The following is a 144,179-nucleotide window of genomic DNA, read 5'->3' on the forward strand; positions in this document are numbered from 1 at the left end:
GTTTCTTCTTGAAGTAAAGACTCTTGATATGATGATCGATGGATGGATGGATTGTTAATAACGATGACAATAATGATGATCTTTACAAACCCTAAATAAAATGAACATTGCATACACAAGGTAGAAAAGAAAACGAAGTTTGTTAATGAAATCACAATTCTTAAATATAGTTTGTTTTTCCTTTTAAGTATATAATAAATTAACATGTAACTTTCTTTTGAAGGGTCTTGGGGTGGATCACTTCTAATTCACATTTCTAACATTTATTCATTAACTATGGTGTATTTTCTGTGCATAGGGAAAAGGGGCTGGGGAGTAGAAAGTCAATAATAATATCCTAAGTTAGGACTTCTTAATCTTCAGCACAGTTTGATGCTGCTATACCTGGCCTTAATCATGGACAAAAAAGGGGGACTTAAATTCAAAAGACTGGTTGGAAAGAAAAGAATGAGGATGACAGATTGACCATCAAAAACTTGGCAGAAATTAATCTTAACTCTGGTCTAGGTAGCATAATCTCTGATTTCTCTCATAACCCCTTCCAAATGTTGTCTAGAAACAGATTTCCTATTACACACACTTTGCTCATTTTCTACTGCACACCTTTCCAAAGTATAGAAAAAATGCAATTGCCCTGAATCTAATACCCACAGAGACATTCCAAGAACTAAAAAGAATTAAAGCCCCTTCTGAAAGGCCATAGGGAATAGGGATGAGAACCTCAACCCAGTCATATTGGATTTCCAAAATTTGTAGGAACATTCCAGGCCTAACAGAATCATAAGGGTCTAGTTGAGTCTTCCATTAGTTACACATGGAGATTAACATCTTCCAAACACATTTGCTGGTTTGGAGAGATTAGTTTAAGAAAGATAGGTTTTGAATAGTGATCTGGAATCATTTAAAAATAAAGCCCTGGATTCTCATTTTTATCAGTCCTGTTAGACCACTTAGTTTCCATTTATATTGTTTTAAAGCTAGACCTATGCCTACATAAATTAAAGACAGACCTTTTTATTGTTGAAAAAGAAGAAAACATCCCTTGTTAAACTTGCAAAATCATTTGTAATGAGTCCCTTCTGTTATTCCTGGGTGGTTGTACCCAGAGGTTCATCTCTATTCATTTTACTATGTTGATAACCCAATCTCCACCACAAATTCTGCTACTCCACTCCCATATCAGGGCAACTAGGTGGTGCAATGGATAGAGTTCTGGGCCAGGAGTTAGGAAGACTCATCTTCAGAAGTTCAAGTCTGGTTTCAGACCCTTACCAGCTGTGTGACCTTGTTTGCCTCAGTTTTCTCATATGTAAAATAACCAGAGAAGGAATTGGCAAACCAAGCCAGTATTTTTGCCAAGAAAATTTCAAATTGAGTCACAAAGGGTCAGATGCAACTGAATAGCCAATCTATTTGGGTTAGATGAAAACTTTAAAAGGTCACATACATTGACCTAAATCATACTTCTAGTTAGTGGCAACTGAATGACTAAAACTCAAATTTCTTGACTTCTGTACAGTACCCTCTCCCCCAGTCACACCTCTCCTTCCTTTTTTTGAACATCTCTCTTTTCTTAATCAGGACCTTTGTTCCAGTCTTAAATTTAATCCTGTTTCAATTTCATTTGGCTATACCATCTTCCATTTTCTCCTCATACATTTCCTTATATTTTTCTCTTTTGAAGAGTCCCCATTAACCTGACTTCAGTCAGACAATTACAAAGAATTCACCACATCTGTGATATGTGCCCTATCCAAACCAAATTCATCAAAAAAACATATACTATGGTAGGAACAATATCTGCAAACCCTATACCATGGAGGCTGGCCTAATTTCTCATTAAAAGGTACTGAAATGATCTTTAACACTTAATCAGTTTCTCATTAAAAGGTACTGAAATGATCTTTTAACACTTAATCAGTTTCTCATTAAAAGGTACTGAAATGATTTTTAACACTTAATCAGTCCAGTAGACAAAGACGTGCATCATTATCTAACTTCTAAATATTTCTTTTAAAAATTAAAAAATATAAAAACTAAAATATTGAGTTATGGCAATCATTTACACTTAAATGTGAACTAGATTTGATGGTTTCCTATGAAGTGGTTTGAATGAGGATCAGGGGGAAGAGAAGAACTCATGAGTGAACTCATTAGTAGCCTTCATAATACCAGAGGAGAGAGTAATGGGGGATGCCATGAAATATCAAAAAAGTTTGTTTTCAATTGTTTAGGCTATCATTAAAATCACTCCAAAAACAGTTCAGGTTTTACAAAAGCAAATTCAAACTTACTTTGGAAACATTGCTAAGATTGTTGTTTTGTATATAATTATTTGCATGTAATCTTCCCCATTAGATTGCAAGATCTTTGAGAGCAGGGGCTGCCTTTTTTTCTGCTTAGCGCAATATGACACAGTGGATGCTGAATATTTCTTCACTAGTAGACTGCAGTAGACTGAAACCTCAACCAAAGTAATTCTAATGCATCAGCTGCATTCAGGTACTTGGAAAGAAAGGACACCTGAAGGAGGAAAGCAGTGAAGGGAAAGGGGAAGAAGGGGGAAAGAGTGAGAGCAAGGAAGTGAATCCAAGAACCCAAAGCAGAGAGGAAGTACTCAAACTGACTTGCCTGAAGGTTCTTGGCAGCCTTTACCAGCAGGTGGCTAGCCGCCTAACTTAGGCTGGCCCTAAATGCTATGCTTTCAGGCAGCTAAAACAAAAGAATGAACTCTAGACCCCAGAATCATGCAGAAGAAATGACAAGCAGTTTGACGAACAGGAGTAAATTAAAAGGAACTCCAAGGGCCCTCGTTGCATTCCTCCACCACAGGAGAGGCCATAGCTTGGGTTTCGGTTGTTTTTGGCCTCAGTGCTGACCTGGGGCCCTATTTCCTCCTCCTCTCCCCTTGCCACCCCGCCTCTTTTCCCTGCTTTTAAAAAGTGTTTAAAGGGTTTTGTCAGTGAATGATCCTATTCATAAAACAGCCAGTGATGACAGTTCAACTTTCTAAATGGGCTCTTAACTGTGTTCTTAATAAATCTGAAACATAAATAAACAGTGGGGAAAGAGCAAAGAGCAAACAAGGGAGGAGAAAGTTCAGAGGGCAAGGTCAGAGAGATGGCCCTAGTTCACAGGTATGAAGGGAAATTGTGAGAGACACAACTCCCTTCATACTCACTCTCCCCACCTCCCTCCAAATTGCTTTCCACTCCTGAAGATCCTTTTACCCTTGGGTAAAAGCCATTGCTGGTGTACTATACTTAAAGAGAAGAGCAAAAAGGAGAATGGGAACATAGGGTCATAGATTTTAGGTTTAGAGCTAAAAAAAATCTAGAGAACTAAAGATCTAAAAGAGCACAAGGAAATGGCTATTTCAGGTGATCACTAGCAAAAGCATTTAGTAAAAAAAAAAAAAAAAAAGAACTTGATGTAGGTCCCAAAAATAGCAAGATGAGAAACACACAGAGATTGAGACAAAGGGAGGGAGAGACAGAAAAAGAGAAACAGAGGGAGGGAGAGACAAAGAATTAGAAAGAGAGAGAGAGAAAGAGAAGAGGAGAAAGAGATAGGTAGAGAGGGGGGAGAGCCAGAGAAGAGAAGAGAGAAAGAAGAAGAGACAGAAAGAAAGAAGAGGAGAGAGAAGAAAAGAGAAAGAAAGAAAGGAAGAAAGGAAGAAAAAAGAAAGAAAGGAAGGAAGGAAGAGAGAAAGAAAGAGAGAGAAAAAAAAGAAAGGAAGGAAGGAAGAAAGAAAGAAAGAGGAAGGAAGGAAGGAAGGAAGGAAGGAAGGAAGGAAGGAAGGAAGGAAGGAAGGAAGGAAGGAAGGAAGGAAGGAAGGAAGGAAGGAAGGAAGGAAGGAAGGAAGGAAGGAAGGAAGAAAAGATACAGCATGCAAGAAAATGAGGATCTCACACCATCTGATGACAAATTCAAATAGGGTATGCTTCTGGAAGTCAATGAGGCAGAAATGGACTAATTGCCAATTCACCTTTTCTTCCAGATCCGCACCCAGATTACAAACTATACTACAAGCATATTAATACCTGTCCCACACCACCCTCCACCCAGGATTTGGGTGACAATCTGGGATTAGCTGGTATATCCAGGTGAATGTGGCAAACACCTTTTGTTCCAGTGTTAATCACTATTCCAGGTGTACTAGGAGCCTGGAATAGGACTTTAACCCTTTCCTAGGGGGCTAGACAGAGAAAGGCTGTGGTAAGCTCAGTTTCCTGGCTGCAGTAAAACTTTAATCTCTTGAGGGCATGAATTGTCCAGTCCCTAGGACAATGCCTGACCTAAGATGAGCATTTAATAAATACTAATCAAATGAATAAATGAATCTGTCACCATCTTATTGGAGATGGAGCATAAGAAGTAAGTATACTTCCTCCTTTCTATCCCAACTCCACCTAGATTTTCAACTATGACTACCACTACTTGAGGGCAGGCACTATTCTATTTCTTCTGTCTCTTCTCCCCGCTCCTCCCAAAAATACACAGAGAGGATACCTAATATAGTTTTGGGCATGAGTTTAGAAGCTCAATAAAAACTTATTTGAGTTCAGGAGATTTAGGAAAATCCAGTCTAAGAGAGACTAGGCAATCCCTTCTAGTATTCATGAGAGTTAGGTACTGAGCTCTATACTCAGCCCATGCCCCTCTGCTACTCCCTCTGAAAGTTCAGGCAACATGATTGACCAAGTAGTCTTCTGCTCCTGGTATGCTTAGTTTATTGTTTATGCACCAAGTGCATTGTTGGGAACTTGCCTGAGTTTTCACTGGGAGAATTAAGTGCCTAGTGTTTCATTGCACCACCATCTAGGATTCTCAAAAATTGCTGATAGAGTTGGTAATTAAAGTAAAGATCCAATTAGCTCTAATAATGAATCTCATGAAGTGGCTGCACCCTGTATATTTCCACTGGGCTGAAACCAATGGCCATATTTTGTTGTTGTTACTGTTCAATATTTTCAATTATTTCCAACTCTGCATGACCCCATTAGGGATTTTTTTTGCAAAGTTACTGGAGTGGTTTGTCTTTTCCTTCTCCAGTGTATTTTACAGATAAGGAAACAAGGTTAAATGACTTGTTTTGGATCATACAGCTATAAAGTATCTAAGGCCAGAATTAAACTCAAAAAGTTGAATCCTCCTGACTCCAGACTGGGTACTCTAACCATTGTGCCACCTAGCTACCCCAGTCAGATTATATATAACATCACAATTTTGAATAGTGTATATTCAAATAATTTGGTTATTTGTGAGATTCTTTATTCACACTATTTTAGGAAATGGCTATAGACTAGATGTCTAGTAAAGGGAGAAAGAAAAAAGGTATCCAATATGCAAACAAGAATCGGGTATTGAACCACTAGTTTAATCCTACAAAGAAAAGGGAATACCAAGCAATAAACAATCATAGCTTAGTTAGAATAGAATCTGCTGGCTAATGGACGATCAAAATTAGCACAAGCAACAGAGAATCCATTCATACTCTGTTGCATCTAAGTTTCAGAGGCTGTACTGTGGAACCATCAGTTCCAGCAAATGGTGAAATTCTGAATGCTGTGGATAAGTTATCTTATTTTGGCAGTACATTTTCCAGGGATGTCCATAATAGATTGCCAGAGCTAGTCCCCTGTTTGGGAGGCTCTGAAGGAAAGTGAGAGAGAAGTATTAGTCTGTCAAACTGAAGGTCTCCAGGGCCGCTGTGTGAATTCATTGCTATACACCTGTGAAACCTGGACAGTCTACCAGCCCTATGGCAGGAAATGGAATAGTCTTAGGAAGATTCTGAAGATCACCTGGCAGGATAAAGGTCTTCTCCAACTAAACTGCCAAACATTCCTATTGCAGAAAGTGCAACTCCACCGGACTGGCCATATTGTTCAAATGCCAAATGTACTTTTGCTAAAAAGATTATTTTATGGAGAATTCACATGGGGCAAGCACCCACAAGGTGGTGAGAAAAAGTAATACAAGGACACTTTCAATGTCTCTCTCAAGAATTGGAGTTGATTGTATGACATGGGAGACACTGGCACAAGATCTCCCAGCATGCTGTGCCATCATCAGAGAAGGTGCTGTCTCTATGGCCAAGGCAGAATTGAATTAGCTCCCAAGAAATGTAAGATGCATAAAATTAGAGAATCCACCCCAAATGTTCACAGGGACTATTTGTGTCCCACCTGTGTGCATTCCGAGCTTGTATTTCTCTGATCAACCACAATCAGACACACTAATTCAACTCTAACATAATGATGTCATTTTGGTCCTCTTTGAGAATGAAGGACAATAACTAACCAGAATAGAATCTAGAAATATATTACTAGTACGGTCATTTGGAGGCTAATACTTAAGCCTCACTGGAACACAAAGCAAGACTGCTAATTTGCCATCTTACCTATCACCTGTACAATGGCATTGTCTATTCAAACGTGAAACTGGACTGTTGTTCCCCTACCTTCCCTATCTAATATCAACACTTTCCTTGTTGAAAGTCTAATCCTGCTATTGCTCCTACAAACACAGGAGAGGCAAGGAAGTAGAGGACATCCAGTACAGCTTGTGATACGAGTCCAGAATACTCTGATCCTCCATTATATCTGGGGAGGAAAGGACCCTTTTTCTATCACTGAGGAGTTTCACGTCTTTTCTCCTAGAAGTTGCTCCCAAAAGACCCGCCAGCCAGAAACTGCCCTTTTTTTGCAGCTGTGGCAACTTCATCCACTTTTCCAACTCAGCAACTGTTTGGTAGATTTCAACAGAGATAAATCAAGTATAACCTGAAATAGGGAGAGGGTATATACACATCTTAAGGTTTTGGGGAGCAGACATAGAGTATCTTAGGATAATTCAAAAATATTGGGGAACTTATTATAACTAGAAAACTTTAAAATGTGTAATGATATTTCTACATATGAAAATTGTTCATCCCCTCCTCCCACTCTCCCAATTATAGTCATAAGCATCTTTGTGATCAAGACCTTCTGGCTCCTAGTTTCTTTATTTTCAAACTGACCACTGCTCTCCCTCCTGGCATTGCCATGAGACCTCCTGAGTCCTTAATGCAATGGCCAGGTCTCATTTTTCTCCTTCTTCTTTGTCTCTATCCTCTTTGGTACTTCAGATTACTCAGTATTTAAGACTGTGTCAACTGACCTTCTCCCTTCATACAACTTTGCTCTAAGGCAATGTGGCATAATAAAAACTGTTGAATTTAAAATCTAGAAAATATGAATTTGATTTTTGGTTCTGCTATTTACTGTCCTTGTGATCTTGGATAAATCATTTCATTTTTCTAGGCCTTAGCTTCCTGATCCATAAAGCAAAAGGGTTTGGCTAGATGACCTCTGAGATCCCTTTCAGTCCTAAATAAGTGATCCCAACTGCAGTGATTCTAAGACAAAAATCATTTTGTTCTAGAAAGCCATTCTCTTTGGCAGTGTGACAAATATTTGGACAGAGAGACTTTTTTCCCCCTCTTCTCATCAGATGCTTAAGATCTTCCCCTAAATCCAAAGCAGCACCTGCCTTTATAGAAAAGCCTCTCATTGCTCCTCCTAATATCCCTCTGCTATTCCCACTGAAAATTCAGGCAAAAATTTTTCTACCAAGCACTTTTCTACCATGAGAACCCACTGTGTCCTACCCATGGTTCTTTCTCCCTGAGTGTTCTAGAGAAAACAGGAGCTCATTGTTTCTAATGGATAATAGACATGTTGAGACAGATTGAGAATTTACATTGTTTTGATTTTCCTTACTGGTCCAGAGAACTACTGGCAGCTCTCAGGCCTGCTGACAGGCAGTGTGCCTTTAATTGTTATGATTTAAAGAGGCTGCTTAGAGTGGTTCTCAAATTGGAAGATTTCAGGGCTTTTTGCTAAGTGAGCTGTCATTATACCCATTGTACAGATAAGTCAACTGAGGCACAGAAAAATCAGCGCTTTTTCCTTGATTTCCCCAAGAAAGTTGCTTAAGAAAAAAAAAATAACAATAACTGCAAAAACTCACATTTCTAAAGAGTTTAAGAAATTTTGTAATAATTCCATTCAGTTCTTTTCCTTATTCATCTATTAGACCTCAGAAAGCTAACAAGTAGCTAGCTTCTCAGGCAAGAAGATAAATTAGACAAAGAACCTTTTTCCTATAGGGAATATAAAGGAGGAGACAGGACAGCAGATGTCATCACCAGAAGCATGTAAGGACCATTATAAGAATGTCCAAAGGAAGGGACAAGTCAGTGATTTTATTAGCAGCTTAGAGAGTAGACAAGATTGATTAGGTGAGTCTTCCTGGAGGGAGTAACTTTAATAGGGGTGAAGGAAAGGTAGAGAAAGGTTGAGTAGGAAATGAGGGATTGTTGTAAAGCATTCTAGATTTAGTTCTAGAAGGGGTTCAGAAGTGATCTGGTTCAACCTTCTCATTTTACAGAAGAGGGAGGAAACCAAAATCCAGAAAAATTATGCAATGTATTAATCAGCATAAATGAAATTTAAATCCAGGACCTTGGAGTCTAATTTCAGAACTCTTTCTACTATACTTCAATTTGGAATATCACAAAACTACTGAGACTGGATCTTGGATGAATAATAAATAATAGATAATGCAAATGTTAATATTAATTATATTAATTAATTTAATATCTACTATAAATCATCTACTATTTATATCTACTATAAATTCTTGTTATTGAACCTCTTGTAATTAGGTTGCTCAGAAATACTTTAATTCATTGATGATTGATTATTCACAGCAACTATTGAAAATTCTTTCTCCTTTAGTCTCCAACTCTATACCCCACTCCCTTTTCAATATACAGCATGGCAGTCTTGAGATGGAGGGGGTAGGGTGGAGATCTGGAAGAAAGGATAGAAGGGCTACTGGGACTGGAATAAATGATGTGGTCTAGGATACAAAAGACGGTGATGTTCTGTTTCTCTAAATTGTGATCATTCTCTTGGAGCAGGTTTCTTGGGGAGCTTCTGGAGGCAACCTTAGTTTCAGTTCAGTTCCAATAATCCCAAAATGCAGCCAGGAGTTAAAAGTCCACATCCTATATTGTGTCATTCAAAATTCTGAATCTTTTTCTGGGGCTCAATTAGCTTTAGTAGAGGCCTATCTCTCTTCCTGGCTCCCAAGAGCTCTTGTCTGAATACCTCCAAATCCCAAGGTTTGTCCTTCAGCCTCCAGCCTCCAGCCTCTCAATGTCTCCAGCCAGCACAAAGGTAGACATGGGAATGAATGAGACTCCGCCTCTAAGAGTGTGGGATTGTGGGTTTCTGCTTTGTGAATCTCCTAGAAGTCATTCCTAGTTCTGAAGCTCCCAAAATCCTCTCCTCCAAAGTCTCCTAAAGTTCTCCCCGCTAACTTGGCTCTTTATATCCTCCCAAATAGTGGGCTTATGGGTACTCTCTGGGCTTGTGGGAGCTCCTTAACAGTTGCTCTCTTAAAGGTGTGAATATCATGGAATTCTAGTAAATACATTACTGAACTAGAGAATTGTTAAGTACCAGGCTAAATTAGATAATTATATCCATTCCAGTGACTTAGCACCTTGTAAGAATCCTAACAAAAGACAAGGAGAACAGAGAATTCAGATTGACTCAAATTGCATAGAATTTCTCAGACTGTTTGGAAATTATATATTTGGTTCTGATAGTATTAGAGAGAACCTTGAAGTTTAAAAAGTATCACTAACAAATTCAAAGGCTTGCAAGGTCCATTGAAACTCTGAATGATCAATTTGGTGCAATGTCTATGTCCAGAATCTCAACTCCAATATTTCCAACGATTTGAAAGCCTCCTCTCTAACCTAATGAGTTTGGGTTAAGGATATGTCTACACAACACTAGGCAACACAGAACTGTATGAATCATTCAGTGAGTTGGTCCATGCAGAATTTAGAATGAAAATCCTTCTCCACACCTCAAACCACTTTCAGTCCTGCAGTATCAGGTGTGACTTGTCTATGTGAATAAAACTAATAGTTAGTTACTAGTTCTCCATCTCACTTTCTGCTTGTAGACAACTTTAGGCACGAGCTGATAAATCACTAAACTTTTTGAGATTAGCAGTTTGTGTTGTGTTGAAGGCCAGTCTATTTTCAACCCACCCAACGCAGGACTAAGGTTAAAGATGAAGGCAAGCAAATTTTAGGACTGGCTCTGAAAGGAAGAGGAGATGCTGACATATTTTCCAGGGTCTCAGACAAAACCAGTATCAGTTCAATCTACTTGGAGGCCTGATGACACACACATTTATAGTTTGAATCAAGCTGGATTTCTGGGTTACTCCTTTTTCTTGTAACCCTATGAATTTTTACACAGTACATTCATAAACAAGGCTAAGGGCACCATGACCCAGAATACTTGTCTCATTGTCCACCACCCCAGCTAGAAATGCTTCCAAAGTTTATAGTGTATCTAGAATTTCCTTGCTTACTAATGTCAGAGTCAGGACTCAAGAACCACACACAGCCTGGCACTCTGTCATCCAAGAAGGCAGCAGAGGAGGAGGAATTTAAGAGGACCAGGAAGCCTGTCGGGACTGCTCCTGCCTACTGACTCATTACCCACAGCACAGTGAAGACCTCTTCTAAATCCTAGGGTGAGGGTGGAAGCTAACATGGGAGTGGCGGAGGTAGCAAGCTCTTTCTAAAAGCTTAGCAAGGATCTCAGCCAGCCCCTCATACTGAAGAATGGGACTCTGCTGACACTTAGCATCTCCCTTTAGTTCTTAGCACTGTTCTTGATGTTAGGTGAACCAAGGCATTTCCTTTCCCTCTCCCCAAATTCTTTATACTTTATAGGGTTTTTTTTAAAGTAAAAACTAAGAGTAAATTGGTTTTCTTTACATTGAAAGGAGGACAAGGAAAAGAATGGCAGATGTCTGAATTGCTTTGAGATCCTTAGAAAGAATGGACCATAAGGGAAGATTATTAAGAGAATTTCTAACCTCTGTATTCTCTTCTAAGTCAGAAATTCTGTGATTCTGCCAGGGTAGTTCAGCTTCTATTAAGGTGAGAAATTCTCATACCCAGGTCTTCGGATATGGCTTACTGGGCAGAATATCTCATTCTTCTTTCCCATTCCTCTTTGGAAACAACTGAAGTCCCAAAGAATATATCTGATGACTCTGAGGTGATCCATTGTAGGAGCCAGAAGAAGGCAAGTATTTTAGTTTTATATATTCTAGTAATCAGTAATTCTAAAGAAAATGGATGAGGGGCAGCTACGTAGTGCAGTAGATTAAGCCCAGAAGTCAGGAGGAACTGAGTACAACTCCAGCCTTAGACACTAGCTGTATGACCCTAAGAAAGTCACTTAATTCTGAGAGAAGAAAAGGAGGAGGAGGAAGAGAAAGAGGAAAAGGAGGAGGAAAAAAAGAAGGAAGACAAGGAGGAGGAGGAAGAAAAGGAAGAGAAGAAAAGGAGACGAAAGAGGAAGAAAAGGAAGGAGAAGAAGAAGAGGAGGAGAAGGAGAAAGAAAATGAGGAGGAGAGAGAGGAAGAAGAGGATAAACAGGAGGAACAGGAGAAGGAGAGTCTCAGCTGGATGGCATAATCTGTTCAAAGGCTGTTAGACTTGGAGTCAAGAAACCTCAGCTTGAATCCTATCTGTCACAGCATATCCATGTGACTTTGAACAAAATTGATCTCAATGCTCTAAGCTGCAATTTTCTTCATTTATAAGACAGAAGTCATGTTCAGACCGCCTACTTCACATGCAAAATTCTCTATCATTTTGCAGATCTTCAGAGAATCCCATCAATGAGAACAAAGAATTTTGTAAGGCATAGAGTGCTGTGTAAGGCTGAGTTATTATTCTTTCCAGGGTACCATGATCTGGAGTCAGGAAGATCTGAGTTCAAACCTGGCCTCAGACACTTACTAGCTGTGTGTCCCTGGGCAAGTCACTTAACCCTGTCTGCCTCAATTTCCTCAATGGTAAAATGAGAGGAAATGGCAGACCACCTCAGGATCTTTGTCAAGAAAACCTTAAATGAGGTCACAGAATCAGACATGACTGAAAAATGACTGAACACCTGATTGAAACTGGAATATAAGCTCTTTGAGAACAGGAACTATCTTGCTTGATTACATTTGTAATAACAGCCCTTAGTACATTGGCTTAATTTATCAAGCATATGGCAAGTGCTTAATAAATTATTTATGTATTTTGCAACTATCTATTACTATATTTCCAGCCCCTAGGTAGACCTCCTATTTAGTCTAGGCTTCCACTCCACTTTTCATTTTGTTAATTCTAGTGCCTTCCTTCAGTTAATTATTTCTCATTTATCCTGTACCCAGCTTGCCTTGTATATAATTTTTTGCATGTTATGTCCTCCATTAGATTGTGAGCTCCATTTAGGCAGGGACTGACTTTTGCTTCTTTTTATATCTCTAAAACCTAGCACAGTGCTGGCACATAGTAGGCATTTAATAAATGTTTATTAATTGGTGGATTGATAAATTGATGGACTTGAAATTCACTAATACATTAATGTAAACTGAAACCCCTCCAATTCTTTCCAATATTCAAAATTCTCATTCATCTTATTCCATAAAAGCTATTCAGTGAGATAGAGCCTCACTTCTGGCTCTTTTAATTTTTTAATTAGGTGTTTTATATTTTATCCCAGCACCTGGTTTTGCATATAGTAGTTGATTAATAAATGTTTGTTGGTTTGAGAGTATAATGTTTTCTATTACTATTATTAATGTATTGATTTGACCTTGAGACAAAGATCACACATTTGATCTAACTACTGTATGAATTTTAATTAATATTCTATGCTTTCTTTTCTACCATTTGAGGAAGTAAAGTGAAGTTTTCTACCATTTGGGACAAGATAGTAGCCAGGTAGTTCAGGCGACTCAGTGGAAGGAGAGCCAGCTCCAGATCTTGGTACTTTTAAAATAAGAGAGAAGAGAGCTCTGAGAGCTTAACTGTTCCCCTGCAATGATTTTAAGATGCTTTAATTACAAGGACTGGAAGCCAAGAACTGGAAACAGGAGGTCAGATGCTAGGATATTGAAAGGTACACTCAGGAACATGCCGGTCCTGTCCCCTAGATGTAAGTCATTGTCACCAGCTACCCCTAAAATGATAAATGTTGGTATCAACATTCAGGGATTCGAGGACTTAGAGAACAAAGTTGATAAAGGCCTTTCCAGAGTGGGCTGAGTAAGATAAGGGACTGTGCCTCAGAATCTAAAATGATTTTGCACAACTGTATGTTTCCATCACACATCACGGTATTGTTTCCCACTAGACCAGGAGCTAATGATGTCCCATCAATCAATCTGGCCCACTGTAGAGCTTGGGAATACTCAGGCCTCCTGAAACTAGATTGCACACTTTTTAGACTCCTACACTCAGTTTAGAGTCCACTACATTTGATTCAGTGAAACCTACCTATATTAAACACCTGCTCTAAGACGACAACAGTCCTAGGTGCTGCAGATAAAAAGATCATTGGAACAGAGGCCCTGTTCTGAACAAGCTTCTATCTAGTGACCTGCATTTACTCTCAAACAATGGTCTCTCAGGTCTGAATGTGGGAATATGAAATTCCTTGTCAAATTCCTCCCCATCCCCCAAGACAATGAACACACAATCCGATTCAATTATTTATTTTTTAATTAAAAAATAAAAGTTATCTTAACACATCTGCGTTGCAGCTGTTGGGGATGGCATCCCCTCCGGAGCAAGGCTATAGGAAAATGTTCTTGGGTCACCTTATCACCCTTTAATTGGTACAAAGGCACACATCAAACAAACAAACAGGAACTTTCTTCAGAAACAACTCTAATAATTCATAACTCCCTTATCCCCTGACCCACCCTGCCCTTCCCCCTCCCCACAAAAAAATTTTAAATGTTTTCTTTTAAAACCTACAAGAAATAAGTGCTAGGTCACCAAGGAAATTGGGCAGCTGCCCCAGTTCTTCCATATCACTCTGCATTGATTGGTGGTTGCCCTGGAGTTGATAGAGAAAAGAGCTATGGCGTCCTCCCTCTTTGTTCCAGGATACAGCCTACACCATAGCTAGGTTTCTTGTACCCAGCCAGAATACCACAACCATCTCCATGACAACCATGGTGTCAATAAGATCCCCAAGGAGCTCTCTTCCTTTAGGCAAGTTGGGTAGCCCTGTGGCAGCACACCCTTTCAACAGGAGCAAGGCCTAAAACAAACAAGGGTTCATTCAAGTGCATGCATGCTGATGATGATGTGAGAACGTTCTGGGAGGAGGGGAAGGCTTTGCCTGCCTTCTCTCCTCCCCAGGCACATCAGGTATGAGTTCTTTGGTGAGTTTTTTCTCCTTACTTCCCCCTGCCTCCTCTCCTCATCCTCAGTCACTCCCTCCCCTCCCAAGAAAAGTAAATTTTAGCTTGATGATGCGGTCTCAGAAGAGGGAGGTGGCAGCTCCTGGGACTGGCTACTGGGAGACTCAAGAGCCTCTGTAGGGAGATCAGACGTCTTGGGTTCCTCTGGAGGCTCCAGCTTCTTGTGTTCCTGAGTGGGCTCTAGCACATCCTGATTCTGAGCTTGACTATTCATTTTCTCTTCAGCCTCAATCTCTTCTGAGGTGGGGATGGAGTTCTTCTTGGGACGCCCTTTGGGTTTGGTAGGAGCTTCCTGCCCACCTTTTAGAACCTGCGAAGGAGGAAGAGGAGAAATGAAGTGAGGGAAGGAGCTACTTAAAGGATATCCAACAGATTCCATTCACAGTTCCAACTGATGGACAGAATCGGCTACACCCAGAGAAGGAACACTGAGAAATGAGTGTAAACTGTTTGCACTTTTGTTTTTCTTCCCAGGTTATTTTTACCTTCTGAATCCAATTCTTCCTGTGCAACAAGAAATTTGGCTCTACACACATATATTGTATCTAGAGTATACTATAACACATTTAACATCTATGAGACTGCCTGCCATCTAGGGGAGGGGGTGGAGGGAAGGAGGGGAAATTCAGAATAGATATGAGTTCAAGGGATAATGATGCAAAAAATTACCTATGCATATGTACTGTCAAAAAAAAAGTTCTAATTATAAAATTTAAAAAAAAAAAAGATTCCATTCAAACCGTTTTTAGATACTATATGTAAACAGTGCAGTGGAATCCTGCCTCTCGGGCTGGCTGCATTCTGCCAATTACTTATAATTCATACACAAATATAGGGTGAAGAAATTCAAGAAATCACAGAAAATAATTGACAATAACACTGACAAAGGGAAATGAAGAGGTGGAGAAATCATGATACCTGAGTTAAGTCTTATAGAAAGATAAGGATTCTAAGAAACAGAAATGAAGAGGCAGTCCATTCCACACATGGGAAATAGCCTTTTCTTTTATTTTTTTTTTTTGTATTTTTTTTAGTTTTGATTTTATTTTTATATTTTTCCCAGTTACATGTAAAAACATTTCTTAACATTTGTTTTTAAAACTTTGAGTTCCAAATTCTTTTCCTTCCTCCCTTATTGAGAAGACAAGCAATTTGACATAGGTTACACATGTATGCGATCATGCAACACATTTTCAAAATAAACATACTGTGAAAGAAAACAGACAAAAACCTTCAGAAAAATAAAGAAAGCAAAAAAGTATGCTTTAAACTGTAGTCAGACACCATCAGTTCTTTCTCTGGAGATGCTGGATCTCTTGGATCGTTGGGTTATTGAGAACAGTTAAGTCATTCACAGCTGATTATATTACAATATTGCTATAAATTTATACACAGTACATTTCACTTTGCATCAACTCATGTAAGTCTTTCCAGGTTTTTCTAAGCACAACTTGTTCAGCCAGGGAATAGCTTTTTCAAATATATCAAGATTACGTTTGGAGAACAATTAGAATCCTAGATTGGCTGGAATATAGAGTTCATGAAGGGGAATAATGTGGAAAAAAAGGCTGAAAAGTAGGTGAAAGCATATCATAAAGGTTCCTCAAAGCTACATGAAACAATCTGTCTCTGTCCTAGCAATGAGTATCAGAGTTTTGATGAAAAGGGTGCTCAATCCTATATCCTGCAAGATGGAATTGGAGTCACATTCCCTGAATAGTATTCCCTAGCTTCTCTAGAACAAATCAAATTTTTCTTCCTCTGTACTCCAACAGCAACTACTGTGTTAGCATTTTTTTAGCATTTGTCCAAATACTATCTTTCCTACCTGGTTTATCTGTGTACTTCTCTAACAAAACTGTAAGGCCTTGAGTGAATGTCTTATATTGTTATATTTCCTCACAAAAGAGTCCCAGAAATAGTCATAGGATACATAAAATATAAGGCAGTAGCAAAGGGGAAAGGTTTCTATATTAAGTGCTAGTCATTTCAAAATAGAGCAATGTCTCCAAATATGCCAGTGAAATTATCACACAGAGTAATACCTACATAGGTACTTAATAAATGTTTATTGACTCTCATAGGTGTTTAATTAATAGTCATGTTGAATTAAATTGATTTGAACTGAGTGTTCACTAGGGACTTGTAGGAACAACTTCTTGCCCCATGACAATAACATTATCTTTGGCAGCTCTCCGTTAGCCCCACTCCCAATCTCTGTCCATACTACTATCCTTCCAATGCATACTATTAGGGTGTTGTTAATAGGATTATTTGAATTAATTATTATCATGAGCCAACAACTACCCACAATTTAGGGTTATTAATGATAAACAATATAGTCATTAAGATGTTGTAATCGGGTTAATGAGCTCTCACAGTGGACCAGTCACTAAGGTGCTAAAAGTTCAATTTAACAAGCATGTATTGTGCAACTACTATGTACAAAATATAGTACTAAATAACAAGAACTCAAAAATAAAAATGGAATAGTTTTTACCCTCAATGAGTTTGCATTCTTCTGATGGCAGTAAGGGGGACATAGCAAGTAAACAAATGACTAAAAAAAAGAAAATTTGAGGAGGAAGAAAACACTAACACCTGTGGATGGAAGAGAAAGAAGGGCTTTTCAGGTGATACCTGAGCTGAATCTTGAAGAAAGATAAGAATCCTAAGATGGAGGAGAGGTATGATACCAAATGTAAGAAACAGTAGTTCAGTTGATGAAAGGGAGAAAAGAAGAGAGAGGGGAAGAGAGGGAAGAAGGGAAGGAAGGAAGGAAGCAAGAAAGAAAGAAAGGGAGGAGGGAAGGAAAGAAGGAAGGGAAGAAAGGATGGAGCAAAGGAGGAAGAAAAGAAGGGAGAGAGGGAGGGAGGAAAGATGGAAGGAAGGAAGGAAGGAAGGAAGGAAGGAAGGAAGGAAGGAAGGAAGGAAGGAAGGAAGGAAGGAAGGAAGGAAGGAAGGAAGGAAGGACTGAAGTTTTCTCAGTTGTGGAATAATATGGTCATACCTTACCTTAGAAATTTAATCCAGAAGAAAGAGTACCAAACTTGTAGTTATGGAGCCCAAATTGTCATCTTTGCTCTGCCTTTTACAAGATATGTGACTCTGTGGGCCTTGGTTTCCTCATATATATATATTTCTCTCATATTTTTCCCTCTCTTTATTTTTTGGGATAATTGAGATATTTTGGGGATAAGTTAAATGACTTGTCCAGAATCACACAGCTAGGAAGTGTTACATCTAAGATCAGATTTGAACTTAGGTCCTCCTGACTTTTCCAGTGCTCCATTCACTGCACTATTTAGCTGCCCTCCCCCACCTTTTCCCTTATATTTAAGCTATTAAATCTTAAAAACTTTACTAAGACTTTTGGTACATTCTATAGATGATAGACTATTAATAAAGAAATATTTATTAAGGTCCCACTAAATTTCAGCACCATACAAAGTGCCAAGGTTGCAAAAAAGAGTCAAAAGACAAGTCCTACCCTCATGGAGTATACATTATACCTTTAAGTTTCTTACTGGCTCTACATCAATGCTGCTATATACCTATTATATACCAGGAGCTGTGGTGCTAGTCATGGGAGATAGAAAGACAGCAATATAACAGTCTCTGCCCTAGAGAAACTTACAGTATACTGGAGGGAGGGGGAACAAATACATATACATAACAAATACATATAAGCATAAACAAATTTTTGAATGAACAAATAAAATAACAAACACATCCAACATAAATACCAAGTAATTTAGAGGAGGAGAGAGAATTTATTATTAGTATAAGTGGGGGAAGAAGAACAGGTCCAAAGCAAGAGGCAGCACCTGAACTAAGCCATGAAAGAACATAGGATTCCAAGGAAAGGAGAACATGCCAGACATGGGAAACTGCCTCTGCAAAGGCAAAGAGGTGGGAAATGGCATGTCATACACAGGAATTAGAAAATAGTCCAGTTTACTGGAAAGCAAAGTTTTTGAAAGAAAGTTATAAATGTAATCTAGAAAGTTGATTGTTCAGCTTAGTTTTTCATTTGAGTCTTTTTCTTTATGACCTCATTTGGGAGGCAAAGATACTGGGTTTCCATCTTCCAACTCGTGTTACTGATAAGGAAACTAAGACAGGGTAAGTGATTTGCCTAGAGTCACATAGCTAGTCTGATACAGATTTGAACTCATGAAGAGGAGCCTTGTTGACTTCAAACCTGATATTCTATCCATTGTGCCCCATAGCTACTGAATATAAGTTTACCATAAGGAAAAAGTTCCTAAGAACAAGGACTATCAGAAAGTGTAAAGGGATGCCTCAGGAAGTCATATACTCTCTTTAAGTAAAGATTGGATGATCATTTGGTGAGGATATAGTAAAGGGGAATCTTTTTTTTTCAGCTATGGGTTTGACTAGGGATCTCTGAGATCTCTTCCAACTTTAAAGATGTGACCTTAAGCAGAGACAGAGATAAAAGAATGGATAATATAAAGTCTTTAAAGAACAACTTTCTCTATGCCTGACTCTGAAGTTCTTTGATCTAGTCTAATAATACTAATTACATGGGCAAATTCAAGCACAGAGATGTCAGTCAATTGGTCTACTATGAGGAAAATACTATATTTGGTGGCTGGGATACAAAGAAAGGCCAAAAATTAATGCTTGCCCTCAAGGAGCTTACAATTTTAATAAGTGTCCTTAGATCACCAAAGATAACTAAGAGAATTATATCTTCATTATTTCCATATTCAGGTTCTACCTGTGTCCTCTAGGGAATACATTCCATGATTAGTCTTTAACTTCCTTATCACTGAATGAATTACTATGCTTTCTCAGGGCTCAAACACTTTTAACTAAATGGTGATTTTTTACTAAATGGTAACCTTAGCCAAGTTATTTCTCCTCCCTTGAATTTCAGTGTCTGTGTTAACGCAATAAAGGAATTGGACTAAATTATCTCTGAGGTCTCTTCCAGATTTAATAGTCTATGAATCCATAAAATGATTACTTTTGACCAAAACCTATAAACCAGAGCACACTTGAATATCTGTTCCACAAGTTTGGGACTGATCAATTTTGGGGGGAAAGGATGTGAAGGAAGCTCTTAATATGTAAGAGAACTTGATTTCCTCAGGTTATTTAAACCATGTCTTTCAGTAGCATTAAAGTTCCTATGGATATATAAAATTCAGAAATTTCTCAGAAAACTTAAAAGTTTATATTGGCTAGAAGAAACTCATATAGGTTTTATCAGCCTATTAGATTCCAACAGATATTCCATAGGAAATTCAAATTCAACATACCAAAAATAGAATTACTCTTCATACAAATTCACTCCATTACTGACCCTTACTATTTCTTTCAAGGGATACCCACATCCTTTCAGTAACCCACGTTTCCCAGTTATGGAATTATGTTTCATACTTCCTGCTTTTCTCACTTCATGTAGCCTAGGATTTAGAAAGTCTCGTCATTTTTATATTGCCACAATATTCATCCCATGTGTCTCTTCTCTACTCATATAGCCACCAGCTCAGGCTTTCATTGTCTCTGATCTGGCCTACTGAAATAGCTTTCTAATTATTTCTCCAAACCTTCACACAGCTGCTAAGATGATATTCCTATGTAACTCCCCATTCAATGAACTCCAATAATTGTCTATTATTTGTAGAGTCAAATTTAAACACCTTTGTTTGGCATTTAAAGCTGTTTACTGCCTGAACTCAACCTCATTTCCCTGATTTATCATTCATAACTCTACAATATGTAATTTATATAATCCAGGCTAGCCTTCTTATTGTTCTTCATTGATACTTCTCTTCTCTATCTTTACACATCCAAGTCTGAAATATATTTTATCATCACCACCATATCATAAAATAACTATTTTTCCTTCAAAACTAAGCTCAAGATACATGTGTTATGCTTTTCCTAATATCCTAATAACCCCTAGTTAGTGCTCTCTACCTTTTATTTTCTCGTTATTGTGTGAGAGACAGAGAAAGAGAAAGACAGAGAGAGAAACAAGAGAGAGAGACTGAAAGAAAAGAGGAGGAGAAGAGGGCAGAGGGAAAGAAGACAGAGGATTGACGCAGTTAAGTGGTACAGTGAAAAAAAGAGCTTAGAATAAGGAAGTAGCGAGGTAAAATCCAGCTTCAGTCACTAGCTGTGTGACTCTGGGCAAAGGACTTAACCTCTGTCTGCTTCACTTGTCTCATCTGTAAAATAAGAATAACAACAGCACCAACCTCCCTAGATTGTTATGAGGATCAAATGAGATAATAGTAACTGGAAAGTTACTGCACATAGTTGGTGTTATATAAATGCTAGATATGATGATGATGTACATGTCTTTTCCCAATGGAATGTAAGCTTTTTGTAGGAAATGAGGGTATTGATGGGGTTCTAGTGGCAGTCAGAGAGTTGTGGGCAGGTCCTTTGTGAAAGAATTCATGAACCCGAAATATTAAGGGGCAAAAATGGAAGTTTATTGTTGGATGAGAAATCAGCTTTGCTAGGAGACCGACTTCCTAGTGGCAAAATCCTATTAGAGAAATGGAGGCTGGCATTAAGAAGAATATCTTCACACTGGGCAGGAGTCCCGGCAGCTATGCCAACAAGGCAAAGCATGCTACTTTGGACATTCTACAAAAAAGTGAGTTTAAAATTGCCCTTTAATAGGGAATCTAGAGGCTCAGGTTTCAGGTTGAAAAGAAAGCCAAAGTCCCCAGGCCTAGATCTCCAATTGAATGGAAATCACTTTGAAGGGTCCTAGAATTTGGAATTTCCTGAAAAGGGTCTGCATCTCCAAAAGATCAGCAGGGTGATTTGCCTGAGAAAAGCCCAGCCAGGAGGATATACTTTCTCATAGACTCTCTGGAGTCAGGGAGACTCCAATCTCTCTCCTTTTGCAGATCAAAAGGGGACACAATTTCAGAGTGATTAATTTTACAGATCAAAGGGAACACAGTTTCACATCCCCATTAGTATCATTTTTTGTTTTGTATCTTTAGCATGTGGCTGGATTTTAAAATGCTCATTGACTGATTAAGTCAGATCATTTGGGGGGCTGTTATGAACACATGAGCATTGGCATTCTGGTTAGACTAAATGTCTTTGAGATTCTTGGCTAACTATAAAATGCCATGATTCTGTGACATAAGTACCTTGTTCCTAAGCCTCTTGTCAAATAAGAAAGTTACACTACATGATCTTGTGGAAACTTCAGAGCTGCTAGGAACTCATGAAACTAAGTTGTTGCTCTTCATCGCTGATGAAAGGAAGTTCCCTCCATTGATAAAATCACATATCTGACCCCTGTCCTCTCTCCTCCCCCAAATCTCCTGCCAAAGGATTTTATGAATCTACACCACAGAAGGAGTCCTCAGGTGGCTGAACTGCAATAACAAACAGACCTAATGTGTCAGAGTGATGGTTCTTGCCTGAATGAGTCCCTTTTCAAGCTTCCACCTCATTGTCAAAGCAAAGACAATCTTTAATAAGGCATTTGTACTGACAGGATTTCCCTTTAGGGAGAAGGAGTCTATGGATGCATTTCCACCAAAGTCAATATCTGATCATGATTTCAGGCTTTCTTTCGAAAGCACCCGCCTGAGGAGAATAGGGTGCCAAGGTGGAGTTTGTGTTGAAAGTAGCTCCACTTACTATGAAAGGGGTTATACAAAATTAAGTTACCTGGTATAACAATCAAGTTATAAAAGGGCAGGTCTAAAGCAGCAACCTAATTGGCAAAAGAAAGTCCAGCCCAGGCAATTAGTGAACACCACCCACACAGTTTGGATAGACCTAACCTGGCCTTTTTCCTACTTTGAGGGGGGAAAAACACAACAACAATCAAACCATTTTCTAAATGGAATCAAACATTCATGAGTGGTAATAATTAGGAGATAACTATCCTCTTCAGCAGCTTCAGGCACTCGACCTCTGGCCCCCTGCCTTTCAGCACACCTGAAACTGCAATTATCTCACCCCCTCCATCCCACACCCAGTCCTGCATATTCAAATGAGCCTTTGTTGACTTGCAGTCCACGTCCTCCCCCTCCCCACTCCTGATGGCCAACAATCCTCCCTTGTACCAATTTAACCCCCCAGGGTCAGGAGTGGCCTCTAAGTTGAATGTGGGCTGGGTCACACACCTCTCCCAGGCTCTCAGGAAAAACACCTGGCAAGTACATTGACTTCTTCCATTAGACATTCCTGTTCTAATGCCAGATTGAAGTCAAACTACTCTTTGCATACAAAGAACTTGGCTTTTTGTGACTTTATCAAGGCGATTGGTCTAAAATCTTCCAAAAAGACCAGGAACTGGACCAGATAATCTCCCAAATTACGTCCTGTTCCTTCCCATTTTTAGGTATATGATTTACAATATTGCTTCTGATTGTGTCTAGAGGTTTTTATCTTATCCATCCTGACTCTGCACTCCCCCAATAGTCTCCCAGATGAAAGGTCAAGGACAAGGGGTACTTTCTTCCCTCATTTCAATATTGCCCTAAAATGTTTTGCATCACTGGATGTAATTGTTGAGCAATTCTTCAAAGCCCTCCAAAAGCTCAAATTCTTTAGAATCAGCAACTCTCCTCCCTCAGTATTGCCAATAGAGATACTTTTTGATAAAGCTAAAATTCCCTACTAGGCTAAGCTACAAACATGGCTGAAAATGCAAATTAATGGAACTAGGGGGTTGGTGTTGGTAACTCATTATGTTAGTAGAGTTGTTAGTCAAAGAGAAAGCCCGGTCCCTGGAAATCTTAGAGTTAGCTTTGGCTTGTCTCTATGGGCAATTTTTAGGTCCTCTGACTTAATCCTCTTCCTGATACTTCAATTCTAATTTCATGGTTTAGATCCAGAATTGCTGGATCCTGGAAGAATAGGTCAAATGTCAGGAATTGTTAGACCATTTCTCCTAATGCTCTTGCTATGCTATTGAGTGAATTTTGAGAGGCTGATCATCCCTTTGGGATTTTCTGAACAATGACGCACTTGCAATTTATTGCAACATTCTGTGGATGTTTCTAGAGTAAAATCCAAGAGCAACAGAATGAGTTTAGCATCTAACATGTGAGATGAAATTTACTCAACCCGCTATGGTTTACCAATGATGACCAGTAAAAACTAGTTAGAGATGCTATCTCAGTTTTGGCAAACTGGCAACTCAGCCTTTGGCAATGGTATGAGTAACTGAGAACCAAGTACTAATCTTTTTCCAGTTCCAATTAGGGCACTAGCCTTGGAGATATCTTTATTGCCCAATTATTTTTTTTTCCTTTTCCTGCCCAGTAGCTTAGTTTGCACTAATGAGATTAAAGTAGGTGTGCTAAAGTTTTCAAGAATTTGTATTCTACAAGTGGTCCAAAATTCTCTAGGTATGTTATTCAGCCCTTGAAATGTCCTTTTTCAAGGAATTTCAGACATTCCAGTGCAGAGAAAGAAAAGATTTAAAGGATAGTCTAAGCAGGAATCTTAGAAAGAAGAACAGGGACCCAAATTCTAAGAAAGAAAGGAGAAAAATAAGTATCAATAAGCAGCTACTGTGTTCTAGTGCTTCTAGTGTGCTTCTTAATCATATTCATTCCCATTTTTTCCTAGTAACAATAATTAGCATTTCTACAGAATTTTTAAGGTTTGCAAAGTACGATAATAATAATAATAGCTAACATTTACAGAGATCTTACTATGTGCCAGGCTCTCTGCCAAGCACTTTTAATTATTGTCTCACTTGACCAACAACCTAGAGAGGGAGGTGCTATTATCATCCCCATTTTACAGATGAGGAAACTGAGGCAGATCAATTAAGTGACTTGCCTAGGATCACAAAACTAGTAAGTCTTTCAATGAGGAAAGATTTGAACTCAAGTTTTCTTGACTCCAAGCCAAAGACCCTATCCATTGTGCCACGTAGGATTAACTTTAATTCTGGATATATTTGGCTTCAATATCTGTAGAAAATATTGAGAAGTTGTAAGAGAGGAAGAAATCAGTGATGTGACGTTGGCAGCCAGAACTATGGGATAAAATGAGCTTGGGGTAAATGATAGGATACTCAGCTGGGAGAAAGTAAGAGATCTCAGTTCTAGTACTGCAGAACTAATTTGCAATGTGACCCTGACAAAACATTTGGCTTTTGGGGAATTTATTATCATTTGTAAAATGAGAGAATTATATATAGGAAGAATATAGTTAAGAAATAAGGGGGTCAAGTGCCAATCATTTCTTGTCCCAGGTACCCCTATACTGTCCCTGATGATCATCTGCTTGCTCCCCAGATAGTCAAGGATAGGGAGTTATGAGGGTTCCGCACCCCAGGGACAGCCTTGTTCTGCTCCCCTAACCCAAATATCAGGGGCCCCTGAAGACAGCTCTACCAGACCTCCCACACTCTGTTGATCTTAAAGAAGTTACCATTAGTCACTCCCGTCTCCTCCCTGTCCTTGTGCCCTATGTGGTCTCACCCTTGGGAATATGCATGGCATGTTCACATTCTTCCCAGCCCTTTCCCCTTCACTTATCCAGATCCTACCCATCCTTCAATCCCAGATCACATTACTCTGCCAGGAAGCATTCCCTGACTACCTCAGCCCACTTGAGTTTCTCCCTTCTCTGCAGTACAATTTAACACTTAATTATACATTTATGCATATACATATGCAATTATACATTGTCCTCCTTTGTTCCCTAATCATTTCCTGTGTCTTGTTTCTCCAATTAGACTGAAAATTCTGAGACACGAACCCAGTCTAAAGTTATACATCTAAAGATATATTGTGACCTGATTTCACTGGGACAGGGAACTGAGGATGAGAGAAATTCCTTTTTTATTTTTTAGATTGGTGATCTTGTCTTGAATTCCTGGTAAAGTTTTACAATGTATTATTAAAGCAGCTATTAGTAATGAACACCAAACCCAGAGATTTCAAGAATAATGTACTAGTCAAATGAGAGAACTTTCTTTTATGAATTCAGAACAGCTACTGCCTGGTGATTTAGAGAGGTGCCTGGGAACATAGAAGGAATAAATGAGTTGTCCAAGAGGATGTAGTCAGTATGTGTCAAAAAGAAGACTTAAACCTAGCTTTTCTTGATTCTCAGGTCTTCCTAGATCTTTCCCACTCTTTACTAGATCTTTTAAAAGTATTATGTAAATGTGAGTTATTATAATAGTCATTTATCAAAGGGATTATAGGACAGAGGAAGTGCTCAACAAATACTTTTTGATTAATTTATTAAAAGGAAATGTGTTTGCCTTTGTATCTGTATCTCATTTTGTTTATGCTTCATTAGGCAGAATCTTCACATTAAGAATCTATCTTTTAAAAAGCCTTCTTAGGTTTCACTTGTCCCAAAGAGGATCCAACTGGCACGGAGGGAAACAAACACTGCCCTTTCTGGGAAGGAAAGGTAGAGGACAGTCTCTTTGGAGTGGTTTTAATTCCATTTAAATCCTGTTCCTATATCTACTCCCCACACATAGAGAAAGCTTGTCTTTGAAGACAATGTGAATGTAGAGACACTGTAAGGATCTATCATCCTTAGTCACCCCAACCTGAAATTCTTTCTATTTATGCTATTCCTCTTGGTGTTAGAATGATAAGGATGTCATGTGGAGATGACATTGTTAATAGGAAAAGGAAGTGGAGTTCTAACTTTCTCTTTATCCAAGGTCAACTTTATATTAAATAACATTGGAAGCAGAGACAATGGAATGAGAAAGAGCACTATATTTGAAGTTAAAAAAAAACTAGATTTGAATCCTAGCTCAGTGGGACTTCAGTCTCAATTTCTTCATATACAGAATGAAGAGCTTAGACTGAATGATCTCTAAGGTTCCATCCAGCTATAAATCTTATAACCTTGCCCATCTCCAAGGAGAGACTTTGAAAAGTTCCATCCAACCAAATTTCAGAGAATTTCAGTTTCAGAATAGATACCACCCTCGTTTCATAACTGATGAAAATAAACCAGAAATGAAATTATTTCCCCAACAACACATAGCTTGCTTCCAAACACTAAAAAAGCCTTGGAATGGCATTATTTAAAAAAAAAAAAAAAAAAAAAAAAAAAAAGATTTTTTACCATTTTCTTCCATTTCATTCTGCGATTTTGATACCAAGTCTTTACTTGGAGTTGAGTGAGTCCCAGAGACTGGGCAAGGTCCAACCTAGAAGGCAAAGATACAGACATGTAATGAGATAATGGGAAAAGGAAGGCAGGCAGTAATGGGGTCCTCCAGGGTTTAATCCAGCCCTTCTCTTCCACAAAAATCAATATTAGCTCTTCCTGAAAAACTTTCTATGGATGAGAATCCCTTGATCAAAGGTGTTTAATCTGGATATAACAATGTAATTTTTTGCCCATCAAATTTCATGGACCCTCTGAAATTTATCCACAGACTCCTTGGAAAGACCAAGAACCCCTCCCCTAGAGGTTAAGAAGAGATCCTCATCCCCCAATTTTCTAAGAACAATTCTCTACCTCCAAAATTTCACTAAGATGGAAGGCATTTCCATCCCTTCATTACAAATTACATATATCTTCCTGATATATTTCAACTCTGGAACTCTAAGGTGAAAGCTTTGGCTGAACATCCAAACTGGAAATAAAATACAAGACTATATATTTTTATATAAATTCTATATATTCTAAAAGGCCTATCTAAGAAATATCCTCTCACTATTCTAACCCAAATCAATCTCTCTCTTTCTTAAAACTCCCCCTGCTCTTAGAGGCAACATGGTTGAATTTAACTCCTTATTCTTTTTAACTTGCTTCATATATGTCAATTCTATTTGTAGTTAGAAATATACACTTCTTTTTTTTTTAGCTGTATTGAATAGGATTTTTTTACATTTTTAAATTAAATTTATAATTATAACTTTTTTTTGACAGTACATATGCATGGGTAATTTTTTACAACATTATCCCTTGCACTCACTTCCATTCCGAATTTTCCCTCCTTCCCTCCACCCCCTCCCCTAGATGGCAGGCAGTCCCATACATGTTAAACGTGTTATAGTATATCCTAGATACAATATATGTGTGCAGAACCGAATTTCTTGTTGCATAGGAAGAATTGGATTCAGAAGGCAAAAATAACCTGGGAAGAAAGACAAAAGTGCAAACATTTTGCACTCATTTCCCCGTGTTCCTTCTCTGGATGTAGCTGATGCTGTCCATCATTGATCAATTGGAACTGAATTAGATCTTCTCTTTGTTGAAGATATCCACTTCCATCAGATACATCCTCATACAGTATCATTGTTGAAGTGTAAAATGATCTCCTAGTACTGCTCAAGAAATATACACTTCTTGAGACAGGAAACCAGACTCATATTTCACCCTCTACCTCAGAACTGAGTATCCAATTGACACTTAATGAATAACTTCTGTTAGAATTGAAAAAAAATGGGATGTTTAGACTGGGAAAACAAACAAACTTGGGGGAGACATTATAACTTCTTATGAATACCTGACAGGTTGTCATGTGGAGGGAAGATATGATTTTTTTTCTGTTTGGCCCCAGATGGCAGAATCAGGAGCATTGGAAATTGAAGAGAGGCTTGAGGTCAGAAAAAACATCTTTCAAATTGAAGCTGTTCTTGGGGCAGTTAGGTAGTGCAGTGGATAGAGCACCAGCCCTGAAGTCAGGAAGATCTGAGTTCAAATCTGGCCTCAGACACAACACTTCGTAGCTGTGTGACCCTGGGCAAGTCACTTAACCCCAATTACCTCAGCAAAAAATAAAAATAAAAAAAATTGAAGCTGTCCTAAATTGGAATGAATTACATTAGAAGGGGGTAAGTTCCATTACTTTGGGGGTCTTTAAGTAGAATCTAGATGCACATTTCTCAGAGATGTTATAATAAGGAAGGTTCTTTTCATGTATGGTCATTTAGTTGCTGAGATAAGTTAGGCACTGACATCCCTTTTAACTGTATTCTTCTAACTCTATAAGTCTATGATTCTTTTGCTGCTCTATGCTTCTTTAGACCTTTAGTCTTATATTTCCTCTTGTTGTTGGTTCCTTCTTCTGCTTTTTATTATTTGTTGAACTTTTGGCAAGTCACTTCACAAATCTCAGCTTTGCCATGGCTGGACCATTAAATCTCTATAGGGAGGTCCCTTGCAAACTCAAACTTTGACCCTCCATAATTCAATGATCTCTATAGTCTCTCAACTATAGAAACCTAAGTTATCTCTTTAATAGTTTTATCCCTTTGGCTGACCAACTGTGCTCTTCCGAGTCCTGGCCATAACTGAAATCTCTAATATTAAAATATAGAACTGGGTATTTTGAATTCAGAGTCATTTTTTCTTAAGTATCCATTCCAATTCACCAATCCCCATGGCAAGACTACTAAAAGGCAAAAAGTTTTATTGAAAACAATCAAAAAACTGAAGCCAAACAAATTTCTAATGCCAAATAACTTAGCCCTTTCCTCCCACATAGGAGAATTGTGTCCTTAACATCAATTCACCAAAAATCCTTGGACCTAATATGCAATATCCTTGGACTTCTAATCTCTCTGGTCTCCCAGAAGTCAGGTCCCTTCCACAGTTTCTTTCTTTTTTTTATGACTCAGTCCACTTGAGGTCATCAGGTACATTAGTCAATGGAAGCTTCAGTTCACGTCCTGCTACTAGTTACCAAACTGCATTAGCTCACTTGGGAAATATGCCTCTTAATCTTCTCTCTTTCTCCCTACCTGCCACCGTTACAACTTCTCTCTTCCTTGCATATTTACCTAAATGTGATTGCCTAGGAAACCAAGGAAACAAACAAAGAAGAGGGAGAAAGCTCAGGGAGGAGTGATTGCTCATAGCCTCAGTCACGTACAGAGGTGAGGAATATCCATAATGGCAGATTAAGGCAGCAACTTCGGGTGCCTGCCAGATGGTGTCCACCTCCCCAGGCAAAAGAGCCAATCCTGCACAGGTCTCTGGAGCACCTGAGAGATGCCTGGGCAGGTATCTGAGGCCCCAGGAAGGGTTTTTTAGGAGCTAGGGAAAAGCTTCTCTGACTTTCTTTAATTGGCCTGAAATTAGTAGTTGGTTTTACTTATTCATCTCAAAGTCCTTTAAATACATCATACAATTAAATACTATTGCCCATTTAACTTAGCTGTAAAGTAGTTGGCTCTTAAGGCCATGTCAAGGATTGGGGTCATAGGGATAAAAAAAGGAATATCTACAACTAATCCCCAACTTCCTTTCAGTCAGTGATTTCACTCTTTCCTCCTACTACACCTTTGACTCAAGCAACTATAGAAGAGCTTAATAGACTCATCTTAATTTTACTGGCTTTCTCTGTGATAGAAAGAAAAGTGCACTGATTTAGATTTTAAAAACCTTGGGTCAAATCCCAATCCTGCTTTTAACTATCTTTGGGACTATGGCCAATTACATAATTTTTCTGGCCTTGATTTTGTCACCTTTGAAATGAAGGAATTTACTTTTTTTTTTCCTTTTTGATCAGATTTTTCTTGTGCAACATGATAATTGTGGAATATGTATAAAAGAATTGTACATGTTTAACATATTGGATCATTTGCCATAGGGGAGAGGGTGAAGGGAAGGGAAGAAACAAAATTTGGAACACAAGATTTTGCAAAAGTGAATGTTTAAAGTTATCTATGCATATGTTTTGAAAATAAACAATTTTAATCAAAAAATAAATTTCTCCACTGGGGAAAAAACAAATAAACAAACAAAAAAGAAATGAAGGAGTTCAGCTGTAGAATTATAAGATTCCTCCCAATCTTAAAAGTCCTGTGATTTCTTTACATTAGGGGTTCTTCAGTCTTTTGGGATATGCACAAGATGTGGCAATGTGATTGCTTGCAATTTTTAAATTTTGATTTTACATTTTTAAACACTTTTGATTTTACATCTTTAAAGTATTTTGATTTTATATTACTATTTTGATTTTATATTTTTAAGTTATTTTGGTTTTACATTTTTAATCTATTGCAGTTTTACACTTTTAAATTATTTTGGTTTTACATTTTTAAATTCTTTGCATTTTACCTTAGCAATGCACTTCGGCCATACATAGAAAGTGCAGCTAAGTGACAGACTGACTAACTTTTGTCTGACTTTTGTTAATCTTTTTGACAACAACTTTGTTTCCACTGTGGTGTGGAAAGGCCTGGATGGCATTTGGAAAGGCCCAAGTTGGGCCCCGGGTACATTCCTTCCTAGGTACAGATCCAGCAGCAGAGTTCATCCCCACCAGAGACATTTATGACCTGAGGATCCAAGAGAAGGACCAGACAACAGCCGAGAGGGACTAGCCAGATGTCCGCAGCCCTTCAGACGCTAATGGCAGCAATGTCCCTCCTGACCATGACACCAGAGACATCAGACACAGTTCCAGTGTTGCAGCTGAAATGGACTATCTTGGGTGATATGCAATATAAAGACTGTAAATGGACAATGGGCCTGCTTGCTCCTCCTGTGGCTACTTGCCATATGGTGGCCTGGGGAGAGGCTTTGCCCTATGCTTTCTATTGAAGGACTATGCTTTTAAATTAGTGGGTGAAAAACCAACACACCCACCTGCCATTGTTATTGAGACAATGTTATGGACATGACTTTGCTTATGTGCACCTGTGAAACTAGAATTGCTCTAGAATTGTGATAAATGTAACTAGAATTGTGACAACCTACCTCATTGATATTTAATTGTTAACTAGAATTGTGATGTTTTACCTTGTTGACTTCCCACCTCAGTGTTGACATCCTACCTCATTGGCATCCAACCTCTTTGGCTTATTATCTCCTTGAGTATGACTTTAATGAATGGGTTGAACACTTGGGCCACTGTTGAGCCTAGTTCTCATTGTCATACTTCTTTTTACTGATCTGCTGCTTTGTATCTCCTTGGGCATAACACTCTGTCATCTCATGGATCAAGTGAACTATAGCTGGTGCTAAAAGTTTAGCTTGATGAGATGTGTGGTTCCCGCAAAACAAGAGAAGGGAATTGTAAGGGTCCTTTAAATGGGCGGCACCACAGCGTAATAGGAGATTGAGTGGCCCAGGAAGTAATCTCTGTGGATATAGGACTGCCCTGTGGGTGGGATCTTGGCCACATTGAGATAGCTTTGTAATGGCTGACTCTCTCGCCGGTTGACTGTGTGACCTCACAGGCCCTTTATAAGCCCACTGAAGACAGCAGTCACTCTCTTTAACCTGGCTCCCTAGCCTGGGTGGCCAAGCTGATGGAGCCGTGAGAGGTAAGGAGTTTGGTAGAGAACACGTGGGTCTTCAGACCAGGTGTTCACTAGGGAGCTAACAAGTCAGGGCATTATGTGAGTAGGTATAATAAAGGCTTTTAAGATTACACGTGGCTGTTCTTGAGCGTGCTATTGGTTATTAAACTATAGATTCAAGAGATTGTGGCCAGAGACCTTTGAAGGCCTCAGAGGAAGCGAGCCGGGTAGAGTTGTCACGGCAAAGGTCAGTGGTCAAAGGTATTCTATTGGGCCTAGGACAGACTAGTAATTGTAACTGCCAGGAGGGCATGTTACATCACTCCTTGGGCATTGGGTCAAAGCCTAAGGACTCTCCCTAGAAGAATGTTTTTAAATGTATAAATTACACAAAATTACAAAGGAACTCAATTTATTGAGATAATTATCAAAATATTAAGTAAAACAAATTCACAGATCCCCAGATTAAGAACTCTTGCTCTACATCCTGTTAACTCAGTGGTGAAAATGACATGAAACCTAATATGGAAAGAAAATAAACAAGGACTTTGAGAAGCCTCTAAAAGATTTGACATATTTTCTCAGAAACCCTCTTTACATCTTCCTCTTTTTCTGCAGGTGATGAGAGTGCATTCAACAGTCAGAACACTTAAATACAGAAAGCAGTTTATCTAAGCCAAGACTGCCACCCATAAAATGGCACAAAAGGCCCTGACCACTAATGCCAAGACCTGTTCAGACTCCAACCAGTGGACTTGCCCATTTCACTAAAACAGCTTAGAATTTCTAGCATGCTGGTTCACTCTGTTCCCTGAATGACTGGAAAACATGGGCAGAGAAGAAGATACTGTTAAAGCCATTACCTTAATGGCAGCCTGGGCAAATGGTTTTTCTACTGAAGTAGCCACACACACTGGGAAACAGTTGAGGGGACTGTGCTGGGGATATGGCAAGTACAGACTTCAGCAACAGTCCCCTTGGCTCTCTGTGATCACCTTAACTGGTATCATGTCACCAAACAGCAAGCTATGGAAAATAATCCTACCACTGGCCCAGAGACTCACAGAAATTCAGAGCTAGAAGGAATCTTGGGGATCTTCTATTCCAATTCCCAACATTTAGCAAAGGGCAGAATTGTATAAGAATCCTTAGCATAGTCCGGCAGGTAACTCACTGAAAATATCAGAAAATACAAGGGTTTTTCTAAAAAAGGATTCTCTCCTGCAAAACAAATATCATTAACAGACTTATAACTAATACTAGGAATTAATTAGTGACTGCCCACCCAAAGAGTTCTTCCTCTTCCTTTCTCATTATTTCTGCTTTAAATCTATAGAGTTGCCCTTTCCCTTTTCCAGAGCTTACCTGTCTGGTGTGGATAGATATTTCTGCTTCTGAAACTTTTTCTCTAATCCCATGAGCTGCAGCTCTGTGAAGATGGTACGGCTACGACGGGGTTTTTTCAACCTGGGCGTTGGCTGTTCAGTCTCAGACTCACTGCTGGCTGGGACCTCGCTGGCTGGAGCATCAGAGGTAGCCTCTGTGGCTGGGCGACATGACAAAGCCTGGGCAATACGAGGGGTGGCAGGGACCAGGTGGGAGATAACAGGAGGCTGTCGGGTGATCACAGAGAGAAGAGGGTATGCCCGAAGAGAAGGGGAGCCTAGGAGATAAAATGAACAAGCAGGTACATGAAAAGGATAACCAAAGGGATCATAAAGACAAGACTAATTTCTTTATAACTAAAAAAATGGGCAGACTATGTATGAGTAGGTTGGGTTTATATCAGGAAAATAAAGTTGGTTCAAAATTAGAAAAACTAGATGCAGAAAAAGTTTTTAACAAAATGCAAAACACATTTACATTAAAAAACATTAAACAACCTAAGACACATTTAAAATTTTTTTTTATCTGCAGTGGAGAAATACTAGAGGCTTTAGGGGGCAAAACGATGTCCATTTTCACTACTATAATTTGATGTTTAAGACAAAGAAAATGAAGTGATAAACATAGGCAAAAAAAAAAAAAGAAAATGATCTTTTTCTGCAAATGGCAGAAAGTTTACTTAAGAGAACTCTAAAGCTTCAAATAAAAGAAATCCAATTGAAACAACAACTTCAGTAAAGTAGCAGGATATAAAATAAATCTACAAAAATCATTCACCTGTATATTCCTGCTGAGAATATAGAAATGACATTCAAAATGACCACTGTATGTAGACACATAGAAATTATATGCATACAGCTACAAAACATTTTTAAAATAAAGACTTAAATAACTAGAGAAAGAATAATTGCTGATAATTAGGCCTTATTAACATAATAAAAATAACAATATTGCCTAATTTTTTCAATACATTTGATATCATGCTAAAGTATTATTTTATAGAACTAAACAAAATAAATTTAGAGGAACAAAAAATCCACGTATTTTGGAAATAATGAAAATGGGAAGACTATTTTTAAAGGCTGATTTGGCCATTGGCAATAGGAAGAAAAAGAAATGTACTTTAGGCTCTGTAGTATCCTATCCTGTTTTATTTTTGTTCTATTTAATTGTATTTCCTTTAGGCCTTGGGTTAGAACTATACAGAAATATGTATTCTAAGTCTAATATCCAAACTTGATCTAAAGCCAAGGAAAAATTAGTAAACTCGTTCATGAGGGTCTTGCTTATATTATGAAGGATATTCATTAGCTTAAAAAAGACTCTATACTCAAGGATTGTCATGTGAAAATACTGACTTGGACCCTTCTCATGTATCATTCTTGTGTTCATGTGAAATTTTAACACTGTCTCTTACTGAAAAATAGTAATGGTTATTACAAACGAGTATCTCAGATTAAATAAATATATGTTGTTAGTTGAGAAAAGTAGACATGGAAATGAATAAACTAAAATGAATGGAATTTCTAATAATTTTTTCACAGAATCACAGAACCTCAGAATTATTAGGAATCTTAGCAACCATTATAGTGCAACCCCTGCTTGAATAGAATCTTTTTTTCTATATCATACCCAGCAAGTAGTTATCCAGACTTTGCTCCAGAGACAGGAAATCCACTCTTTCCTATGACAATCTAGTCTATTTTAGAATAACTCTAATTGTTAAAAAGTGCCTCCTGATGCTCCTGATTTTAAATTTGTCCTATCTAGTTTTATCTTATTCTATTTGTTCAAATGTTCTAATCTGTTGAGATCTTTTGAGATCTTGATTCTGTTTTCTAACATTTTGATTACTTCTCCTACCTTTGTGCAATCTAAAAATTGAGTAAGAACCTTACGCAAGTGTTAAAGTCACTGGACAAAATATTAAAAATTAGATCATCAAATGCACATCCCTCATGTACTCCATTAAAATTGATTCCCTGTGACTCCATTTGAGTATTTTGGGGGCAAAAATACTGGAGTGATTTGTCATTTCCTGCTCCAGCTCATTTTACAGATGTGGAAACTGAGGCAAACAGGGTAAAGTGACTTACAGCTAGTGTCTGAGACCAGATTTGAACTCATGTAAATGAGGCTTCTTGACTCCAGGTCTGGCACTTTTACCTATCCACTGTGCTGCCATTGAAGACCTGTTTCCAAGTTACCAATGAGCCACAAATGACTACTCTCTGAGTCTGTCTATTCAACCAGTTTTGATTATTACACCTAATTGCATTATCATTAATCTTATTATTTTATCTACTATAATATGCTAAAAAAATCTATGAAAGGCTTTATAAACTATATTTATATCATTCCCCTAGTTTACTATTAGTAATTTTTTTTCAAAAAAGAAAATTAGTGTGACATGACTTAATATCCTGTTTCTGTAATCACTGCCTCCTTTTCAGATGCTCACTAACCATCCCTTTAATAACATTCTGAAATTATTCCAAAAATTAAGATCAAAATCACTGGCTTATATAGTTTGCTAGTATAGTTTCCATTCCCCTCTTTTTTTCTTTAAGACTAGACAAAATTTTCTCTTCTTTAATCTTATGTCTCTCCCATTTTCAAAGTCACTCACGATGATTCAGCAATCTCATTCATCAATTCTTCCAAAGCTCTGGAATATATAGTTTATGTGGACCTGATGATTGAACTAATCAAGAACAGCTATTTGACCTCCTGTACTAATTAATTAGTGAAATAATTAATATTAACTATTTGTTAGCCATTCTTGTCCTGTTTTTTTCTGACTAAAAAGATCATTGTCCTTGGAAAAAGAAATGAAGTAAAATAATAGATAATTAGCTCCATCTTCTCTCATTATCCTTTATTCAGATCTTAACTACTTCAACCTTGATAACACTTTAGCATTGATCTCCTGTCAGTTGTCTTTGGTTCTATCTTTTGTACATGTCTTTTAAATATGAGTTGGCAAAAAAGTATATCTGTATCAATCTCTTCTAACAACCTCACTTTCCTTTTTATCCAAAAAAAAAAATATTGCTTTTTATGTCTCTAGAATTTCATTCTCAAGAACTTCTCTTCCTCTTGTACTGGGTTAATCCTATAGCATTTTTTCCCATAGGATGCTACTTATTCTTTCTATAAATAAATCCATTAAAATCTGACTTTCTAAAATTTGAGGTACATGTCATATTATGGCTTGCTTTCTTCTCTGTCACAAATTCTGAGATACAGTGGCCATTTCATTGGACATTAGCACCTCCTTTTCAGTATGTGCCTCTGAGAAGCTATAGGTTTTGCCCTTAGTCAAAACTAGTATGTTCAATCATTGTACAGTAGAAGTACAGTAGAACATAAGTTCATTGAACACAAGGACTTTTCTATTCTTTCTTTATAGGCCCAGAACATAACAATCCCCTTTACAAAATAGGTGTTTAATAAAAACTTGCTTGAATGGTTTGGATTGTTCTTTCCATTTTACCAAGTTATCAGAAACAAATTTCATAGACTAATACAAATATTTTCAGGCTCTACTATTTAAAAAAATGTTTTTAAGTCTTTGAGTTCCAAATTCTGTTTTTAATCATTATCAGTCCTTTCTCTGAAGGGTGGATATTATACTTCATCATTAGTCCTTTGGGATTGTCTTGGATCATTGTAATCATCTAGCTCTGCTTTCCTGATATAAATCCCACATGGTCATGGTGTATGTTCCTTATGATACATTGCTGTAATCTATTTGCCAGTATTTTATTTAAACTTTTGCATTAGTATTTATAAAGGAATTTGGTCTATAATTTTCTTTCTCTGTCTTGGTTCTTCCAAGTTTGGGTATCAGCGCCACATTTGTGTTATAAAAGGAATTTAGTAGGAATTTGGTTCTACTTCACAACTATTTTTCCAAATGCTTTATATAATGTTGAGATTGTTCTTTAAATTTGGTAGAATTCACTTTTGAAGCCATCTGGCCCTGAGAATGTTTTCTTAGGAAGTTCATTGATGGCTTGTTCAATTTCTTTTCTCTAGTTAAAGTCTTTTATTTCTTCTTCTGTTAATCTGAGTGAATATATATTTTTTGTAAATATTCATTCATTTCATTTAGATTTTCAAATTTATTGATATATAATTCTGCAAAACAGCTCCTGACAATTGTCTTAATTTCCTCTTCATTGGTCATGAATTCAACATTTTTTATATTAGCTATTTGATTTTCTTCTTTCCATTTTTTAATCAAATTAACCAATGCTTTATCATTTTGTTGGTTTTTTCCACAAAATGGGTTTCTAGTTTTAATTATAAGTTCAACTGTTTTCTTATTTTCAATTTTATTAGTGTCACCTTTGATTTTTATTTCTAATGTGATATTTCATTGGGAATTTAAAATTTGTTCTTTTTCTAGTTTTTCTTTTATAGTTGCATGCCCAATTCATTGATCTACTTTTTCTCTATTTTGTTGATGTAAGAAATTAGAGAGATAAATTTTCCTCCAAGAACCACTTTGGTGGCATCCCATGGATTTTGGTATGCTTTCTCATTGTTGTCATTTTCTTTAATGAAATGATTTATTGTTTCTATGATTTTTTTCTTTGACCCACTTGGTTTTTTTTTTAGGATTATATTATTTAATTTACAATTAATTTTTAATCTCTCCATTGTCCATTATTGAATATAATTTTGATTGCATTATGATCTGAAAATGATGTATTTACTATTTCTGATTTTCTGCATTTGATGATGAGGTTTTTATATCCTATATGGTCAGTTTTTCTGTAAGTCATATGTACTGCTGAGACAAAAGATATGTTCCTTTCTATTACCATTCAATTTTCTCCAAAGATCTATCATATCTAACTTTTCCAGAATTTTACTCACCTCCTTAACCATTTTCTTGTTTATTTTTTGTGAGATTTATTTAGTTCTGTGAGGGGAAAGTTGAGGTTCCCTACTAGTATAGTTTTATTATCTTTCTCCTCCTTGTAATTCATTTAACTTATTAAAAAATTTAGATGCCATACTATTTGGTACATATGTGTTTAGTACTGATATAATTTCATTGTCTATGATACCTTTCAGCAAGGTATATATATATATATATATATATATATATATATGTATGTATATATATATATATATGTATATATATACATATATATATATTTATCTCTTTTAATTAGAACTATTTTTTTCCTTTTCTTTATCTAAAATCATTATTGTTACTCCTGCTTTCTTTGCTTCAGTTAAAGCATAATAGATTCTGCTTCAACTCCTTACTCTTCCCCTCTGGGTATTTCTCTGCTTCAGATAGTTTCTTGGAGGCAGTATATTGTAGTATTTTAATTTTTTTAATCCATTCTGCTCCATTTGTGTTTCACAGGTGAGTTCATCATATTCAAATTTATAATTAAGATAAGTATCTGGGTGTTTCCCTCTATGCTAATTTTTTGCTTGTTTATTCTCCCCTCTCTCTTATCTTCCACTCTTCTCTCCTCATAAGTACTTTACTTCTGATCATTACATTCCCCAATATCATCCTTTTTTCTCAGTATCCCCTCACCCTTCTATTATCCCCATCCCTTTTTATTTAAAGGCTAAAATATATATCTATATCCAACTGAATATGTATATTATTCCCTCTTTGAGCCAGTTTTGATGATAATAAAGTTTAAGTTTTTCCCACCATCTCCCCCATTTTCTTCTCCTAAATTATAATAAGCTTTTTCACGTGGAATAATTTATCCTATTCAATCTCTCCCTCTTTCTTCTTCTAGAGCAATTTTCTTTCTCATCTCTTCATTTTTGGGGAAGAGAAGGAGGTATCATCCCACCAAAGTCACCTTAAATCTACACCCTTTGTTTATATATACTTCTAATTGCTCTTATAGCAATGAAGTTGCTAAGAGCTACAAATTTTCTTTTCATATAGAAATATAAAGTTTAACTTTATTGAATTTCTTGTGTTTTTTTCTCAATTCTTTCTTATTTTTTTTATATTTCCTTTGAGTCTAGTGCTTAGAGGTTAATTTTTAAAAATAACCTCTGGTCTTTTAATTAAAAATGCTTGAAAGTCCACTATTTCATTAAATTTACATTTTCCCCTTGAAAGATTATATACAATTTTTCTGGGTAGGTGATTCTTGTTTATAATTCTAACTCTTTTGCTTTCCAGTATATCATATTTCAAACCCTCAAATTCTTTAATGTGGCAGTTATCATATTAACTATGTAATCTTGATTGTAGCTTCACACTATTTGAATTGTTTCTTTTTGGCCTCTTACAAAACTTTCTCCTTGATTTGTGAGCTCTGGAATTTGGCGATGTTATTCCTGGGAGTTTTCATTTTGGTAGTGACTGGTATATTCTTTTATATATTGGCCTCTGGTACTAAAATATGAGAACAGTTTTCTTTGATAATTTCTCAAAGAATATTTTAGTACCAATATGATCTTTTTTTTTTAATCACGACTTTCAGATAGTCCAATAATTCTTATATTATCCCTCCTGGATCTATTTTCTTTTTTTTTCTTTTTAAAGTTTTTTATTTTCAAATCATATGTATGGATTAATTTTTCAACACTGATCCTTACATAGCCTTGTCTTTCAGACTTTCCCCTCCTTCCTCCCACTCTCTCCCCTACATGGCAATCAATCCAATATATATTATACATGTTAAAATGTTAAATCTAATATGTATAAATATATCTATACAATTTTCTTTTTTGCACAAGAAAAATCAGATCAAAAAGGAAAGTAAATGAGTAAGAAAACATAATGCAAGCGAACAACAACAAAAAGAGTGAGAATGTTAATGTTATGATCCACATTTAGTTCTTACAGTCTTCTCTCTGCGTGTAGATGGCTCTCTTCATCACAAGATCATTAGAACTGGCATCAGTCATCTCACTGTTAGAAAGAGCCATGTTCATCAGAATTGATCTTTGTATAATATTGAAGTTTTTGTGTACAATGATTTCCTGATTCTGCTCATTTCATTTAGCATTAGTTCATGTAAGGGTCTCCAGGCTTCTCTAAAATCATCTTCCTGATTGTTTCTTATATATAAGAACAATAATATTCTATAACATTCATATTCCATAGTTTATTCAATCATTCTCCAACTGATAGGCATCCACTCAGTTTCCAGTTTCTTGCCCCTACAAAAAGAGCTGCCACAAACATTTTTGCACATGTGGGTCCCTTTCCTTCCTTTAAGATCTCTTTGGGATACAGGCGCAATAGCAACACTGCTGAATCAAAGGTTATGTACAATTTGATAACTTTTTGAACATAGTTCCAAATTGCTCTCCAGAATGGCTGTACTAGATCTGTTTTCTAGGTCAGTTTTTCTAGTGAAAAAATTCATATTTTTTTCTATTTTTTTTAACTTTTTTGATTTTGTCTCATTATATCTTGAAATTGTACATTTTTCTATTTTTTTTTTTTTTTTACTTTTTTGGTTTTGTTATATCTTGAAGTATCATAGAATCAGTAGTTTCAACTTGGTCAATTCAAATTTTTAAGGAATTATTTTCTTCAATGAGCTTTTGTACTACCTTTTCCATTCAACCAATTTCTATTTTTAGGGAGTTTTTTTTTTCCTCAGTAAATTTTTACATATTTCCTCCTATGTTATTGGCTCTTTTTTCATGATTCTCTTTCATTACTCTCATTTCTTTTCTTTGATATACTTTTTAAAATTCCCATTAAATTCTTCTAGAATTATTTTTGGGCCTCAGACCAAATTACATTTTTCTTTGAGACTTCACATGTAACTATTTTGACACTATCATCCTGTTGTAGGTTTATGTCTTGATCCTCCCTATCACCATAGTGACTTTCTATAATCAAACTTGCTTTATTTCTTTTGCTCATTTTTTTTCTGTCTTTTTTTGTGACATGGTGTTTTTTTATGAGGTTTGGGCTCTAGTCCTATACTGTCCCAAGCTTTTTCTGAGTATTACTTCTGGGTTTCAATGAGCTTCAGGGTTTAGTTGAGTGTTTCTCTGGAGAATAGTCTTCCCTTCTGGCTTGCAGTATGGGGTTTAGCTAATGACCTGCTCCAAGGTAAAGCATTGGTGCTGAGTTGCCACAGTAACAGAATCTTTCTGGTGGCTACACCTGGAGGAGAAATTTTGTTGCTGGTTTGCCTCAGAGGTGGGACCTAGCTGCTGGGGTGCAATGGAAACAAGGTATCTCGGCTGGTAGACTCCAGGGGCAGGGTATTTTGTTGGTCACCCCTAATGGTCAGCAGTGGTGTCAAAGCTTTGCTGGTGGCTTGTGGTGTGTGTAAAATCATTGGTGTGGTGGGGTCTTGCTGGACAGTACCCTGATGTGAGGCTGGCTGCTGCTACTGCTCTTGGACTAGCTCCCTTATCACCCTAGTGAAACAGGCCTTTTCTGTTGGGCTGGTAAGCTGTTTCCCTGATCCTGAACTAATTCTGAGGCAGTTTTCTGGTTGCTTGGGAGGGCTGCAGAGGATTCCTTCCTCAGTCTGCCACCTTGGCACTGGAAGTCCAGTTTTACTTTTTTTTTTAAGTCATATATAAAGTTTATATGCTTGAACAAGGGTATGGACATACACATTTGAGTCACCTGCTCAGCTATATGGCAAGTCCTTCCTTCCTAAAGGGGAAAGAGAGGGGACTTTTTCCTTTCAGCAATGACTGTCCCAGAAATAGAGCTCTCAAAGGTTAGATGTGCTCTGACAAGCTCTTGAGAGCCTCTCTCCCACTCCTCCTCTTACAAACAACCCCTAAAATGTACTCTCATTTCTGGCTGAGACAGGCAAGTGCCAGAGTGTTGAATGGATAAGTATCTGTAAGTTTCTAGCTTGATGGATTTATGGATTAAAAATTCCTGGCCTATATATCTTGCACAAAGCTTCCAAACAACACATGTAAGACACAAACACATACAAAGACACAGGTGCAGACAGATAAAGAGATACATGGGGGAAAAATCTGAAGTGAAATGCACACAGGCAGAGATAAATAGAAACAGTTCTGCTGATCCATGCATATGTGGGAACGAGCAAGCACATTCACACACACACACACACACACACACACACACACACACACACATATACACATACACACACTCTAACACACACACACCTGTTCCTATAGATACAGGCTCACAAGTTTATAAATCACAACTGCAGCTTGGTTGCCTGGTGCTGGAGGCATAGAACAAAACTACTTGGGAACATTTTTCCACAAAGAAGCCAGTTGACTAGTCAACTCTGTATATCTCTCTCCCAATCTCCTCTACTTTCTCATGTAAACAACAGCCCCAGCATCTGCCAGTTTCCATGTCAAATCTGAGTCTTCTCCAAATCAGGAAAAAATGGTGTTGTCCACAGAGTGGGTGTCATGTGTCATGTCACCACTATCACAACCTTGCCCCTTTTGTGAAGGATGGTCATGATTCTACAAATAAAATACAATGTTGATATTTGAAAATCACCATAAAAAAATCCAAAACCACATCTTGAGAATCCATAATCGGGGCCCTTATTAACATAACTCTCAAGAAGGAACAAAAGAATTAGATGAACACAATCCAGAATCAGAGTCTTATGTGTATCAACTGTGTGGGGAAAATGGATAGGTTGGTTAAAACTAGCTGGCTGTCTTTTATTAGAAGTGAATTCTGGAAATAGGAAATAAGACAGACAAAAATTTTCATAAAGGCTCAAATAATTGTGTGAGAAAGAGAAAAGTGTTAGGGGGAGTAAAGAAGGAGAGAGAAGAAACAGCTCATACTTGGCCACTTAATCTCACTATAACCAGTGGTTGGAATGAACTCAATCTTTATGAACTTTGGCTTTGTATATCTAAATAAAATAGAAAATGTTTTAAGAGGCCAACTCAAAGGCCGACAAGATGTCTTGGCCATAGACTGGCTCATAAAGTAAAGAGAACATTTTGATGAGTTAAGTGTAAATGAATCAGAAACATACGGAATGAATTTCTCTCAGTATCCACATGGAATTGGACATCTGAAATAGCCAAGATGTAAGCCCTGAAATCACTATCCCATCAAATAAAAAAAGTTTAAATGTACATGCAGGCCTGACAAATGAAGGGCAAAGAGGTGTGACAAAGCAGCTCTATTAAGGTTTGGAAGAACTGAAAAAGGAGGTCAGGACATCTGCCCAGTGCAGGCAGTGAGGCAGCATGATGCCTTATTCTCATACAAGAATAGTTGCCAGCATTTATACAGTGCTTTAAGGATGGCAAAGCATTATTACAAATATTATTTCATTTGATCCTCACAACATTCCTATAATGTGAGTGCCATTATTATTTCCATTTTAGATTTGGGAAAACTGAGGCTGGAACAGATTAAATGACTTGCCCAGGATTAGATTGTATGTTCTTTGATGATAAGGATTGTCTTTTGCCTCTTTCTATGTGCTCAGTGCTTAGCACTGTACCTGGCACACAGTAAGCACTTAATATATATTGATCAGTTCCTGATGTCAGATTTGTCCACTATTCTATCCACTATACTGCCTGACTGCCTAAATCACTTACTCAAAGTGTCAGAACACTTACTTAAACAAGAAAACAATCTCTTGTCTCATCATAGTCAACTAGCATAATAATTAAAATATTTAAACATGCACAAGTCAAGCCAAGATATACAGTATAAGATGAATTAAGCCAACTTCACAAATAGATTCAGGTTCCTTCCTTACCAGTCTCAATAAAAGTTCACCAATCTATGGGAGGCAGATGCTACACTCATGGACATATAACACAACTCCTCTATATTTCATAGGTGGATTTGGCAAAAGGTTACAGGTAAAATAAATTCCTCCCCTGGAAGCCACCCTAGTGAAGATGAAGTCTTTCTTCTCTTCTCTAATCTGGTCTTTAGATGGCAGATACACCTTTCACTGGTTATGTCTCCCATATTATACTCCCTTAGATTAGTCTAAGTGGGGACCTGCCTCAGGGGGCACAAAAATGTAAAAGTGATCAGGTTGGGGATAGGATAACTTGAACCCCTTATGTTCATACCTAGACCCCTGAGAGAATCCCCTTGCTGGAGAAATAAGTATTATTATCCTCACTTTACAAATGAGAAAACTTGCCTGTAAATGAGTTAAGGATGAAAAGAATTAAGTGTCTTACCCAGCATCATATAGCCAGTAAGTGTCTGAGTCAGGACTAACTGCAAATTCAGTGCTCTCTTCATTACATTATCTAGACTATAACTTAAACTAGACCAAGATCTTAATCACTAACTTTGAAATTTCAGAAATAGTAAATTTCAATTTGGAAGTACATTTTTAAAAATTTTCTGTTGCTTGGGAGGAGAACATGTGGAACTACAAGTAATTTATTTAATTTGCAAGGAACTTGATTTTAGCTCAATGTAAGGAATTGAGAAACAGCTTGATATTTAGCAGGTTACCCCATTATATGGTAGTTGTATGACCATAACTTTCAGTGCCCTAGGGAAAAGGCACTATTTGCCTTTTAATTAATATTAAAATATCAATTCTTTTGGTGAGAACAGTGTGATTAAATATGCTTTCTAATTAAAAAAAAATTTATGTACATCTTGGCAAATAAATCTATAAATAACATTTGTCTTCTTTTTTCTTTTTGGCAAAGCAATTAGAGTTAAGTGACTTGTCCAGCTCAGACACTTGTCAAGTGTCTGAAGTCACATTTGAACTCAGGTCCTCCTGTCCACTGTGCCACCTAGTTATTCCTGTTTGTAATCTTAATTATTCAGTTACTTTGATTTATGTAATTAGTCAAGCATATTAATTGTTCTAGCTACTTAATTTAAAGACAACTTAAAGTCAGTGGACATTTTTATATTAACTAGGTAATCACTTTTAGAATAGAAACTGAACCTTTAAATTCATTGGTCTAGAGAGTTTGCTCCAAAGTAAGGAAATTCTTTCTCAGGCTAGCTTCTCAGTAAATATAGAATTAAGAGAGCTCTCTAGGCCACTGAGAAGTATTAGTTCGTCCAGCATGAGACAACTTGTAGATGTCAAATGTAGGACTTAAAATTCCCACTTTCCTGTCCCCAAAAGCCGTCTTGCTCCTTGATTCTCCTAGTGTAAGTTCTCTCTCACCTGTTTTTCTTGAGCTCTTTGTACCTTGACTTTACACTCATTATGGCCTACCTTGCATTATAGCTATTTGTATACATGTTATAATTGATAAGCTCCATGGGGACAGGGATTGTATATCTTTATCTTGGTAGTGTTTGTGTCTAACCAAAAAGCATGTATTAAGAAGCTGATATATGTCAGATGTTGTATGCTAGAGATGATGGAGATAGGAATACAAAAGTGAGACAGTTTTTCCCCCCCCTGAATAGCTTATATTTACTAGGAGGAAGCAATGTGCTCATAGATGAGTAAGAGGTTATATATAAAAAATATGTATTGGGTTGAATAAGGATAATAACTGGAGGAATTAGGAAAGCCCATTTGGAGAAGATTGAATTTAAGCTGAAACTTGCAGGATACTAATAATTCAAAAGGGAGAGGAGAAGGGAATGAGCATTTCTATAACACCTACTTCATGTCAGGCACTGTGCTTGTTGTTGTTCAGTTTGTGGTCCCATTTGGTATTTTCTTGGCAGAGATACTGAAGTGGTTGACTTCAGTATTAACTAATTGTTTGCTCGCTCTTTTTCTAGTCATGTCACACTCTTCATGACCCCATCAGGGGTTTTGTGGGCAAAGATACTGAAGTGGTTGCCATTTCCTTCTCCAGCTCATTTTACAGATGAAGAAACTGAGGCAAAGAAGCTTAAGTGACTTACCCAGATTCACACAACTAGTGTGTGAGGCCAAATTTGAATTCAGGATGATGAATCTTCCTGATTACAGACCCAGTATTCTATCCAAGTAGCCTAAGCACTCTGTTAAATAAGTGCTTATACAAATATTATCTTATTTGATAATTCACAATAATCCTGCAAGGTAGGTATTGTTATTATCCTCATTTTACAGTTAAAGAAACTGAGATAAACAAAATTTAAGTGAGTTGCCCAAGGTTACACAGCTAGTAACTGAGGCTAGTTTAAACTCAGATCTTCCTGATTCCAGGCCCAGTACTCTATCCACGGCATCTGTAGCTGACTAGGTCGACAGGTGGTGGTTAAGAGGGAGAGAATTCCAGGAATGGGGCAGAGTTTATGCAGACACAGAGAAAGGAGATGGGATGACATAGATTACATTGAAGTTTAACAATATTAAACTTTAAATATTGATATTAGTAGCACATTTTCAGTGTTCTGAAGAGTTAACTTTTTTTTGTCCTTCCTATATTTGCTTTTAAAAATTTCTAATATGTTCCTCCTTGGCTGCTTAAAAATTATGGGAGATTTACCTAAATTTTTAAAGATTCACAAAAAAGCCACTGTTTCTTTACATTTGTTCATAAACTATATCTCAATCATTACTTTTATGACTGTAACAAGTTTAAATTTAAACTAGCCTGTCTAAAGAAGGATGGTTGCCATCAAAGTGTACACAGCTCATCATATTCTATAGGACAAGTATTTCCAAATTTCCAAGAGATATAACTTAGGGGATTTGGGAACAAGAAATCATTAGGAATTGCCAGAATCACAATTTATTCTGTATTTTTCATAATATTTTATTTATGTTTTTAAAGGAGTGACCTTAGTAATAAATAGTAAATCATTTTTCTATGATAGTTATACTAGAAGTTTCAGAGATTTTCTGTAAAAAAAACAATAGCTAATAAATACATAGTTTATTAATTATTATATATTATTAATATTATAAGCAAACATAGTGGAACAATGATTTAAAACATTTTTTGTAATGAGCTGTTTAGTTTCTTTATCTTTCTTAAAATACTTCCAATATTCTTTCTATTCTACTAATAATCATAAATATCTAATAAAACACTAATAGTGTTAAATAAGAGATATTAAGTTTAGAGTTGTATTCACAGAGAACTATAGTCTACAGCAAATATTTAAATACTGAAAAAATGTTAGCAAACATTGTTGGGTAGAATTCTAATAACATAATGTTCAAATCTCCTAGCAAGGTTAACAACTCTTATACAGTATCACTAGCTAAAACTGCCAATTTAAACACTTCTTTTACTTCCAAAATATTGTTTCTTAGAACACCCCCATAAGACTGATATAAAGTATACTATGCATATAAACTTATTAATATTTTATTTGCAAGAATATCTCACTGTTAGCTTCAGACAGGGCAATGAACACATTCTTAAAACATGGCAACAGTTACAAGCAAGACTGACTGATTAAATTGCGGCCACTTCTGTCATACATATTCCTGTCCCAGTTCCTGGAAATGTCAACCTTAACCTTCCACTATGTGTCAACATTTCCTGTTCTCGCTTTTGACTTTATGTCAGGGGGTTCCTTCAAATTAGTAACATCTTTACACTGGTTGCTAACCTTTAATTTTCAAAGGGGAATTAGCATTCTCTCCCTTGATTTTATATCTGATTTTGGGGGGATTTGTAAAAAACTTATATCTCCTGAGAAATACCAGGAAGAGATTCCTTCATAGACACAGTATGTGGGGCACAATGTCTTCTGTTATATAACAATACATTAGATAGACCAGTATCTTTTGCTTCAATATTATTATTTTGTACTTTTAATTTTAATTTTGTATTTGCATGTGTGTTTAAACTATCATAAACAGTGGGAAAAAACTAAGTATAGTACAATTTTTAATATGAAAAGAACATTATAAATTTGTGTCAACAATTAAAATATAAATTCTTTTTGGTTTAATTTTTATTGTAATTTTTATGTTATATGACTAATACAAAATGATTATTATTTAAACTTCAGAAAAATAGTTATTATATCTGATCTGTCAGAAATAGAGCATTATGAAATGTAAAAAAGAGTATCACCATTCCTTTAATTGGCTTATTTGTGTTGCCAATGCAACAAATATTTTTAAAATAATAATTAAAAATTTAAGATACATCAAAAATTGTATTTTAAGTTACCTATTTCATTAAAATTTATATCATTACTAGGGTCTTCTATTAAGGGCCCATTTTTACTCAAAACACACCAAAATAGATAAATGTTTTTCTTTGAAGGAGTATTATTGGGAGTGACTATGAGTTGTTCACTCTATTCTAACTTCTGGACATCAGCTATCAAATGACATTGAAAACATTTTCTGAAAATCAAGTTATGGATATTTGTGGTGTGTTGAGAGATTGCAGTATTGCAATATGGGAGTAAGGTGAGCTATCACAGTGAAAACCATTTTTCCTGGAATATTTGAAGAAGGGTAAGTGAAAAGATTAACTCTAACCAACAATGATTGTACATGTAGCACAGAACTGTAACAAGGTGATTGTATGAACTGTAATAACCCAAACTTAGACACTTATCTTGGCTCTGCACATATCAGTGATTTAAATCACAATTTGTTATTATTGTTGTTGTTCAATTATTCAATTATGTTCAACTCTATGACTCCATGAACTACAGCATGCCTGTACTGTTTATTGGGTTTTCTTGGCAGTGGTTTATCATTTCCTTTTCCCATGGATTAAGGCAAACAGAGGTTAAGTGGCTTGCCCAGTGTCACAGAGCAAAGGCCAGCTTTGAACTTGCATCTTTCTGATGACAGCCCCACAGCACTCTATCCACTGAGCCATCTAGCTGTCTCATAATATTTCTTATTCATTAAATCAAAGCTTCTTAAACTGTGGGCCATGATTGAATGTGGCAGTCACAGAATTATGATTTATTACCAGTAAATGTTTGATTTGTAAACCTTTTTTATATACCTAAATTCCTGGAGTTGCATAAAAATTTCTCAGGTGAAAAGGGGTCATGAGTAGAAAAAGTAGAATAAGAAGCCTTGTATTAAATCACAATACTTCTTATGAAAAATTGGATGCTGTAAGCAAATTATCATCAAAAATGCATACAAACATATCCACATACAACACACATTTTTGCACATACATCACTTCTAAGTTTTTTCCTTATCCATATAACAAACAACTTAACATTATCAAGCCTTCATCAACAAAAGAAATTCCCTTCATAAGTAAGGAATCCACCTTCAGAGTACTGACATCTTACCATATTCACTTCCCACAGGGTAACTCAACATCATGGCTAACTGAATTGTACAATAGGGTGCTCTACTATCATCTAATCTACTCCGAATTTCATACTTGACAAGTTTAAGATAAAAGGTCTGAAATTCATAGACAATATTTTAATTAAGGCAATTAGGTATGCAGTCTTTTCAATTTTTGGATAGAAAAAAATCCTTTAGCTTGTTCCCGCTATCAACATTTACTGACTACACAAGAGACAAAAATATCTAGGAGTTCTTGCCCTCAAGAGGTTTACAATCTAGGTTTCTCACCTAGATACCATATACAAACATAACAGGATGTTATATGAATACTAAATAAATGGTTCATATGAAAAATGCTATAGGTGCTACAAGGTGACAAGATGAAGACCATTTATGTGCCGATGAAATGAGGGAAAGCTTCCCAGGAAGGGAATGCATGAAACATGGAGGATGTGATGGAATTTGATGGTGTTTTTTAGAAAAAGAAGAGCACCATCAAAGTAGCTTTTTATTTTCAAAAACATATGCAGGGGCAACTGGATAGCACAGTGGATAAAGCACCAGCCTTGAAGTCAGGAGGACCTGAGTTCAAATGTGGTCTCAGACACTTAATACTTCCTAGCTGTGTGATCTTGAGCAAGTCACTTAACCCCAATTGCCTCAGCAAAAATAAAACAAAACAAACAAAACAAAAAAAAAACCCAAAAAACAACAACAACAACAAAAAAAAAAAAAACAAAGATAATTTTCAACATTCACCCTTGCAAAATCTTGGGTTCCAAATTTTTTCTCCTTTCCTTCCTCCCACCTACTCCTCCAGACAGCAAGTAATCCAAAATATATTTAACATGTTCAATTTTTCTATTTCCACAATTATCATGCTACACAAGAAAAATCAGATCGAAAAGGAAAAAAATTAGAAAGAAATCCAAAAGCAAGCAAAAAACAACAAAAATATGAAAATATTCTATTGTGATCCACATTCCAGTCCCCAGTCCTCTCTCTGGATGCTGATGGCTCTTTCGATCACAAGTGTATTGGAATTGGCCTGAATCATATTTTTGTAGAAAAAAGCAACATCCATCAGAATTGATCATTGCATAATCTCGTTTGTTGCTGTGTACAATGTCCTCTTGGTTCTACTCACTTCACTTAGCATCAGTTCATATAAATCTCTCCAAGCCTTTTTGAAATCATCCTGCTGATCATTTCTTATAGAACAATAATATTTCATAACATTCATATTCCATGACTTATCCAACTATCTCCAACTGATGGGCATACACTCAGTTTCCAGTTCCTTGACACTACAAAAAGGACTGCTACAAACATTTTTGCACATCTGAGTCCCTTTCCCTCCTTCATGATCTCTTTAGGATACACCCAGGAGAGGCACTGCCAGATCAAAGGATATGCACAGTTTGATAGCCCTTTGGGCATAGTTCCAAATTGCTCTCCATAATGATTGGGTAAGTTCACAACTCCACCAATAATGTATTAATGTCCCAATTTTTCCCATCTTCTCCAACACTTATTATCTTTTCCTGTCATTTTAGCCAATCTAAGAAATATGTAGTGGTAGATGGTACCCTTCTGAAGGAGAAAGACAATTAAAAAAGCATACAAGGAGGAGTTCAGATGGCATGATTTTGCAGTGGAGGAGGCAAGATGATGAAAATTTTACTAAAAAAAAGCTTTTTAAAGGATACAGTACAGTACATTAAAGTGCCACAAATTTTTCTAGGTATGTCATAAAATTTTGGATATCATGCCTTGATCGATAACAGACAATATGCAAATGATTTTGTTTTCCCAGCATATGTAACATGGTAAATATAGTATCCAAAAAAATCAAGTTCATCTATTACATGTAATTTTCAACATGAAAACACAGATCCTGAAATGGCCAAGAAGTAAACAAAAAAAAAAAAAAAAAAACTACTTTTCTTAAAACAAAAACTGCACATGCAAGAGTCTCCTACTTAAATGTAAAAGAGTATGAAGGAGGAGAAAGAAGAGGTGGTGATTGTGGTATTGGTAGTAGTGGTGCATATAAGAAAAAGCAAGAGCCAAACTGAATGTCAATTTAACAGGTTCGATGTGACTAATATGGAAATATACATGATTGTTCATGTATAATCTCTATCAGATTGCTTACTGTCTTGGGGAAAGAGGAAGAAAGGGAGAGAAGGATAAAAAAAATTGAAACTCAAAATCTTACGAAAATGAATGTTAAAAACTATCTTTATATGTAATTGAAAAGTAAAAAACTACTGAGAAAAAAGCACAAATAATAAAAAGAAGTGTGATTCAAACAAAGAAAATTAAAAGAAATTTGATGTTCAATCACATTGAGAAGGACTGTTTTCTTGTACTTCACATTTTAAAGATGAGAAAATTGAAGCCCAGAAAAATGAAGTGATTTGCAAGATGATATAGATTTTCTTTCCATCACACTGGGTGTGGTAAACAAATATGGACTCTTTTAAGGTTTTTTTATTGTGGGAGCAATTTGTAGAGATGGTTAATTTGACAGAAGTGTATAAAATGAATCGAAAGGGGTAGGAAACTATCACAATAATTCTGAATTTCATCATTAAGGCAGTGGCATTGGGAAAGGGGGTGGAGCAAGAACAAATTGGAGATAATTCAATAGAATGCAGTGAGTGAGTAGAGAGAAGGGAAGGGAGGGGGAGAGGAAAAGGGAAAGGGAGAGGGAGAGGGAGAGGGAGAGGAAGAGGAAGAGGGAGAGGGAGGAGAGAGAGAAGGAGAGAGAGAGAGAGAGAGAGAGAGAGAGAGAGAGAGAGAGAGAGAGAGAGAGAGAGAGAGAGAGAGAGAGAGAAAGAGAGAGAAAGTGATTCCTAGCTTTCAAACCTAATTGACTAGAAATATAATAGATTCACAGGCATAGTAAAGTTCAGAAGGGAGCTGAGGAAAATATTACAAGTCTGATTTAGGATGTATGGTGTTTGAGAAACAAGACCACATCCAAGTGATGACACCCAGCAGTCTATTAGGAAACTAAACTAAGATTTGAGAAAGAATTCAGGTCTCACTGTGAAGATTTGGGAATTATTGGCTTAAAGGTTTTAATTGAAGTTCTAAGAATAAATGAGTTATCTAAGGGAGAGCGAATATAGCAAGAAAAATGAAGGATTAAGTATAAGAATTGGAGTACAATTAGATTTGAAGAATTTGAAAGAAGTAGAATCAGTGAATGAAACAGAGGGAAAATAACTGAAGAAGTAGGAGGAGAATCAGAGGGTATTTGTTGATGACAAAGAAAGCAGAATTTTTCAAGAAAGTGGCAGTTAGCAGAATTACTCATTAGGGAAAATTTCTTCTAAAGCATAAGATTTATTGATATCTTTTATTTTCATATCTCCTAGCTTTGCTCTTGTTTTTCTCTCCATCCCTCCCAAAGAAACATCCCTTAAAATAAAATTTTAAGAAAAAGGAAATAAAATTCAATAAAATATAAAATATAAAAAAAATCTGATGGTTATATGCAATGCTCCATAAATTCCATCTGTTGCAAAGGAATCAGATGAATTGTCTTCTCATATCTATCAGTGCCTTCTAAATGCCCCGAGACAAAGCCCAACCCAGCCTACTTTAGTTATAGCTTTTCTAGGAGCCAGTGTGGTGACCCTGCAACATCTTTATCTCAATTAAAGGCATGGTAATCCCTAGCATTACTACCTTAAAAGTTCCTATCTCAAATCCCATAAGTCAAAAATAGCAACATATAACTAACCAGGATAGCAATGGAAAAGTACCTAATGCTGAAGTCAGAGAATCTGGATTCAAATTCCTCCTCTGACTGTATCTGTATGACCCTGGGAGAGCCAATTAGGCTTTATTTATAAAATGAGGGGACTCAACTAGATGGCTTCTGAAATTCCTCCCAGCTCTAGATCTATGATTCCATGACCAAAAAGACAAAATGACCTCATTTGGGGATTTGAATGATGAATCCTTGTCAGACAGGAAGATTGTGTTCTAGCTATAAGTTCATATAGAGTAGGGCAAACGGATTTTTCCCACCTGCTGAGAAATAGCCAACATGACAAGAACATGTATTCTAATTATAGAGCACTCAGCAGAGAAATGTAAACTTTATAACAAGGTCCAAATGACTGAGGCAAACCACAATGGCAAATCTCTCCAGTCTGTATCTAAATGTTCTTGTCTCAAGTACTTTTTGCAACCAAGTTAGCCATTTCTCCCATCCTACATGGGAAAATTAGAACAGTATTATTATGAGATTAGCATCCCTTACACCCATCATCCTTACAGAATCTGTTCCGTGCTATGTTTTTTTTTTAACTAGATTTCTCTTCTTCACACTATCTCCTCACCAAGAGATGAATCAAGGGGATGAAAAGATCATTGTCTCATAGAAATATAAATCTTGCAGCCACCAAAACAAAGTGTGATGCACTGAATAGGATTTCCATCTTTACCAAGATGATAGCAAGAAAGACAATAAAACCTAAGAAAATCATATGCATAAAGGTAGACTCAAAACTCAAGCAGAATGGATTTTAAAAGAAAATTTCTGGAAAATGTCAATGTTATGAAAAGGTTTCACAGTAATGGTCAACATATCCTACTTTATTTGCTTCTGACAGGCAAAATTTCAGGTTGGGTTGACTGGAGCAGGACCAGTGCTGGATGATCCATATGGAACAGTTTCTCTCCTACTTTTAACTCAAGAAGGCTGAGCTTCACACACTCAGTAATGTGCATTTCCATTTTACTCCATCTTGATAGTCTGGGAACATCTTCCATCCAAGAGTCACTCATCTCTGAGACAAGCAATTTGATTCTGCTCTTGAAAGTCTCCTAAAAGTGGCTTTATGGAATTTGAGAACAGAAAAAGAACCAGGAAGTATTCTGCCCTCATGTCCTTTCATCTGGGGTTTTGGTCTTTTCCAATCGTTGGATATTCACCTAAATCTCCTACAGTACCTTCAGAGTGCAGCCCTGTTTGTTTAAATCTGCCTTTCCTTTTGTTAGAGTAAATCCCAGAAAACAACACTAGAGCCGCTGAGGAATTAGACCCATCTGTGTAGGGCAAAGCTTATTAAATGATGGGTTGAGACCCTATTGAATATGGAAGGGGTCATGAAAATTTTGGCAACAGTAAAATGTATCAAATATTCCACCAAGATTTAATTCTTTATGTAAAAATAAATATCATTGTAAAAATAAACAAGTATATCCATCTCCTTAATGTGCAAATTTATCTTTAATTAATGGTAAAATTTATATATATACCAAAGAATTATTTTAAAATAAATTACTTTATTATTTGTTATCAGTAAATATTTGATTTGTACATCTATTTTGCATACCATATACTTGGAGTCACATAAAAATTTTTCAAGTGAAAAGGGGCTGCAAATGGAAAAAGTTCAAGAAACTCTGCCCTAAGGTACACAGCCGGGATAGTGTGTTGTTCCCCTATTCTGTCTGTGTTCATTTTGTATTGCACAAAAGTCAGGGGAAGCTCAGGAAAAGGCAGGGATGTAATAGTTTTTATCAAGTAAAAAGAAAAGACAGTAAATAGAAATCCTTCCTTGGACATTTTGAAAGCATCCAAAAATAGGTCCAGACAGTAGCCAAATTTCACTGAGCCAAAATCTTTGTGGAAATCATATAGCCACAGGGACAGAAGCAGGCTATTAGTGGTTTTAGCATCCACAGGATAAGCAAATCTTGCTAAGGCAAAGAAGGCAATTTATGTTACTTTCTAGGGCCATAAGTGAAATAGGGTTTGGTCAATGGTGGTCTCTGGCCAGGGGTCAGAGGTAAAAAGAGGCTTCCCCAAGTAATTCCAAACAATATTGGGGGACTAATACTTTGTTATTATGATTGTCCTGTTTCAGAAGCCACTATGCATTATAACCACTGATAATTAAAAACATTCACTAATTAGTTAATAGCAATTATCTATTTTCCTTGAGAAGTATTTCTGAGTTTCAATAAGATATCTCATCTTGCCAAACATCTCTACACTCAAATTGTAATTCTCCCGCTGATTCTGTATTTTATATCTCAAAAGAAAGAAAATTACTTTAATTTACATAGAAATTTTACAGTTTATAAAATGTTTTAATAAAAATGATTTCATTTGATCTCATCTCATAAGATCCCTTTGAGGCAGGCAATGTAAATGAGCAAACTGAGGTTTTAAAAATGTTTAGCTGATAGAGCTAAAAAACTCAGACTAGATAGACATGTCTTTTGATTCCTCATCCTTCTACATATCTAGTAAACACCTTTTTTACCTATATCATCCCTTTCTTAATCTTTTATTGTTCACAATCATTAAATTTCATCCAGCCTACTAAGACTGGTAATATATTATAGAATCCAAGTATATAGTTCCCAAACAATGTAAACTGAAGCTACTGAATATAAAACCATCAGAGTATGAATATTTAAACTGGTTAAGTACCCTTTTGCCATCCTAGTGCCAGGCCATGACCAAAGTGGCTATGGGAATATAAAAATTCATTATTTGCCAACCAAACATACTATCTCTATTTCACGTGCCCAAATCCTAAATGACCTATCTAATCAAAGCTTTTATGCCAAGGTCAAGAATTAAAAGGGATTTCAAAACAATTACTTCTCTGAAGCCATGCCAACCTTTGTGGGGGGTCAGGAAGAAGTCTGTTTGAGACTGTGGGGAGCTAAGATCCCAGGCCATGCCAGCCCCTCAGAAACTAACATGAGAGAGTTCTAAGGAGCCACATCATTTGGAAGATGGAGAGAAATTACTGGGACCCAAGCCACCAACCCACTTAAGAAACATCCAGGGACATCTTTGGCTTCAGCAAACTTACTTTAAATTACAGGGTGATTTTTTTTAACAGAAGGGTAGGAAGAAGGGGGGTGGATTTTTTTTTCAGTTAAGTCTTGATAAATGTCCTTCCCAAGCATATCCCATGTGATGAAGGATAGGATAAATTCATTCCTTGGATATAATTTAGCCATCTGAAGGAGCCAAAAGATTATAGGATCCAATGCTCTCTAATCTGGGAACTGGTTTGCAAGCATCTGGTCCATCTCAGGGAGGAGGACTGTTAGATGGGAAGGAAAATACATTTCCCATAAAAGTTATCACTAATGATCTCAGCAGATTAGCCATGGTTGTTAAGATGAAACTCCTAGACAATGTTAGGGAGACATTTTGATGCTTTCAGGAATTTTGTAGGCCAAGTTAACAAATATTTATTAAAAATCTACTATGTTCCAGGCACTCTGTAAAGGACTGAGAATTTAAAAAAAAAAAAGTCAGACCCTGCTCCTGAAATGTTCACGATTTAATAGTGGAGACAGTAAGCACACAATCATGTTATAAACAAGCTACATGTAAGATAAATAGGAAATAATTAAGAGAGGGAAGGTACTAAAATGAAGAGGAATTATTGGGAAAGGCTTACTGTAGAAGGTGAGAGTTTAGTTATACTTGAAATAAAGTAGGAAAGGTAGAGATGAGGAAGGAGAGCATTCCAGGCATTTGGGACATCCAGAGAAAATCCCCAAGCAATAAGTGGAGTGTTTTGTTCCTGAAACAGCAAGACCAGTATCACTGGGTCAAAAACTGTCAATTCCTTTCTCTTAAAATACTTACATAATGGGGGGCATTGAGTTACTAAGCTGATAGAGCTAAAAAAACAAAAAAATAAACAAACAAACAAACAAAAAAAAAACCTCTAACTAGACAGTCCATGTCTTTTGATTACTTATCCAATGGCCTTCTACTTATCTACTAAACACCTTTTACTAGTAAACATTTTACACATCAAAAGGACATATGCTAGATAAATCACAAGTAGATCATCTCAGAAGGAAGGCTCTGAGATTAAGGAAGAGCGGAAAAGGCTGCTTGAAGAAGGTGAGATTTTAGCCAAGACTCAAAGAAGCCCAAGGAAGCAAAATTAAAGGTGAGGAGGTGGATATTTCTCGGCATGGAGACAGCTAGTGAAAATGTTTGTTGTATAGACACAGAAGATCTTCAGTGAGCTACAGTCTGGTGTGAGGAGGCTTCAGATGATAGCCAGCAATCTACAAATAAGTCTTAATGAAAGCTACAGGTAAAAACAGGCAGAGAATAAGATTAAAATGCTGCCTTTGCCAATGGGTCCCCAGAGAGGTTGTAAAAGTAGAACATACCACATAGCTTAATATGTAGTAAAAATACAATAAGTTGGGCAGCTAGGTAGTGCACCAGGTTTGGAGTCAGGAAGACTCAACTTTGTTAAGTTCAAATATGGTCTCAGACATTTACTAACTGTGCATCTCTGGGCAAGTCACTTAACCCTTTTTCTTCGGTTTCCTCGTCTGTAAAAATCAGTTGGAGAAGGAAATGGCAAACCACTTCAATATCTTTGCCAAGAAAACTCCAAATGGGGTCACTAAGAGTTAGACACAGTGAAAAACAACTAAACAACAATACAATAAGTCAGTGAAGATATATAGTTAAACAGCATAATTTCTAAGGATTGTCATCACACTTGACAAAATGAGGAAGCAAGAGATATGCATAAAGTTTTTTTCACTAATTATGTTGCACTCTCATTATATAAGCAGTTCATCTCTTTTTTTAAAGTTCATCTACTTTTTAAAAATAATTTTATTGACATTTTGGGGTTTTTTAAATCAGAATTCCTTCCAATATCCCTCCCAGAGCACCATCCCACAGAACAAATGATATTTTTAAAGAAAAACAAAAGAATAGAAAATTTATCGATTCATCAAAAAAATTCTGAAAATATGTGCAATATACTAGTTGATTAGTTGGTTGTTGTCCTTCATATTTAAAAAGGACCAAAATTACATCACTGTGTTAGAGTTGAGTTACAGTATGTCTGACTGTGGATGATAAAACCAAATATGAGTTCAGATTGCTCCACCATAGGTCAGGCACAAATAGTCCGTATGAACATTTGGGGTGGCTTTTCTAATTTTATGTATCTCTATTTGTTTTGGGCTAATTCAGTTTTGCTTTGCTCATAGAGCACAGCACCTTCTCTAATGAAGGCACACCATGCTGGATGATCCTATGCCCGTGTCTCACATGTCATACAATCAATTCTAAAATTCTTAAGAGAGACCTTCAGAGATTTCTTGCATCATTTTTTCTGACCACCTTGTGAGTGTTTGTCCTTTGTGAGTTCTCAATAAAACAATTTTTTTTGGCAATCATATATTTGTCATTTGAACAATGTAGCTAGTCCAACAGAGCTTGCTTTCTGAAGTAGATTTGGAACATCTGACCGTTTAGTTTGAAAAAAGGCCTCATATGTACAATGTACTACTTTTCATTTTGTAAAAAGGTGAAACGGAGGTGTCTTCTCTTATTTCTTCCTTGGAGCCATGCTTGTTCTGTGTAATTTTATAAATTATACATAATTTATTTTTAATCTCTAGTAATTTGTATATCTATTTGTGGTGGTTCTTTCCATTTACATAGTCATAGTCATTGTGTACATTATTTCCTTGGCTCTGCTTACTTTACTCTGCATCAGATCCTATAATTTTTTCCATGCTTTCCTCTGTTCATTATATATATTGTGAATTACAACCCAGTAATATTCTATTGCATTTATGTATCACAATTTAACCTTCTCCTAAACAGTGGGCATCTATCTTTCCAATTATTTACTATCATAAAAAGTATTACCATGAATATTTTAGGATTGATGGGGATTTTCTTCTTATTAAATGGTTTCCTTGAAGTGTAAGTCTAGTGGTAGAATCTATGGGCCCAAAAGTATAGACCTTTTAGTCATGCTGTTTGCAGATTCCAAATTGTTTATACTAATTCACAGCTCTACCATCAATACTACACATATGCACACATACACATGTACTTATTTATAACAATACTGTAACAGAAAAGTTTAAAAAGAAAAAGAGGGAGAAGAGGACAAGGGGGGGGAGGAGGAGGAGGAGGAAAAGGAGATTAATACTTGACATTCATAGAATACTTATGAGATTTGCAAAACACTTTACATGCATTATCTGATTCAAGTTAGGTAACCTGGCTAGGTAGATGCTATTATTATCCTTAGTTTATAGATAAGGAAACATGTTCAGAAAATTTAAAATTAAAACCCAGAACTTTATATACATCCTATTATATACATATACAGATATAAATATATACATACATATATATATATATATACATATATATATATATCTTGACCCTGCTTTGGATCTCATCCATGACAATGCTGAACAGCATTGATGAACATATTTCTTCCTAGTTTATGCTTTGCTTGATATTAATAATCAGAAGTTCCAACAAGGTTTTCTCTGTTGTTAATGTTGAAATACACAAGAAGCACCTTTAAATTATTTCTACTGAAGAATTTGATCTACTGAATAAATTGCTTTTTTTAACCAATAGAAAGTTGCAGAGTAGGATCTTATATTCTCTCTAGTCTTTGGTCAGTTATGTGGGAATAAAGATGTGTTCTTCTATAGAGTGTTACTTGACAAAGCTTGCCTGTTCCCTTCTGGCACTCTCATCAAGGAAGTCCTTGCTTCATGTGTATATTATTCTTATAAAATTCCATATGGCTAAGAAGATTGGCATGTAATTATCTGTGTTTCTTTGCTCACCTTTTTGGTTAAAAAAGTCCAAAGGTTTGGGGATTTTTTTTTCTATGCTGAAATTTATGTCTTTACATCTTCTATCCTTTGCTTCTAATTCTGCCCTCTGGAAAGATAATAATGCTAATCTTCTCTTCTTCACAGAGTTATTAAGAGGAAAACCCTTTCTGAAGGTTAAATTGCTATATGACTATTAAATGAGACTGAACAGATGACAAGAATAAAAGTATTAAGCTCAAAACAGAGCCACAAGGACCAATATTTGGATCTATGCATTTGTCTCTTTCTTTCCATTCCTAGTACCCCTTCTAATCCCACTGCTCAAATATTTAATAACTAATTATTGTAATATACCCCCACCTGCCTTGCTTGCCTCCATTTTTCTCTCACATTCCAATCTATTCTTCGTATTCTCCTCAGATAAATGTAATTACAGCATCATTTTCATCATATTTCTCCCAAACTCAAAAGTATTCCAGGGCTCATCAAAAGGCAGGATAAAATCCAAACTTCTTACCTAGCATTCAAGGCCCCCATGTGGCCCCAACCTACTTTTCTTCACTAATCATCGACATATGTCACCCACTGAAACAGATTTGTTCATCTACCCTACCACGCAGTTTTGATGTACCCCACTTACAAGATTGTACCATGGAAAGAGTGCTAAATTCAGAGCTGCGCCAATGAAGTTTGAATTCTGCCTGGGAATGGTTAATTATGTAACTCTGGCCAATTCATCTAACTTTTCTGAGCATGTCCCCACAGCTATAAAATGAGTGATAACTTTTTTCACAGCATTTTCTGAAAAGTACTACAAAATGTGAAGGTTTTTTAAAAATCTCAAACTGTTCTCTGACATGCTCTACTTAACATTTGACTAGTCCTTAAAGCCCAGTTCAATCTCCATTCCAACTATGAATTGTTTCAAGTCCCCTCCAGCTCATATGCTTGTGTTCTCCCTCACTTGAAGTGGTTTTTTTTTTGTTTTTTGGGGGTTTTTTTGCATTTGGTTATTCCAACTTATCACCTGGCCTTTAAAATAGATTCCAAAACATTACTCTCTATGACATCATGTATCCTCACCTATTAAAACTTTTAAAATAAATATAGAAAGCACAAATCTAGAAAGGAGAACAAATGTCTTATAACAGATACACTCAAGAAGATGTCGATAGGTAGGGAATCTGGGCCCAAACCAATGAGATTACGTCCAGTTGGATAAAGGCTAGCATTTAGGTTTAAAAAAATGTAAACAATTATCCCCCAATTGATAAATAGTCAAAGGATATGAACAGGTAGTGTTCAGATGAAAAAATGAAAGCTATCTAAAGGCATGTGAAGAAGTGCTTTAAATCATTATTGATTAGAGAAATACAAATTAAAACAATTCTGAGGTACCACTTCATATCTACAAGATTGACTAAGATGACAGGAAAAGGCAATAATAAATGTGCGGGATGTAGGAAAACTGGGTCACTAATGTACTGTTGGTGGAGCTGTGAACTAATTCAACCATTCTGGAGAATAATTTGGAACTATGCCCAAAGGACCATAAAACTGCAATTCCAGCAATATACTACTGGGTTTGTATCCCAAAGAAATCATAAAAAGGGGGAAAGGACTCACATATACAAAAAATTTATAGCAGCTCTTTTTGTGGTGGCAAAAAATTGGAAATTCAGGGCACACCTATCAATTGGGGAATGGTTAAATAAGTCATTATTTATGAGTGTAATTAAATACAAATGTCTGTGAGTAAGGCAGATTCCAGAAAAACCTGGAAAGACTTACATGAACTGATGCTGAATGAAGTAAGTAGAAACAGGAAAACACTGTACACAGCAACAATAACGTTATGCGATCATCAACTATGATAGGTTTAGCTCTTTTCATCAGCATAGTGATCCAAGATAATTCCAAAAGGCTTGTGATGGAAAATTCCATCCACATCCAGAGAAAGAACTAGGGACAGTGAATGCAGATTGAAGTCCACTAATTTCACTTTTTAAATTTGTTTTTGTTTTTTCCTTGCTCATGGTTTCCCCCTTTTTTCCCTAGTTCTTTCACAACATGACTAATATGGAAATATGTTTAACATGATGGCACATGTATAACCTATATCAGATTGCTTGCTCTAGTTTGGGAGGGAGGTGGATAATGAGGAAGTAAGAAAATTTTGGAACTCAAAATCTTACAAAAATGAATGATGACAAATTATCTTTATATATAAATGGAAAAAATAAAAGGCTATTATGTGGAAATTTTTTAAAAATAAATAAAAATAAAGGCACCTGGCCATTACAATTCATGGGGAAAAGATCTAGTGGTCTTGATTTAATACAAGTTTAATGTTACTCAGCAGTGTTATATAACCAACTAAAAGTTAATGTAATCTGTATCTCAATTAGTTCAAGGGAGCTAATCACCTTAATGTATTAGTAATTCCTCTCCTCTGGATGGGACATGTCCAGTTTTGAGCACCACATTTTAAGCAGATCCGAATGAAGACAATCATGGTGAAGGTTTTGATAAATTATTGTATGAGGACAATATCATATAATTTGAAAGAACCAAAAAACAGTAATCATTAATAATAACCATTTCACACTCATAAAATAGCCAAAGATGACAAAAATAGAAAATGACAACTGTTGGAAGGGCTTCAGGAAAACAGATATACTAATTAGAGCTATAAACTGGTCTAGTCATTTTGGAAAGCAATTTGGAATCATGTCCAAAAAGTCACTAAATGATGAATCCTTTGACCCAGCAATACCATTCCTAATCTTATATCCCAAAAAACTCAGAGGGAAGAAAAGAACTCATGTACAAAAATATTTACCATAATTCTTTTTGTAATAGCAAAGTATTGGATATCCAAAAAGAGACAATCTGTTGGGAAATAACTAAACAAATTATGGTATAGTAAATCAAATGGAATATTTGTTAAGCATTTGGCATAGTGCCTGGCACAGTGTAAGTACTTAATAAATGCCTGCTCCCCTCCTCCTGCCCTATATAAAATAATAAAACACTATTGTGCCATAAAAAGGAATGGGTTTAGAGAAACCTGAAAAAATGTGTATTTTACATTTATATACCAATACAAAGTAAACAGCACTAAGGAAACAATTTATATAATAATAATTCTACAAAGAAAAACAATTTTGAAATACTTAAGATCTCTGATGTAATGAAGAATTGTGGTAAACTATGTAATCCACCTTTTGAAAGAAAAGTGATGGATTCAAGATATAGAATGAGAGATATTTGGAGGCATAGACAAAGTGGGAAATTGTTTCATTTTATTATCCATATTTGTTATAAGGATTTGTGTGGACTTTTAAATTTTATTTTTCTTGCAAATTTGAGTGGTGCTAAAGAGAAAAAAATAATGCTTGTTAAATGAAAATTGAAAAATAGATGGGGAAAAATGGAAAATATAGTTGGGAAGTTAGAAAATAAAAGGCTAGGGAAGGTTGGAAGGGTAAGATGCTTCCAATTAGAGGATTACCTTGATAAGGTGATACCTGTGCTGACCTTCAAAAGGATGGGTAAGAATTCAACAGCTAAATAAGGGGAAAGAGGGCAACTCAGGCTTAAAGAAGAGCATTAACAAAGATAGAGAATATAGGACACCTAGGGCAGTGCCTACGGAAACAATATAGTATTCTAAGTTAGAAATGAAATAAAGAACATGGTATAGATAAGGCTTGAAAGTTGCTAGATAGAAGCTGATTTGGAATGCCAAGCAAAGTAGTTTTTATTTTTTTTTCAGAGAGTAATAATAGGAAGTCATTGAAGATTTCTGATCAAGTATAATCATAAAGATTAATCCACTCCTGACTTTTATTAAGAACCTACTTTCAGTAGGTATACTAGTACCATAGGTACTACTCTACTTAGTATCTTATTAGATCTTGACAACAACCCTGGGTTGGTTTTGTTTAGCCATTTCAGTCATGTCCAACTCTCAGTGATCCCATTGGTTTTTCTTGCAAAAATACTGAAGTGATTTGCCATTTCCTTCTCCAGCTCATTTTACAGATGAGGAAACAGAAGCAAACAGAGGTAAGCCACTTGCCCAGGATCACACAAATAGTAAGTATCTGAGATTGGATTTAAATTCATTTAGATGAGTCTTCCTGATTCCAAGCCCAGTGATCTATCCACTTAGCCACCTGGCTTCCCACAACTTTGGGAGGTTGGTTCTATTATTATCCTCATATCATAGATGAATGGATAGACAGAGATTAAGTGGTTCTCCCAAAATCATTTAGTCATCAAATGCCTGAGGCTGAATTTGAATTCAGATCTTCCCCACTCAGCTGTCAATATTAAGAACAAATTAGAGACAGGGAAGTAGTAATGGTGAAGACCTATCAAGAGTTTATTATAATATCCCAGAAGGGTGTAGAGAGGAGGAGATAGACCCACGCAGTGTTGCAGAGGTAGAATCCACATGATTTGAATATGAGTTAATGAAAACAGAAAAGTCGAGTATTTCAATTTTTTAAATAGAAGAAACAAAGCAGATGTTGGTTGCTACCCACAGAAATAGTTGTCTAGAAGAAATGTAGGTTTAGGGAGATTTCATTTGAGGTGTTATGGGGATATCCTAAATAAGTTGGAGATGCAGATCTGCAGTTCAAAAGAGAAGAGCAAAGATTTGCAAGTCATATGTATGGAAGTTAGAGATGAAACCACAGCAATGAATGGAATTGCCAAGGAAGAAACTGGAGAGAAAGAGAAGAAAGGGCAAGCCTTTGTATCAAAGTATCAAGATGAGGAGGCAGTGAAAGAGTAAGACTAATACTTAGAGAAGTAGAGAGAGAAATCATGAGATGACAGCATTTCTGAAGTGTCTAGTGGGTGTGGGCAACTGGCAAAAGCTGCAAAGATCCAGAAGAACCAATGGATTTGGTCATTGGGAAGGTCACTGTCCACTTTTGAGGGAACTATTTCAGGGGAATGGTAAGACACAAACCAAGTAAGACTTTTAGACATTTTAAATATGGCATCAAAGGGGCAAAACTTTTTAAGCTCAGTGTCCCAAGGCTTCAAACTCCTTGGAGTTTTAGGCACAAAGTTTCACCTCCTCAGCTGGAAGGTCTTCCTGAGATCAAATGATAATCACAAAGGATGCAGAGGTCTGGATGAAGAAGTATACATGTGTGGATGCATATATAACCCATGCATTGTTTGCATCCCTCCAAATTGTATTGTTTATGCAGCTGTTCCCAAACCCAGCCGCTCTGTTTATTTTTGTCCTTAGAGGAAACAGAGAAGAGGTTCTGCCTATTAGGGCTGAGCAGAGATCAAAGAATCCCCTTCTCAGCCCTTGAGAGTTCTCCACTAAAGCTTTCCATCTGAGTCAAGATCAAAACAGGGCTGATGGCCTCTGAATCTCGATAGGACCCGAAGAGCTTACAATGGCACCTGTTAGAGGCCTCCTTTCATTGCTTCCACCAAATGGAAAGGCTTTGTGTTATTCCGAGGAGCGAAGCATGAAACAGTAGCTTGCCTCCTGGATAAGAAACTATTTCCTACCAAGTTTTTTACCCATTATTAATAACATGGTCAAGGTGGGTCAAGAAACTGAAGCTTCAAGATATTAAATGAAATCCCAGAAGTTCAAAGGTGGATCTGGGAAGGAGTTAGATGCTGAACACTTTTTCTTTACCTTCACCTGAAGGAAGAAAGAAAAGATATAAAAATTCACCGTTACCTCCTTCTCTACCCAATGCCATATTCTGTCCCTCTCCAGATAGTGTTGAATACCTGAAGTAGGACTGCGGAATGACATTTACTCCTAGCCTCATTTGGCTTGGCACAGGAGACAAGAGTGCTGTTGTGACCTCTGAATGGTGCTTTGTATGCCTGATGCCCTACCCCCAAAGCAACCCTAACTTACTTGTGGATGTGGCAAGAGTAGTCAGGGCAGAAAGCAAAAAAGACTTCATGTTGGGTATAGGTGAAGCTATGTTCCTCCTTTCCCTCTTTTGCCCTGCAATATTTTCAGGTTAATTTAAATGTCAGTGAAAGCTGCCAAATGATTTCCAGGAAGGACATGATCTACTTAAGCAAGACTTTGGGTTCATTGGGTCTATGTTTTCCTTTCCCATTCCCTGGACCCTTCTTCTGGTGGAACTCCGTGAACTAGAAAGCATAAAATTTAGTTTCTCTGGTCATTAAAATTCTAACTACATCTCCCTTAATCCTTTCGACCTCCAGGCTTCTTTACTGTTTCCATTAGAACAAAATCTCAAGAACTCGCTAACATGGATACCACCAAGGATATTCTGAGGTAGTAGCATAAATGATTGGCTAGGTTTGTATTTATATCCAGGCGATCTATTTAGGTTTATTATGAAACATCCAAGCCAGGCTCTGAGAAAAAGGAAGGAAGGAAGGAAGGAAGGAAGGAAGGAAGGAAGGAAGGAAGGAAGGAAGGAAGGAAGGAAGGAAGGAAGGAAGGAAGGAAGGAAGGAAGGAAGGAAGGAAGGAAGGAAGGAAGGAAGGAAGGAAGGAAGGAAGGAAGGAAGGAAGGAAGGAAGGAAGAAATAGCATATATGTTTTAAAAATATCTCCCTCCTTCACCTCTATATAGTGACCCACTCCCACTGATCAAACACTATGGGGAGGAGATATGGGGAAAGAAGGGGACCAAAAGGGAAAGTGGAAGCCTCCAACACTGAGCAAATACAAAATGAGCACACTGATGTGTTAAATAACAAGACTTAAAATGACAGAATGCCAATATCAAAGATGTCTATCTCAGAGAAAATAATGAAGTGATCCATTCCTTCCTAGATTGAAAAGTCAGTTTTCCAATCAATCAAACAAATAAAAGCTGAGGGCAGTGCTGGCCAAACCACCATAGACGGGGGAGGGAGGGGAGCGGAGAATGAACATCAGAGAAGTCTCTGCCTATTAGATACTATTCTGACCACACTCTGAAAAAGGCACCAAATTTGAATGCAGACCAAATGCTTATGGTTCCCATCTCTACTTCCTCTTCCCTTTTCTCCTTATCCTTTATCTTGCAAGGATGAAATAAGGTATAAAGAGGCAAAATTTTTAACTAGGGCATAACAGCAGCTAACTTTTCTGCTCACAGATATATAGATGTAATAACAAGATTATGAAAAGGCTACTAGTGTAATCTAAGACTTGGCTTATAAATTTTGATGTCTCTTGCTCCTATCCTGAGCTCTGTAAAAAATAATAATGAGGCAAATGTAAGAGTCTATGTAGAATCCAGACTTAGAGTGCTGTTTAATCTTATTCCAAAGATACCATTAATGTAGAGTGTTCATAGCAGTTATCACTGAATTTGATGCACACTACTCCTATCATATACCATGTTGTACATTGACAAACATAGGAGACTTAAGAATTCTATGACACTCACCCTCACTCACTTGACATTTCAATTCAACAAGCATATAGTAGGCATTTACTATAAACCAGGCACTGTGCTAAATTATACAAAAATCCAAATAAAATGGTACCTAAGCTCAAGAAAGTGAATGTTCTATAGGGAGAGACAACATGTATACATGCAAGTAAAAAAAAATTATAGAAGCAAAGTAAAGCTTTGTTGCTAAACAAATTGGGAAAGCTTGTCTTCTCGGACACTCCAGAACAAATAACCTAGCAGCCAACTGGAGCAGAGGCCCTGAGTATCTATGTTCTCTTTAGGTTTTCCAAACTAAAATCAAAATCAAGTTTGAGTTTTGCTGATAGAAATCAGATTTTAAACAAAATACAAAAAGTGTTTCTTCTCCCCATGTTGAATTTTCAAAGCTGATATAGATTCTAAAAACAATATAAATGCCTGAATATGGTTGATACATAGCAATGCCATGTATGGGCACAGAACAATCTAGCAAATACCACAGGCTATATCTGCCATATAAACAGACACTGTGCTAAGTACATTGGGGATGCAAAACCATAAGTGAAATATTTTAATCTTACTGATGTTTTAATGGAAATTAAAATGCTTTGCTATAAACCACAAAAGATCATATTTAGAGTTGCAAGTTACTTTAAAGCTCAACTAGTCCAATGCCATCTTCACTCCTCATTTTACAAAAGATGACCCCAAAACCTAGGGAGGTTACTGGCCCAAGGATATGCACAGCTACTTAGAAGTTGAGTCAAGGGGAAGCAATGGATAGAACACTGGCCCTGCAGTCAAGAGGATCTGAGTTCAAATGTAGCCTCAAGATACTTAATACTTACTAGCTGTGTGATCCTGGGAAAGAGGAGGAGGAGGAGGAGGAGGAGGAGGAGGAGGAGGAGGAGGAGGAGGAGGAGGAGGAGGAGGAGGAGGAGGAGGAGGAAGAGGAGGAGGAGGAGGAGGAGGAGGAAGAGGAGGAGGAGGAGGAGGAGGAGGAAGAGGAGGAAGAGGAGGAGGAGAAGGAAGAGGAGGAGGAGGAGGAGGAGGAGGAAGAGGAGGAAGAGGAGGAGGAGAAGGAAGAGGAGGAGGAGGAGGGAAGAGAAGATGAAGAAGAATCAGGATTCTTCTAAGAACCCAAGTCATCTGACTGCTAAATCCAGTAGTCTTTCCTTAATCATATAAGTAATAAATACCTATTTCAGAGTTATGTTTCAGACCTATGTTTCATAATAACCTGAGACATTCACGAAACTCAGAGCACTTTACCAGGGAACATGAGCCCTCTTCACAGAAAAAAAAAAAAATGAGCAGAAGTGTGAATTCAAGCACCTGTAACAAAATGAGAATCACACACCCAGGATGCTGCAAGGAGTTCCCTTCTCATCTGTGTGTGCTCTTGACAAGAGAGTAGATCACGCCTTGATCCTTCAAAGTCACAATGGTGAAATAGCACTTATAAACCTCTTAAGCAGATCTCAAACATATAAAACACGTCATTGAAGTTTTTGACTCTACTTCTAGGACAAGAAATCTAGTGGATATTGTGGATTTTTGGAACAATGTCAAAAAGTAGGTTTTGCAGCAATCTAGCAACCTAATCTCTGACTTGCTACATTTACCTTCACAGCACTTTATAATGTTTCCTCAAATAAACATTACACAACAGCACCAAAACTAACCAAGAAATATTTAATTCATACACTTGTATTTACTATGACAAGGCATGGATACAACTGTTACTACCTTTCTACCTAGGAAGAAAAGAAGTGTTTATAAGCACCAAGTTTGCACTAAGCACTATTATCTCATTTGAACCTCAGAATAACCTTGGGAGTAGGAATTCATTTTATGGGTGAGGAAACTTGGGCAAACAGAGTTAAGTGTCTTGCCCAGGGTCACCAGCTAGTAATTGTCAGAGACCACATTTGAAATCAGGTCTTCCTAAGGACTCTTTGTCCAGAGCTCTATCCTGAATCACCCAGCCACCTAGTCACATGAGAATAAACTATAAAGTAAATGTCATAAAAGTATCATAAAAACAGTAACTATTATTGTTGTTGTTATATTTTCAACAGAAGGACTTTCTGATTAACTTTGAACTCACTAAGAAAACTGTCATATTTATCTGTACATGCCTGTTTCATTCCCTTACTGGACTTAAAGTTCTATGAGGACAGGGACTATATACATCTTTTTTTCAAGCAGCCTGTGAAAGATACACTATAGGGCAGCTAGATGGTGCAGTAAATAGAACATTAGCTTGTCAAAGGGGATATGAGTTCAAATGTTATCCCAGACACTCAACATTCACTAGAGGTGTGACCCTGGGCATGTCACTTAACCCCAATTACCTTGCCAAAAAAAAAAAAGAAAAAAAGAGACACACTGAACTTAGAAAAGATGTTTTCAAACCTGGTTCCAATACTAGTTATATTAACTTAACTGTCATATAACTGTGCTGAGCTATAACCTCTCAGAGTTTATTTCCTTATCTATAAAATAGAGATACTTCTAATGTTTACCTTATGTATTTATTTTGAGGAAATTGTTTTGTCAGCATTTAAAATGCTATACAAAAAAAAAGTGATTATCAAAGTTCATAGTTGCAGAGCTAGAAGGGAACTTAGGAATCATCTAAGCCAAGGATTTTTAACCATTTTTGGTATCATGAGCACTTTTTGCAATCCAGGGAAGCCTATGTATTCCTCGGAATAGTCTTTTTAAATGAACAAAATAAAGCATGCAAGATTATAAAGAAAATAAATTATGCTGAAATATCTATAAAAATGTTTTTTAAAGTGCATGAACCCCAGATTAAAAACATGATTCTAATCTAATTCCTTCATTTTATTGATGATTATAACTAAGACCCAAGGAAGTCAGGTGATTACACAAATAATAAACATTAGAAGTAGAATTTGAATTCCAATCTTCTGATTTGCAAGCCAGTGATTTTTCTACTGTTTTGTAAACCCAAGGTCTTGTACATAATGTGAATAAGAGGTACTTAATAAATACTTATTGAATTAAATTAATAGCCCATTCCCCCACACATTATAGTAATTTTATAATAAAAATGAAGCTCATTCTTCTAAATAGGTCTAGCTACAATTTAATTTTTAATTTGCAAGATTATCTGATATATAAATATATTCACTAATCACTAAAAATTTAAAACTTAGTTGATCTCTGACAACTAAAACTGTAACTATATCTGTTTTTCTTAAAGTTCAGAGAATCACAACTATATTAACCAACAATCTCCCATCCATCAGGGAAAGAACCAAGATCTTCCAGTTCTGTTATTGTTATTGATTCATTGGAATAAATTAATTTCATTTCTTCATCAGGAATGATGGGTGCTGTCCATGAATGCTCATTATGATCAAGATGTCACAGTGCTGATAAGAAAGACAGTGAATAGCAGGCTTCATTCACTTTCTCTGTCACCTAAATTTTAGTCATGGGGCAGCTAGGTGGTGCAGTGGATAGAGCACCAGCCTTGAATTCAGGAGGACCCGAGTTCAAATTTTATCTCAGACACTTAACACTTCCTAGCTGTGTGACCCTGGGCAAGTCACTTAACCCCAGCCTCAAAAAAATAAAATAAAAATAAATTTTAGTCATTATGTTTTATCACATAAGCCTTATCAAGCACAGAAGTAACAAGAACAACAGTGCTTCTATTTTTACAAACTGTTAAGCCAAGGAAGAGTTGAAGAGGAAAAGTTAGACCACTAGTAAAAATAGAGGATAATGGCAAGAGAATAAATAACGTGTAGGAGGATATGGGACCTCATTGTCCCACATGGCGTTCCTGGAAGGATACAGCTCATGTAGTAGGGATCTCAAACATGCATCCAGGCTGATGGTGGCTCTCTCTCTTAGCCTTCCCGTCTGCAACTCACCCGGCTCTGAAGATGCTCTCATCTTCAGGTCAGTCTCCATCTCACCGGCTGTTGATTGATGATGACTGAATGGCTTCACTGGGCCACCTTGAAGCTGAGTTTTTACAGTTTTTCTGGAGGCCATGGCAACAACCAGTTGGTCCTTTCCAAGGTTTACCCATTTGCTAACAGGGTTCAACTTGCTTTTTAAAAAATCCCTATTAGTGCAAGACCAGACATTTAGCTGACTTAAATCCCAGCCACAGACCCAGACCTATCAAGGGGTGGGGGGAGGGGAGATGCCTTAATAGAATACTCCCATTGGCCAAACTGAATATTTGAATGTTACAAGCATAGCCTCAGTAGAATGTATGTGATAAGCAGTCAGTTTACTTACTCAAATACACACCTCATTCCCTAGCTCTGTTTTACTACTAAAAATACCACAACAAATAACCAAAGATATATTGGTGAGAGAAGAGTAAGGAGAGGCTGAGGAAGCTCTGGTTTTGCTGTAGCATTAAGTTTGCTTAGGTCTAGACAGGCCTTCAGCAGACTTCCCCTAAGGTTCCTCATCTCCCCTCTCTGCAAGATGTTGAGTCAACATTAGGGTGTCAAGAGTCAGAGCCCTGAATTGGTGCTAATTACACTAGTCTTTCTTCTGGGATAAAACAGTTGAAAAGTCCTGACTTTTAAGAAACACAAATAAAATCCGCAAGGATATTCTTAAATCCAAGTCCTCTTGGCTATTGGTATCCATCTCAGATTAAAAATATATATGTTCTGTCTTGAAATTCCTTATCCCCCTCTGATTATATTGCTATATGTGAGAGATGTGGATTTAAACTAAAAAAAAAAAGTCATCGACAGTTCTCCTTATTCAATATGAATTTATAAAACTAATGAATAGATTAATTCACAGTACAAAAACTCCTGGAACTGGAGACTACTTTGAGAGTGGATATATATTAAACAATATAACTTCTTAATTACAGAGACAGCTCTGGATTGCACTATATAAATCTGGCTGTTTGACCATGGGCAAATAATATATTCTTGTAGCGCCCATGGAAGCTAAAGCCATCCATAGTAGAAGAACTGCCAGTCTTCATTGGTAGAGAGAAAATTCTTTGATGGGAGTTCTCTTTATGGAAGAAATCACAGATCCAGTTCATTTTGAAAAACATCGTCTCCTAGAAGAAGATATATCAGTCCAGCTATATGTTATAAATACAAAATGGGAAAAGTTTCCTATGGCCTTGGAAGGTCATTCTGAGATAGGCGACAGTTGAAGGCGATGGAACAAAAATGCTACAATTTAACACAGGGAAAGTTAGTTGGGAGAAGAAAGAAGACAATTCCCAAGAAACATGCAATATTCAGCACACTGTGAGACTAGTCATGAATCCAGCAATAAGTATGTTATGATTTTTTTTCTGCCACCATATTAGATATACAAAGAAAAAAAAATAGACTGTCCTCACGACATTCTAATAGGAGACACAACACATATAAATTAGAATTTAAAAGAAAAACATACATATACAAAGGTAAACATAATTACAGGAAGTTCCCTATTGGGTTTATTAAGAGATCGTTTTATTTCTTGTGAAAACATAAATTAACTATATAGTAGATAGAGCACTGGATCTGAAATCAGGAAGACCTGAGTTCAAATCTCACCTCAGAGGCTTAATGACTTTATGACCTTGAGCAAGTTACTTCGTCTCTGTCTACCTCAGTTTCTTCATTTGTAAAATGGGAATAAAAATATCACCTACCTCCCAGGGTTCTTGGGGCTTAGTATAGTGGCTGAGATACAAAAAGTACTGTATAAAGTTCAACTATTATTACTGGAAATCAATGGAAAAACAGGAGTCGTTCTTTGGAAGTTTCCTTCACAGTTGATTTTATACAAACCTGAAATAACTGGTTTTTTTGGAAGTCAATGGAAGGGAAAGGAATCTCTTATACCAGCCACTCCTATAAAAATAGCCTATGTCATTTTATGTCATTTTCAAAGCAGCAGACCCAATTTTCTCTTTTTTAAAATAGCTCCAAAGAGACAACAAAATATGAAAAAGATAAAACCAGTTGCTGGTATTAACTCATTTCAAAAGCCTAGGAAGTTGCTTTACATACTTTTAATTTCTCTATTTACTACTTCACATATAGACATTCTGGTCATCAAACAAACTCAACAAATGCAACTTCCTTAAAGCATTAACCCTAAGTAGAGTGTGTACATTTTTTTTCTGTTTGGAAATAGATATTTATCCTTCAGATGCTTATGAACAGTCTCCTTTAGAAGAAATGCTAAACATATTCTTTGGAAATGCACAAGAGGCAAGTAAAACTCACAAGGGCCTGCAAGGGTGGACTGAAAAATTTCACATATATATCCTTTCCATGCTGAATCATAGCTAATTCAGGATGGGACTGTGATGGACTAGAAGACATTGGGGGAAAATGATGGGAGAGGTCAGGGGGAGATTCTCTGAGAGCCAACAAACTTCCTTTCATTAAATGCAAGGAATCTGCTGCCCACAAACATAATCAGATTCAAAAGGCCTCATTAAGATTCCCTAATGTTTTCTTAAGATGGGAAAGCCCCCCAGGACAAGATGAGGACAAGAAATGGACAAGACTCTGGGGGAGAAGTCTGGGCCATTCTTTGTTGACTCTACAGCAGGATCTTTCAAGTTTTGAACTTGTATTCTAACACCATTGGCAGTAGCTAGGTTGTAATACAATGCAAATATTGTCAATGCCAGAAATCAGTCTGTGTGAACTAAATAAAGGCTCCCAAAGAGAGTACACTGCCAAGAGTTTGGACTCAGCACAGTTTGGATGTTTCCCAGATAACTTCAGGGGAATGACATTTTTAACAGCCCTTTCCCTCACTGGCTAGTTAGATGCCTTGCTATATGAATAGTAAACTTCTTTTTAAATTTTAAGTCACTTTTTAAAAAACTGAATGTGCTTTTTGTTAAACACGTTTTTCTATAAAAGAAAAGGTAATTTAAATTTTAAATACATTAAGATTCAGAGATAACATTATGAAATGGTAATTTTTTAATGTAGCCTAGTACTCTTCAAAGAGATTGCTTAATAAATAGGCCTGAACAAATCACAGGGAAGGGAGAATCTAATGGAATTCCCAGGATTTCTCTCTAGATTACTTATTTTAAAAATATTAAATTATCAGTCTAAATTGAAAAAAGCAGTAAAGCTTGTATTTTTCCAATCTATAAATGAACAAAGGTAAAAACTGAGATTGCTGTATACTCTAATGCTATTTTAAAGTTTCTCATATTCATTTGGATAACACGGTTTAATTTCTATTTTAAAATAAATCACAGTTCACATTCTAAGTAGAGCAAGTAAACATTAAAATATATTCGCATATTTTGATAAAATGATTATTCATCCTAAATATGAAATTGTAATGTTCCACCACCTAGTTTCAAACAATTAATAAAAACAGTTGATTCTATTAATTTTATAAAATAGAAAATAGTTCAGTTATTGTTCAGTTCCCTGATTCAGCCAGAAGATTAATCAAGAAAAAAATATCAAAATAAATATTAACACATTGAGGTTGCTTATAAATAAAAGTTTTCATCTATCTTCAAGTTGTGAAGCACATGTATTAATATTTAACATGAGCAAGAGTGATCTTTTTATAGGGGAAAAATTTTTAAAAATCATCTTGAGTAGTGATTTAAAGTCATTGAAATCAATTTGATTTAAAATCAAATTCTTCGTCTAAATTAAAGGTGGGGAAGTCTAATGGACAAAGTGCTGAGCTAAATGACAGGGAACCTGAGTTCCTGCCACCAATTCACTTTATGTTTTTGGCATGAAGTTTCTCCTCTAGAACTGAATTTGTGGAATAATCTTTGAGTATGCTTGGAGGAAAGGAAAGGTTTTTTTTAAGTTATTTCAACCTCATCTTTCTACTGATAATCTATTTCTCTGATCTGACAGAAGGAATATCAAATCAGTACTAAAAAGAAAAGAAACTATTCTTATTGATCAAGTGTTTACCAGTTCTCCAATATGAGCCCAGTACTGTACTGGGACAAAGTAAATTCTTCCTGATTCTCCATTCCAAATTGGGAATGAGATGAGAAGGAAAAAAAGGTTGTTCTTCTATCCTTCTTTCATATCCTTGGTGTGAGGAAATATTTTAGGGAAACGTGAATAAGATACGGATACAAGGGAAGAATAAGGGTGAATTCATTCAACTCTTTATCCCCTATATACCATGATGCCTATTTGAACCATGTGATACAATGAAAATAAAGAATATAGAAAAACATGAAATGATTCAAAATGAAGGAAACAAAATCAGGAAAACAAGATACATGATAACTAAAATCAAAGGAAAGAACAAGAACAAAACTAATTCAAAAACTGTAATTGTTCAAGCTTAGCCCTCAAGAAGAGAGGAAAAAATGTCCTCTGCCTTCTTACAGATAGATGATGGGTGAGAATCTCTGCATACATAGTCAGCCTTAATTTTACTGATCTCTTCTTTGTTTGTTTCCCTCCCTCTCTCCTTCTCTCTTTCTCTGTCTCTGTCTGTGTGTGTGTGTGTGTGTGTGTGTGTGTCTGTCTGTCTGTCTCTCTGTCCCTCACTTATTAGTACAGATTGTGTTCTGGATAAGGGAAAAGACATGTGGAAATTAAGGTAATATAAAAACTAAAGAAATCAATAAAATGTTTTAAAAGAAATTCACGACAATGCCACTATGTCTATCCTGCCTCAGTTTCTATTTGTACCACACTGGCTGAGTTAGTGGTTAAGTGCAAGAAATCTGCAAGTCTGAAATAATATTGGGACAAGGCATGTATGGATTATATGTACTGACTCCAAAATGGTCAGTATTCTCTTCTTTTTTTGTTCTGTCATGGAGAGAGTGAGGAGAGAGAAAGGTTAAATCAGTTCCTTGGGACTATCCCAGAGCCCATCTTAAGTAATATCTTTAAATGCATTTGCTTTATATAAAAGCAAAGCTTATTCTCCTCACCCACAAAAGTGGTTTTACATGTTGTCCTTCAAAGTGCTTAAAGTTCCTCTTCTCCCATCTTCTACCAAGAAGGTCATAGACTTCTAGAGGGCATCTATCACAGCTTTCTTTTCATCCCTAGGATGTATAATATGAGTTCTTTTATTTTTTGTCATGGGATCCTTTTCAGACTCATGTTTTTAAATGCATAAAATAAAATACATAGGATTTTACAAAGGAAATAAATTATACTTAAATATTTATCAAAATATTTGGCACTAAAAGGACCAGGCATATAAATTGATGCAAAAATATAATTTTACTTGGAAATAAAGATTTTCATTCTACTTTTCTTTGCCTTATTTTTTTCTGTACTTTGTTAACTGATTTGACTTGGTCCTTCAAGGTATTTCTTAAATTCTTTTCCTTTTAGTGATAAAAAAAAGTTCATGACTGATGTTAAGTGTAATGAGCAGAACCAGGAGTACATGACAACAAGATCATATGAAGATCAATTCTAATGGACGTGGCTCTTTTCAACAATGATCAGATGATTGAGGCCAGTTCCAATGATCTTGTGATGAAGAGAATTATCTACACCCAAAGAGAGGACTGTGGGCACTGAGTATGGATCACAACATAGCAGTTTGTTGTTTGCTTATATTTTGTTTTCTTTCTCATTTTTTTCTTTTTGATCTGATTTTTCTTGTGTAGCAAGATAAATGTGGCAATATGTATAGAAAAAACTGCACATGTTTAATATATATGGGATTATTTACCATCTAGGGGAAGGGTTGGGGGGAAAGGAAACACAAGGTTTTGTAAGGATTAATATTGAAAAATTACCCATACATATATTTTGAAAATAAAAAAAACTTTTTTATTAAAGTTCACAAACCCCAGATTAAGAATTCAAGGTCTATAAAATCATAGATTTAAAGATATAAAGTAAACCTAGAGGTCTAGGGGGCTCCACTGGTAGCTACTGACAAATGGTCTCTTAGCCTCAGAAGTACATACTGCCTTCCTGAGAACTCAACTTCCTATTGAAAAGATTTGTGCATTTGAGAGAATTCTTATCCTGAAGGAGCATGTAACAAGACTTGGAGAAACCATGAAGGCTGAAGGTTTCAAAAGGCACACATGGAGACATGTCCCACCAGCAGAATGTTCTCTTGCAATGGAGGAAGGTTGCATCCACCTCTACAAGCTTGCTTGGGCTAGGCTGGGGTGATTGCACAACTCTCTTATTTCTAGGGGTTGGCAAACCAGTTAGAGTAAAGTCAGGAGCACCTTGAGCCATCATACAGACTCTAAATTGAAAAATGACATTCATTTAGAGTCTTCCCCCCACCCATATCAGTTGTCAACTCCACCCATCTTTTGGGGAAAGAAGAAGGAGGGTCATAAGATCAAAAAAGACAACCCCTCAAAAAAGGACATCCAAACTTTAATAACTGGGTTCTTGATATTTTTGCAACTCTAAAAGATTCTAGAAAAGGCTTCAACTGAGTGATAGATCAGAAACACGAGTCTGGTCTTGCTTTGAGAGTCCCTGAAAAATCCTTCTTTGACTCCCACAATTAAGAGTTTCAGGTGTGTCACAAGATGACAACCAAACCCTGGACTTTAATGGAGCAAACCTGTGTGCCCTAGAATGACATATCTTGTGGTTCAGAGTCATCTATATTTCGTAATTGAGAAGTCCTGCTTCCATCAAACCAGTTGCCTACAAAAACATGGTAATAGGCAAGTATAATTCACTTTGGGCCACATAGCTGCCCTCCCATTCATACTTTGCATTTATCTCATTCTTCTATATATTTAAACCATTAAATTAACATTCATTAGTCAGTCAACCTTTCTCAACACCCAGTGGAGGCAAATCAAGGCTGTGATCCCCTTTTGTAGACTTCAGGAAAAGGTAAAAAAGACTTATTCATGATCATAAAATAAGTCAATGGAGGGTCTAAGGGGAAAGGTAGACAATACCTCCTATTACCCTCTATTTTTTCTCCACCATTTCATGCTGCTTCCATAGATCCTGTCCATACAATGTGCACTATACAAAGACTATCTGAAAAGTACTGCTTTGTTACTATTATATTATCATACTACAATAATAATGATCTTTTATGAAGCTGGCTGATGAAATTACTTAATGCATCAATAATATATAAGGTAATTAGGCAGCATGTATTCTAAGCAAAGCCATTGCCTAATCAGAGATCATTGGTGGCTGTCACTTACCAGGAACGCCTGTGATAATAAGCACGTACTCACAGCAAAGATTTCCAAAAAGAATTATCCCATTCTAGTGTTTTTCAGTTCTGTTCTTCTAATAGGAAATAAAAGTGCTTACCCAAAGATCTTTACCTGTTACTATACTGTTATCCTCCCCACCCCACCCCCACAAATACTCCTAATACAACTTGCTCGATTACCCTTTCCCCTCTTCACAGATGCATCAGCCTTCTTTATCACTTACCCATCCTTAGGTTGGAGGCTGAATTTCTCAGTAAGCTTAGTAAGTACTCATATCTCTATCCATTTTTTTGTTCAACAACTTTTCTAATTCACATTTTCTTGCTTCCAGGGTCACAAATAATGTGACAAATAATTGTTCAGTTCCATTTCTGATAAAGACTATTCTTTGCTGGCAATGTTGAATTTCCACTCCTCCTTCCTTGACTGCTTCCATTTTTTCCCAATCTTCCCAAAGTCTGAATCTAGACAAGAAAACTGAAGAGTAATACTAGTCTAGCATAACTTTTTGTAGTAGCAAAGATCTAGACCAAAAGCATGTGTCCACCAATCATGGCACAAAGTGGCATATGAATGTAATTGAAATGTAACTGGGATATAAAAAATGACTAATTTGAAAGATTTAAAGAATCTTCTAGGAAAATATATGAAATGACAAAGAGCTAAGTAAGCAAGACATTGATTTTTCATGTTGACCAAAATAATTTAAAGTAAAACATGGAAAGGTTCAGAACATGCAAATTTGTGAGTTCAGAGGACTGATAGTGAAAAAATGACTCCTCCCACCAGAGAGGTAAGGGACTATAGCTACAGAAAAAGGCCCACATTTTCAAACATTGTCAGAGTACTGATTTGTTTTGCTTAAATTTATGTGTTACAAGGTTCTCAGAGGAAGGAGGGGGAATCCTTGACTGAACTACCAAAAAAATTAAAAACACCCTGCATTGTTAAAAAAAAAAAATTAAAAAAAAAAAAAAAGGAATCAGAACAATGATGAAATCTTGCAATATGTTAGTAACTAACGTGAACAGATATTTTAAATAAGTAAGAAGACTGGGCTGATCTCCTAAGTCCTTCCTACCTGTAACACCTGCAAAAACCTCCAAAAAATGGGTTTACCATGAAGGTAAACAAACAGGTTTAAAAGGAATCCTATACACACCCCTATTTTTTAGACAACAGATCACAATTTCCTTCCAAAAATCTCACAAAATCAATGGCCAGTCTTCTCCACTCAGTTCCCTAAAATGAAAATATACTCTGTTTCAGAGAGTATCTGTGCAGCTAAAACAAAGATATTAGACTCCAAAAGGATAATCCTTCCTTATAATATGCTGGAATTCCCTAAGCAAGGAATCCAAAGTGATTTCCAAGAGCTCTTCCCAAAACAGGCAAGAAGAACCAAAGTTTACACTGAATTATCATGATATGCAGAGGCAATAAAATTAATTCACTAGTTAAATACGATCATTTATTTTGGCTACTGGAAAGAGTTTAGTAAAAAGAAAAATTAAGCAAAATAAAGAATAATGATAGATATCTGAAGACATCTTAGTGGCATTCTAGGATGCAGGAAAAACACTCATTTACCAGGAAGCACAAGGTAGATTTTGCTACTTTCCTTTAAAACAAAAACAAACAGGTTCAAAAGTTGCTGATTGAGAAAAAATGAAAGGTTTGCAAAATCTCGGTGCAGCTGAAGACTAAGAATCTACCCTGGAGCATCATAATCCATCGTCTTCATTCCGAACTCTTCTTTTTCTCCCCTTCCCTCAGGTACATAATGAATGACTTCCTCTGTATGACTTCATTAATCATTTTGTGAAGTTATTTATTAAAAGAAGATAATCTAGATCCAAAGCCTTTGTGAAATACATCTCCATCCTTCCCATTCAAGAGGAAAATGTCAGAGAGAAATTTTAACCAAACTGCCTGAAAAGATCAAAATCTCTTGGGGCAGCTAAGTGGATCTAGAACAGTGGGTCTGGAATTAGGAAGATTCGTTTTCCTGAATTCAAATCTAGCCTCAAACACTTACTACCTGTGTGACCCTAAGCAAGGTACTTGCCTTGTGTTTGCCTCAGTTTTCTCATCTGTAAAAATGAGCTGAAGAAGAAAATGGCAAATCATTTCAGGATCTTTGCTCAAAAATCCCCCAAATGAGATCACAGTGAGTTGGACATGACTGAAAATGACACATCTCTCTCATCTTGAAGAAATCAGCTTCACCTGTTTTCAGAATTTTCTTTTTCTTCAAAGCTTCCAATTTTTTACAAATTATATGAAATGAAACATAATACAGTGACTATAAGGGGACAAAGGGATTTTATCTGTAAATGCAGCAGAATTAGATTGAGCTAAAGGTGACATAAATTTTGGGGTGCCATTGACAATATTCAAAGCTCTGTTCTGCAAGTAACCTAATACTCAGAAGTACCCATGGCTACATTAAATCAGACCCACCAGTCCTTTTGGTCATGGGGGAATTGACTTCAGTTCCACAGAGATAGACATTAATTTCAAACATATGTGGCTCTCTGTTATGTTTAAGGGAACAGCTTGACTATTATCATCAACAAGCACTTATTAAGTGCTGACTGTGTGCCATGCACTGTGCTAAAAACTGGGGATACAAAGAAAGACAAAAAAAAAAATCTAAGTCTTTACTCTTAAGAAGCTCTTTTAAACATTCCAACAACTGTGTGTGATATATACAGTATAAATGGAAAGTAATCTCAGACAGAAGACACCAGCAGTAAGGAAGATCAGAAGGGAAGGTTTTAGCTGATTCTTGAAGAAAGTTGGAAAGTCAGGAAACACAAGAGTTGCTCCAGGCTTGAGGGACAGTCAATGAAAAGGCAACAGGTTTTAGGGGATCTCTGCTATTTCTTATCTGTGTAACCTTGGTCAAGGTATTTAACTTATCTTAGTCTCAGTTTCTTTCCATACCTATAAAACGAGGAGATTGGACAAGATAATCTTTATTGCTCCTTCCAGCTTTGACAATGATAGCAAATAAAAATAATTCACATTTGTACAGTTCTTTAAGTTTGCAAAATGCTTTTCTCACAACAATCTTGTGAGGTTAGGTTGTGCAACTGTTACACACGTTTAACAAATAAGGAAATTGAGGTTCAGAGAAAGCAATTTGACCACTATGAGATGGGACTTAAATACCTGATGTCAAGTCTAAAGTCTATCTACTACTGCAGATAGTGCTACAATCAACCAACAAACATTTTAGTAAGCACTTACTTGTTTGCTAGGCAGTATACCAGGTGCTGGGAATACAAATACAAAGAATGGGATAATCTTTAGTTGCAATGAGTTTATATTCTAGTGGAGAAGGTAGCAAGTAAACATATAACATTTATTCTCTTTATATAAATATAAAGAGAACAAATAAATCAGAATGTTATCTCAGTGATCGCTCAATCTTTCTTTCTCAAAAGAAAATTATTTTGTGAACATTTCAATTGTCCTAACACAGTAACATTTAATTCATTTTATTTTGTTTATTTGTGTCACATATTTCATTTATTTTAATTTATTTATTCATTTCATTTATTTATTATTTATTTCATTTATGCTTTCATTGGAAGATAAAGTTCTCTACAAAACTTATATTTAACTTTTATCAAAATTACTTAAACCTATATTGTCAATTTGATCTCTAAGATCCCCTCAAGCTATGACATCTACAAATTTGTGAATTTTTTTTCCCATGGAAAAAATCTTGCTTATTAGAACACATCTTTAAGTAAAACTTCTAGAGAGTAATGGAACCCATTCATTGCTAGCTATAGTCAGTTCTGTAAAGCAGTGGTAAATTAATGGCAACAAGTCTATTGGTCACAAGCAACAAAAGCCCAGGTCTATATATTACCAAGTAGCAAGAACAAGAAATAACATGTAGCCAAGGTTGACATTTTGTCACAAAATATTAAAAGACCCAAATCACACTGGATAGATCCTCTATGAAGATTTCTGAAAGGACAGGGACAGGAATCATCAAGAACAATATAGTATGGATGGCTTCCAATTTATATTGGTGAGACTCCACCAAAAGAATGAACTTGCCACTGGTTCAAGAACCAATGTGCCTTTTTTATTGCTAATTTCAAGTCACCATCTTAGCATTTAAACTTTCTCTTCTGTTTTTTAAAGACATTTATAAAATCAGTATTAGGCAGCAGAGAAAAGAACTCTGCAGTTTTGTGTCAGTATTATCACTAATTATGCTTTTAGCTCCTTTGACTCTTTGCCACAATCATCTAACAACAATAACAAAATTTTTTTTAATTTAAAGTGTCAATGCCAACATTTATGTTGGGCTAAATACAAAGGTAGGATATGGCTATATCTGTCAAATACTTGTTAAAACAAAGACAATCAAAACAGAAAATCAAAAAGGTATGTTTGTCTTGCCTTCACTGACAGGCAATTCATTTAGAATTTTTATATTATCAGAAGGATATGAAGTCCTCAAGTGGCAGGATTATTGTTTATTTGGGGAAAAAGACAATTGGCTGGAAAATAATCCTTGTACAGGCTTTCAATTAAAAGATGCCATTAACTCATCCACTAAAACTCATGAATTGGGGATCAGAAACCAATACACCAATTAGGAGACTAGAATCAGCTAAGATGAACAAAATCATTTAGCAAGTTGGAGCTGTGAGGCAGGATTTTACAGAGATCACGGAGAAAGTGTATTTGTATGTAATGCACTTTTGAGTGTATATGTTACCTAGATTACAGATGAATGAGAATGAATGTTGATAGATTTTTCTTGCAGGACCAAGAAATAATTAAGAAAACTATTAACTCATCCGTAAGACAAAGATATTAATTAACACTTGGAGTCTCTTAAAAAATAGATTTTACTTTAGTTCTCTAATTAAGTACCTTAAATAGAGGTTGTGAAGCAAATCTTAGCTATGATTAAAATCATAAATTTGTTTTGAGAATGGACTGAGTTTCACTAATTTTTTTCTTAAAACATGACTTAATTTACCTGTCTGATAAGACTGGGACATAGGGTGCAGATAAGGTTTCATATACGTCAATACTTCCCTGTCAGGGTCTATGCTACAGGAAGCAGACTCCATCTTTGAACCAGTAGTTCTCAAACTTTCTGAATTCAAAACCCCTTCCCTCTTAAAAATTATTGAGGACTCCCTACAGGACATTTGTTTTTGTGGTTTCTACCTGTTGTTTACATTTTAGAAATTTAATGTTATAGTATTATTATAAAAATAATTTTGACTCCATGAACCTCCTGAAAGGGTGTCAGGAATCTCTAGGTTTCCCAGACAACTCTTTGAATACCACTATACTGGGCTCTTTCCCCAAGAAGAGAGAGAAGTACAAAATTAGAATTTTCTGTCTTGTTAAGGGAAGCTTTATAAAGCCATCTCTAAAAGGTCCTGCCTATATTGGGTTTCTAAATCCAACTATAAGTAGTACACATTTGCTGGAGTTTAATTTCTCTGTTCTAGGCACAACAGACAACAATTATAAAGTTCAACAGTCATAGTGATAATAGGGGGTAGGGTGGAGACAGTGAATTGACATTAGCAGTCAGGCTTTCAATAGGTATTTCCTGAGATGGAAACACTCTTGTGACCTCAAGGCATTACAGAAGCACAACATTGCTTCTGGTTGTCCCTGGTCATATAAGTGGTCTGTGAACGATGAAAATAAAAGGGGAAAACATAATCAGGACAGAGCTAAATCAAGCAGCAAAGGTACTGTTTAATATGCCATAATGACCAAAAATCTTACTGGTCCAGGCAATAGCCATTTTAGAGCCCAAACCTTCCACACATTGCCAAGGAGAACACCTTACTGCACACCTACCCCTAATAAATATATGGGCATGAGCTACTGGTTTGTGAACATATGAAATAAACCCAGGATAGAATCAAGAAATAATGTTCCAGGGCAACAGGACATGACAAAGTATTGCAGCTCCCTGTCTCACCAGCCACAATCTAGGGAAGTGTTCATTGTAAAGTCCTCTGTGCCTAGGCTCCAACCATTCTAAAATTGGTGTTCAGAGACTCGGGCTGGCTTTGGTTCAAGCCACGTCTTGACCTTTCCTTATAAGAAGGCTGTGTTCATCTTCATGAACCCAGCCACTGAAGTCAGGAAGCATATATAGCTGTCCCTTTGTGCCTGTCAAACAGCAATGCCACCAGATGCAATTGGTGATTGGCAAAGACCCATTTCAAATGTACTTGTACATCATCTAATGCTCAGAATTACCACTACCCACCCCATATTCAATTTCAATCAGCACAAAAGAAGCTAGAGCTTTCCAAAGAGATTACAGAATTGGGTTTTCTGTCATCTCTGTCTCTTTTATAACAATCATATTTAAGATTCAATCCCAGCCCAAATGTAATTAGTCCAGTTCCTGATATCTATCTAGGTGTGCTGCTTTCTTTCTTAAATGTGTGCCAAGTTTCCATTTTCATGAAATTAAATTACTATATACAAAGACCCAAATGATGATTAATTAGACTCAATAATGAAAAAATTAATTGTTTTTATTTAGAGCATTTATATTTTACAAGACTTTCATCAGAAACACCCCTCCAAAAATGCCATTAGGCAGTTGTAAAAATAAAATCCTGTGAGTTTGCTGTGGTTGATACTTAAAAATAATAGCTAGTGAGTTTGGAACCAGAGGGTTAATTTTAATTCATTGAATTACCTGCTGAATGTAACCAGGTTCCCCTGCCACATAAATTCTGATTTCTTTTCTGGCATTCCATACTGAAAAGAAAGGACCCATTACAACTTCAGAGGGAACTGGAATAGAATCAGGCTCCAAGTAAGATTGAAAACTGGCAATGCTTTTTTAAAGTCTTCAAATGTTTGCCCCCAGTGATCCTCTCTTGATCCGCATGACTCTGTTTCCAGGAGGAATTGGTCACTCCGCTAGCATGCTTTAAGAGAATTTTGTGTGCTTTCTGGCTTTGTCAGATAGTCCTCTGATAAACTAAGCTGACTTTTCTGGATCTGATGCCCAGATAGTTTAAGGATTTCTGGAATCATACTGAAATGAATCCATTCCAAAATGCAGCAGTAGTGACAATTCACTAAACATAAACTCAGCATAATGTACAATTGTGCATGAAGACTTGGAACTTGTTTAATTCCTTTCAGACATCATCTGCAAGCTCTGTTCTTCTCATTGAAAACCTCAGAGTTCCACCTACGTCTCAGTAATGATGCACAGCAGGAACAGCAGCCCCCCTATGGTGAACATTTGTTATGGCTGTTCAACCAAATGGGGACATAGAAATTATAAGCAGTCCCTTGTGCTTGTTAAAACTTGAGGAACTTGACAACCAGGGCCTCTGGGCTTTTCTGTTGTATTCTTCCACTTCCACCCTCAATTTTAAAGGGAGCAATAAATGTTTTGCTTTTGGAAGTTTCTAAATTAACTTTTATCATAGTCCAAAAGAGTGAGAAATGTTAGGCGCTGGACAGAGCCCTCCCTTAAAGAACTTGCAACCTTTTAGGTTTCTTTTCTTGGATCTATGTCTTTTCTGTCTGCATCAGAAGACATTTCCAAGACTAAAACTTCAGCCACTCCAGAGCTACTCTAAGGCAGCAGTGGCTCTTGGGCTGAATTCTAGAGGATTCCCGAGTTTACAAGAAAAATTCCTATTTCTGGCAAAGGTCAAATCAATTTATATCTGGACAGATATTACTTTCATTAATTCCTTCAACTAATTCAAGACTTTTTGTTCCATTTATGTCTCAATGGGAGCAAAAGGAACAAAAGAAGGGATGATTTGTCGAATAATATTCTTATCTTTGTGTCTGAAATTCAATCACCAAGGAAAAGGTACAAATGGTGTACTTACAGGGAATTCACTCCATAGCAGATATCACACACAATTTCACATTTACTATATTAACCTGATGACTTTGTGGGTGACATAGCCCATAGGTGGGTTTTGAAGTACAAATGCCACACAGTACATACTAGGGATTAAATTGTCAGTGTTTTCCTGCTTCTAGTTCTTTTTTGTAGGAGAGACCACCCCCAAAAGTGTTTGCAATGATTCCAGTAGGATTTAGACTTGTAGTAATTTTTACTGTTTCCCAAGCTAATCTAACCTGTGAGTTGAAGAGGCATAGAGGGGTTTTAGGAAAATATGAATGATCAGATGACTACCTGATCAACAAGAGTGCTGGCAAATAGGACATACACTAGAACAACTATTCATTGAACTTAATGACTTTGGGAAGCACAAATATTTTGAAAGTAGTTTCAAGCTTGTAAACTGAAATATTTCCTGCTTAACCTTGGAGAGTAGGGGGTGAGAATCAGAGCTGAGGAAAGACAGGCAATCAATAAAACTTTGTTGAACTGAACCAAAAGCCAAGAGACTCTATAGAGTAGTCAACAGAAAGTTTTCCAGTGCTACAGACACCAGAAAGGCTCTGCCTCAATATTCCCAGTTCTTTTCATCTTGATCTTGGAAGACCTGAACCTGGCACATACTCCTTGATTTCTTTACCCTAGGAATGGCAACTGGAGCAGCAGTTATGAGTAATTACTATAAAAACCTAATTTGCCCCTGGCCAAAATACAAATGCTGGTTGATAATGATCATTTTCCAAGCCTCCATTTTATATTTCTCCATTAATATTTCAGTGCCCATTTCTCAAGCTCCCAGGCAATGGGATGGGATTTGGTGTCTGCTATCTGAAAGGAGCTGTAGTTTTAGCAAAATCTAGAGCTAACATGAGGGCAGCTAGGTGGTGCAGTGGATAGAGCACAGGCCCTGAAGTCAGGAGGACCTGAGTTCAAATCTAGCTTCAGACACTTAATACTTCCTAGTTGTGTGATCCTGGGCAAGTCACTTAACCCCAACTGCCTCAGCAAAAAAAAAAAAAAAAAAAAAAAAAAAAAAGAAAAGAAAATCTAGAACTAACATATTGAGAGGGTAGCAATCCCTTCACTCCCAAAGAAACTATCCACTCCTGCTGCTCATTTCATTTTACATTCCAAGTAGGCATGTTCTTTAAGGTAGAAATTCTCAAGGAATCACAAACTAAGGAATGTACTCTTTCCTCATGCTTGGAGGATAAAATGTTCTCAATGCCATGACACGAACCAACCCTTCCCCAAATCCTTCACTAAATTGATTGGCTGGCTATACCCTGGATGTGAGTGGCTTGGTTTACTATACCAACACCTATCCACCATTACCTACCTACCTCCCCTCCCCCCCCATGCCTTGGGGATAATTTAGTGGGGGATCTATCTTTCTGATTTCTTGACCTTTGGAGTACAAATATGGTGGGGGTGATGTGGACTTAAAATGAAATATTATTATTTGTTATAACCACCACCACAATAATAACTCATATTTGTATTATGCTTTGAGGTTTGTGAAGCATTATACATAAAGCATTTTACTGTAAGAGAAGCCACATGAGGGACTTAGTGGCAAGAAAGTCTGACTTGCAGACATAGGTTCCAGACCAGTCTGATATGTAGTACCTATGTGACCTTAATCTCTTACCGCTTAAGGAAATTTTTGGAAAACTTAAGTTAAAAACTAGTTGTGGATCTGCCTCAGTTTGCGGTGTTCCCTCAATAGGACTTCTCCGCAGGGATAAATCACAAAACTAGACCCATTCCACCCTGCCCCCTCCCAAAGATTACCTTGGAACATTAAGAAGTGGAATTTTCTGAAGGAGTTGGTTGCAATGATCTTTAACCTCCCTTCTGTTCCAAAAGTCATATTTGGCTAAGATCTTCTATCTTTTTAGGCTCTGACCTAGCTGTTGAAAGTTATGGGTGTAAGTGATCAACTTTGTCATTTTAGGCGGAATATTTAAAACATAGTCTTTTTGTAGGATTGAGATAATGTCTGAATACTCAAGCTTACAAGTGGATTGAGAATCCAAGTTTCATTTATAAGTAGGTTGTTTGAAACCAGGAAGGAATTTTCCTGTATCAAGTGTTACATATGAGATTAGGTTCCCCAGGCCAGCCCACAAAAGCTTCTATAATCCACAAAGTGCCTGAAATATAAGTGCCTGAAAAACTAAGGTAGGTAAGTAGTCTTAAGCACCAGAAGTAACAATGTTTCGAGGGGGAAATTCAAATTTCCAATTGAGGATATTCAGGGAGCACATTTCCACACCCACCACTGCCACCCTCACTGCAATCTTCCACCTTTCCCAACACCAAGAGGCTGAGCAGTGGAAACAGAATTTACCCAGTTTCAACAGGGTACCAGAAATTCCAGGATCTAGAGCAGCTGAGACTCTTCTCGTCCAAGCCAGCTCCTTGCAACTCTCTTTCCTTCTGAGGACTCCAATAAGGATTAGGGTTCTTTTTCAGATCTAGAACTTCCAGTGAGGAAACTCTTGCTCCCTGGCCTGAAGTGAGATGAAATCTTACAATTTCTCTGACTTCGGACTTCTCTGAATGCAATCTCTGAAGCAAGCATACAGTCCCTTTGAGGTTCTTTAAGAGTTTTCAGTGCAAACAACAAAAGGAAATGGTATGAAAAGGCTATATCATCACCCTCTCCTAAGTGATAGATCTTTGGACACACAGGGAAGTAAATTATCTGCCATTAAGAGGATCACCCAGACACAACCCAGCAACAGAAGGGCGTAAGGAGTCAGAATGGAGAATGAGGACCAGGTGGACCAGCAGTTCTGCCAACAAGGCCCGGTCAAGATCTTAACCAAGGGTCAGCAGTGTTGAGTGAGAGAATGGTTGTGCCATGGAGTTTCACCTTTCCCACCTCTTCCCCTGAGGTATTTCAGACTTGCTGCAAAGCCTTCATTCTGGATGAGCCCTGGTCTAAGGTGAGAATTGGTGACTGTGGTTAGGGGAGAAGTCTTATCAGGAGCACCAGAGATTATAGTAGCACAGTCCAGGAAAGGAAGAGACCAAAAAAAAAAAAAAAAAATCAACAATCAGGTAACAGAAGGAAAATTCTTGTGATAAAAGTGGAGACTTCCTGTCTATCATCTGGGAAGAGGGCAACATATAATATCACTGTGCATATAATTTGTACTGTAAACTTGTTTGCCAGTTGGCATATAAAATCTCTCTAGGCCTGGGAACACACTAAAGTCAAGCATCTCCAATAGTAAAGAAGCTCTGCATTTGTTCCTTAATTTCCTGAGGTACAAGAGATACATCTGGTTTAATGCCAGAGCATTAGATTTATCATCAAAAAGGACTAGGTTCCAAACTCATCTGCTTTGAACACTTACTGTGTGTCCTTGCATAGGTCAATTAAAATTAACTTCTCTGTGGCTGTTGTTGCAGTGGTATCCAATTCTTCATGACCTTATTTGATATTTTCTTGGCAAACATACTGGAGTAGTTTGCCATTTTCTTCTCCAGATCATCTTTACAGATGAGGAAACTGAGGCAAACAGGGTTAAAGAATTTGCCCAGAGTCATACAACTAGTACAACTGAGTAAGGTTTTAACTTAGAATGTTGCCTTCCTGACTCCAGATCCCAGCATTCTATCCACTTTGGCACCTAGCTGCTACCAACATTTCTAGGGGTCAGTTTCTCATCTCTAAAATGGAGATGAGGATACAATATTGCCTACCTCATTGGTTATTAAGCTAACTTGAGATAATGTAGTTAAAGTACTATATGAAGGTAATTTTGTTATTATTGATGATTCCAACTACAGAAGTTTTTCAATAGATTACTATATTCAGTAAATTACAATAAAATAGAATACAATTAAATTGTAGTTCATTCAATTAAAAAGGATTTATTAACCACTATGTGTAAAAGCATTATGCTACCTGCTAAAGATGCCAAGTTAGATATGACAAAAATTTATCTCAAGAAGTTTACCATTAAATAATAAGGATCTCACAGAAGGGTTGGGACATACATACAAGTAGCTATGATATAAAATCAAATGTGACAACAAAGAAAAAGCACAGGGCACAGTGTTCTGATGATATCTCATGATCAATTAAGAAAACATATGGAATACATGTGAAATGTTTTGTATGTTTTAAAATGATAGATAAGTATAAGCTTCTATTGTACTTTTTTATATGAAATTTGAGGGAAATGAGATCACTTGGGGAAGAAAGGATATTTCAGAGATGTTGAAAAAAGAGAAAATATTTCATAGAGAAGAAAAGGAAAATAGCCTATTCCAGAACTTTGGAACTTGGTGAGCAAAGGCTAGAAAAGAGACGGGAGTAGAATATAGGGCAGTCCTAAATATTGAAATTTCCTCTGACAGCTCTTCTGCCAAAAAGACTGTAACAACAAACAAAAAAGTTAATATATTCCCTACATTTAATCATTGTTTGACATCACAAATTCCAATTTACTTTGTGGTTTCAGTCACTAGACTGTCAATCATGTAATCTTCGGTAGAGGTCATACATACTGCATTCAAAATTTAAATCACTGAGATAGCACCAACTTAAACGTTTTTGAATCATAACCCAAACAGAAAATCAACTCTGCCTACCTCCAGAATAATAAATATGATAAAGCAATATTCATGGACAAAAAGAGTTTCTCCTTTATCTGTCCCTTTCCTGCAATCCAGGCTTAGAGGGGTAAAAAAAAAAATCCTGCCAGAAAATGTTTATGATCTGGTTTTCTTAAACTTAATTTAATCAAGACAAGGCTTTTCTATTTCAAACTCAGTTTCAAGTTTGAGGAGAAATTTTCTAGCAAACCTAAAAAAATTAAAGTTTCTGAATTTGGTGAACTTTGTGCAAGGTATAGGAGAACACATCTGCAACTGAAAGGAACTTTTAAATGACAGTTTTAGAGAACCTAAAAATATTACTGGTCAGTGATTAATTGGCTTATGAAAATATTTCAATTTCTCAGTTTCTTTGAATATCAACTCTTCTACCTAAGGAGATGTGGCACCAGAGTTTGATATCAGGGCTTATAGAGTCTAAACAATTGGACTGGTCTGACTAACTAAGGGGAGCTTACTAAGAGGTATAGCTGTTTGAATTCCATTCCAAGTGATACATATATCATATCTACTACTATGGGTTTTTAAAACTGCCACCAGAAAGAAACATGTTTATCTTATCCTTTCATTATTTCAACTATCAAACTATAAATGATGTGACTATTATGTCTGGTAATTTTTATTTGAACAAGCAATTGAGGGTTGTCCATCTGAGCTTGTTAGTGTATTGGTTCTTCCAAAAGTGTGAAATATCTTTATCTGCAAAATGCGCTAGCAAAATAAAATCTTATTTTCACTTCGGCTATCAGTGCTTTATTGTGGCTTCTTTCAATCAAAGAGGGATTAGGCTCATCCTGTCTAAGATTTGTGATGCACATACTAATTCTAAAGGCAACAAAAATGCTTTGAAAATGTGGTATTTGCAAAACTATTGAGCAGTCATTAGTTGGATTCCCATGATCTAATGCAGGGAAGGCTTTAACTGTAATTGTAAACCCACTGAGGGCTTAGGATCTGAAAGTGTGGACCACTGTAGTCAGTTGTTATAAATTTAATTCTCTTGGCAGATCCTAGTTTCCATAAGACAAAATCTCTTTTAAGAAAAGTCACAACCCTTAATCAAGAACAACTTTATGTCCCAGAGGACTGAAATGATGGAATAAGATAGTGACTATGGACAATTGTAATCCGCTCCCCTGAATAAAGTTACTAAACTATTGAAAAAACAGAATGGGGAGTCAGATACACTGAAAATGCATTGCAAACAGTCACAGAATGACGCATAAATCATTTCATTTCCCCTATGGAATAATTCAAACAAGTTTCAATAAGAAATGAAGTTTCCTAGCCCTAAAAAATGATCAAAGTTTTCTGAAGTTATTTATTATTGTCATGGTGGGAGGGGGGGGAGGGAAGAAAGGATGAATAGTGCATGTGGGCTATTCCCTTCTATAATCTTGCCAGTTTGTGTGCTGGTGATCTGAAACAATCCAATTCTATGGTCTTTGTAACCTAAAAACAATTGTCTAACAAGTCAAAACACAGGCAAAATATCTAAAAGTGTTTCTTGGTCTTGAGAGAGCATATCTTGATTCTCCCAGGAAGGTCTACCTCTATATACTCTAATGTCACATCTTTGTCCTGGTATACACTAAAGTTGTTATTAAAATTTGCCCCTTCAATTTTCTTCCAAATGTGTTTGCATTGGTATAACATGCCTAATTGTATGCAAAACTGTTCCTAAAAGAAAATTCACCAGCTGAAGAGCTTAAGTAGATTCTTCTTCTCAGGTTTTGCTCAGGATAGTAATTTAGTTCCTTCATATAGAACTTTCCATTTTTTTCCAATTCAGGAAGAAATTAAGACATTTGAGTATATCTCCCATGCCTAATAAATATTTCTCATCTATAGTAGTAGATATTCAATTGATAAATTTTGAAGGATAAATGGAGAATTATAGCTAATGTTAGTTGTCTTTATTTTTTATACTCCACAAGCTATTTATGATTCCAGTGATGAATGTCAGAAGGAATGTTCATTTTAAAGATTAGTTATATACTAAGACGTTATAGCTGAACTCATTTAATAAATTGTTTAACAACCCAGCTCAACATTATTTGTTACATATTTCACTCATCACCCCACTGAACTAGCAACTAATTTGACAGAAACATAAAACTCTAAGCAATGGGCACTAGGAGTTAGGTTTGGACTGAAAAATCCAAGTTGTCTTGTCAAATGCGTTGAATAATTGCTCCACTCTTCACTTTGGGAGTGTAAATGATTTGATTCACAATGTATCATATTTTCCCAGACACAGATGACTTCTTTGGTTTAGAGGTGTGTTGGGATTTTTGTAGTCCTCTTCGAGAAGGAAGGGCGGACAAAATCTTTTGCTCTATTTAATGATAGCATGGATTTCAATCATACCAAGCTATTTGTGCCAAGACAATATGATTTATTAGATATTTAATTAATGCGCATGTTTGTTTAAACATCTATGAAACTAAACTATATACATTTACCTTTTTTTAACATATGTATCCAAGTTCATCTCACATCTCCCATTATCCTCGAGGATTGGGGAGAAAGGATATCACATTTGAATTTAAAAAAGAAAAACTATTTGCCCAAAGGCAAAACAAATCCGAATTCTCACACTCAGAGTTTCCGCACTTAACTAGCTAACTCAGTACTCCCCTACAAGAAAATCATTCTGAAACTAGTTCGGAAGATTACGGATTTGGTCCCGCAAGCAAGCATAAAGACTAATTTGACAGGTTCCTAAGGGTAAAAGCAAGGGGCTAGGTAAATTAGATTAAAGTGAAAAGTAACAAGCTCAAATTTTAATCTTGAGGCACAGAAACCAAGATTTGATGTCAGTGGCTGAAAATACTTTAGGAAGGTCTTAAGTCAACTTCCACAGGGGGGATGAGGAAGTCACAATTCCCTTCTGCTTATTATCTGGAGTCGCTAAAGGACCTATTCCCAGGCAAGTAACGTGTGGGAATTACTTCCTCGAGATCGATTAAGAGCTCCATTCAAGTCTTACCCTCAAATTCGCCAAGATAGGAGAGTGTGACCTCTTGCAGAGGAAGAGGAAAGACCCTCCTCGGCCTCCCCTCTTTTCAACACTTCCAGGGAGAGCATAGAATTGACAATAGGAAAGGTCCTAGGAAGTCTTACCAGTACAGGAATGCAGGGGTTTGGGTCGGACGATGAGTGAAGGGCACACAGAATAGAGGGAAAGTTTCTCAAAGTAGTCGCAGGTCTCCTTGGAGAGAATCTCGTCGATCATGAAAGTCTTGTAGCGCCGCCTGGCTGCTTTGAGCTGGCCGGGAGAGCTCAGCCTCAGCTCGGCGTGGCAATGCATGGCGAGCCCGGGTGGAGCGAGCGGCCAACCGGCCGAAGCACCGCTCCCCAAAGCACCCACAGGGACAGCGAGTGCGGCCGGAGCGTCTTCCGGGGGCGAGGGGCGGGGGCTGTGGGAGCAGACCCCCACCTCCTCCAGGCGGCCTGAAGGGGACAGACAAGCGCACCGCTGGGTTCGGGCTCCGCGCGCACTGCGGGGAACAGTGCAGCGCCCGCGCGTTATCCTCTCCTATACACACCGGCCGATAAGCATCTTCTTGGGAGCCTTTTTTGGGACAGCGCAGCTGTCAATCACGGCGTGCTTCCTGCACTGCTTGGCCCGGCTGCATTGTGTCGCTGCTCCGAGCAGCAGCTTGGGGAGGGCCAGCCAACAAACGCCAGCTAATTACCCCACCACCACAACCACCTATCTCTGGGACTGTGTCTCTCAACCACTGTCTCTCTCCGCCCTCCCTTTCTCTCCTCCCTTCTCTCTGCCTTTCTCAATCTCTCTCTCCCCAGTCTCTATTTTAAGATACTCATACAGCCAGCTTTTTTTTCCCTTCTCCTCCCCTTTCTGCATTAAGTATAATACCTTTAAGGAAAACTCCAGGAAGCAAGTCCTCGCCCAACTCCCACGCTGCGCCAGACCATTTCGCCCCTTTCTACAGAAGACCGCTTCTCCTATCTCCAGAAAACCAGCCTGACAGCGAGCAGCCAGGGTTGTCTTTCCTTTTCTAGTCACTGAAAGGAATCTTCCTATCCTTCCGAGATTTCGGGAACTTTTTTGGGGAGGGGAGGAAAAGGGAGGGAGGGAAAGCTAGTAACCAAAAGCTAAGCTTAGAGATTGCAAAGTTTGTAAATTACGATGTCACTATTTAGAGCTCCCGAAGTGCATAGTTTGAAGAGTCAGCCTGTTCTTGTTGCAACCGGAGGAGCTTCCCACTCCCTCTCGTTGCCCCCCCAACCTGCCCCGTTTCCACTCGGCTTTGATCTCTCTCAATATCCGTGGAAGATGCGGCAGCTTTTGTGTTTTTTCTATGGTAGGAACATTTTACAAAGATTTCAAACTTTTCACTTTCCTCTCCTACCTCCCCCAATCCCACAATGTCCATCCTCTACTCTTTGATGCAAGTAGTAGAAAACAGAAAACACGAGAAATTTAGTGTGTGTGTGTGTGTGTGTGTGTGTGTGTGTGTGTGTGTGTTTTAAAGCAAAAACAATAAACTGCAAAGTATTTTTCACCTCTCTCTTGAAAATTGATTGGGAGATTCCCTATCCCAAGCTGGATTCTGTTTTTTCTCTAGGCTTCAGTCGCTGATGGCTGCACAGAGCATATTCTTTTATTGTCTTATTTATTCCCACATTAAATTAGATTTGCCGTTAAAGATTTCCCGAGCTAAGAAAAAATGTTGGGGTTTCTTTTAATATATATTGAAAAATATTAACAATTCAAACTCTTTTGTTTTATCTCCTTGAGGTTATTTCGTATGCGTGTTTGGTGATTTTATTACACACGCACGCACACACACGGATGGACCCACACATCTCAAATCTATACTGGTTCTAGCTTGGGGACCACGATTTAGTTAAACTGTCTTCCAGGAAATCGTTTGCGCAAAGCTAAGTTGGAGCGCCTCTTTGCCTTTTGCCTCTCTAGCACTTCGATCTCTACTTCAATAGCCCGTAAGGCAGGGTCGGAAACGTAAATCCAGTATCTGATTCACTCACCTCGAGTTGAGAAAAATGTACAATTACTTTCCGCTCTTAATCTTCCGGAAGCAGCAATGCATTACTGATCAGAACAGACTCGACCATATAGATTGATTAATAGCAAGCTGACGACTAAATAAATAGACAAACACTAACGCAGACTGACTAATACCCTAAAACAAAAAGTACTAAAACAGGTTGACGAAGAAACTAATGAATTAATTCTGCATGGATAGAAAAAGAGGCAACTGGCAGATTAATATTTTAATTAAAGCAATAGGGAAGAAAAAAGAAAACTGAGCGGTCCATTTAAAATATAAATGCTAATGCTTTTGTGGGATTTGAAGGGTGGTATGTTTCATTTTGTTTTTGTTTCCTGTTTGCAATAATTATTTCCCAACATTTGCTCCAATAAATGCTGCCGAACGCAAAGTACAAACAAACAAACAAAAGCTGGAGTTAATCTGTATTCTTAAATAGTAAAAATCTTCACATACTGTCTTCCCTAGGGAGGTGGTGAAGCTTCTTGGACTGAGGCCCCAGACCTTTTCTTCCATTTTAAGCCAATCCAATTTCTGGGTCTAGGGCACCTGCTACTTGGAACCTTGGACGTGACTCTTCCCGAGAGTTTTTCAGCAGAGGGAACAGTGAAGAACCGCAGGGATAAGTCTTAGCTCGCAGTAGCGATTTAAAACTACTGACCACCAAACAGGACCCGCCTAGATAGCTCGCGGGTGTTTAGTTAGAGGTATAGGTGAGCAACTGGACCGAGCAACAAGTTAAAATTCTCTTGCTTCACTGTCTACATCCCACGAATAATCCAAAGTGAGGGATTTCTATCTCTGCTTTCAGAAAGAAAAAGGAAAAAAAAAAATCCAAACAGAAATTTCTCATCTGTATCTTTTGTTTCATCTATTTCCAGGACTGCCGTGGGTTGGGGACCTAAAAGAAAATCTGAGTCCAAACCAGGACCGGAACTAGATTTCCTGGTTAAACTTAGATTTCCAAACATATTGCCTCAATATCAAATCAAAGTTTCAATTTTTTTATTCAACTAAAGATACCCCTGCAGAAGCCCAGCATTATCAAAATTCATTTCCTCCCTGGACCTTAATATTTATTTTCCATTCTATTTTTCCATTACTCTATCTCTTCTTCTTTCTTCCCCTCCCTCCTTCCTTTTTCTACTTTTTCCCTCTCTTCCCTCCTCTCTTCTCTTTAACTTTCCTCTTCACTGCTTTTCTTCTTTTTTCATTTTTCATCTATTTTCTTTTTTCCTCCTTTCTCATTAATTTCCCCATCACCTCTTACAGTCTTCATTTTCCTCTTATTCCATTTCCACTATTTCTGTTTCTCTTCCTTCTCTCTCATGTCTCCTTTATTTTCCTACTTCCTTGTCTCATTTCTTCTGCTTTTCTTCCCTTTCTTGTCTTTTCCCTTTTCTTTCATTTCCTTTTCTTCCTCTTCCCTTCATTTTCTACTTCCTTTTCTTTCCTCCTGCTTAACTCCCTTCTTTTTCCCTTCTTCCTCTTTCCTTCTCTTTCTACAACATTCTTCCTCTGCCCACCTCCTGTCTTATTTACTTAACTCTCAACCTTCTCCTGACTTTTTTTTCCTTCTCCTCTTTCCTTTACATTATATTTACTCTTCCTTTCTTCTGTCTCCTTTCTTCTTTCTCTTCCTCCTCCTTTTGTCTTCTTCAGAGCAGAAGCTGAAATTTTATTCTATCTAGAAATTGCTGTCTCTTTGTTTGTATGGGGGTGGGGGTTGGGGTGTGGTTAGAAAGAATTGGAAGGAAGGTTGTATACACATGACAAGGGGGAAGGTGCTGTCCAATCTTACTCAAAATTCTCCCCCATTCTTTGTTCTTGCTTCTCTCCTCTATTCCTTTTCCCCAAGGAAACAGTATTTACCAGCTTTTGCCCCTGCCCCTGCATTGGTTTATCTAAAATCTGGTAACTTCATTCTAAATTAACCAAGGGAAGGAGGCTGAGTAATAAGGCATTCTGAGTCTGCTCCTGGGCTTCTGATCAGGGGATAGAGAAATAGTTCATAAAGTGGGGCTCAAGTTATCATCTTTTCCCAAGTAGAATTGAGTTGTTTTCATTATTATTAGATCTGCTTTGGAATCTTTTTTTCCAACTCCTCTTTTGTCTTCTCAGCAAGAGCAGCTTATTCTTACCTCTCTCCTCCCTTGTCTCCCTCTCCTTCCTTTTCAACATCCCTTCTCCTCTCTTTCTTTTTAAGCAGTAATAAGGTTTCTATCTTGTGAAGCACACTCTAGGTATCAATCATGCAGGAAGAACTTTAGTATAGTCAGGAGTTTTGTTTCCAACATTAATGAAGTGGCAAGGACAGCAAACATCTGCCAAGGGGACTCAAACCTTTTACAGCTGTTGGAACCACAAAGACACTTCCCAGCCTCTAGTGACTGTGTCTCTATAGTGCCTTCAGAACACATTCCCATAAACACATAGTGAGAAAGTTCTCTCTGGTCTAAGCAAGCTCTCACCAAAAGGAGATCAGGGAATCTGCTTCCCAATGTAACACCTGCTTTTACTTGGGGGTGGGGAGGAAGGATGCAGAACCCAGTCAAAGGATAATAGAGCACAAGGACACATTTGCAAAATTCTAGAACCAGAAGTTTTGAAGAATGCCAACTAAAGATCGAAAATTTACCACCTTGCCAGTCCCTTCTCCTAAGGTCAACTACAGAATCCTGCATAATTAGAATAAATGATAAATCAAATAAACAGAATTAAAATAACAACAGTAGAAATCATTCAATTTAATCTTCCCAAAAGACTTTATTATGTGTAGGTATTTTATTTATTAAATCATCAATTTGGGTGTTTCTCTATAATCTACCCAGTGAGAAAACTACATCTTAAGTTCTAGGGGAAAAAAATGTATTAGCTTTCATTCAAGTCATTGATTTTTGTTTCCATAACAGGCTAAAATGGAAATGTTGATGAGAATTAGTCCTGAGGAGAGACCATGCCAAACTTCTCTAGCTTCTGAGCTTTTCTGTAACAAGAATATATAACAAGACTTGACCAAAGTGGCAAAGAAGTTTTAATTATGAAAATTTTATTTATACACATACACACACATAAAAATACTGCTATTTTCACAGATTTTTGTGATTTTTTTTGAGAAGACAGAAATATAATTTACATAACTGAAGACACTGAGTATGTCATAGAGTTGAAGTCCAAAATACACCTAATTCAGAAACAAAGCACCAGGGTATCAGCCCTCAGTTTGATTTTGATTTTGGGCAAGTCACTTCCATTCTGTAGAATTTTGTCCCTTCAGTAAAATAGGGACATTAGACTAAATTATTTCTTTCCCAGCTTTAAATTTAAAACTCTATGTTTGGATTAATATTTATTCTATTCTTTCACACAGCAGTTTCTAAGGGGATAAAACATTAAATTGAAAAGATGGGAGGAAAAGACTGTCTTCACAACACCTGTGATTGGAATAAATAATGAAAATTCAGTCAATCACACACATTTTCAAAAATCTAGAGGAACACTAGAGAAACAAACATTAAAAATAAAACTAGCTTTAACCTAGATGTTGTGGCATTCTCTTATGGAGATTTTGCCAAAAGCATGAATCTTGTTCAAGTCACATGACTATTCTGCACTTCAGTTTCCCTGCCTAGAAAATAGGGGTCATAAACCATGACAACGTACTAGCTAAGCTACTGTGGGAGTATGGGGTGGGAAGATAGAGAGTAACATTGCTGTTGCTCTATTTCATATGGTGGGTGAGCCAGTTTCATTCTGTTGCAATACAGAAAAGGGAACACAATCACTTCGGGGTTATGTATGAATTTGAAGCACTTGCTGCTTTAACTATTTAAAAGATGTATAATTTCTTCAGAATGAGTATCGTCACCACTGACACAGATGCCAACTTCCTCCATGCCTTCTTAAGTTCCACTGGCCAAAAAGAAAAAAAAACAAAACAAAAAAAAAAAAAAAACAATAGATTGCCAGTCTTGCGGTGCTGAGTCTTAGACAATAGTTGAAAATCACACAATGTCTGATGCTTGAAACCTCTCCCTAGCATTTGTAAGAAATAAGCCCTATTGGAAGTTTTTTGTTTGTTTGTTTTTTGTTCTTTTCTGTAAAAATTTAGCATCTCCTCCAGGCGAAGGTCTTCATTTAAAACACAGACCTGTGTATTTTAGAATTTGAATATATTTAGCTTTTGATTAGCAAAACTTTATAGAGCAATTCAATTGCTCTTAAAAATAAATATCCTAAGAAATCTTAAGACTCTGTAGAAGCAGAGTTTGTCAGTCAAAAGAGTGCCCGATGTGGAGTCAAAGAAGTTGTTTTCAAATACTTTAACAAGTATGACTTTGTAGAAGTTATCTCATTGTTCTGGGTTTAATTTTCCTTATCTGTGAAATAAGGTATCTTAACTGGATGGCCTTGAATATCCCTTCTTGCTATTAAAGTATGATCTTTTCATATATATATATATATTTATATATATATACATACATACATATATGTATATATGTGTGTATATATATATATGTGTGTGTATATATATATAATGATCATTTTATATATCCTTTCATTTTTTCATATATATGATCCTTTCATCATTCAAAACCTTAAACCAACCCAGAACTAAGGAGGTATGGAAGTGTTTCTCAAAAAAAAAAAAAAAAAAAAATTTTTTTAAATGAAAATTAGGTACACTCAATAGCACTTTTAGACCTTATGTTATAATTTATAAGTGGTGTAGTCTGGGTCTGGAATCAGGTAGACTTAAGTTTGAAATTATGCCCAACCCAAAACATTCCAGAAAAACAATTAATTAAGAAGAAATCTCTCAAAAGGGTTACCTTTTAACCTGCTAATTAACTAGATAAATTTCCTTACTTTCAAATCATTCATATGTAAAAGAGATTTGAATGAAATAATCTCTAAGATCCTTCCTATTTTAAAAATACAATGATTTTATGATTCTAAGAAATGATAGTGTCTACAGATCATTCCTAATTTCTGGTTAACATCTGGCACCTAATGCTACATTCGCAGCACATCTGTACCTGTCTATCATCTGCTTTGTTTATAATTCTTCCAATGTAAACAATGTACACTGGAGAAAATACTAACATAGGATCATCTGCACTCTTTGGATTATGCCCCAAACCTCCCTTGCTTTTGAAAAAAGAAAAAAAATTAATTTCACTAGTGTTATCAAATCCAGTGTCAGAGTCTGGTTTGAAGCCTGGTTCAGGCTACCTTTCCTCGGAGTTTTCACTAATAACAGGTGAGGTAAGTCTCATGCTGTAAGTCAGCTTTTTAAAGATAACAAGGAATCACTAGCATCACTGGTACTGTTAACAAGAATATACTCTTATCTTAGCTGGCAAATGGAAAACTTGTGGAGTCAATCTGCCTATGGAGCATATGAAAGAAAAATAATATTTACATGAAGATTTTTATGATTAAAAAATTTCTTGGTTCTATTATTTCTATGCTAATCGAGTAGAGTAATTACTAAGTATACTGGGTGTAATGAAAACTCCCTTCCTGTTCTAATAATCTAGCTACATTGACTGATTTGCTGTCTCTACAATAACTTCATACCTATGTATCAGCTGTCCCTCATACTTGGAATGTTGTGTCCTCATTTCTGCCTCTTAATGTCGCCAGCTTCCTTCAAGACTCACTTCAAATCTCACCATCTGTAGAAGGCTTTCTCATGCCTCTGGAGGCTGGTGTTTTCTTATCTCAGATTACCTTTTATCTCTCCTTTTCTGTCTCTGTCTGTCTCTGTCTCTATCTCCCTGTTTCTCTATACACACACACACACACACACACACACACACACACACACACACACAAAATCACATCTTGGTTTTTTCCTTTTTTTTTTTTTTAAATTTCCAGAGTTTAGCACTTTGCCTAGAACATAATATGTGCTTAATAAATGCTTATTGATTCACTGCTGAGTGATTGAATGACTAAATCTATCATCTTTTGAAAGTAATAGGTTCAACCTTACTGAATAAGCATTCTTCAAGAAAGAGGCTATGATCTCTTGTTTGTTGTTGCTTAGCTGTTTTCAGTCATGACTGACTCTTTGTGTCCCCATTTGGGATTTTCTTGGCAAAGATACTAGAATGGTTTGCCATTTCCTTCTTTGGTTTATTTTATAGATGAGGAAACTGAGGCAAAGAGGATTAAATGACTTGCTCAGGATCACACATCTAATAAGTGTCTGAGGCTGTATTTGGGCTCAGGAAGATAAATATTCCTCACTCTAAGCCTCCAAATACTGAGTGACTCATCTGCCCTTTACAAAGGGCAGGGTTAATACATACTTGGAAATATTTTTTTCAATGATGAATGAAGAATAAAAAGAGAAAGGAGGAAAGAGGAATGCAAAAAGAAGATAAATTATAAGACCTTAATTGTGAAATGAACTTTAAAGAATGGACACTCTATCTCATGAGATAGAGAGAAAAAATAATTTTAGCAGCTAGGCATCCTGACTAAACCTTCACAAGACAATGTTAATTTTCATGAATTTCAATCTTAGATATGGACAACTATAATTCCTTCACATCAAAGTGTGGAAAAGAAAAGAAACCTTTTATCACTTTCAGTGCTTAACATTTTGATTTGCACATAGAAAGTACTTTAAAGATATTTGTTGAAAAGGAATGCCTTGATTGAATGGCTAAACAAATTGTGGTACATGTATGTAATGGAATATAACTGCTTAAAGAACCATGCTGGATACAAAGAAACAGGGAGACATATTAACTAAAGCAAAGTTAAGCAAGAAGAGCCAGGAAAACAAATGACTACTTTCCATACAAGTGGAAAGAACAACCACAAAACAACCAACATTGAATATTGTAACATTATAAAAACAAGTCTGACCTCTTCCTTCTCTTTTATAGTGGCTGGGGTTAGAGGGCTATTAAATATTGTATAAAGAAGAAAAATTATTTGATGTATTTATTGGCTTTGCTGAATTTTTTTCCCTTCTCCTTTAAATTCTTTGTTATAATGCATAATTTTGGGGAAAAGAAAAAGGGAAATATGTAGGAGTAAATCTAAGTGATATAAAAACAAGTTTTTTAAATCATTTTTTTATTTTCAAGTATAGTTATTTATTTTCAAAAAACATATAAAAATAGTTTTCAATATTCATCTTTGCAAAACCTTGTATTTCAAATTTTTCCCTCTCTTCCCCCACCCCCTTCCCTAGACAGCAAGCAATCCAATATAGATTAAACATGTGCAATTCTTTTAAATATATTTCCATGTTTATCATGCTGCACGAGAAAAAATCATATCAAAATGGAAAAATAATGAGAAAGAAAAAAAAAAGCAAGCAAACAACAACTCCAACAAAATAGGTGGAAATGCTATGTTGTGATCCACATTCACTCCCTATATTCCATCTGGCTGCAGATGGTCTCTTCATCACAAGTCTATTAGAATTGGCCTAAATCACCTCATTGTTGAAAAGAGCCAAGTCCATCACAATTGATCATCATATACTTTTATTGTTGCTGTATACTATGTTCTCTTGGTTCTACTCACTTCATTTAGCATCACAATCTCCAGGCCTTTCTGAAACCATCCTGATGACCATTTTTTTCCTTTTTGCAATTTTTCTCTGATTTTTATTTTTCAGAGTTTTTTAAAAATAATAACTTTTAATAAAACTTATTTTTAAAGTAAAATTGGATATAGATAGTAATGCTTCTATACCTCAAATCATAATTTCACAACTGATGGCACAGTAATTAAAATGCTGGGCCTGGGATCAGGAAGACCTAAAGTCAACTCTGGCCTCAAATATTTACTATCTTTGTGATCCTCAGTAAATCATTTAATCCCTGTCTACCTCAGTATTTTCAATCGTAAAATTGGATTATAATAGCACTTACTTCATAGAATTGTTGTGAGGATCAAATAAGAGAGTATTAGTAAAAGCACTTAGTATGATGGTTGGCACATAGTTGCTATTACATAATTGCTTATTGCCCTTCCTTCCTTCTATTATAAATTAGTAATCATCAAAACTAGTTAGTATTGGCTAAGAAATAGAAATATTTTTCTATTATAATAATAAGTCAATAGAATGAATCAGAAAAAATAAAAAACAATGAAATTCAATCGCCCAGTATTCAATAAATCCTAGAATGTAAATTATTTAGGGAAGAACTCCTATATCTTATAAAAAGTGCAGGGAAAACTGAAAAGCAGTATGGTAGAAGTTAGTTTTAGACTAACACTTTACATAATATACCACAATAAATGCAAGATGTATTTCCAATCTAGATAGAAAAGGTCAAGCAAAAGAAAGAAAGAGAGAGAGAGAGAGAGAATGGAAGGAAGGAAGGAAGGAAGAGGGAAAGAGAGAGAAAGAGAAAGAAAGAAAGAAAGAAAGAAAGAAAGAAAGAAAGAAAGAAAGAAAGAAAGAAAGAAAGAAAGAAAGAAAGAAAGAAAGAAAGAAAGAAAGAAAGAGAGAGAGAGATAAAGGAAGGAAGGAAGAGAGAAAGAGAGAGAGAAAGAGAGAGAGAAAGAAAGAAAGAAAGAAAGAAAGAAAGAAAGAAAGAAAGAAAGAAAGAAAGAAAGAAAGAAAGAAAGAAAGAAAGAAAGAAAAAGAAAGTTTAAGTAACTAGGTAGGGTAAGAAATCTTAATTAAACAAAGAATAGAGATCACAAAAGATGAAAGATGTAATTTTTATTTTATATAAATGCATATGTATATACATACATATGGCTTTTATAAGGAAAATTAATGTAGCTGGTATAGGAAGGAAAACTATTGATTAAGAAAAATCTTTATCTCAAATACCTTTGATAAAAGCCTGATAACCAAGGCATAAAAAAGTTAACATAGATATATAAGACCAAGACATTCTCCAGTGGATAAGTAGTGAAAATATATTATAAATAATTCTAAATGTAGAATGATAAACTATTTATAACATAGGAATTATTGTTTCAAATTACTAATAACAAAAATACAAATCAAAATGATTCCAAGGTTGTACCTTTCAAATTAGAAAAGGTAACAAAAGATGGAAATAGTAAATAATGGAGAGCATAAGGAAAGATAAGCATATCAAGCATCATCATCCCCAAAATAAGGCCTATAGATCAAATGTGGCCTTCTACCTGTTTTTGTCTGCTTTGACAATAGTTTGCCAACTCCTGTATCATAATTTTAGTAATTTTATGAAACAGTCCAACCCTTCTGTAAAGCAATAAGGAAATGTGATAATGTAGCAACTACTATAGGGCTCCTCTCACCTTCCATTTGGATCAGGAAGATATCTCAAAACAGTATCTGACTATTACTTTTCTCAGGATTTTAGAGGGTTGTTATTTATAATTTTATATCTCCTGAACCACCACCACTATGCTCTCTGTTATCAATCAACTGAATTCAGTATCTTTTAGAAAAGAGATTTACTGAGAAGGTACTAAAAAAGTTATTACGAAACTTATCCCCCAAATATGGAGGATGTTTTCTCCTTGTATATACAAGGTTCCTAGGAATAGTGGTAGTAAGTGGTAGTAAACGGTACTAATACCACTGTATTAGTAATAAGTGGTAATAAAGCATATAAATAGCATATATAAGCAAGAGAAACCTCTTAATTCATGCTTCTGGCAGTTTCCTCCCTTCCAGGAGTCCTCTTAAGGTACTCCTTAGATGTACTCCTGCCATGTTGATCAATTACTTCTGGGTCAGGCTGCTCTTATAATCCTGGGTCAGCACTTTTCTCCATTTGGCCCAATATTCCACTGCCACTGGTTATTTCTCCTTTCCTTCTAATTTGGTGCCAAAAAAAGGGAAGATTTCCACTGTCAATAGCCTATTGTGCTGGCTCCTTCTAGGCCTAGGTCTACTAGGAAAAGATGTGCAACCATCACCCTACAATGTATGCAGACTTTGCAGTGCCTTCAAGATCACTACCTGGAAACATCCATCTCAAGGCTTGCTGCTCAGTCACCTCCCAATGCTTCTGGCTTCTGCTATTTTTGGTGTTATTTCTACTTGGTTCTGCTGCATATGTTAGTTGTTCAATCTCCTAAATTCACAAGGTTGATGCTTAGATAAGTTCACCTTGGAGCACACATTGTTCCAATATCAAGAAAGAATAACCACAAAGAAACAGAGGCTTTGTCACAAACACCATAGCAGTGGTAGAAGACAAGATTAATATTTTCCCCCATCCAACTCTCAAAACCATCTCAAAGCAGTCCTGTTTCATCTCAGTTGTGAAGGAAAGAATGAGAAATGGGCAGATCAAACCTTTTGCAAGCACACTGAATTTTAGTTTAGCAGTTCCCAAATCTTTATACTTTCTGGCTCCACAATCAATTAGAAGACCTTTTTGTCTGGACCCCTGAATCACTCTTAGTTAGAAACTTAGTTAGAAACTGATTTCCCAAAATTTTCAGGTGGTTGCATTAAAAACAGGCAGAAAATATGTCTTCATGCTCTAAGGACTGGGCTCTTGTTGATTAGTCCTCAATTACAATGCAATGATAATAATTATGATAATAATGACAACAGCAATAGCAATGAACATTTATATAGCACCTACTGTGTGCTAAGTAGTGTAAAGTTTTACAAATATTATCTCATTTGATCTTGACAACAATCCTGCAGGAGGAATGCCATTATTGTCTCCATTTTATAGTTAAAGAAAATGAGGCAAACTAAAGTTTAAAAATTATTAAAATATCCATGGATTCAGTGTTAGGCAAGAAGATAAAAAACAGAATGAGTTTTATGTACAGTGAAATATTCACAGGAGCATTTTTCCTAGTAACAAAAAATTAGAAAAAAAAAAAAGGAAATAGAAAAAGTTGTATCATATAAAGGCAATTGAATATAACTGTACCATAAGAACATGAAAAATTCAGATAAGTATGTCTGAATATGTGAATTGATGAAAAATGATATAAGTAGAATTAGAAAACCAGTATATATAATGAAAACAACAATGTAAATTTAAATAACAAATAAAATCTGAATGTTACATGATTGTAATGACCAAGCAAAGCTCCAGGTAAGAGTTAAGAAAATGAAACTTCCTCTCTTCCTTGCAGAAATAGGGGACTGAAGATAGAATGCTTCAAATATTGTCAAATAGGATTGATATATTAACTAGTCTTGTTGAATTTATATTTTAATCTTTGTTATAACTGTAATGAAGCTGAAGTGCTTTACTTGTAATTGAAGGGAGAAGGTCAAGTGGCAATAATAGGAGAAGTCGGGGGAAACCATGCATTGTAATCCTTTTGCCTTTCTCTTTTTTATTGTACTATTGGACTCATTTCATCTGGGGTGAATAAAAACTTAGTTATAACACTCTCTCGGATCCTTATTTTCCTTTCCCATTTATCATTATAGGGCAGGTTAGAACCTTGTAGATCCTGTATCTAGATGAGAGAAATTCATCCTTTCCCTGGCATGTTTAGCTCCAGAGGCTGGGATCCAAACTGTGCATTGAGTGAATGAATCTATTGTGTTCATTCCGAAGCAGTTTTACTTCCCGCCACTAACCCCATCAAAAAGGATGAAATATAATTTTAAAAATTGAGAGAGGTAACAGAAAACTCATTGGGAGAGAAGGGAGCAGAGGGGCGGCACTGGAGCTGATCTTTACAGTGAAAATACAACTATCAGAGATTCATCTGACTTCAGGGAATCAGAAAAGAACTTCCTGGTTGGGACACTGGAGAGGAGCAGTTAATCAGTACTTTCTCTTCAGTAAGTCTTTGGGTAGGAGAAATGGGCAGAGAAGGAATAACTTCTGGGAGAAGTCTTGCCAAATGGATATAGTTCACTGATGTTGAATCGATACTAGCAGTTATATCTCTATGGTCATCAGGTCTCAGTCCTGCTAGATGAAAGTATCGGGGAGGAAACAAATTGTTCTGCATACTTCTTTTATTCAAGTTGAAGCATGTATCTGTCTTTCTCAAATTCTGCATATCTTTTTCTCTTTTCCCCAAAATTCTCGATGAACAAATCCTAGAAATACACACACACACACACACACACACACACACACACACACACACACACATACTTTATAGAGTTTTTTAAAAGAAACATCTATTGTTTTGTATCCTGGTATTGCTGTACCCCATACAGAAGGTTACACAAGCAATAGCTTACTGAGAGGGTAAGAAAGGATATATTTATTAATGAATGTGATTAAAGAAAAAGGATCAATAAAAACAAAAATTTATTTAAAGAAAAAAAATAGTCTACTTTCACTTTTAAGAATAAACCATAAGCTAAAATATGACATTTCCTGCATAATCTTAACCTTCCTAAGAATTGTATGTCTCCTTAAAATTGTCAGAAAAAATAAACATTGGTATACATGTGGCTGCAGCAGGAACACAGATTATAGCTGTTTCTCTTACTCAAAGCCCCAGATAATCAAAGGAATTCTCTCAATAATTCAGTCCCTAATCATTTTCACTTAAAATAGATAACTCAAAAGGGTCATTTGGTTTGAATTTATTTTCAGACTTTAAAGCTGGGTTATGCTTTAGCGATTCTTACAGATGAGAAAATTGAAGCCTGAGACATTAAGTGACTTACTTGAGTCTATTGCAGTGGAACATACTAAATTTGGATTCAAAGAATGTAGGTTTAAATCTGATCACTGTTACTCATTCCTTGTGTGACTTTGTTGAAATCACTTCATCTCCCTTCCTAAGCCTCATTGACCACACCTGTAAAATAGGGGAATGGGAGTGCTAAGCTAGAAGGCCTCTAAGAAGACCCCTCCAAGCTCTAAATAGCAGCCCTGGGATTTGAATTCCAAGCTTCATGATTATAAATTTAATATATTCTATGCTTCCTGATAATTGCTTCTATTCTCCACATAACTATTGCATTTTCTCACTTCATTTATAGTATCTACATTCAACCTAATAAATACCTTTTAAAGATTTCTAAGAATGCAGATTTTCCTTTGATATATTCATAAAATTACATAGATACCAAGAATCTAAAAAGGCTCTAAAAATCCACTAAATGAAAGGCCATTACAAAGTTTATGATATCTCAGTAACTCTGAGTGCTTACCCTTTTAGGTGGCCTGTTAAAGCAGCACAAAGCAGAGGATTCTCAATTCTTGGGCCAGTTCTATCTAGACACTGTATCTCTGGCCAATTATTTAGTCTCTTGGGTCAAATTTAAATAAGCTGCCAAAACATCTGGTCATCTCAATCAGCATAATAACAAATTCAGCCAACTTAGTTTGAAAAAAAAAAAGATTTATCAAATTCGTTGTACAGACAAAACAACTTGTTGATTACATTTTTCACCTTTCAATTGGCTGTGCTGGCACATTAAGAGGATGAACACCTCTTGGGAAGTTAGTTTACTCTCTTCTGAAATCAGAAACAGTACAGGCCCTTGGAAGAAAGTCTGTAATTTAACATTTTAGCATTTGGAAAGTACTCAGTTGCTTCTTAGATCCAGAATGTAAGGGGGAGAACAGGGTTGATGGAATATCTGTGTCCCAAGAATAACTATGTGTTTGTTGGATGCAGACTTGGAAACCCTGGGCAGCCAAGGCTGATGCCAGCTAATATCAAGCCCAACCCAATGACAGTTCTCCATAAATGCTGAAAAACAATAGTAAATAGCAGCACCAGCAGTAACCAATTAACACTCTCCTGAGAGAATTCATTGGCTTTTCTGTGCAACCAAACCCAATTTATATGGGTCTTTTCAGGAGCATAATCTTTACACAAAGGAAGGCATACTCGTGACCAAATCAGTACAGCTATTCTTAATTTAAAAGTAACTTAATATTTTCAATATTTAATATTTAATTAATTAATTTAATTATTCTTTAATCTTTGATCTTTAATATCATGACATAATTTTAGAATTAGAAGAGAGCTTAGAGGTTACATAGTACACCTTTTCATTTTACAGATAAAAAACAAAACTGAAGCCCAAGTGACTTTTCCAGAGTCACATTGCATGCAGCTGACAGGGAGTTCAAACCCAAATCCTCTATCTCCAAATCCAGCATTCCTTCCACAACATCACAGTGTGAGTATCAACTCATTACTTACTCAGACAACATGAGAATAAAACTGAGTACTGTCCAGGGAGAAATCAATGCCCAGGGAGGAGCTCTGAAATCCTAAATATCCTAGCCCAATGGCCTTGTCCCATTACCCCATTTTCATTATCTCATTAACATTCTCATGCATGAATTAGAAATTCTATTTTTAAATTTTTTTATTTTTTTTAATAAATCAGTTTTGCTTAGAGAGCTGGAAGCAGATACAGACTTTGCCTTTTCAAACTGAGAAAATGGAAGAAAAGAGAGTTTCCATTTCAATTCTGGGCAGTAGTGACCACAATTGACCTCCTAGTGGTTACTTTTTTAAAAATGTCTATTATCTGGGTATAGATTTAAAGTGAAAACTGTGGCTTGAAGTTTACAAGCTATTATTGTTCAAAATGAATGATCCATAGTTTTCTGTTAAGTTTTGCAGCACCCTATTGCTACACATGCCCACTATACCTGATCTTTTACATGATGATATTGAGATAATGATGATATTTATATAGCACTTTAAGTTTTTCAAAGATACAATATCACCATTGATTCTCATAACTACACTGTATAGTAGGCATTAATGTCCCCATTTTACAGATGAGGAAGCTGAGGCGTAGAGATGTTAAAGGACATATTCAGGTTCACATAGCTAAGTGACTGAGGCAGGATGTGAACTCAAATCTTCCCGATTCAAGACACACTACTCTATCTATTCCATCACCTAGCTGCTTTTTGTCTATCTCTACTCATTAAATAAGGATAGCTTAATTGTCGAATTAATTGGCTTACTGTGAGAATAGCTTAATTGGCTAACTGTAAACTGATAAATAAGAAGTACATCTCTGTCTCTCCCAGAAAACAAAATATTTTTGGATCCCACCTAAGAATGCATCAAAATCAATTTTTTCAGGTAAGAGAAAGAAAAGGAAAAAGTGAAAAGGGTTTGAGTTTTATGAAAATGGAGTACCAATTGAGATTGGGGTATTAGATATCCCTAGATTCTTCATGGATAGTTTATCCAAGACTTATAATAGAAGTGATGGAATATTCTTGCTGCTTAAGGAGAGGAATTCAATCTTGACAGGGGAAATGGAGTAGACTAAAAGCAAGTTCTAGGTAGAAAGAGCCCTGAAACTTCCCTGGGAGCCAGGCAAGAGCAACTTAAACTAGAACTAAGATGAACTGGGGTTAATAAGCAAAATAACTGCATTTTGGATAAAGGATAAGAAAAAGGGATTTTGGACATGACTTAATTGTTCCTACTCCTCCATTAATTTATAAAATTTGTTTACCATCACTACCAACTCCCCCAATAGTAAAGTGACTCTTGTTGAATTGTTTGGAAAGATACACAAGAAAGTCTTAAGTCTTTGGTTGGCATTCCCTAAATAAGAGACCATAAAATTTTATTCTCCTTGATAAAAACCACTGCATTACTAATAGTGCCTCAACTTTAAATCTTATTTTTTCTTGAAAACAATAGCTAATAAAATTATAAAATCACATCTGGTGCTTTACTTACTATTTATTTAGTATTAAATAAATACTTAGTAAATGCTTGTTAATGGTGTTGATGGGTTCAGATTTAAGGATGCAATATTATGGCCCTTCTAGAAACCTCAGTTATCTATTTTAAATGGAATGTATCATGGCAACATTGTTTACTAGATCATCCCCTACATATAGCCAGCTTCCATATTCTGATAAAAGTTAATAGGAGTGTCATATAGAGGTCAATTGAACTTATAATGCTGGAGCATATGAATTATAACTAATATTGCAAAGTTTTTAAGTTTTTCATTATCTTCAAAAATATGAAGTCACTCAAGTTTTGCATCTCAGCCCATTTTGTGTTTGAACTACCCTGGAAAGAAGAACAGGATTCAATATTTGGCTTCAGCTAGTCTGGGTTGTGGCAGATCAATGTGCCTGTCACTGCCTTTCAAAGGATGGAATGGTGCTACTGTTCCAAAGCTATGGCATCATGTCACCCTCTACTGGCAAAATGATCACACTACCAGAAATATGTTGTAATATAGGCTGATAATAAGGATGGTGCTGTCATTAAATCAACAACTTCAACCCTCTTTTTTTTACAGTGAGAACACTGAATATCACCAAAGTTAAATTACAAACGTGGACAGTAAAAAGCAAAATAGAAATGCAAACTCTGGTCTACTGACTCAAAATTGAATGCCATTTGCATTGACATACTTTCATGTCATTAAGTGATAATCTATATAAAACATTGTCATTTTTCAAACATATCAGGTATCTCTTGAGATGTTTTCGGCATAGATTGCCAGAGTAGTTTGAAAACCAACTATTTTTTTTGAGATTGCTCAAATAAAAGCTAGAAGGAACATTGGAGCTCACCTAGCCAAATATCCCCATTTCCATAAAATGTTGGTGTAACAATAAGAACCATTAATGAGCCCAAGAGAGCTGAGGCACTTTTTTCTCTCCCTTCCAGAAGCACATCCCCTGTTAAGAAGCCCATTTCAATTCTGGATGCATGACTTCTATGCCAGATAGAAGCCTGGCTCCATAGAAGGGATTCAGGCTCTTTGGCTCTGTGCATCACTACATTGGAGCCCTAAGGAAAGTCACTTAAAACTTAGCTTTCTTTCATGCCTGGGATAATCATATTACCAAAGGAGAAAATAAGAGAAAAAAACTCAACTTATGATATAAATAAAACATAGGACAGCTATTTATTTCTCCTATGCAAAAATAAATGTTTTTTAAAAAATCCAAAAGACTGAATTCATTTGGCATAAATCCTTGATTAAAGAAATTAAAACAAGTAGCATATTTTATAACTTTATAACTACTCTTTGGAAAGGCTGATATTTAGAACAATGAAATTAAATAGTTTGTTAAGACCACTGATTTGACATTTTACCCTCACCTCAGTTTTATTCTCCATATAATTCTACCCAAGCCCAATTCTTCTGGCAAGCCAATCCATCCTCCTACAAGTGATTATATTCTCTAATTTAAAGTGCTGTTGTTGTTGTTGTTAGGCACTTCCCTTGAAGTACAGCCAGAAAAATGATGATGATTCAGAAATTTCCAGCATCTGAGACTCACAAGGTTGCCTCTAAGACTGTTCATCTTGGGATTGTGCTATGCTTAAGAAAGAAACAGAATGTAGAAGAGGCATCTAGAGATTTAGTTTTGAGATCCGGTATTAAGCTCACCTAGTCCAGAGTATGCATTGCCTGCCATATATGGGCAGTTTGTCATTTCTATTGAGTTAGGGGATGGTACTAGTCTTCCCTTATCCCTCCATGGAGAAGTTTTACAAGTCTTTGTCTCTCTAGGAAGACAAAAAAGGAAGTATATGGAAGAAGTAGGGGAAAAGCAGAGGGTATCAGGGGACCACCCAGCGTTTCTTAAGTTATCCAAAAGCATTAAGTTCTTTAATGTTGAGCCATATCTTATCAGAAGTTAGCAATGGAGCTATGAGTATTTTCCATGCCTCATGGGAAACATTCAGGGATGTTCTGGAGCCAGCTCAAACTAGTTTGTGAAAGCCAACTGCTAAATTTTCATTATGAGCATTTATACTTTGAAAACTGACAAATGCTATAAATAGATAAGATTTGGTTTATTGTTTTGTTGATTGTCTACACTTAAAGAAGGTGATAGAGAATATTTTAATAATGCATATTAAATTTTAAAATGTGTCACACATGTATGTGTGTATGTATACATATATTGTATTTAACATATATTTTAACATATTTAACATGTATTGGTCTACCTGCCATCTGAGGGAGGAGGGAGGAGAAAGGAGGGGAAAAGTTGGAACAAAAGATTTTACAAGGGTCAATGCTGAAAAATTACCCATGTATATGTATATGTAAATAAAAAACTATAATAAAAAATGTGTCATTTGTATGTTTTCCCCTGGAGAGTCAGTTATTATATATTAGTCAGTATACTCTGGGCATATTCCAGTAAACCTCTAGAAAAATAAAAATTATAATTTAAAGGAACCATGCAAGGCATTTAGTTCAACACAAAGTCCAATAAATATAAATCACTAAAATATAAATCACCAAAACATATTTATCATATAAATAGACAAAAAAAAAGGTCATCTAATTCTGGTTTCAACACTCATAAGTTATGTGATCCAGGGAAAGTGGATTCATCTCCCAGAATCTTAGTCATGCAAAATGGGGATACTTATTCTTATTCTACTTAGCTTAAAGTATTATTATGAGGAAAATATTTTATAAACCTTAAAACACTATACATGCATATATGGTTATCATCAATATCATAATGTACTCAAATAATTATTGAGATGGTTGCCATAATTTTCTTTAAGTATCCTCAGGAACTAGCCACCCAGTGTCATAAAGAAAGAGATTTGGAATTGGAAAAGTGAAGGGGTCAGATAGAAAAAGACAACAAAAATTTGGCATTTCTCTTCTGAGTTCTGTTACCTATTTGGTTTCCATGCAGAGAAGCAGCCCTCTTCAAAAATTTCAGAGATCATTCAGTTTCCTTTCAGAGAATGTCAGCATTCCCTAGAACTGTGATAAATTCTTTAGAAGCTTCCCATAAGTGATTAATGTAACCTCCTCCACACAGAGTTGAAGATACAGAGCAGTTATCTGGAAACCTAGATAAAGGCAGTTATTTGATGATGGGTTCAAAAGTGTTTTAAAACATAATTAAATTCCCTGTTTTTATCTGGTTTTTCTACTTCTTTACATGTCCTTGCTTTGAATTCATGGTCATCTGGTTAGATTTGGTAAAAGTATACATGTGGGCTTGTAAGCTACTCAGTAAAATAGATAATTACCTCAAACATCACCCTGGATATGATTGAGCCCAGGTTACCTTATGTCTATCCATATTCAATTTCATCTCATCAAAGTTAGACTATCATTCTAGTAAATTGAAATCTTTTTGTTTCCCAATTCTCTTTTCTAATGTATCAGATATCCCTCCCAGCTGTTAAGTCATTTGCAATTTTATTAATCATATCATCTATGCTTGCATTCAAGTCATTATTTTTATTATGAACTTAACAAACATCAAACCACATAAACATTTTAACAGAAAAGAGGGTTACATGTGAAATTAACTAATTACAGTTTCTAAAATATATATTAATTTAACAGAACAGAAACAAAATTGCCCTATGCATATATGTCCCCTTTTGAATTTACTTCTGCTTTCTTCTTTGTACTTTTTAAACATTGGCTATTTTTATAAATGCATAACTCTTTCTTTACTCGTATTCCAACAGCTCTCTGGCAAGAGGTGAGAAGCCACACAAGTCACTAATTAAAAATATTGAACCAGTAGCACAGTTGGATTAAATTTTTGGTCCTCACTTCCCCAACATGTTTGACTAAAATTATATCAAGATACTCTTGCAACACTTCCTCAATAAGCTTTGGTCCCACAAATATGGAAATGTGTTAAAAAGGATTGTACATCTATAACTTATATTAGATTGCTTGCTTAAAGATGGAAGGTAGAAAAAATTTGAAATACAAAATCTTACAAAAATGAATGTTGAAAATTAGCTTTACAGATATTTAGAAAAATAAAATACTATTGAGGGGAAAAGTTTGTTTCACTACAATCGACCCAAAAAGAACTATGGTCAAGAACTTTCCTACTTATTAATCTCTGCTGAACATAACTGCGGTTCCACCTGTGTCTTTTCTACCATAGATAGCAGAATTTGTAGCAATAATCACTTGGTCTCATTGTTCACTTATTGCACTGTAACTTGAGAAGCTCTTTTAAGTAAACCAAGTTCTTGTGGATTAAGACTTTGTTTGACAAGGTGCATTGCTGCCTCCAGAAGATGCTGTCAGATCTCCAGTACAGCCTTGATATCAAGCAACTTCCAAATTACTAAAGTATAATTAATGTATTTCCACTGAAGTCAATTGGTGAGAGTTGTATGCAATTGGAAGGGGTATCCCCCTAAGTGATCAGATCAACACCCAGGTTGGTCACAAATAATCTCTATGAACATTTGATGTGGTTGCTCTAACTTTGTGAATCTCATGTTTCTTATGAGCTAATTCAATTCTGCTTTGCTCATAGAACACAGCACCTTCTCTAATGAGTACATGCCATACTGGGCAATCCTGTACCAGTGTCTCCCCTGTCAGAATCAATTCTAAAGTTCTTAAGAGAGACCTTCAGAGTGTCCTTGGATAGCTTTTCCTGATCACTTTTGTGAGCATTTGCCCTGTGTGATTTCTTCATAAAATTGTCTTCTTGACAAGAGTACCTTTGATATTCAAGCAATGTAGCCAGCCCAACACAGAGTTGGGCTCTCTGCAGTAGAGTTCGAACGCTTGGCAGTTTAGTTCGAGAAAGGACCTCAGTGTCTCATACCCTAGACTGCCAGGTAATCTCATGTATAACCCATATTAGGTTGTTTATAATCTCAGGGAGGGAGGAAGAGAGTAAGGGACAGAATTTAAAATTCAAAAAGTTTAAAATTCCTTTTACATGCTGTCAGGGAAAAAGTAAAAATATTTTTTAAATTTTATTATTTTAAAAGTGCGAAATATAATGCTGATGAAACCCAAGCCCTTGTCGTTTCTATATGCCTTAGATTTATAAACATTTTCCTCTTCCCAAATTTTAGAAAGATTATCTCACTGATGAAAATAATCCATAGATTTAGTGCAGGAGTCAATTGAGCACTTCAAAAAACTTTGGATAAACCCTTGGTCAGACTAGAAAAAATCAAAATAGTATCTAAACAGGCCCTAGTATGTGAAGAGGAGCCACCAAACAATTTTTTAAATTAAATTCTAGAAGACATTAGGCAACCCAAAGAGTATATATCTGAGTCTCATGACCAAAATATTTTCCATTCATTCTCATTGCTAATTCTAAAAAGACTGGAGATTTCCCACAACTTCAACTTGATACAGTTCTTTCCTCTAAACCTTTAGCCTAAAATCAGTAGCACAGGAAGTGGCAGTTGTAGTTAGTGATATCATTCAGACCTTAATAATTTGTCAAGATGGGTAGGTAATACAGTAGATAACTCCAGGCCAAATAAGGCCTGGAGTCAGAGAATTCTGAGTTCAAATCAGGTCTCAGACAATTACTAGTTGTATGACTCTGGGTAAGCCACTTAATCCTGTTTGCCTCAGTTTCCTCATTTGCAAAATGAAGTGAAGAAGGAAATAGCAAACCACTTTTGCCAAGAAATTCCACATAAAGTCACAAAGAATCACAAAGTCAGACATGACTGAAACAATTGAACAATAGCAAAATTTTGTGAAGAATGCTGTTTGTTTTCCTTTGCAGAACAAGAGAATGACCCCCTACTAGGTGCCAAAAAAGATAAAATATACTCCCCTTTTGATATATGTTTGAATGTATTCCCATAAGACCTATCTGTCTCCAATAGTATATCAATAGGGGTATCATAATTATGATCATAGAAATAGCTGATTTGCTAACTCCAGAAAAAATATTTCTAGCAAGCCTTGGTTCTCACTAATGCCTGCTATGTTCCTATTAAGAGGTGACCACAAATAAAAAGAAGTTTTGGGAATTTTCATGATGTTTCTGTAGCAGGTGAGCAGCACTATGATTAATATTTGGCCCTATTCGATAGTGAGGTCCAGATGCCATCAAATGTTCATCCTGCTTGCCACATGTACTACCTATCTCTAAAAGGTGATGTCTGGATAACTAAGAAGCTTTCTCTGATTCTCAAAAGGTTGGCTAGCTCACTCTCCTTTCTAAATGCTATTATCTTATTACATTGATCTAGGGTTTATATTTTCGGCATTAGTCAATCAAATCTAAGGATGTTATCCTACCATCTTACAAGCTCTTGACCTTTATTACTTCCCTAGCTATATGGATCCATGTCCGGACTGCTCACTGGAGGATTTTGGTACCAGCCCGAATCCTGATCATAGGTGAGGAGTGAAGGGGCAGAACTCTCAAAGATGGTCAAAACAGGAGTTCATTTATTCAAAATTCTCTCAGGCTTATATACCCTAATACCCTTACATATCTATAGCACACTGTGCATGCACTATGTACTGTGCATGCAGGACCACATAAACAACTTGCTATTGTGCGCAAATGTCTCCTTGCCACTTTAGTATAACTCTGCTTTAATTACAACACAGATTGTCATGCCCCCTAACTTCTCAGAAAGGCTGAGGTGATAGGAAGCCAAACCAGATGTCAGCAGGTCCCCTTGATGGGTTGGAAGGTCTTATATCTGAATTCCCCACTATCTGTGACCCTTTACAAATTCATAACTCACTTATAAAGCATAGAATATAAAATTAATCAAAATCTTAAAATAAACTAAATAATATTAATTCTCCTAGCTTAGCATTTCACCTGATTCATGCAATCCTCCTCAGATCAGGCAGAAATAGCCCCAACATCAGGCCATAACATAAAAATTCAGTTCTTTTTCCATACCTTCCATGGGAGATGTGTTTATATATGTATGTGTATGTGCACATATGTAAAATCAGTCTATATATACTATGTTTATCAGTTCTTTCTTTGGATTCAAATAACATCTTCCTTCATATGTCCTTTGTGGTTAATTTAGGTATGTATAATAATCAAAATAACTTATTTGCTCAAAGTTATTCTTAAAACAATATTGTTGCTACTGTATATAACATTCTCTTGGTCCTGTTCATTTTACTTTTCATTATCTCATGCAAGACTATCCATGTTTTTCTAAGATCATTGAGCTCATCATTTCTTATAGTACAATGATATTCTATCACAATTATATACTGAGTTTTTTACATTTTAAAAAATCTTTCAATAGATATTTTTGTACAAATGATTCTTTTCCTTTTCTTCTAATAATATCCCCATAGGAAATTAGCCTTGCTTTTTTGTGGTAGTAAATTTGTTTCTTTTTAATACACATTGCTTTATGAATCATATTGGGACAGAAAAATGAGAGCAAAGGGGAAAAACCATGGGAGAGATTAAAAAAGAAAAAAAGAAAAAAGGAAAAAGAAAAGAAAGGAAAAAAAATACAATTATATACCACGATTTGTTCAGACATTTCTCAATTGATGGATATTCCCATAATTTTCAGTTCTTTGCTACCATAAAGAGAACAGCTACAAATATTTTAGAACATATAAGTTCTTTTCCTTTTTATCTAATCATCTTTGGAAATAGACCTGATAGTGGCATAGACCAACTCAGCTAAGAAGAGTCACACTAAACTGATTTTTACAAAATGTTGGCTTGATCCACAGGTCTTAGCTTATTTATGCATCATACCTAGACAGAATGTTGATACATGTTGTTGCACCCTGAAGCATTGCTATTCATACAGCAATAAGAGTCAACTCTTAAATATTAATTCTTATTATCTGTGATCGCCTCTTAAAAAGAAGATGGCAGGCATTACTGAGAACCAAGAATTGCACTTCACAGGAATTATCTCATTTGATCTCCACAACAGCATTGGCAGGTAAAAACTATTCTTTTTACAGATATAGAAACTGAGCTTGGGAGAGATCATGTGACTTGCCTAGGATCACACAGTTGCTTGAGGCAGGATTTGAACTCAGATTTTCCTGATTCCAAGTTCAGCTTTATTTATTACTCTAACAACAACACTCTTTTGAGTGCAGCTGAAGCCAATTAAAATGTAATTTTAAATGTAAATGTAATTAATATTTCCATATTAAAAAACAATACAGCATAGACATTATCACATTTTAAAACTAAGTCAATATGTGGCCCACAGAAATAAGTGTCTATGGATTAGGGGCCCCTAATTTTTATTTGAGTTTTATGCCACTGCACTACTCTATCCACTTAAAATATAAAAGGATTTTTTATTATGGAATGCTTCAATAATTTAAAACATCCATGATTTCATTATTGTAAGTATTCCCTCCACCATTACAGATTATATTCTTTCCATGCTTTAGCAGAATTATTCATGAATTGCTAAAATAAAAAAAATCCATCACCTAATAGCCAACTTTACCAAATTTTGCCAGGTTAGTTCTCAAATGACAGTATGTTGCTGTGTTCCTCCTTGAAACCATTTCAGCTTAGTAGGATCTGACATACCTTAGGAGTATTCATAGCCCTCCATTAGTCACAATGAATCATCAAAGTACAAGGTTCATGGAAATTATTTTTAAATATATATTACTAATAGTACCAGATTTCAAACTGTTGCAAAGCAGTAATCATGAAAATAAAAATGAAAATGAAAATTTGAACTATGGCTAATAGGAAATATGTTTTCCATATCTTACCATGTATAAATGATGTCATATTGTTTGCCTTTTCAACACATCACAGAGGAAGGAAGGAAAAAAAATTTAGAATTCAAACTTTTTAAAAATATAATGGAGAAGTATTATATACATATACATATATGCTTACTTGGAGAGTGGGAAAAGACAGAGAGAGACAGAGACAGGGGGATAGAGGTACAAAGACAAAAAGAAAGAAAATCTTGTTTAATAGTTTTTTTCTTATCTTAAATCTTATTTCCACATTGTTTCATGTGTCATCAGCTTGTTGAAGTAATTCCCAATAACCAGCCTTTGACTTACTAGATAAGTCATAGGGTGTTAATTTAGGCACTCAGAAACTTAGGCAAGGTCACCTTAAGCCTCCAACAGGAAATCTTTCTTGATCTCTAATTCTAGTGCCTACTGTCTTTTGTTAATTTCCATCTTCCTGTAGATTGTCTACAATTGAGTAAATGTTATATCTCTCATTAATCTGTGAGCATTTGAAAAGCAGGGATTATCTTTTACCCTTCTTTGTACCCCCATTGCTTAGTATAGTTCCTGGCACATAATAAACACTTAAATGCTCGTTGACTGACTAATGTGTTTAAAGAAATATTGTTGTGTTATATTCTTCTAAATTCCCTGCTTCAAACCTGTTTTATTTGGATCCAACCAGAGATTGGCAAATATAACTGACATTTCAAAATCTTTCAAAGTTAACAAAACATTTTGTACAATGTTTTTAAGTTTCACAATACACTTTTGAGATAGTACAGATATTATTTCCATTTTATAGATTCACAAACTGAAATGTAGAAAGGTGGTTATTTAGCCACAATTATAAGTTAATATTGGAGATGGGAGGCAATAGTCAGTTACTACTTACTGCACTCTTCCTACATATGGATTAAACCCATCATGTTGTAAGAGAACCTTTAAATCAGTAGCTATTAAACTTTTTGTGTATCATAGATCCCTTTCATGGTCCGGTGAAGAATCTTATGGACTCCTTCACAGAGTATTATATTTTTTAAAATTCATAAATTGAAGAAAATGCTGTTTCCAGTTAGAAGCTAATGAAAATATAGACATATTTTTTTTCCCTTCCAAGTTCACAGACCCTCAGAAATTTGGATCCATAGATCCCAGATTATGAACTTTTGCTTTAAAGGATGAATTTTGCTCTACAAAGTCATATGTTTATTATTTTTTAAATTATTAATTTTTTAAAACATTTTTATTTAAAGTTTTGAGTTCTAAACACTATACCTTTCCATCCTCCTCTCTTCTCCCTCCCTGAGATGGTAAGCAATCAGATATAGGTTATATGTGCAATTATGTAAAACATTTCCATATTAGTCATTGTCAAATGCTTTTTTAAAAACATCAAAATCTAAACAGGAAGGTTGGCCACTGGGGATTAGTTCTTAGGCAAGACAACCAAGTCTTGCACATAGTCAACAAACCTTTATTAAGTATTTACTGTGTTTAGACAATGGACTAAGGAAAACAAATATGGTAGAAAAAGTCCAGAAGAGGTTTTTTTTTTAATTTTATTCATAAATTTTTTGACAGTACATATGCATGAGTAAATTTTTTTTATAACATTATCCCTTGTATTCATTTTTCCACATTATCCCCTCCCTCCCTCTACTCCCTCCCCTTGATGACAGAGGCAATCCCATACATTTTACATCAGAAGAGTTAACACTGTTGCCTGGAGAGAAATGAAGACATAGCTAGCCTGGGTTTTCTCCTTAAAATGGAGTTTCTAAGAAAAACCAGCCAATAAGAGGAAGAGTCCTAAGGGTATTTACAACTTGCAAAGTCCAGGAGCTGAGAGAGCCTCCAAAATGAAGAAGTTTCTGGGGCATTGTAGAGAAAGTCCAGAGAATCAGGAATGTAATGTGGAGAGAAATAAAGACCATAGTTTATTGAATTGAATTGAAAATAATAGTTTATTGAATAAAATTTAGATGAATTGCATATAATATCCAGGTATTCTCCCTACCTTATAATTCAAAATTTATTGCACAGAAACATCAATACTAGTTCAGTGATTAGTTTTATATAAGATCAAAAACCTTTGTTTGGCTTCCTATAAATAGAATCAAATCATAAAATTTGAGACTTGGAAGTTACTTCAGCAGCTATCTAGGTTTCCATACCTAGGAGAAATCTCTACTATAGCATAACTGACAAGTAGTTGTTCAGCATCTACTTAAAGACAGATCTCCAAAGACCTCCAAAGATGGGAAGATCACCATTTTCCTAGGAAATCCAACTGCATTTTTTTAAAGCTCATTGCTAAGAAGTTTCCTTCCTGGAATTTATGACCAGAGGAGAACTAGAGATCATTATTGATCACAAAATAGAAGATTTTGATTACATCAAACTAAAAAGTTTCTGTACAAATAATACTAATGCAAACAAGATTAGAAGGGAAGTAACAAATTGGGAAAATATTTTTAAAAACAAAGGTTCTGACAAAGGTCTCATTTCCATAATATATAGAGAACTGACCATAATTTATAAGAAACCGAACCATTCTCCAATTGATAAATGGTCAAAGGATATGAACAGACAATTCTCAGAGGAAGAAATTGAAACTATATACACTCACATGAAAGAGTGTTCCAAATCACTACTGATCAGAGAAATGCAAATTAAGACCACTCTGAGATACCACTACACACCTGTCAGATTGGCTAAGATGACAGGAACAAATAATGATAAATGTTGGAGGGGATGTGGGGAAATTGGGACACTAATACATTGCTGGTGGAGTTGTGAAAGAATCCAGCCATTCTGGAGAGCAATCTGGAATTATGCCCAAAAAGTTATCAAACTGTGCATACCCTTTGACCCAGCAGCGCTACTACTGGGATTATATCCCAAAGAAATACTAAAGAGCGGAAAGAGACATATATGTGCCAAAATGTTTGTGGCAGCTCTTTTTGTTGTAGCTAGAAACTGGAAGATGAATGGATGTCCATCAGTTGGAGAATGGTTGGGTAAATTGTGGTATATGAAGGTTATGGAATATTATTGCTCTGTAAGAAATGACCAGCAGGAGGAATACAGAGAGGCCTGGAGAGACTTAAATCAACTGATGCTGAGTGAAATGAGCAGAACCAGAAGATCACTGTACACTTCAACAACAATACTGTATGAGGATGTATTCTGATGGAAGTGGAAATCTTCAACATAAAGAAGATCCAACTCACTTCCAGTTGATCAATGATGGACAGAGGTAGCTACACCCAGAGAAGAAACACTGGGAAGTGAATATAAATTGTTAGCACTAATATCTGTCTGCCCAGGTTGCATGTACCTTCGGATTCTAATGTTTATTGTGCAACAAGAAAATGATATTCACACACATGTAGGTACACCTAGACTATATTGTAACACATGTAAAATGTATGGGATTGCCTGTCATTGGGGGGAGGGAATAGAGGGAGGGGGGTAATTTGGAAAAATGAATACAAGGGAAAATATTATAAAAATATATATATATAATAAAAAATTAAAAAAAAAAAAGGAAGTTTCCTTCCTGACATCAAACCTAAATTTGTCTCTTTACAATTTTCATCTTTTGCTCCTAGTTCTATACTAAGGAGGCCAAACAGATCAAACCTAATCCCTTTTTTAGACATAAAAACTCATTAAGTATTTAAGCATAGTTATCATTTCCCCCTTGGATCTTCTCTTCTTCAAGCCAACCATCCTTATTTTCTTCTATCAATTCATATCAATTCATGAAATGAAATCAAGGCCTTTCATCATCCTGGCTGTCCCCCTCTGGATAATCTCCTAACTATGATAAAGTTAATATCCCAGAGGATATCTGATGAAGGCTGAATACAGAGGAGTTATCATCTCCTTATTCTTGGAAATTTTACCACTCTTAATGCAGTCCAAAATGGCATTAACTTTGTTGTCTACTGTATCACATTGCTAATTCATAGTAAATTTATATTCTACTAAAACACAGATGGTTTTCACACAAACTGATATCTAACCAAGGGTCTTCCCCATATCTTTATTTGTACAAGGGCTAGAGTATTGTGGAAACATGACATTCTTAACCCCTATAGTAGATATCTGAGTCTTCTGCGTAGGAATCATAATTGAACTCATAGGAGCTGATGAAATCAATTAGAGAGAAAGTATAATAAGAGAATAGGGCAAGGATGTAGAGGTATATCTATACATAATACTTGTAAAAGTATTTAGTAAAATACTAAAACATTAGTATTTGTTGAGACTAAATGCAAGAATTTATATTTATCTTTATTGAAGTTCATCTTATTGGATTCAAACCAATGCTCTAACTATCTCTCCCAGATTTGTCATTTGCATATTTTATGCGTGTTCTATGTATGCATTTACAAAAACATTGATAAAAATGCTAGACAGCATAGGACTCAGCACAGTTCTCTGGGACCCTCTATTAGAAATCTCTTGTCATATGGACATTGAAACATCCAGTTCTGGGGGACAGCTAGGTGGCGCAGTGGATAGGGCGCCAGTCTTGAACTCAGGAGGACCGGAGTTCAAATCTGGTCTCAGACACTTAATATTCCTAGCTGTGTGACCCTGGGCAAGTCACTTAATCCCAGCCTCAAAAAAAAAAAAAAAAAAAAAAGAAACATCCAGTTCTGAGTTCAGGTCGTTTTATTATCATCTAGTTTTTAATTCTTCCATCTTCCCCAAAACAATAACATTTATCAAATATTTTGCTAAAATCTAGGTAAATTATGTCCACAGCATTCCTATCACAGATAATTACAGAGTTGGAAAATAATTTAGAAATCATCCAGTTCAATGGCTTGTGAACCCCTCATGTGTTTGAGACAATAGTCCACAACACAATTATCTAAAAATTCCTCAATGGTTCCTTAAATAGTGAATAATTGCCTAATTATGCTACAAATATATTTTTTTCTCTGTGACACCCAGCATATGCATGTTTGAAGCATTATGAGCTTATTTCTTCATCAGGTTAAAACCACCACAATCACGCTTACAATTGTTTTAATGCTTGTGTAGTTATTGTATCCAATTTTAACTACTTCTGATCAAGTCTAGCATGTTCTAGCAGTTTTTCAACCTGTCATCAAATTGTTGCCAAACTGCCACAAAGGTTTGATATTCAGCACAAACCAACTTCCTATAGGCACATTACATACACTCATTTGTGTTTTGAACATTGTAATCATCATTATTAATCAACAATATAATCACATGATCAAGATGTTATGAACATTTATGTTTCTGTAGCACAAATATCAGGCTTTTTGAAAACCATAATCATTGAGCATTCACATTACAAACCATCTTGAAACCATGATGGATCATTTTCAAATTTCTGTAGAAACAATCTTTATATTGCCTCTCACTGCAGTTTTAAGACTGTTTTCTCATTTCAACTTCTCCTTGGCTTATGTTAGTATCCTTCGGGGGTTTTTTTGTTTTGTTTTGTTTTGATGAACTGACAGTGAGCAGTGGAGTTCAGTAGAGTTTATGTGAGAGTAAAGCTGGTGTACCTGTAGTAAGAAAGAAGAAAGTCATATCTGAGGAAATTCTTTCCTTACAAAAGTTAGTTTTCATATAATATATACAATTTAAGTTTAAATGTATTTATCATTTAATAGAGTTCTTGTCATTAGAAGAAAAGTAAATACATTATTTTATATAAAAATAAGCAATTCATTTTTGTCAGTTGGTTAGGTGGTAAAAAATAAAAACTCTCATCAAGAGAATATATAAAATTCTTATATCATTTTCCACCAGATATGTGTGTGTAAGTAAGCATTTTAATTTCATTCTTGTTGTAAATCCAAATAGAGAAATAAATTCATTTTAGAACCAGATTTAAGTCTGTGTTAATCTATTGTTTAGTCAAAGATTGCAAACCTTTATTCAAATAAAAAAGTTCATCAAGTTTACAAGTGATTATCATATTATATTAGATACCCTCCGAATTGTAATTAAAAATGTTATTTATACTCAATAGAATTTGGAACAAAAAGAAATTTAATATGAAATCTTATAGATAATAAAAAACATATAAGTTAATCATGGATTACTTCTTTTAATCTTTACAAAATTTCTCATAAAATATTTGTAATTATGATATAATTGGGATTTTATAATTTTATATTTAGAGTTTCATACCTGTTGTAGGTAAAATGAAATTTTATATTATAATAATATGTCAATTTTAATTTGAAGCTTTGGGGATCAAAATTTACCATTATTATTAACTGTGAATATTTGATAAATAAATTGAAAAAAATAGTATAAATAACATGTTAAATTGCCCTGAAAGTTCACAACTATTTTTTGGTGGTTGTTATTGAAAGAAATGCACAGTGCAAAACATGATAAGAACCATTGACATATTGCAATTCTCACATTTTACAAAAAAATTGTTACTTAGCAATTGGCATTTCTCCTCAAGGCAGAAATCTAAGAGTATCAAGTGCAATCATGCCTAGATATTGGTGACTTTATGTGGTTACTTATTTACAATTTAAATGCAATTTAAATTTATGTATTCCACAGTTAGGATATGAATTGGAGTGCAGAATCACAGGAACCAGGGAACATCTTGCCCCTAATATTAATATGCTACTCTTTGGATCTATTGTGTGAGCTAGTTGGCACCTTAATTTTGGTGTCTAAGTACAAGTATCTGTATCTCTTCTGTAATACAGGGTTCAGTCTCACTTGTATAAGACTTCTTATTGATAGAGAATGATTTTTAGTTGCTCCATGTAGATATGGAGAAAGGACACATATGGCTCCAGGGTCTTTTCAGGGTCTTCTAGAAGAGAAAGACTACAAGAAACCAACATGTAGAGGTACAAATTCCTTGAGCATGTAGGCTTCTTCCTAGAGTCTTTCTTTCCCTTCAATTTTCCTTATCCTGAAGAGAGCCCAGAACCCTGTGTGTCCTCTCTCAAAGGCAAAAAACTAAAATCTTTCCTCTCCCAAGCTCTCTCCCACTCTGGCCCTCATACAAGTTCAGAGTATCAAATAATCATTCTTCACCAATAAAGAGAAACTGATGTGAAATGACTTGAGTACCATGCTACATTCCATATATCTATATTCTATGACAGAAATTGATAGGCCAAAAAATAAATATTTTAGGCTTTGCAGGCTGAGAGGCAAAATCGAGGTAAGTACCTATATAATGAGAGAAAAAAACTTTCTATAAACATTTTATTGAAAAAATTCAAAACACAGTAACAACAACAACAAAATATAATCTGTGTAAGGCAGGTCTATTAATGGAAAAATGAAATTCCTTTTTGGAGGATGGTATTTAATTAGGGTTCAAAGTTTGTGGTCCTTACCATTGAAATCAGTTGTAAATGTTCACCTGCATAATACTAATTTGTAATGAGATCTTATGTATTTCATCTTTGAAAATGCCTTTTCACAAAAATAAGCAGTTTCAAATATTGATATCAGTACAGAGCATATGATTTTAATTGAGCATATTCAGTATTTAGGAAGTATTTATAAAATTCTATTAGTCTGCTTTAAACATGTCATTACATTGCAGATTAATCACTCCCAAATGAATGTTAAATACAAGCCTCTCAACAGAACAGTTCTTCTCAACTGAAGCAGAATTTAAAATATCAACATTTCTTTTGCACTTTCATTAAGGTCCAAAAAACACTGCTGGGTCTGTAATTTGAGCTCAGAATATATATCTATCACAAATTTGTGTAAGAATGAAGATCTCACTTCAAGTTAACTTTTGACAACACAGGAAGTGTAAGAAGCAACTTGTTATTATGTGTGATGTAAATAATCTTAGTTGTCATTGAATTGATTTTATTGCAGTGTTTCACATATAAGTGATGTTTTGCCTTGTTGCTCAGGTTTAATTCATTAAGAAATAATATCAAGTCTTCAGTAAATGCTTCTGCTCAAAGTCATTCAGTGTTCCATAATAGTGGTTGATAGTAGTTCTTTTTCTTCAAAAAAATTTCAATCTCAATTCTCAGATCAAAAAAATCATAATAATTTTTTTCTTCTTTTCTTTTTTTGATATGATAGGTATGAACTGGTAATTTTTAAATATCTTGGTACAGAAATAAGTATGGTATAGAGACAATATGTAAATGAATAAGCTCCTATATTCCAAAAAAACTTTATTTTAAAATGTAAAAACCATTCTCAGCTTGCTGGCTAAACAAAAACAGGTGGCAGACTGAATTTGTCCTGTGAGCTATTATTTACTGCGTTCTGTTCTAGGAGAATGAATGCCCTTTGAAAAAGGATGCATGTGCAGTAAGTAGTATGAGCAATGTGAGGATTTCATTTGAGCTGTTTGGATTAGTAGACTTCTATTGATGAAACCTAACTCCATACTGGGTCCAATTGGCTCTTGTATGACAGAGTAATTATGAGGTGTCCTTTATTGCTCCATTTAACATATGACAAGAACAAAGTAGCTTTACACAAATGCTTACAAGGTAATTCCACTCTCCCAAAGAAAGACAAAAGAGGAGATCCATTTCTCCTGAAAGTATCCACATTGATGACTCAAAAGGACACATAAACACTTAGAATACAAATAGAGGAAGACTTTGCTACACCACCAGACATGAACTCCCTAACAAGATCTCACTGAAAGACAGACAGTTCTGCACATTACTCTCTGGCTCAGCTGGCTGGAATAGGGGGAGATGGTGGGAGACACTAGGTTCAATCACCATCATGAAAAAGCTATTTTGTAGCTATTGTACTATATAACTTCTTGCTGACAACAGAGGAATTTCCTTTGTGGGACTGCTATAGTTGTGAGGCACTGACAACAATTCACAAGCTCTTTGGTTATCCTCTGGGCACAGGGTTCTGGATGTAGTCCTGGCTTTTATAGTTTGCACCAACCACAAGTTTTAATTCCTTTCTCAATCTAAGCCTTTAATGATGTCACACTGTGTGAAGCTCTTACAGTGGTCCTCAGACTTTTTAAACAGAGGCCAGTTCACTGTCCCTCAGACTGTTGGAGGGCCTGACTACATAAAAACAAAATCTCACACTCTGTCTCCTCCCCTCAGTCCATTTGCCATAACCCGGCGGGCGGCATAAATGTCCTCAGTGACTACATCTGGCCCGCGGGCCGTAGTTTGAGAACCCCTGTGACTAGCATCTTCTATTTGGTACTCATGCATATGCTTATTTACAGAATTATAACTGAACCTATGTCAACATTTTCTAGACCATTAACTCTTCATCTCTCACTCACCAGATAAAATAATTTGGGGAAGTATTAATATTCCTAAGAATAACTCATATTTACATGGATTTTTTTATTTATTTAGATTTTTAAGATTTACCATGTGCTTTCCTTAGTGGGTGGTACTATCCCATTTTTTAGATGAGGAAATTGAAATCAGATAGTTGAAGTAACTTGTCCAGAGTCTCACAGTTTTGGGTGGAATCCAGGTCCTTCCTGATTCCAAATCCAGTTTTCTTTCTGCTAAGCAACACTGCTTGTGTTTTGCTCTTTTGGGACTCCCCTTAGTTGTGGCTATAGTGATTTTAGACAGAGTTTTGTCCAGAAAACGTTTGCATAAATAAAAGGATTGGTATAGAAAGATCTGCTAGTGCTGATTTATTTATTGAAACAAAGCACAAAGCTAATTAATTAATTTAAGAAAGAAAGAAAGAAGAAAGAAAGAAAGAAAGAAAGAAAGAAGAAGAAAGAAGAAAGAAAAGAAAGAAAAGAAAGAAGAAAGAAAGAAAGAAAGAAAGAAAGGAGGAAGAAAGAAAGAAGAAAGAAAGACTCAGTACAATAGTCTTGAAGAACCGATCCATAAGAGGTAACAACTTAAAAGGGTATTTCAGAGGCATTGTGGGAATGGGATGCAAGAGAGAGACAACTATAAAGGGGAGACGGGCTGGGGGAGAAGACGGCTGAGAGAGGAGCTGGGAAAGTGCCAGAAACAAACTTCTCCTATTTCACAATTTTGCAGAAATCTAGTCCTAGCTGCCTCCCTCTCCTGGATATTTGGACATGCGTCAGAAAAATCAGCAGGAAACGGAGACAAGCATATGTTCGCCGCTCTGAGAGCCAGACTTGAAAGCCGGCCCTGCGCCACCAGATGGCAGCATGTCAACGGGGAGTCCAGTAGAACCGTTTTCAAGAAGCCCCAGTTAAATGACCTTGTACTGTTGCCAAAGCTGAATGAACTACTCAGTTGGATCTCTCTGTGTTATGTGTTTGTTCTGCTATTGAATGAGATTCATTTTCAGGATTCTGATCCCATCTTGCCTCAGAGAAATAGGCCCTTTCTCCAGTTCTCTATGACTCAATGTATAACAAATATTTATTGAATACTTCCAATGTATAAAACGTGATATGAGGTGTTGGGCTGGGAAAGGAGATGGAGTCTTTGCTTGATTTTAATCTTTTTTCGATCTATAATTAAAATAACAATTAAGACATGCACAGCTTTTTACAGTTTGCCAAATACTTCCAATACAGAATCTCTTCGGACCTCACAATAACCCATGAGATAGGTGTGGTAGAGATTATTAAACACCCCTTTACAGATGAGGAAACTGAGGTTCAGAGAGACTGTGACCACACAACTAAGTGTCAGAAGTAGGATTTGAACTCAGAGCTTCCTGAAACCAAATCCAATATATTCCCACTCACTGTTTTCCCTGGATATCCTGGTACATGATTGAGGACAACTGAGTTTCTCTTCTACATGTTTCCTTTCGAGGCCAAACACTCTTAGGAGTGTGCGACAGACTCTATTTGCCACATTTCTATTATGACCACTGTGCCCCTGGGGCACCAGGATGTAAAAAAAAATGCCAGTGTGAGAGGTGTGCTGGAATAGAACAATAGAAGACAATTAGGAGCTAGAAGGAACAGACATGGTGGAAGGAACCATGATTTCTCTATACTCAGTTTAATATCAGTAGTTTATAATGTTATCATGTCATGTTACTTAATGCCTCGACATGATTATTTCCTACTATTTTAGAAGGAAGGGAGGAAGGAAGGGAGGGAGGGAGGGAGGAAAAAGAAAGAGAAAGAGAGAGAAAAAGAGAGGGAAGGAGGAAGGGAAGGAGGGAGAGAGAGACAGAGGAAGAGATAAAAGGAAGGAGAGAGAAAAAGAGGGAGGGAGGGAAGAAGAAAGGGAAAGGAAAGAAGGGAGGAAAGGAGGGAAGAAAGAAAGAAGGAAGGAGGAAGGGAGGGAAGGAGACATGGTAGTGATAATGATTATGGGGACAGGTTAATTTAACTCTCATCCTTTGAGCATGTGCTATTTTGTATACTACAATGCCTCATATGGAGGCTGGATAAACCTGCTCTCAGCCATGGGGTAATAAAGTCCTGTTCTCATGTTAGATCATACTTAGGTATTTGGCCACTATTTCCTGTATGCTTACTGTATGGCAAAGAAAAGCCTGACTAACTGCTGAGTCAGAACTGGGTGTGCATACAAAAGTGATTAAAAAAAAAAAAAAAAAAAAAGTCACTTAATTTTTTTTTTCTTTCCTTATGTCTATGAGGGAAGACATGCTGTTAAATCTCTGGCTGACGAGGGAAACCTCATGCCTTCCCACCCAGCCCAACATGGGGATGGTGAATGCATGGTCTAGATGTTTTTCTGTCCCTATTGTATCTCCTCTCTCTTACACTCATATGAAAGAATATTGGAAATAGCTGAGATCTTGTGAATAGCCAAGACACAGTTTTTCAGGGAAGTATTAGACTTTATCAATCAGGTCAGCTATATTTGGAAGTGAATTTGGTGAGGTGATTATGTTTACCCAGGGACCAAGGTAGTAGAGGGGATAGTGTGCCCCTAGTGCCCCTAGGGTTGGGGAAAATGCTTCCTAATTTTTGTTTTTGCTATGTCCTCTCATGAAATATCCATAAAACCAATTGATGTTACTTAGTTAAAAGGTAGTGGAGCACTGATTCCTGGGCCAATCAATGAAGTTACAATAATTGTAACTCAGTTAATATTGCAAAAAATGTACTGAAATGGAGATTCAAAACTGTTAGTATGGGGCAGCTAGGTGGCACAGCTGATAACACCAGCCCTGAAGTCAGGAGGACCCGAGTTCAAATGTGATCTCAGACACTTAACACTTCCTAGCTGTGTGACCCTGGGCAAGTCACTTAATCCCAGCCTCAGGAAAAAAAAAAGAAAGAAAGAAAGAAAGAAAGAAAGAAAGAAAGAAAGAAAGAAAGAAAGAAAGAAAGAAAGAAAGAAAGAAAGAAAGAAAGAAAGAAAGAAAGAAAGAAAGAAAGAAAGAAAGAAAGAAAGAAAGAAAGAAAGAAAGAAAGAAAGAAAGAAAGAAAGAAAGAAAGAAAGAAAGAAAGAAAGAAAGAAAGAAAGAAAGAAAGAAAAAAGTACCAGAATGAGCTTTTGAAAGAAAAACCTCTAACTTCAACCCCCTCCTTTGACAGATTAGGAAGCAGAGAATAAGAAAGGTTATCATTAGGAAAAAATTAGACCTCTTAAAGCATTATATATTTTTAAAATAAGAGCATGTTTCTTTAAAATATTCTTAGCACAGAAATATTTAAAGCACACCTGTTTAGGGTGAGGTAAAGGTGTCAAGGGAAGGAGATCAATGGCCTTGGGCTGAAGCAGAATAGATATCCATCTACATGGTATAATTTGAGGAACATCATTTCTGCAAGGTCTAACCTGCCCTCAGAATATACCTCACCAGCAAAACTCTCCTTTCTTGCTTGACCTGAAATTCCCATCATAAATAACTCCAGGTTAGGCAACAATAATAATAGCTCCCATGTATGTAGTTCTTTAAGGTTTGCAAAGTAAAGAGATTGAAAGGAGGCCTCACAATAAGATGGGAGATGAATGGGCCTCAGGCATCACAGAGTAAAGGAGAAGGGAAAGTTTGTTTCTTTTCTCTCTTCCCCATCCTCCTGTTACTGTCTTTCTCCTGGGAATAAATTAAATTTTTCAAAGAGGATTTCTTAAGAGAGCAAACCAGAGAACTATGAAGCAAACAAACAAACAAACAAAAAAAGAGCAAAAAAAAGGCCTCCACTTCTATTCCAAGAAAATATACATTTTAAGAGTACATTTTTTTAAGTTAAAAAAAAACCAAAAAACTTAGCATGAAGGCACCTTCTTCAGCAAAGGAAAAATAGAGATAACTGCTGTATATGCTGTCAGTAGGCAGGTTAGGGCCAAAAAAAAAAAAAAAAAAAAAAAAAAAAGGAAGGTGGGAGTGCAAAGAAATGTGAAGATTCAGGAGAGAGAGAAGCCAAAAGAAGAAAGAAGGATCCAAGTAATGGACATTGAAGCTCAGTTCGTTATTCTAATGATCTATTAGAGAAAACTCCTTTGAAGAAACTTCCTCATCATCACCGTTATCATCATTATCATCATCATAGCTCACTGTTCATTTGGGTTTTAAGATTTGCAAATGCATTTACATAAGTGTCTTATTTCATCCTTACAATAACCCTCTGTGAAGGTGTGATTATTATGCTCATTTTATAGATGAAAATCAGAGAAGTTAAATAATTAACCCAGTATTATGTAAGTAATGAGTGTCTGAGATAGAATTTGTACTTAGATATTCACAACTCCAAGTTCTGAATTAAAATCCTACCTCTGACACATTATCTGTATGATCATCTCTCTAGGTTTCAATTTCCTCATCTCTAAAAAAGGCTGATTAGAATGACTTCTAAATTCCTTTATGGCTCTGATCTATGAGTTTAGATTCTGGCCTTAATTTTAAAAGCTACACTATATCCAAAATTAAATAGAATGTTGAATATAAAACCATGCATGAAGTTTACCAGTTTGGGTTTGGGGTTGGGTTTTGGGAAGGTGGGTGGAAAGGAGGGGCGAGGAAGAAAGGGGAAAGCTGCTTGGTTTTTTTGCTCTATATAAAAAAAAAAAAAAAAATGAGAAGAAATGAAGTTGTTAGAAAGAAGCAAAGACAAGGTTACACACTTTAAGATTTAGGTTGTCCAGATGAATGATGCCAAAGTTTTCAAGTTAATGTAGATTTTACATATTGCTCATTTGGGTAAAGATTTTTGCCTATTTGGAGGAATGATTCTGCTTAAGAAAGTTGGAATTTGCTTATTCAAAAGCTGGCATTTTAAAAAGCTGACTTCAGAATAAGAATTGCAAAAGGTCATCTTTAAATAATTTATCATTTATTAGCCTGAATTTAATCAGTCATACATTTTGCATCAATTGAAATGTAAAAAGAATGTTTTAATGCAAAATTAATAAAAAATAAAATGAAGCACTTTAAAATATGACTGAAACAGAATAATTTTTCTTTTCAATTTGACAGCTAAATTCTACAAGTTTGGTGCCAGCTTCAGTCAGACTATTTCATAGAACAAATCTTAGAAATAGCAACACAAAGTGAAACTGTGAAATATGGGCATTTTGATTTCTGCCCTTCTTATCTTTTTCTCTTCTCCTTCTCAACCTTCCTCTTTACTTCTTCCCCTTCCTCCATCAAACTTTACCTGTCCTGTTTCCCATTTCCTAAGGGCCTCAGCTATTCTGGTAAATTAATCAGTGCTAATGTGTTTGGTAAATGGTAATTGGTTAATAAATTGCTCTTCCCCCGTGTAATGAATCTGCTATTTTCCATTATACTTCTAACCTAAGCTAAGAATACCTACTCCTTTCTAAAGTAGGCAAAAATACAGATAGAATTAAGCCAAAGCCATAGCAAACTAGGGCAATTATCCAATCCCCATGATTTGGGAGGGACAGGTTAGTGACTATACTGATTCTCCCTGCTACAGCAAGATCATTTCAATTTCCTTCTAATCCCCAATATGGTATTTAGATGAAAGGATCCAAATGTTAAGAATAGAAAGAAGCTCACAAAAAGGCAGTCTAAATTTTGAGTGTAACATGTGGAAGAGAGAGGAGCACTAATATCTTGGTCTTTTTGTGACCAAGTCAGGACTTTATGAGTTGATGATGTATATGAGAGAAAGGAAAGGGGAACCCCGTTGGTCAGCGCAAAGATAGTAAGATAATCCCATGAGGCGCAGTGTACCCTGTAAATGAATTTACAGGTCAAAAATCTAGATTGATAAATAAAAGGTTTATTGTAGAAATTTGGAAGTAAAGCTCAGTTAGAAAGACACCAGGGCCAAAGGTGGCCGCTGGGCAGGCAGGAACCCTTACATGGCTGGAAGGATATCATGTTTTGGGGGGAAGGGCTCCTGCAAAGAGAGAGCTCCAGCTCGGCTCTTTTATACCTAAAAGGAGCTTGTAGGCGGTGCCAGGTTCTGATGAGCTTTTCAGATAAGTTTGAAACTGTGGGGGGTTGGGGAAACCTGAGCAGATAGTGGGGGCTGGACCCGGATATTCAAAAGGGTGCTTTTTGACCAGGATTTGTAAATCAAGGTCAGCCATGGGGGTTGGGAAATCAGAAAGGAATCTTAAAGGGACCTCAACTCCTATCACATATGAGCCTCAGTTTTAGTGTGAGTGTATTCATATGTATGTGTACTGCACATGTGTGTAACTAGTTGTGTATGTGTGATTTGCATCAGCCAGTAAAGAACTCCCAGTCACCTCCATGAGTGTAGAAGAGAAAACCATAAGCCAAGGAGTCTGATCATAGATGCTCTAGTCCTGACTCTTGCATTAACTAGCTGTAAAATGTTGACCTCTGTGGTACTTAGTTGCTTCATTTGTAAAATGGACATGATGGTCTATAATGTAACTCTAACCTACCTTAAATAGCAAAAAAAAAAAGTTTGAAAATGATTTTAAATCTATAAAGTGTTATTCCAATATAAATGGATTCAATCCAACTCCACATACATTTATAAAGTACCCATTCTGTGAATAGCTTGAGTGAGTGATAACAATAAAAAGGTAAAAACTGAAATACAGTTTCTGTCCTCAAGGCACTTACAATAGAATAGGAGTCCTGTGACTTGTACATACATTAAATACAATATGGTGCTATGCAAATATTATGGAAATGAAGCATAAATATCATTCAATACTAATTTTATAATAACCTAAAAGTAGTCAGGGTTCCGAAAATGAAGGGGAAGGCAGGAAGGAAGGCAGGCCGGAAAGAAGAAAAACAGATAAGGGATGAAAGAAATAATTTAAGAAAAGTATATAAATGGAATGAGAAATAAAATAAATTAGCAACAGGAGAATGGGAGACTAAAAACCATGAACAAGTTCGGGGGGGGAAGGGGGGAGAAATACCCCAGTTGAGGTAAAATTTCAAAAAAGTTGAAATTTGCTTTTGTGTCTTCCCAACCTTTGGAGTTTTTAGTCTATAAAATAGAATTGGCTCAGCTAAATGTTCTCAGAACTCCCTTCTTACAGCAGAAGTGAAGAAGGTTATTGTCATACACAACTCAGATATGTGCCTGAAAGATGAAGTTTCCCCTTTGTTGGCTAGTATCTCAAGAGCAATTTCCCTTCCCAATCCTAACTATATTCTCTGAGCCAGCATTCTAACCAGAGGATGGATGGGATTATTTCAGCAGGGATGACCCTGAGGTCCATCCAGTCGTCCTGAATTTGGAACTTTATTTTAGTATTTGCAATACAAACAGGATATGGCATAAGCTGAACACAACAGAATGACAACAAAAGAAAACATAAAACCACAGAAATGCCAAGAAATCCATGTGAGGAAGAACCATATAATTCCCACAATATAAAAAATAAAAATTATGATCATGATATTGCTACTCCCCTAATCACCCCCCCCAAAAAAAAGGACCTAAGGAAGTCATAGAGAGATTAAAGAAATACTCTACGAACTAAAAGTGAATTCCAGAGAAGAAATCTTGAAAGAAAGTTTGTATTGCAATGAAACATCCAGATGGTCATGTCTTTTTTCAGGGAAACCCTCTTGGGGAAGGAAGTGAGTAGGAGGGAGGATTGAGAGATACAACATTTCCAAAAAGCACAGAGAAGGAAATGTGAATTTTAAACTGTCCTCCTAGGCTCTGCACTGCTTGAATCAGCAGGAGAACAGAGGAAAGAATAGTATCATTGTGTAGTTTCTACATGTGTGAGCTTTCTCTCTGGCACTGTTTATACAGTAACCACAGAGTTAATGTGTAACTGAATTTACTCCTTTTTCTCATCCTTGTGATTGGATCTATCACTAAGCCCTCTTCTTTCTTTGTTGGAAACATCTCTAGAGTTCATCCTTTCAGTTCCACTTAAAATCACTAAATCTTGGTGTTTTGAAGTAAATTTCTTTTAATCCAATCCCTATTCAAATGAAGCCTCTTATCTGCAATCTCCTTGACAAGTCTACTGAAAGCACTTGATTTGGGGTCAGATTTAAATCCCAGATCTAATCACTACATGTGTGGGGCAAGCCATTTTATTCCTCTGTACCTCAAATTCCTCATCTGTAAAAAACCATAGTATCTCTGTAATAACTTCCAATTCCAAATCTATGCTCCTAAAAGTCCTCCAATATAAAGAAACTAATTCAATGCCCAGGGAAGGTCACACAGTTTGTAAGTGTTTGAGGGTAAATTTGAAAACAAGTCTTTCTGACTCCAATCCATGCTCTATCTGCTGCACCACCTAGTTGCCCATGCAAAGCACTATTACAGAATACAAAGATAAGACACTCCATAAATTCTTACAGTCAAAGCTCACATGGCAGTGGAACAATCATAAATTTTGATGTAAATAATAGATATGCATGTAATATTGTTATATTTATATATTATAGATCATATGTGGCTTACATGTAATTTCTATATATATATCCTATATGTGATATTTCTGTGTTATAAATAATTTATCCTATATAATTTGTGCATACACATGTGTATTTATGAATGTGTGTGCATATCTGTGTTGGATATATGTATGTAGAAAATTTCCCCAAGTAGAATATAAGCTTCTTGTGGTTAGATATTTTGTCTCTGTATCCCCTGTATCTAGCAAAGTCTGGCATGTGGTAGGTTTGATGCTTAATAAATGTTTATTGCTTGGACTAATGGAAAGTCATTGCTTTCAGAAATAAAGAGGTGACAATTCCCCAATATCCTTCCCTCGTCGGACTTCATCTGAAATACCATGTTCAGTACTGGGAACCACAGTTTAAGAAGGGCATTGATTAGCTGAAGAATCTCTAGTGAAGGGCAACAAGGTTGGTGAATGATTTTTTGGTCTAGGTAAAAGAAATGGGGCATGTTTAGCTTGGAAAAGACAAGGCTTAGGGAGAAATATGAGAATCATCTTTATTTGAAGAGTCATCATTTGGAAGAAAAATTAGTGGAAATCCTCTAGGTCAACAGTGGGGACATTTCAGTCATTTAATTTACATAATTCCAAACTGCTTTCCAAAATGGTTATGCTTATAAACAGCTCCACTAACAGTGTTTCAAGATGACTATCTTCTCACAACTCCTCCAACATCAGTAATTCCAATCTTTTGACATTTTTTCCAATTTGCAAGATATGAAGTAAAACTTGACCATTATTTTTATCTGCATTTCTCTTATTATTAATGATTTAGAGCATTCTTTTATGTGCTTTATAATAATTTGCAATTCTTTTGAACTGTTTGTTTATAATCTTGGATCAACTGTCTATTGGAAAATGTTTATGCACATATACATAGATATACATACATACACATACTAACATACAAATGGGAACAGCTAGGTGGTGCAGTAAATGAAGTCAGAAAGATTCATCTTCCTAAATGGCCTCAGAACCTTACTAGCTGTTTGACAAACTTAAAGGCCCCAGCTTTTGGGATAAGAATTCACTGTTTGATAAAAACTGCAGGGAAAATTGGAAATTAGTATGGCAGATACTAGGCATTGATCCACACTTAATACCATACACCAAGATAAGGTCAAAATGGGTTCATGATCTAGGCATAAAGAATGAGATTATAAATAAATTAGAAGAACATAGGATAGTTTACCTCTCAAACCTGTGGAACAGGAAGGAATTTGTGACCAAAGAAGAACTAGAGATCATTATTGATCACAAAATAGAAAATTTTGATTATATCACCTTGAAAAGCTTTTATACAAACAAAACTAATGCAGACGAGATTAGAAGGGAAGCAATAAACTGGGAAAACATTTTTATAGTGAAAGTTTCTGATAAAGGCCTCATTTCTAAAATATATAGTGAATTGATTTTAATTTATAAGAAATCAAGCCATTCTCCAGTTGATAAATGGTCAAAGGATATGAACAATTAATTTTCAGATGATGAAATTGCAACTATTTCTAGCCATATGAAAAGATGCTCCAAGTCATTATTAATCAGAGAAATGTAAATTAAGACAACTCTGAGATACCACTACACACCTGACAGATTGACTAGGATGGCAGGAAAAGATAATGCTGAATGTTGGAGGATATGTGGGAAAACTGGGACACTGATAATTGTTGGTGGAACTGTGAATGGATCCAGCCATTCTGGAGAGCAATTTGGAACTATGCTCAAAAAGTTATCAAACTGTGCATACCCTTTGACCCAACAGTGCTACTACTGGGCTTATATCCCAAAGAGATATTAAAGAAGGGAAAAGGACCCGTATGTGCAAGAATGTTTGTGGCAGCCTTTTTTGTAGTGGCCAGAAACTGGAAATTGAGTGGATGCCCATCAATTGGAGAATGACTGAATAAATTGTGGTATATGAATATTATGGAACATTATTACTCTGTAAGAAATGACCAGCAGAATGATTTCAGAAAGGCATGGAGAGACTGACATGAACTGATGCTGAGTAAAATGAGCAGGACCAAGTGATCATTATATACTTCAACAATAATACTATATGATGTTCAATTCTGATGGACGTGGATCTCTTCAACAATGAGATGAACCAAATCAGCTCCATTTGTTCAATAATGAAAAGAACCAGCCACACCCAATGAAAGAATTCTAGGAAATGAGTGTGACCCACTAGATAGCATTCCCAAAATCTCTATTTTTGTCTGTCTGCATTTTTGATTTCCTTCACAGGCTAATTGTACACTATTTCAAAGTCCAATTCTTTTTGTACAGCAAAATAACTGTATGGACATGTATACATTATATATTTATTTAATGTATATGTATATGTAAATGTATTTAATTTATACTTTAACATATTTAATGTGTATTGGTCAACGTTCCATCTGGGGGAGGGAGGTGGGAGGAAAGAGAGGAAAAGTTGGAACAAAAGATTTTGCAACTGTCAATGCTGAAAAATTACCCACGCATACATGCATATATCTTGTAAATAAAAAGCTATAAAAAAACAAAGGACCTTACTAGTTGTGTGATCCAGGACAAGTCATTTAACCCTGTTTGCCTCAGTTTTCTCATTGTAAAATGACCTGAAAAAGAAATGGCAAATCACTCCAGTATCTTTGCCAAAAAAACCCATACAAATGGAATCATAAAGAGTTGGACACAAGCAAAATGACTAAAAGCACACACACACATATGTACAGTGTGTTCATGTTAATTGTTTATATATTCTGGATTCTAAATACTTATCTGAGAAATTGAATATGAACATTTTCCCCATACCCTTCTATCCTGGTGCATTAATTTTGACTGTGCAGAAGCTTTTTCATTCTACGTAATCAAAATTATCTAGTACCTTTTATAATTGTCTTTCTCCCCCCCTTATAATTCCTTTGTTTGATTAAGGACATATCTCCTACTTCTAGCTGAGAGAAGCATATGTTCTTCCCCTCTTCTAATTTTACAGCATGATCTTTACTATTAAGGTTATATATCTATTTAAAATATATTGTAGATTGTGGTGTAAGATATTGGTCTAAGTCTAATTTCTGCCAGATTGCTTTCCAGTTTTTGCAAGTTTTTTTGTTTTTGTTTTTAATCAGATAAAATTTTTTTCCTAGGCAAGTTATGTTTCTACTTTAAACAATAGGTTATTGAGTTCCATTATTCTGATTCCCTTTTTTCTAGTCTGTTCCATTGACCCACCTCTCTATTTTTTTTAAACTAATGCCAGATGGTTTTGATCATCTGAAATGTGTTTTTCAATGTAAGTATTTATAACTTAAATTTATTCATATTAAATTTCACCTTTGTTAGTTATAGGTTGCCATTCCAGATTGTCTTAAACTTTTAGAATTCCCATTTTATCATATAATATATTAGGCATCCATTTTAGACTTGCACTATTTGCATATTTAATAAGCATGCCAATTCTGCCTTCATTCAAGCCATTAATAAAAATGTCAAACAGAACTGGGCCAAGGACATAGTCCTGGAGGGCTCCACTAAAAATCTGCCTCCAAGTTGACACTGATCCAATCCACTAATTACCATTTGTTCAGTGCAGTCACTTGGTTGCAAACCCAGTTGACTGCACTATTCTGTCTAAAATATCTCCATCTTATCCAAAACAATATTTCGAGCAAATGTCAACTATCTTCCTGAAATCAGATATAATATGTTCACAGAATCCTCCTGCTCCCTATAATAATTATGTGATAAGAAAACAAATAAAGTTACTTTGCCATAACTTGTTTCTATTGAATTCGTGCTAACTTTTCATTATTGTTTCTTTTTCTAAGTGATTCAAAGTCCTTTAATAATCCATTATGGAAATTTGCTTGGAATTCAAAATCGAATGTATATCTGTTTGATATATGTACATTGATACAATATCTAAGGTATCAAACTATAGATTATTGTCTAAATAACAGCCATTCTTCATTTGCTTGTTGTTGTCCTTGTTCCTTTCTGGGTGGATGGTTAACCCAAAATTTTTAATGATGGATCTTAGTTAGGAGGTTCTATAATGTTATTGGTGATGAATGAAAAATTGAATACAAAGAATAAAGCAAATTAAGTTATATTTAAGAAATTGTAAGATATCTTCAATGTTCCCAGACTGTTCTCTGAAACAACTCTCAGTCACATCACTACAAAGGAAAAAGCCCATATAGAACTGAAGGTCATTTTATTTCATGGACTGCCATAATTAAAGAATTAATCTCCTAATAGGCAGGGTACTTAAAATAAGCCTCTTTGTTCTTAGCATCATTCCCATACAAAAGACATAATATACACCTTATTTACTCAAGAACTGTGCAGCATGATAGAACATACCAGAGTTCTATGAGAATAGCCTTCAAGAATTTAAGGTCACCTCTTGTCTATAATGAGGAATCAGAATAGAACTTTTGTGGAGACAAATTTTCTAAATGTCTTTTAAATATAGAAAACCAAATTTTTAGGTACCATCTCACTCCGAGCTTAATTTGGCAAAAAATAATTAAAATAAGGGTTTGTAATCTAGGGTCAGAGGATAGATTTCATGGAATATATGGACTGGATAGGAGATACATTTGTATATTTCAATATAGCTGTTTTCCTTTAAAATGCTGTGTGCTGGGGCAGCTAGATGGCACAGTGGATAGAGCACCAGCCCTAAAGTCAGAAGGACCTGAGTTCAAATGTGATCTCAGACACTTAACATTTGCTAGCTATGTGACCCTGGGCAAGTCACTTAACCCCAATTGCCTCAGCAAAAAATAGATATATTATGTGTTTTATTTTTGTGCATTTAAAAACATTATTATGAGAATTCCCTAGATTTACCAGACTACCAACACATCTATGACCAACAAAAGAAAGTTAAGAATCCCAGAAATATTAAAAGCAAAAAATAGTGAGGCTATGAAGGAATGGAGATATTTATTCATTAGTATTAAAATATCATATTAATAAAAACTTTTTATAGATCAATCTGGTAGCAAGTTATAAAAGTTATCATGCCTTTGGTTCAATAATTTTATTGAGAAGAATCTGTCCTGAAAATGTAACTGAAAATAAAACAAGTGCTATCTTTTTTTAAAGCTTTTTATAACAGAATTACATATAACTGTGATAAATTCAAAACAACCAAAATGGTCAGCAGGAGAGGAATGGCCAAATAAATTATGGTACATTCATGTAATTGAATATTATAATGCAATTAAAACTAAGTGTAAGGAAAACAAAGAAATTTGGAAAGTTCTTTAATGAAATAATATAAAATGAAAAAAAAGTAGAACTGGAAGAATGGAAACCATTTGACAAGAAAAGTGAATGAAAATGAACAAACAATCCTGATGAAGATATAGGGGAGTGATTAAAAGTTGTTAAGATAATTTGTGTTGGAATTAATTAATTTACATACAAATGGATGATAAATAAGCTTAGCTGTTTATATTGATGTTCAAAGATTTTAATAAAAAAATTTAATTTTAAACATTTTAAGACACATTTTAATAAAACTAAATGTTGGAGAAGGAATTAATAAGGAAATAGCTGATCAATTAACTTGTCCCCAGACTAGTCAATGAACTTACATTAAAAAACAAGTAACAGAGAAAACAAAATTTCAGTATTTATTGAAGTGTGACAAAACAGGCAAATTTGATAAAATTAAAAGGTGACAAACCAATAGTTAAAGACACAATCATGACCCTAAAGGTACTTTAAAAATTGAGAAACATTCTCTTCAAAATATAATGTTCAAAGACCTATAATCTTTTAGAGTAGAAGTTGCTAGGTCTTGTGAAATGCTGACTGTATTTCCACAGTATTTTTTTTTCTTGTTGTTTGCAATATTTTCACCTAATATGGGAGTTTTGAAACATGGCTATGACATTCCTGTAAGTTTTCCTCCTGGAATAGAATTCAGAGGACTTGAAGCCTTGGGCAACATTACCTACAATGTTATATTAAAACCCGATTATAACAATAAGCTGCTAAAAATAAAATACAGCAAAATAAAAAATGAGTTAGCAAAGACAAAAGAAGCTGACCATAGATAACTACTTTGGTATAAAAGAAGAACTAGGTTCTTATTCAGAGTAAGATAGTGAGGTAAAAAGACAAACAGAAAACAAAAAAACCCACAA

General features: G+C 36.0%; 1 protein-coding gene across 2 annotated transcripts; it reads right to left on the minus strand.

Annotated features, from left to right (window-relative positions):
- Positions 1-13,625: 13,625 nt before the first annotated feature.
- On the minus strand, positions 13,626-94,642 carry BARX2 (BARX homeobox 2). Of its 2 annotated transcripts, none has more exons than XM_074303808.1 (4): positions 93,974-94,642; positions 32,943-33,240; positions 26,440-26,524; positions 13,626-14,668 (listed from the first exon to the last, which is right to left on the minus strand). In XM_074303808.1, the coding sequence occupies exons 1-4, from the start codon at positions 94,158-94,160 to the stop codon at positions 14,399-14,401; spliced, it is 840 nt and encodes a 279-aa protein (XP_074159909.1). In that variant the 5' UTR covers positions 94,161-94,642; the 3' UTR covers positions 13,626-14,398. The 2 variants fall into 2 exon arrangements, with proteins under 2 accessions (XP_074159909.1, XP_074159910.1); XM_074303809.1 differs by lacking the exon at positions 93,974-94,642 and adding an exon at positions 71,051-71,262.
- Positions 94,643-144,179: the final 49,537 nt, after the last annotated feature.

This window comes from Sminthopsis crassicaudata, chromosome 3 (genome assembly GCF_048593235.1).
Source record: "Sminthopsis crassicaudata isolate SCR6 chromosome 3, ASM4859323v1, whole genome shotgun sequence".
NCBI lineage: Eukaryota > Metazoa > Chordata > Mammalia > Dasyuromorphia > Dasyuridae > Sminthopsis > Sminthopsis crassicaudata.

Excerpts from the sequence above, each read along its gene's own strand:
- BARX2 (XM_074303808.1), bottom strand. The coding sequence starts at position 94,160 with ATGCATTGCCACGCCGAGCTGAGGCTGAGCTCTCCCGGCCAGCTCAAA. Across the intron at positions 33,241-93,973 it reads ACCCCTGCATTCCTGTACTG|GCTCCCCTTCTCTTCGGGCA; the intron begins GTAAGACTTCCT and ends TTTATCTCCTAG. Across the intron at positions 14,669-26,439 it reads GAATGAAATGGAAGAAAATG|GTTCTAAAAGGTGGGCAGGA; the intron begins GTAAAAAATCTT and ends CCTCCTTCGCAG.